Below are 144,179 nucleotides of genomic sequence, written 5' to 3'. Positions count from 1 at the left end.
ACTGCTGGGGTCAGTCATTCAGGCCTGAACCGTTCTGACCCACGTGTCAAGAACATTTTGACGAATGACTCATCTGACCATATCCACATCTCTGCAGACCAGTTTCTATAGCTTTAAACCACAGCATTCTCAAAGGTGCATTCATCTTCGCAATGAGGGGTTCATGAAATGCAACCCTACAATAATATCCCTCGCAATGTACGTGTCGCTGGGCTGTTCTTGCTGACTCAATGTGATCCTGTCCTCTTCTAAAATTTCCCCTAAAAAAGAGTTTCGCACATCAAATGTGCTCCACAATTTCTGACCCTATTTTGAGACATATTTCCATCGATCTAAATGCAGATGTCTTTTAAGTCAATGTTCCGATTCAAACATTCGACAGTTGCACAGTCACTGATATTTTCTTCTTGCCACAAAATCTGAATCAACTGGTCCAGCTCAGCGTTTTCATACGTAACACAAAACGTGACTGGATGTGAATTGCATCATTGTACCGTGCAGTCTCTGTGCATTTGCATCTGTCTCATTTTCAGTTGTTTTTCTCTTTGTATGTGCAGGTTTAACACCTTTATAGATAAACCTCATTTGACAGCTTCAGCAGCTCTCTCCTCTTAGCACTCAAGGTGTTAAGTGAATAATTAATCATAACCTTTTACCTCACTTGCATGAATTATACAAACAGGCATAATTAGTTTAAAGGAAATGATTTCAATTTCTACAGGTTCTGCCTTTGGTTATGAAGTTCATTCGCTCTGCATTACCGATCAAAATGAAAAGACTAAAACTGAGGACATGATCTGTTGATTTTTTTTGGAGCCAGTGTTGTTTTTTGGTAATATGTAGATCAAACACATGGGCTGAAGTGTAAAATACTTTGTCTCGTTTAAATGTATATTTAAAGTTTTGTTTCTTTCACGTTATGACGGTTTTAAATGAACACTAATTGTCTTTGTCTTAGAGCCATTGTTAATTACTTCAAGGGATGTTCATCACAGCGTTAAATGGAGGAATATAGAAGTAGGTGAAAGCAATGATGCCATATCATGTCCAGAAATAATTTCTCTTAATTAGCAACAAATGATTTCATGGGATTCAGTGACTAAGAAGTCAGTGTGGTGGACCCTGTCTGCTTTAGTTAAAAGGCTTCCAGGTACCTTCCACTACTTTGAAAATATTATACAGCACAGTCATCAAAATTATTATTATTAAACTGAATATTTATTCAGATATTAACCTTGGTAACATTTAAAAAATGTATAATTTCCCCCCACTGCAAGGTCATAAAACTTTCATTTCTGTAAAACAAGAACTTGAGGTTGTCAAAGACCAGTGGAGAATTTTTAGTCATTGATTTATGAAATAGAATAGACTAATTACATACTGGATAAATGAACCATGCAGGAAGCGGAACATTTGCATTAAGCTATGAAAAGAGACAGTGTGTGCGTGTCTGTCTGTCTGTGGGGGTGTGGGGGAATATGCATGCTACTTCTTGCTTCCTCTTTGTCTCACCCTGATCCATTTCAGGTCCATTGTATTGTCAGTTTGATTTATGTGGCACCACAGTTGCATCTCCCTACAATGTCAACCCCATGAAAAATATGCAGCTGTTCATATAATGTGTGATGATATCAACGCTCTGATGAATGCCTTCAGCTCGATCTCCCTAAATAAGATGATCCCCATCCAAGCCATAGTGCCAGCCATTAGCAAGCCATTCGGCATGCCTGGAATGTTAATAGGATTAGCATTAGCATTTCACTCAGGTCCCTTACCTGTCTAGCATTAATGCTTTGATCTGCTCACACAGAGAATAGATACTAGGCCTGTAACAAGGGCTCACACGTGTCTATTCTCCTTCTGGTAAGTACAACAAGAAAGAGAACAGGTGGAAATGTGTACACTCGGGATTAATTCACGTGCATTAGAATAATAATAGGGATGTGGGTGAAAAGGGGCTGAATAAAAGGTCAGTGGTGGTTGTCTCTTCGAAGTTGCCTGTGGATGGCTGCACACACACACATGCGCGCACGCACAACCACTGCTACATTGGCTCTTTCCCTTCAAAGCAGTTAGAAGCTTAACATGAGCAATGAGAAGTTGGCTTTGAAGTTTGGTGAGCGTTCACATGGTCTCTGTGATAAAGCACATCTCACACAGATGAACATCAGCCGCTGAGGAGCCTGACATTCATTTCAGGTTTAAATATGTTAAATGTATTTATAAAGAAGAAAAGAAAAAAGGTCTGAGGCTGTCAAATTTGAATAACAGACACTTTCCCGATCTGCGCGTGGACCATTGATGCCACCCTGACCAGTGGCTGAGACCATACATCAGTCACGAGATTAACTGCAGCCCTCTGCCAATCTACTTAGCTGAAGAGAACTCGAATCTATCGGAGTGGCTCCCGGGGGTTGTTAAGACAAACAGCCCGGAGCTGTTGAAACTTGTGCACAGTGCCTCTTGTCAGGCATTTTTCGAGCGTCGGCTGGCCTCCCTGGCACTTGTCTAAATAGGGCGATGTGAGCAGTACCAAGGTGAATTTTTAGGTCACTTGTCAGTTGGAATGACAGTGGAGAAGGAGATGGGGCCACACCAGAGGAGGCTAGTTGACTGTGTGTACAGAGGGCAACTTATGTTAAATGACAGCTAGTCACCCTCTCAGCCTCGACAGTTTGGCTCAGTGCAGAGAAAAAGAACGAGGCGATGAAAAACTGAATACACCTGAAGATTTAGGTACAAAAAAGACAAGATGGATTCAATTCATACAAAGGAAATGGTCCAGAAACTTTACAGGTTGATGCTAATCATGAGATGTAATTAAAAGGATATCATTTGGACAAGTTTAATATTTGGGCTAGTTTAAATTTAACTTCCCTGACTCACCACATCCTTCCACTAAGTTTAGTGCAACTCTGTTCAGATGTTTTTGTGTAATCTTGCTTACGACTGCCTGTGGAGCCAATGTCTGATATAACGCATTCACCTGTGCTATAGACCTCCATTATTTCCCCAAAACCTATTAAAAACACATTAATGACTCACACTGCTGTACTGTCTGGCATGTCCCTTCATCACAACAAATTTGCATTCATTTTTGAATCAATCCTCCATACCCCCTCCTGCTGCCATAAAAAACTCACTTGACCAAAAATAGTCCCCAACAAATTTGTTGCTACTTGTGTAATTTGCCAAAAACTAGAGTGTGCGGTTATTTTAGAAAATTGTTTAGATCTAAACAATGAAAATATTAATGAATTTAGTAAAAATAACTGGATTTGAGGGAAGGGATACGAGAGGGTGGGACACTGGGTAGGGAAGTCAGAAAGTATTAATGGACAGACTGGTGCAAAGCTAGTTTTGATGTCTTCATCACATTTGCTAACATTTAAAATATGCTAAATATCTTCAGCCATCATCCTTTAAGAAGATTAGTGAAGTGATTATTATAGAAATTAATACAAATTACCAAAAAATTCACATCTGACTACGTCCTGGTTCATTTCATCCTGTAAATGCCACATATATATCTCTTACATTGGGCACTAAAACAATTTGAGGTATAAAATTTGTCTTGTGAAAAATCCAAGGTTAATTTGTGGTTCCACCCCCACCTTTTCTTGCTCTTCCCTTTCTCCCCCTTTTACTCATGCCATGCACTTGAAGAATACAGTACATCCATCCACACCCACACCCTATTACTCGCGTGCGTTCACCATCTAACTCTCCCTTTCTGTCGCTGCGTCTCCCACATGGAGGACACACCGCTTATTCTCTCCCCCTGATCTCATGCCTGCTGATGAGGGTAAGAGGGGACTGTGGAGGGGTAGAGGATGGGAGCGGATGGTTTGACCTGCAGGTGTTTCCCCGTGAGCACAAAGACCTCTCCACAGGTCGATAATGCACACACTAATGGCTGTGAAGTGACTGGCCAGGAATGAGAAATAGCCCTCATCAGTTAGGGTAATGGTGTCCCTGGGCTCTCTCAGACCATTCAAGGGGAATACTGTCAGATCTGTGGGCTTTCTGTGTGTACCTGCTCATGTTAATTACAGACAGTGGCAGACAATCTTGTGTTTCATCGGGCCGACCCCTCGGTCGTATATCATCCTTATGAGGGCAGCAGCAGAGGGTGAGAATTAATAAAATACGAAGGGACTCTTGAAAGTGAAGTGCGTAGAAAAACACGATCACTATGTGTGCGACTTACAGTATTTATTTACTGAGCCTCGTGTTCCGAGCAAAATTTTAAAAAGAAGAGTGGTGAGTTGGTGCACGGTGGTAAAGATGCATAAAATAGGAAATAACAGCCAAGAACCACATCACTCATTCTGTGTCTAATATTCAGTCTGTAAATTCAGTCAGTGCTTTCAAGTTGACACACACAGGACTCCATAGCAGGGCTGTAATTCATCAGCCAGCAAACAGTTTGTCCATGAAGATAAAAAAAGAACAATATGTAACAACCGAAGGACACTGAGAAAGCTGCTATAATTTTCACCCAGTGCTGCTGACTTGAGCAACAAACCTTTAACTCAGTTCTGGTCCATTGTGCTGAGACAGACTTAAAGCCAATCAAACATCCAATACTCTTTATTCTGTTACTTCGATCATTGCACTAATAATGGCCGTAAAGTGAAAGCTTTTAAAAAATTCGGACATCAGCTCGAAGCTCTCACGATCGGACTTGACGTCCTTCTCGTAACTGAAACAGAAATCTCATTACGTCTGTCTTTATTTTGATTTTCTCGTCAACCAGTCATCCAGACTTCACTGGTGTATTGTTGAGGACCCAAGAAAGTGCAGTGTTGATTGTGAAGGTTGTTTTTTTATTTTCTTTGGAAGAATGGGAGTGAGAGTTCTTCATGTACTTTAAACTTCAATAAAATTGGATTTTTATTTGTATAATTCCAAATGATGTCATAAATTATCTCTGGAATAAGGTTGAGACCTTACAATATAATAAAGAGAGACCCAACAGTGCCCACAATGAGCAAGTACTTTGTGAAAGTGAAGAGAAAAAACACCTGTCCCTTTTAAAAAAAAAAAAACTAAAAAAAAACTAAAGAAACCTTTATTAGAGGACATGACAGGTTCTTTTCACCATGTCCTGGTCAAAAACAAACTCCAAGGTTCCTCACAGCAGAACTGGAGGCCAAGGCAACGCCATTCAAAGTAACTGTATGATCAAATAATGTACAAGTGCAATAATTTCAGAATGTAATTCACAAGTTTAAAAATATCAGGTCATCCAGGCCTTTATGTGTTTAATACATAGTAATAGCTGAATATAGCTGTCATCTGCATAGCAAAGAAAATACATTTTTCGCTTCCTGATAATATATATATGGTGAAAAGTATCGGTCCAAGCCCAGAACCCAGAGGAACTCCATGATTAACTTTTGTGTTTACATAAATACATTGGAATCTATGACTGACGGTGTCAATTACCTCACTAAAATCAGCCAGGATGAGTATAAGTCCACTGAAGTCATGAGAAGGTTGTTCACCAGTAATGTTTGTTTGCTATCATGTCCAATAAATCCTAACTGAAAATCTCCATTCCTGTGCAAATAATCACATATTTTGTTTGCTTCAGCTTTACTAGGATTTTAGAAATGGAATTAATGTTTGGATATTGGACTGGATGACAAAAACATCTGGATCAATTGGCTTCAATAGGCTTATTAAGTCAAGGTTTGATTACTGCAACCTTTCAAGCCTGTGGTATGAAGCCTGTTGACAAATATAGATTGATCAGATCTAAATGGAGGTGTTTATTAATGGTAAACTGTAAACTGCACTTGCTGTTACCATGATAACCATGTGTGATATGCAATGTTTTGATTATGTCACCGATGAAATCATCAAAGGTCATGCTCTATTTATTTATTGCATACTTTATGTTAAGACATTTTGTACACCTGAAGATCCTTTGTGTCCATGGCCACACTTAGAAAAGGAAATAGCCACATTAATGATTTCAACAAAATGGCTCCCCGCATTCACCTCCAGTTTGACACAGAGTTGGCACAAAGCAGGACAGCTTGATATTATTCTGAAAATTGCATCGCAGGTTGTGCGTCCGTGTGACATTGTTCACACAAGTCTGTGTGTTTGAATGTGCATGCATGACGTGTGTCTCGGTGCAGCACGGTGTTGTGGGCATGTGAACCATCATGTTGCTCTATTTTAGGCTACAGAAACAGATGCCTTGTTTTTACAAAAAAAAAACACACATAATTTCCACATATATCTATATTTCTATATTATATCTATGTAGACAGCTACATGAATATACACATAAATTGATAAATATATATACTGTGTAATGTGATGCCTTGAGCACAGTTGGAGTTTGAGGGGTTTGGTGACTCATATAATTGAGTGAGTCAACCTTAACAAGACAAGCAAATGGGCTGAAGAAGTATGAAGAATCTTGTTTTGTGTAAAAGGAAAACCTGGGAAATAGACAGAAATCCTTGGATATTTTTTTATGTTACAAGAATTAGAGCAGTGAAACATTATTTTGAAGTCTTGCTGTTATTGTCCCGATTGTAACGCGAGGCTTTAGGGCTGTAGTATGATTATTTTCCACCAGCAACATACAAAGAGTTGCTGATTTCACTGGTAAACACACCGGATCATTCAAGAATAATTATTACTAGTTTATGAATGTCAGTAGATTGTGGTGTTGGAAGGTTCAGGGAATCTGAGGCCCAGGGTAGACGGAATGTTACGCTCATATACTGATGGCCTTGGAACAAATGAGGATTCAGATCAATACATTAATTTCTTTGGTTTAATTGCACTTACTTAACTTGCATGACTTTGCTTCTTTAATTATGCCTACCTCTAAACATCCAATATGCACTTGAATTTAATTAGTGAGGAACAGTTAATTTTGTAACCGCATATCCGCTTTAACGCCAAAATTACATATTCAGATCAGACGCCCCTTGGGATTAAAGAACAATTAGTCCGTTGGTCCTTCCTTCCTGTTGGCAACCTGCGGACAAACAAAATGAAACGAAAAAGAAGACTAACCATGCTATGGATGCTGCTGCTGCTGTTTCTCTAAGACTTTCCTTTCTGAAAAGCATTTTTAATAATACGTTCTTAAATAGACATTCGACCTCCACGTGTCCTCCTCAACTTTCCTTTATTTCTATCAGGGTGAATTGGGAGTGCGCTGCAGGAGCAGTGGAGCAGCAGGGGTCCTGCGCTTTTTGAAAAAAGAGAAATGCAAAACCATATGATAGAAGTGCTTCAATTACAAGTCTGTTTACCTGTATCAAAAGGCGAGGAAGAGCGGTCAATTTCAAATCAAACAAATAAAATATTAACCAAGAACATCCAAGAGAGAGAAAGTGCTGTTGGCACTCTTTTTGATGCCCGCTGAGTCAAAGCTGCTGAGAGAGTTGTTTTTTTCAGGACTTGATAACCCAGTTTGCAAAGACAAAGTCAAGGAAGGAGAACTCGTCAATGTAAGAAATATTGTGTGTATGTCCACATTCTCTGTATTGTTTGATGTGATCCTCTATGTGCTGATCAAAAAAGATCACAGGTGTCTGTGGTTTATCCTCCATGGAATTTTCTTGATGCAACAGAACCCTGCTGGATGGATTCTGCAGATATGTGTTTCATTATCAGAGCCCCTGCCATGCTGTTCGATCTCCAGATGGTATTATCATGTGGTGCATTGTGTGTAAATTGTATCGTGGCGATTCTACAGTTTTGTTTTCACTTTATAGTTATTATAAATTGACATAAACATCATTGCACCAATGGTTTTTAATGAATCAGTTCATCATTTGGTAATTAGCTGGTTAACATGTGCGGAGCAATTAGCAGATTAATTAGCAAATATATCTCCCTGGAGACGGTCGAGATCAAGGCTAAAGGCTACAAAGGGACTAAGTAAACATTGAACTAACAATCATCAGGTGGATACAAATATGTATCCAAAGGCTTGCTCATAGTGCTACATGTCTGCTTGAAGTGTACATGGACGTGTGTGTTTCACAGAGACATTTTCATAATATCAGTTATTAATGCTTTAAGGAAACCTGAGCCTTTGTTCCACAGTTTTCAATGGTAATTAAGTACTTTCCAATAGCAGTCATATCTGAATTACTGTACTAGTACATGTAACAAATGTCTAGAATCACTTAATGCAGAGTTCCGGGCATTTTATTTCTTTCAACCTAAGTGATTATTTTCTTTGCAAACCTACTCTTATGATTTTTCTGCAATTACACAATACATGCTAGAGTGTATGTATGTGAATGGATTAGAGCCAATTTGCGTGGGAGCCCTTGAGCGTAAAGATCCATTATATGCGAGACGTCAAAAATAGGAATCCAAAAGGACAAATGCCAAAGACAGAAGTATTAAAGATAAAGTAAACTTGTTGGCCACAATACCTCAGGAACGCATTAGCTGGTGACTTGAGAAAAAAAACAAAGGCCAGAGATATATTACAAAAACAATGCAACACATCCAAACAGAGCTCTTGGTCTATATTACAATGCAGAGAGTGGTAGGCAGTGCAGTCCATGACATACAGGGACATCACTCATGTTGCAGAGTCGGCTGAAAAGCCAAAGAGAACATCTAATTAAAAAAAATGTGTTTGCAGCCTTTGAAATCTTGAAAGGTTTCATATAATCCAGGAAGCAGTGCATGTGCTTCACGGACTTTATTGTTACCTGGTCCAGTCCTTTACCTTCAACACACACTTGAGCCTGTAGTACGTTTATTTGTCAAGATGCCAATTGCTGTTGTTAATGTGCAGACTTTGATGGAAAAAAGGTTCCCAGGCATTACCTGAAGTAACTCCATTCAACTCACAGCAGGTTGATTGATTAAGATGATAATATAGAACCATTACAAGAAGCGATGGAAGATTTGATGACCTGACATAATAGTTAATGTAGCCTCCTTTTACTCGTGAGATGGATAACTGTGAACAGCGTGACTTTGAGCACGCTGCGAGCCGTTCTCCCTGTGGAAATTTATGCTCAAGCTAAGGAGAAATTATCAGAGGCTCAACATGATCCTGCGAGTTATGCCACTTGTCCTAGGAAATACTTCTCAAAGTCAGTTTCTCTGTTTACATTCCCCCTCTATGAATGAATACACTTTCATTATTTCACACAAAGCCAACACAATATGATCCATTCTGCTGTGTCTAATCCACATTTGAGTTTATTAGAAATACAGTCGTTTTCCTTCAGCTCAAAAGCAGCCCAATGATGGAGAATGATCAGCCAGACATACCCCAGCATTTTTAGAGTGATACATCCATGAAATTGGATCCGCTTCTCACACTTTCATCCCAATCCGTTATTAATATTCTATATCATCCGCACACATCCTGTGCTGCATCCCACACTGTTTAGTGGCCTTGGAGGAAACATTTGGCTTTTGATTAACCATGCAATTAAAGTGTGTTTTACCCTACAATAATAAAAATGTTTTGAAAAAAAGAACCGTTTCAAAGACAGGTCTTAAAGGCAGGATTTCCCACTTTGAAAGCATAAATGCACCCGTAAAATTCAATCATTGCATATGGCCCATTGGTATTCATGTACATCAGTGTCTGTCTCTGAGGAAATTGTGCCTTCTGCATATATTGAATTCTTTGCTGCCATCATATTATTTATTGAGTTATTTTATTATTATTATTACAATTTTGAATATGTGTCAGGGTCTCAGCTTTTCGACAGTTAGTTTATTGGGGGGGAAACACTTTTAGTGGCCTGAATCATGATTCTTTGGAAATAAATAATACAAAAATAATCTTTAAGATATTACTGAATATGCACTCAAACCTTTGCAAACACCATTACAACCTTATTTTAGGTACTACTACTGCTTTAGGTATTATCATCTATTTATACCAAAGACTGTTTATATAGTGGGATGACATGACAGCTCCCCAAAAGTGAAGCCACCTCTCAATCGCCACCTGGTGGCTGGCTGCAGTATAAGTCCTAAACCCCACCTCCTCCATGATATCGGATGGGCCATTGGCCAAACAAAAAAGTCAAAATACAGATTATATAACATTTTCTCAAAGAAGGTTTCTATCAGGTTAGGTAGTTCTTATCAAACTGATGTAGGTTTTTTTAAGTAAGTCCTTGATTCCGCAGCTACATCCCCCGATCACTTCTGTGAAGATTCTAGCTCCAAATGCCGTCATCAGTACAAGATGGTAGGTTTTCGTATCCAGGATATTTCGGCTTCAGTTCTCGATAGTGGGAGGAAGTGAAGACCAGCCTCCGTTTTTATACACAGTGTATGATTTATACAGTCACCCTGATTTACTTTTTCTAGTGTCTTTCAGCTTATTGTTTTATTTGTTTTTGGTTTTAATTTGCTTCAGTTGTGTTGTATTAAATCAATTTGACTGCTGTCAAGTTGTAATACTTCCACATATTGATTTTTTTACACAAGTTCATAGAGGTGTTGTCAATGGTTGTGCCACAACTCCCCAATAATTTTTCCCCGCTCACAGGAAAACAAACCCATGTGCCTCCTGTTGACACCATTTAGGTTCCCAGCCAATCTATGAATCAGTTTAAAAATGACTGGGTGAAACTTAATGAAGCTTAATAAAGAGAATGTCTGGGTAATAAAATTGTGTGCTTCCATTATGAATAGACATGAAAGGCTCAAGTCTCCCATCACCGTCCCTATTATTTACTTGGTGACTGAACAGACCAGGCAGCCAATTACAGGGCCCGTCAAACTGTCAATCATCGTGAAGCAATTCATAGAAATCAAACAGTAAACTGTCACAGCGACATTATCAGGTGCTTAGGAGAGAGAAAAGAGGATCCTCGAGCACCAATTAAAGGAGCAGGATGTGTTGCTAAGGTAAAATACAAATCGATGTTGACTCTGAAAATTGAGGAAGATAAAAAAGACAACTGACCTATAACCGTATGACATTTTCCACACATGGTGGCTGCTCATCTCGCTTATTCCCCAATTTATTCAAAAGGGGTGCAATAAAGTAGATTAACATGGAAATGTGTCACCACTTGTTAAACTCAACAAGAGGATACCACCTGGTGTCAGCCAATATCAGTACAATCCCAACTGCATCCTCTCAAAGCTGCAATTTAAAAACACAAATTATGAGTTTCCATGGTGAAAACAATAACCAATGCCATCCACTGAGAGGGAGGCACAAGGAACCCCCTAACTCTAACCCAGGACAAGGCAGCTTGGGATTGTTCCCATTTATGTGGAGGTCTGGTCACATCCTGTCCTGGGCCCTGGAAGAGCAGATAACCAAAACTGAGGTACAGAAATACCTTGGTCAAAGATGATGTCTGCCAATGAAGAATACATGTTAAATAATTTACTGTGTTGTCTCTTTGGCAGTGTGAGAATCACATTTCCACCCTAAATCATTCATAATTTTATCCAAAGCTGCTTTCAGACATGCACTGAACTCTGGATGATTTCAGGAGATTATCCCAGGCGTATGTGATGTTGCAAAGGAGAGACACACCAAGAAGTTGCAAACAAAGATGTCAACTTGGAAACACAAGATTTGGGAGCTTGTGGTGATCCGGGTTAACGCCGGTCTTAACGACAGCACAGGATCTCTGCAGCAGGATTTATACGTCATGTCCTGCGTCCTGCAGGCTAGCTGCAGGCTAGACTCAGACGCCCCCCCTCACCTGAATACTAAGGAGATTTTCCTGTTGTTGTGAATGTATCTGCCTGGAGAATCTCCTGCAGCAGTTCTTAACATTTGAAAGGCAAAGTCCAGAGGAAGTCCAGACCCAATTGTGCGGACATTTTCTGGAGTTCGTGTCTTAAAACGGCTCAAATCTTTTGGGATTTTTACCCCTGAATCTGCCTGAATCCCACAGGTCCATCACCAGCCTCTGCTCGGCTTTGTCTCCGTCTCTCTTCTAGTCTCCCGTGTGTTTTTGTTCACCATCAGATTGATCTGTCTGTTTTTCTCATGTGCTATCGACAGCTCGCTCTAGCACCCGAAGCTCTGTGACTGATCGCCTCTTATGTTTTTACGTTCTGGTTACAGATACTCTTTATTGCTGGACCGTCAAATGTACCTGTCTGACATTATGCCCCTGATCTATACTGGTTGGTTTATGTTCCTATCAGTTTGTGATCCTCCTCTGTAAATCTGCTGATCTTGTGTCAATCTGTTGGCTGTGGTCTGCACTTGGGTTCTTTAGGAATGTTACAAATCCATTCACAGGTTGACAAGTGTGCTTATATTTGCAATCAGAGCCGTTTGCTGTCATTCACACGTGTTGCAATCACGCAGCAGCCCGGGTGGCTTGCAGCTTTCCAGTTGACCTGATCGTCCTTTGAATCAGACCCAAATTCATTATTGCTTGTGTGTTCCTGACAGACAGCTGAGCAGTGTACTTCAAAAGATAAAGTAGTTAAGGATCAATGGCTGTGGCTTTTAGAAACGGCGGTGCAGCAATACTAAATCTCTCCTTTTAGGTGTATGAGAGACCATAACAGAGCCGGAAGGGTGAAACAAAGGACTTGATATGAGAACTTGTTTGCTTGGAAGGTGTGTGTGTGTGTATGTGTGTGTGTGTGAGTTTATGTGTGCGTTTGTGGGTGTATGTCCTAATACAGCTCTGGCGTCACGGCTCTCTCCAGTGTATGTACCCTGTTTACTTTGTTCTCCATCTTCCCCGTGCTGTGTTGGCTGCCTCTCAACTGGCAGCTTTCCAAAAAGAGCAGCTTCCAATATTAGTGTAGCGCACTTGAACGCACACAGACACAGAAATACACACACGCGGTACAGACACACACACACACGTGCTTTGAAAATGATCTTTCGACAATATTACTAAGTCTGGTAAAAGAAATTGGCTCCGACACAGCCATCTCAAAACTGTGGCTCTGCCAATGAATGTTTTATCATTATTTTCTAAACTTTTTCCTTTTTTTAACTCAAGTGGAAAAGATACAGTGGCCCTGATTTTGTGAGTAGCACCAAATTTACTGCAAGATCATTTAATCCAAGGACAAACCTGCCACAGTTTGTATAACATCAGTACATCCGCTGCCGGCTCAGAGCATTGTTTTAAAACCACTCCTGCTCATACGACCAGTGCTACAGTTTGCAATCTCAGTTCCTGCTCACGTTACTGCACAATGTCCTGAAATGTGTAAATATAGCCGTTTTCAAACATGACCCGCGGGTGAAATCCGGAGAATTGGATACGGAGTTTACCCGCAGTTTGCTTTTCATGCACAACGCAGCGTTCTCTGCACAGATGCGTTCACAACAGCATCAAATCCTCCACCTTATCCAGGCGAAAGGTGGAGCAGCCGGGTGCAGCAGGCAGAGGCAGGAAGCGACGTATCAACTCCGCTGCGGAGATCACGTGATTTTCCTACCACAACTAACTGGGATTACTCATTTGCCCATTGCTTGGAGATTTATCACCTGGATACAAACGTGTCATAAATGTAGAAGACCCAAATAGATACAGTCCCTGGTGATCAAGCCACAGATGTCTCGGCTCCAGAGGTTATTTCCAGGCAGGGCTGAGGTCCTGCTGTTGGTCGTTCGTGCAGCAGAAGTGTCATGGCTGTTGAAGCAGCCACACTATTTGTTTGGTCTCTCCTGGTGCTTTCCCTGGTGTTTTCCCCACATGCAATTCTGTATTCACCTGTCACCACTGCATCTAATTAGCTTCCACCCCAGTGTATTTATGCCGTGTTTAAAGTTAGACACGAGGAAGTTGGAAGTGGGAGACATGTCAATACCAAAGTTTGTGCATTCCAGCAACTGGGCGGGAAAGACATTGGATGCCCGTTGCAGTTTTTGCTTGGCTTCCCATGAACACCAGAAAGAAACAGATCCAGTAGATAAAGGAATCTGCAAATCAAAGGTTCGTCAATGACAACACCAATAAGATGTGTCAAGCTGCATCTCTACACCTTTTCCCTTAAATGGCTTATAGTAGAGGAGCTGTTTCTGGAAGTGCGTGTTATTCATGTGGTGTGCGAATCTCAGCCAATCTGACCTGTGACATCTCAAGCATATGGACACACTGCATGTGTGCATGTACATGGACATCCACAGCAAGAATCTTGGCATTGATGAGCTTGTGGAAACAGGTTGGTAGATGACTAAAAAAGGGAAGCAGAAACAGTTTATGTTTAGTGTAGATACCATTATATATCTTATAAAGTAAAGTGATACTGCGTTTCCAGAGAATCATTAAACATTAACCGTGCCAAAGCCCTTGTCTCACCGAAACAATAAGGAAAACTGCCATCACAATGTTGGACAAACTAATGTCCAATCCATTAATGCAGACAATCTTTTCCTCTTGCACCATCCATGGCAAAACCTCCCTCAGTCCCTGTGCAATAGCCTCTCCAGTGTGCTCCTGGGAGAGGAAAATGCAGTTTGCGGACTTCTCATTGTTAAGTCACCGCTGATATAATGAACTGTACGGCTTGTATAAGGCCCCGATGTAGCAACGTTTTCTGCTTTCTTCAGATCCTTTCGAATTTTTCCCTCTACATTTTCTATCCTACAGCACAGCTTCCGAGAGGCAATGGCAAGAGGGGATTATATAACATTTGTTAAGCGTATTAATCATTTTCTTTAAACCCCCGTTGAGCATGGCATTGATGGGATCCCTGTCTTTTGCCAAGTAATAAGTGATGGCCTCTGTACTCGCCTTGTGCTTCTGGGAGCTGCGCAGACACAGGGATACATTAAACAGTGTCTGCTCGGCTGTAATGGGAAGTAATGGCAGGAGGTTGTGTAAAGAAAAGAGACACCAGTTTGCTTGGTCTTATACACCTAAACGTCTTGTGTTGAATAATCGTGCGCATGAATATTTTGCCCTCAAATAGTGTTAATATTCCCACTTCTATCCATCCATCCATCCATTATCTTTACCGCTTATCCTTGTGAAGGTCCCGGGGTTGAGCTGGAGCCGACTCCAGCTGACATTGGGTGAGAAGCGGGGTGGTCCCTGGACAGGTGATGAAGACAAACCACCTATCGCTCTCACATTCACACCTACAGTGATTAACCCTAAACCCAATCTGCATAAAAAACCCACGGAGAAAACATGCAAACTCTGAACCGTGATTGGAAACCGCAAACCTTCTTGCCGTTACGGTGAATTATAAGTGTTCTAACATTTTTTATTTCCTTTCCTACATTGTAAACTTCTTGGAGCCTTTCATGTGGTTAAAACATAACTTCTTAACATATTTAAAGCAAAGGAGGGTAAATAACAGCATGACTTCTTTTTTTATGTAGGGGTGACTTTTGAAAAAAATACAGCACAGGTAATAACGTGGCTATATGAGCATGGTTGAATCCGCCTTAACGAGCTGTATAAGAAGCTCTGCTGCCACATTTGCATGTTCTTTTGGGCGAAGCCACCAACAGCCCACACAGTGCCGCCTATATTCATGTCTGATCAGCAGCTTCAAAGCATGTCACTCTTTGAGGTGAGAGGGATTTGTCTGTTCTCATAGAACGAGGGTTTCACCGCGTAACCTTCAACAGGTTTCCCACTGTTTTCCTCTAATGGATCCCGCCGTGATCCCCTGTTGTGACACCTGCTCAGCAAGAAACGACCATGAACCTGAATTCACAAGAGCTGGCCAGCCCTTCGAAGGCCCCCCCCCCCGTATATACCAGGGATGAAAAGACAGATGGGGGCACACACTCGACGCAGTCTGACTCACCGCGCACTTTAAGCACATAACACTCAACTGTCACCGCCAAGGAAAAGGGGGAGGGGTTGCAGCCAACATACATAACAGCCCCTCAGAGACACACAGGGATAAATATGCCCGCTTGGTCCTCAGCTTTCAATACCACTCATTCACGCTGGAGTAAGGAGGCAGAGGAAAGCGACCTGTCACTCCACTCAGATTTAGCACTGCCGTCAACAATGTTCAGCATTATGCACCCGACCTCATTTACCAGTGTAGACACAGGTGGGAGACAGAGACAACCCATGTAGCCCCAGCTCCCACCTGTCTGCCACACTGGTAACAACCATGCCAGGGGAGACATCTGCGACACCACAGAAAACCACCGATGGAACCGCTGTCACGAAAAGCAACAGGACAGCAGCCCCGTGTTTACACCTTCACCCAGCTAATGGACAACTCCCATTGGTCCAGCGGCACCGACCTGAAGAAACCTACAGTGGCTGAGCGGAGCACACGGCTCAGCGAGGAATTTAAGGCTTTAAATGAAACCTCAAGAAAATCCTCGTGTTCTAAAGCAAAAAAAGAAACCGCAGTTCAGGCGAAATGTAACACATTTAAATGTCCAAACTGACAGAGTGCATTTATCACTCACTCGCTTTGTCAGAGTCCCAGCCAGAAACAGGGCTTACAGAAAAAAAAGACTCACTATTGTGTTTGAAAAGGATTTACACAAAAAGTGTTTGCAGGTCAAAGAAGCTGTGAAAAACCAATTATATTCAATTAGTATTATCTATTTGTCTTATACAATTGATTTGATATATGTTGTGCTTTTTTGGATTAAACTATTTTGATATTAATATAACAATATTATCATTGTTGTTTGATTGTAATTTTGCTATTGTTACTATGGATTTATTTACATTAACTAATGATTATTACTTCTGTTTTTTATTCATAGGTAATAAAAATAACATAAAATAATTGATTGATGAGTTTTATCTTATATTGTTAACAATTGTTTATTAAAACTAAAGGAATGTTTCACACATCTACACCTGAAAATGGTTCAAATTTGACCTGAACACATCTTCAGTGGCATCAAATGGCTCAGGAGAGAGACCTGAGCACCACAGAGAGCTCTCGCCTGAGGGGAAATGGGCAAGGAGTCGATTCATTGAAGGCAGAAACCATGTTAGGAAAAGGGTGACAGAACAATGCGCTCTGACCAAAACTGAAATGACAGAAGGAAATTGCTGATATCTGTGCTTTGAAGATGGAAGAAGAAATGTCTCTGTCAACAGAAGTTGTTTGAAAGGCAAGATTTAAGTGCTGAAACAGGACAGTGGCCCTTTACCCCAGATTGTCTGTTTCCACCTGTGACCTTACAATTTCCTGATCCGCATTGAGGACGCCGCACAGCTCTGAAAATCTTTCAATCTCAATACTTCATTTTCTTTTCATTTGATATAAAAAAAATTATGCTAATTGCACAAGATGCTAATATACATTTTTTTGAACAAATCAATTCATATCTGAATCTAAAAGCCTCTTTTGAAGTTGAACTCTCCAAAACTTTGTTATACGTTACAATAGGTAATAACAGAGGATTAACTTGACATGCAAAATCTATTCATAAAATGACCCCCAAACTAATAAATGCATAAAGTATTTGTACACGGTAAGACAATACAGTTAACGAAGCAGAGGATGGCTCGATAGATGGATGTATAGCCGTTATCAAATTTCTTTTCAAGTTCAAAATAAGGATATGCAATAAACCATCTGACTCCAATTATATTGGGCATGAAACATTGACAGCCTACGATATAGGTGCGACACTGGAACTTTATCACAACCTGCACCTTAAGCTGAAATGAATGAAATCCCTTGGTTGTGGCCTGAGGGCCCGAAAAACAATCTGGATCTCAGAGGTGACAACCCGTGGATAAATAATGTAAATACAAAGAGACAACCTTTTATTGAAGTTTGTGTGTGTGTGTGAGGAGACCATGAACGACTACAGCAGAGACACTATAAGAGAAAGACAATCCAGAATAGAAAAGTCCATAACGTTAAAGTGGCAGTTGTACGAGGCAAACCCTTCCCCTTCCCCGTCTGCTTCATAACACCTGAACGGGAAACATATCAAACCAATCATGATGTTGCATTAACTCTGCACAACCAAGCATTTGAAATGATTTCCACATAACTCGTACGTTCACAGTTTATATGAAATCCCATGTAGGTAAGTACACTTACCCTCTGACTGGGCTCCTGTGTCTATGGCGTTAAGTAGGAAAGGCATTTGCTTAAGTGCTCACGTGGGATGAGTTGACGCCGTCATGTCACAGCACTCGAGACTGAAGAAGCTGGAGTCAACAAACCGTACACACGTGTAGTAAAAGGGAATCTTCGGTAAAAATGGGTAAAAGTCACCAAAGCTTTTGCCTAGTTGTTTTTTATCAGATTTGACTGGTGTTTCCATTCGTGCATTTTAATGGGACCATTTTAATGTGCAGTTATGGCTCCCTCCCAATTCATTTAGACAGAGGCCTGGTCTAATTAACCTGACTGCTCACTTGACTGTCAAGACTTGCCTGTGCTGACTTTGACTATAGCGAGCATCCCTGTGCCATGCTGCATGTGTGAAGGGCCTCAAGTGACATTTGTCAGCAGGGTCGAATTACATCATACATTATGCATATAACCTTTATAGAACGACAAATCAATCACATATAATCAATTCTTTCAACACAAAACCTCTAAACAACAACACAAAACTGTAAAAATGAACATTTTATTCTTTAAAAGTAAAGGCACGGTGCTTGTGTCAGCAAACTCCATTTGGCCTCGGCATTTTTCTGGCCCCTATAGGACTCACAATATTTAGTAGCTCTCATCCACACGTAATCAAATGGTCAAATCAGATAGTGAATGTTTCATTTTGATGCAGATTAACCAAATGTCATTTCAGAGATTCACAAATGATGCACAAGTAAAACCCACAAAGTACCAGACTGATCCCAGTTATAATTGTGATAGTCAGTAACCAATCTCACTGTGTTTGAGGCCTGTGGATATCCATCGACTGCTCGTAGTTAACATTTAATGAGAGAGTAACGACAGCTTCAGCACAAATAGCCTCTATGGACACTGGGCTTGGCAAGTTGGATGAAAAGTAACACATTATGAGAGGTGAATTGTTGCAACTATTTTATATGAACATTTTTACAAACAAACTTTATAACAGTAGTGATGTGCAAACCACATTTCTAGCTATGGATCATTTAATGTGCAGTTTGATGGTTTGGTTTAAACTCAACAAGGTAAAAACCTTTAAATCTAGACCATGTGGTGTTGATACAGTGCATAAGTACAAAATGAAAATAATATATATGCCCATCAGTTCCTGTTTCTACACAACCTTAATGAGGTAAAGGACATCATAGAGTAGTAATTGAGAGTGAAGCTCAACCAAATTCATCACCAAACATAACCTTCTAGCAGCTCTCTTCATTAAGACTTGATATTTTGTCAGTGGGCTCCAGGAGCCACTAGTCATTAACTTTATCCAAATAAACATTGCTGTGCTTATGCAACAGTACATTTTGTGAAGGAGCTTGCACAGATTGAAGATTCATCAAGATGAAGCGCAAATGCTTAAAATCATTTCACATACGATGCATGGGCAGATACACATGATCAAAGCGCTGATCTTAAACTTCCTCTCCATTAACTTTAACCATCAGAGAAATGATGACCTGATTTAATTTATCCTTAACTTTGAAAACAGGCTACAACCTCAACAATACACCGGTTGCATCGAGTCGTTTAATATTTAAGCTCATCGTTACGGCGATTGCTGAACAATATAATTCACGGGGTGCTGAGTCTAATCAACATGGCTCCTCTCTTCTTTGTCCCTAGACGTTCCCCAACAAAACCCTCAAAAGGCTCCGGTTCAAACGAGGAAGGACGTACCATTCTGCGGCAGTTTATTACCGACAAAGATCCCATTCATGCATCAATTCCAGGAGTCACCTTCAATACTTCAAAAAAAAGCCTCCAGTGAAAATGATTCTGTGCACAATTGAAAAAAACCAAACATATCACAAGAAACACTATAGAATAACAAACAAAGCATCCATCTTGATAAATTGACTTTCGAGTCAATTCTCCTGCAAGTAATTATAGCGGAGCACTTGTTGTTATATACCGACTTGCCAGAGAGACAGCCGTTCAGACGAATCCCGCTGAACTGCTGTCTTTCATTCCTTTAGCCTGAGGCCGCTCTGATGATTCCGAGGTCACACGTGGCCATTGCACTTTAATTTAGTCAAATCTAACACACCGAGAAGTAATGGCGACTCATCTTTAAATATTTATTTATTGTCAGTGTGACTGATTTTACAGCTCAAGACGAGCATGCAGGCTAAATAATTCATACACTTTCTTCGCAGGCTGTAGAATGCCCACACAGACTAATAACAGCCTTGCTCGTAGTGTAATGAGACAGATGCTTTCTTCTGTGGCTGCAGCGGGTTTTTGATGGCTGCTTCAAATGTAAATCTGAAAAGATTTAGAATTAATGAATTCTTTAAAAAACAAAGTGCTTCTTTCTAAAAAATCGTAATTAGCAGTCCTAATGACCTGGCCACCCGTGTTCCAGTTTATTAATGACATTAGAGTTCAGGTATAAGTGTGGGAGGCACTCTGTCAGTGTGCAGTTCTCAAAATGTGACAAAAAAGGACAGAAACTAAACTAATTATTAAAATAGAGTAAATAATTGATGCAAAAGTCAGATGAATAAATTAACTGAGACAACCTTCGACAAACAGCCAACTTTTAATAGGATCTCTTCTAATGAAGCTTCCAATGTATCGCATCTTTATCTTAATGCGAAAATATAATATAATTCATTGCATCAGCCATTTATGATTTTCAGGGACAAACAATGAGCAACACAAAAGCTGAAAGTTTCTCCAGGACGAACAGAGAGAAAACAATGGAAAGTCTCGCCAATACCAGAGTGGGGACAAAGTGTTTTTATTGTCCAGACAAATGGAAGCTTTCTGGGGCCCCGAGAAAAAAGAAAGGTTCAAGTTCTCGGAGCCGCTGACAGTGAGGGATATTGCTCAGGGTGGGCTGGTAGCTACCTGAAAACAAAAGTACACTTAACAAAGAAGAGCTTTGGGCTAAAGCTCAAAAACTGAGGGTAGCAGGTTCAGCCTGTACTAGCTTCGGTTAAAGGAAACACATTATATTTTTTCAGCTTTTTTCTTTCCTCGAGTGTGTTAAATAATTTCTTTTTGTGCAAAGTTAACAAGTAAAAAAAAGGCAGAGCAGAGACTACAGAGCAAGCTGGGCTTTATCGGGGAGGGGGGCAGGAAATAGAAGGGGCAGTTTGAGGAAAGGGTTTTCTGAACATTAGAGCATTAAAGTTATGGACCTAAAAATGAACAATATGTCTCCTTTTAAAGAACAAATCTCTTAAGTCTCAACTAAGTGAGGCCCCCCCCCCCCGTGTGTCCCTGAACTCTCATAATAAGGTGTGAGGAATAGATGGCTGTAAATTATTAATACAGTCAGACACATGATAAGGTTTATGCTCTCAGCCGACTTTGGTGCCTGTTTAGGTTTTGTAAGTTGTCCTCTCACATCTATACCAGCTACACCATGAAGGTGTCAGACTCCGTGTTGCCTTGTAATGGGACCCGTGTAACACCCCCCCGCACTCTTGTTCTCTGTGACACTTACCATTTGATTATGAAAAAAGGAGCATCACGTCTGATCCAGCCCTCGCTGGTTTACAAATGTGTTAAATTATAAGCATAAACCCCCTCTTTTTAAACTCATTAGATGATATGAAGAGCTTTACTTTCACAGTGATAATGGAGAACAAGATACTTACGCAGGGAACTGTTTATTTGAGAGTGTAAGAGCACGACATTGTGGGCGATGTTGCTCTTTCTCCAGAAGTTTAATTAGTGAGATTTATTATATGGTGTTGAGACAACTGTGACACAAAACCTTGGTGAGAAAGTTTATAGAGATTATGCAGAGAAAAGCAGTTCCTTAATATACTGGAGATAAATTCCCTAAGCAATCAGTAAAATATTGCTCCATCCTTAAGCCTCGAGAGAGGTCACTGTTTTATGTCCACTTATGACCACACTCTCTCATGCCACCAGTGGAACATCAGAACGCCGTTGAATTGTAGCTGACCATAAACTGTGGTTGGTTCGTAGCCACGAGGGAGGTCCTGCTTTCCTTAGAGAAGGCGCTTGGCAGCAAGCAACTCAGACTGGAACTGCATGATGCCAATGTTATAAAATCCATACTCTTCATTAAACACCTTCTACGACCAATCAAAGACTCATTTGGAAATTCTAAGTCAGTAAATTTGACACTGTCGTTATACTCCAGTTTGTCAATGTGAGACAAATGCGGATTACACAGGATTTTGGGCATATGTAGAGAAATGTTTCAATATACAGATTGTGCATGAAAGAAGAAATCCACAGTGAGGTCACTCCATTAGCAGGTGATGGGTGTAATAGTTACCAGAGATATTCTTTCTGTAATCGTTTCTGTCCACTCTCACATTCTCTATCAGTCTAACTTGTACAGATGGATTTGAGAAGTTGCCATTTACAGTTAATTAAATTGCGATTCTTCGTTTTACCGTTTGCTTTCAGCACCTCAGTGCCTTAGGGGATGAGGTGTGCTCTCAAACGCTGGATGTCAAACAGGCAGTTTGAGATAAATAATTTAAACTATATAATAATAATTTTATCAACGCTGAATGGAAAACCTCCCTAGTGGAGTCCCAACATAAAAATATAGCGCGTGTGTGAGTATAAGGTCCCTAAAATGATTGGTCCATTGAAGGACATGAATACAAAACCAACTTTAAACAGAGACAATGCACTTGAATATTATTTTTGAGTTCATATAAATTACACATTAGTTTGAAAGTAATGTTTATTTAAGTTATCATTTTAATATTACCATTTCATATCAGATCGATATTATCATTACCACGCTTGACTATTTTTTTTTTCGCGAAAAGATAAACATAATTACATAGTACTATAAATCAGCCCCACTTGATCACCATATCAAAAGGAAGTGTTGTGCCTCACTCACACTGATCAGCCAATTACTCTGCAATATTTGTTTCTTTCTCTTTGATAAATTCAATAAATTACACTGTGTCACGCACATAAATACTGCAGGATTACTGTAGAAGACAAATAATGATAACAACTACCAAAACTCACATCTTTCAGCAGCACTTAATAAGACTGAATAATCTGTGTGTTCTCTTTCTTCTCAGACCTACAGAGAGACATGTTCTACAGCACAAGACTCTGTGAAAAAAGTTTAGTCTGAAAACAATTATATCAACAGCCGGGGAAGTTTAGGATGATGGATAGGCAGCAAAGATTTTATCTCATAAGCTGACATTTTTTTTCAGAAACAATATACCTTCTTCAAAACAATATAAATGATTTGTATTGTACTGTAATGAGAGCGCTCTGGAGCACCAGAGGCCAAATTATTAGGATTTAATATGATCTAAAATAGGTCAGCCACTGCCTTGTAGGTCAGATTAAATCAGTCAGGACTCACCTTTTCATAAAATGGAGCATAGTGCCGATTTTACAGTTTAACTTCCTCTCATCGGGGTCTCGCCATTTATTTGCCTTTATCAATATCCTCTACCTAAGTTATACCACATCGGCTTATTTGAATTTTCATAACCAAACACTAATATTCCTCCTCATAAGATCCACAGAATATTATGTAAAAGGCTCCAGGGACCACATTGCTTTCCTTGAAATGGCAGGAATCTTGGAAGGTGCTAATTTCCATTCCCTAGAGGTGAAGGGGCCAGTCATCCTTTACCTTCATTATACAGCAGATGCAATGATGGACTCTTTGTCTTAGAGGCAAGTCATTTAACCTCCTCCTACCCGAGACATGGCGTTTGTCAGCGTACAGTCATTCCAGAGGAGAGCTGGGGGGGATGAATGTCAAATGAAAGGCAATGGACAGAAAGGAATTAAGATGGCAGGTCAAGACGAAATTTGCTACAATGGAGCTTATGATTAGAAGGAATTATAAGGCATGTGGCCACTGGGGACTTAATCACATGGAAGATACACGAGAAGATGATGAAGACAAAATGGGGTCCAACAGAAGAGAGAGAGAGAAAAAAAAACAAGAGGAAATTGCACAGGCAAACTTCCTGACACGATTTATGGAAATTGAGCTGAACACTTACGAAACAAACATCTGGATTCTGGGTTACACACACAAAACAATGGGATTCAGTCCATAATACAATTCAAATATACAGAAAGAGGAAACAACTATTCAAACAGACAGAATTGTAGGTATGACAGTAAATCTATCTTCTGCAATAAGAGAAAATGATATAAAAGAGTGAAGGGGTCCCTTCTGGCTTCATACCTATAATGTAGTCAGTTGAGACTGTATCGTCTGGACCTGAAGATCGTGTCTTCACTCCATGATCGTAACTCCATCACCATCCAGGATATTTTGACTCCAGGAGAAGATCTTGTAATTTCAAGAGCACCTGACAATCATCAAACAATGGAAAGACATATAGAAATATCATAAATTAATACAACTTTACAATCTCCTACAAATTTGCGAATATTTCAAAATTAGTTTCTGTTTTTTTCTGGTATTTCAACCACTTATCCCTGAAATGAAAATGCACATAGAACATGTGAATGGAAATGCACTTTCTATTATAATGACTTGACTCCACGTGAATGCTCTCTGCTGCTTTGTGTGAGCTTTTAGCTTTTCATACAATGCGGCTTTTAACACTTTTAGCATAGTAATAACACTTCATTGTTTCCTTTAGAAATCACAAGATCTGCTGTAGTAAATGCACTGACAATTGAATTCAACATTAAAACAGAACTGAAGTACTTATGTATGACGTACTACTTGTATTTTTCGTGTGCTTAATGCAACCCATTTATAACTGGAGAGGTCTTATGTTTGGATTCTGTTGAAGGGGAACAAAAGAAAACACCAGGGAAGGGGAACATATACGAATTTTTGCTCCGAGTGTGAGATGTGTTTTTAAATCTTGTTCTCATAACACTTTTTTTTATGAAGACCAAAGGCTCTTTGTCAATTGGATTGCACATCTAAACATTTTGAGATTTGGAAAAGGGCAGTATCAGCAACAAGCAATTATCAGTGCACTCAGTCAGTGAGAGTAGATGTGAGAGAATGAACACATTAATCATTGTTATCATGACTGGTAGTAGTATCAGTCCACTACAGTATGTGTGCTGCATTAATGTGAGTGGGACTGTGCGTGCATGTGTAAAAAAGGGACTGCAGAAAGTATGAAACAATGAGGTCCACATGGAAGAGGTGCATCTTTGTAGGTGTGCATTAGCAGGTTATCACCAAACTGTGGGAGAGAGGGAGAGAGAGAGAGAGAGAGCGAGAGAGAGAGAGAGAGAGAGAGAGAGAGAGGGCGGCGGGGGGGGGGTCATATCGATAAAAACTGTTGGATTATTTTCCGTGGTAATGATGATGCAAGAGGGTCAGATGGAAAAACCCTGTGGAGGAAAAACGCTGTGGCTGAGGACCTCGGCCCACTCAGCTCACATCCTGCAACATGAGACGACTGGAACGGGATCAGTGTTTACCCGAAAGAGTTAAAGAGGCGCCCGAGGCTGCGCTTTAAAGAGAAACCAAAGTGTTGTCAGGAGTCATTCCACACATGCAGTGCGCTTTGATATATAATGTTGCGAGTGTCTTTTTTTTGTTATCAACAATCTTTTCTGAGTATATTTTTTTTCTGTAATTTTATTCTACATTTTTATCCTCACAAAGAACAGTTGTGCATGATATTTATTTTTTCCTGGGATGACTGGTCACTTATTTAAACTCACTCGCCTACAGAACCTTACAAAATCATGAATTCTTCTCCAAAAGTCACCGAAACAAATAGAAAATCAAATAGTTTGCGCTCGGATGTTGTGTTTCTCATCAATTACTTATGAAAACAGCCACGATAACCTTTGTAAGTCTCATTTTCAAGAGCGGGCAGAAGAGCGTTTTTCTGACTATTGAGCGCGAACACGTCATGTTTGGATGCACTTCTAAGCAGTTGAGTCTGTAGCGTCTCTCGAGTTTTGCTCTGCATATTTTATAACCTCTATCATGAAATAAAAATGATGAGGGCCAGTGACTAGATTCATAAAAAAATATACACGGATATAGCCGCCGTGTGGGTTCTTCTAATTAACTTATTAACGAGTAACAACGGAGAACAAAACCCACAGTGGAGTTTCAGGTAACATTAGTTTCAGATAGAAACAACCTCGGAGTAAAAGGCCTGCGTGATGATAAACAACAAACAATGAGCCTCATGTTTAGTCATGCACAAAGAAAGAGAGAAGTGTGGGAGGTAAAGTGTGATCCTTACTGGAAGAGATGAATATGTCACTCGTTGAAAGACTATTTATCCCGTTAATAGCAGAACAATTAAAATAGCAGCACTAGCAGTGAGAATATACAAGCAAAAAAGAAAACTACAACTAAAAACAGCAGGTTCATGATACTTATGACTAAAGCTTATCTGGTAAAACCACAGTGTGAAGATCCTAGGTGTGAATATTTGTGCATGTCGGGTCAGCACAAGGGTTTTTCATATTAGTACACTACACTTTTAATTCTGCTTTGAAAATTCAAAATGAATGAAGCTAAAAAAGTGTCTGCACAGGCTTCATAGAATCTAAATTTAAAATGTTCCTTTCAGTGCTGGAAAGAATTTTGAGAATCCGTTTTCGGGGGAAATGAGATTGTGCTTTAATAGGATTTCTCTGAATCATTGTCCAAGTACAAAAAGCATCTTTACCTCCGTCAAGAGGTTGCGTTTTCACCGTTGTTTGCCTGTTACACAAAAATAACTGACTGATTACCGAGAAACGTGGTAGAAGCATCGGGTATCGGTCAGAACCGGATCAGGAGGTGGATCCAGGACTTTCTTTAACATTTGTTTTTTTTGCATTTTCTGACGTTTTCACCAATTTCCGAGGGAATAATTCATGGATATGGATGAAAAACATCAGGCACATGTTAGGGGATTGTAGTTTGGGTGTAATTTGGTGCAGCTTGATTGCATTGAATTCCCTGTTTAGCCTTGGCGGAGATGTGTGCTCTTCTGAGTGGAATTTTATAGTTTGAAATGTAAATGAGCTCTCTTCGATTATTTTATTCATATTGTAAAAATATTCTTCCCTCTCTGTATTTATTTCTTTCATATTAATACAAAGTCCAATTCTCTCTTCCATACTAACATATCTCCTGTACTTATAATTTGGTTAGTTTTGTATATTTTATCTTTTGTACAAGTTTTGGATTTGGTTTGAGCCCCACACACACTCCTTCATGTGTGTGTCTTTTATGTTATGTGATATAAACTAAACACAAATCACAGTAGTTTTTCATTGAGGTCAATATTTGTATTGTAAAACCTTCATTACACAATAGTCTCTATTTCTCTGAATTCAAACACTCTAGTTCCATGAAAACAAGAAGCAACTGGGGCAACTCAGTCGATCTGATTCGAGGGACATCAGCCTTGAAACAAAATGCAAAGTAGAACCCACACGTTACAAAAAAAAAATTTGTCAGAACACTTTAATTATACAAAAACATGTAGATGAAGATTATACATTTCTTCAGGCTGTCGCCGTGATGCCAGATTCATCTGCCAAATCCATCATCTGGGAGACAAAACAAATCCTGTCACAACCATCAGAAGATGGAGGGGAGAAAAAAAAAAAGATTATTTCGACACTATTTCTACACTGCTTCTATAATGTATGGATGGGACAACTTTGACGTATATAACTTTTCAAAATATGGATCACTGACCATTTTAAAACAGTTTATTGTACATTTCTGCATTTCATGATGCTTATTTTTGGAGGGTTAACCGTCCCAAGATGCTGGAAACCCTTTTCACAAAATCTTTATAAATAAATAGATACAAATAAAGAAGAGCAATTCAAGCAACAATTACAAGCAGCAGAAAAAGAGGTATAAAGCAATTGCATAAAACATGTCTCAGTGAGATATATATTTTAAATTAAATAACTCACACAGCCCGTCTGGATTGATTAAGCAGCCCTGATGCCGTATAGCTCACCATGGCCTGCGATACAATTTCAACATTTATTGTGTCATTAAAATGTATTTGCTCGGGGGAAGGTCACTCCTTTTTTAAATTCTTCAGGAGGGGTCATGAAAAGCCCTCAGTTAAGGTACGGTCATTAACATTTAATCAGACCTCAGTTCCTGCAGGTACAGAAAACATTTTATTAACAACCCCATACCGTCAGATGTTTTATATATCACACAGCAAATGGCTTCGGGATAAACGTGATGCCGTATCTGCATCGAGTCATATGTACTGTATCTGTGGCTGAGGGAGCTTTCCGTAAATTGTTCATTTACATGGAAACCCATGCAGGGCTGTGCCTCTGTAATGAGAATGCCGTCACCAGGAAAAAAAAGAAATGAGAGCATTGCTCGTTCATCTAAATGCTTAAAATGACAAGCAACCTTTAGCAGCCGTGTGAATAATGATTTTCTGTTGCCAGGATGGAAGTTGCACGAGTTGGGACGCTGCTACATGCTCAGGGAGGAGGTTCGGCCGGATGGTTGCGTGCACAAGGTGTGTGTGGCTTCGGCTCTTGAGACAGTGGTTTGTGTTTGGTCTGAAGAAACCCGTCACTGTCGATTTTAACTCACCATAAACACCATTCTTCCCTAACCTTAACCGAGCAGTGTTTTGTGCGATAACTTTGTGACACATGAAGGAAGTGAACAGTGGGTTTATCGGGGCTTTTTCTGAGAAAAGGGATTCTGTGAAATCGAGGCTGAAAATGCTGATTAAAGTGGCGATAGTGAAGTAAAAAGTAAAAAATGCAGTTTGTCAAGTGAAAAAAAGGGTTGAAACTGTGTGTGTCTGCTCCTGAGGAACAGTTGAGTGTGGTGATAATAGTGTTGTGATCATTTGTAATGCTGTTTGCACTCAGAAGAATTACTCCAAAAAAACTTGACCCAAGAAAGAAGCAATACAATTTTGGTTTGAGTGCGAATGAATGGGTGGATATGGGAAAAAAAATGTTCTACTGTCTTTAACATGGCTGTTTTTCCTTTTGTTGAATCTCAGAAAATGTTTTTATTCCTGATGTGGGACCTGATTCAATATGGTGATAAAATGGCCACTCAGCCTTGACCGAGCGGCCTCCTGGTTCTCTTTGTGTTTATGACTATGAGTGAACCCTCTCATATCACACAAAGCAATTTGTTTCATTGTTATTATAAAATATTGATCATTGCAGATTCAACCGATCCTCAACAATAAGATGACAGGTCGGAGAATCACTACCTGTCTACCTGTTCGTGGGATGATACACTGTATACAGAATATAGCAATAATTTTAACTGGTGTCTATGAGTGTTGGCTCCTCTATTGAGTGCCATTCTGGTTTAATAATGGTTTCAGATAACATGCATGACATCTTCATCAAGTAGTACAGGTACTGTCTGTATTTACTGGTATAAACATATATAAACAGTAGAGTATAGATTTATTTTTTGAGTACGTATACTTGTGTGTATAAGTATTAAGGCTTAGAATCAATTACAAGAAAATAATGTGTTAAAATATTGATTTTGGAACATTTTATGATGTTGGTTTTTAAACATCCCAAGATGCTGGAATCCCTTTTTCACAAACTGGAACAGGAACACGAGTAGGTACAGGATTTTAACTTTCAAAACAATCTTTTTAAATAAATAGAGAAAATGGAGACAAGCAATTCAAGCAACAAGCATTACAAGCAGCAGAGAAGAGCTAAAGAACAATTGCATACAAAAATTGTCTCTGTGAGATATATTTTGAAATAAATAACTTGCACACAAAATAGTTTGTGTCACAATATTGATTTTAGACGACAACAAAAAACAAGCTTGAAATGTTGTGTCGCTGATCAGCGTGGAAAATAACTGTCTGCTTGATATTCACAGGTGAGACGCTTGAGCTCACATTTGAATGTTTTATTTTGCTCAGGTCTAATTGGGTTGATTAATCTCGCTGCAGATCCGGGGAATAATGAGATTAAACATTGTCAATGGCAGTGGACGTTTCCAGCCCATCAGATTTACACTCCCTGGTCCCTGGGATCTGTTTTGTTTTCAATTAGGTTCTGAGAATGAGGAATGTTCTGGCAGAGTGCGGAGGAGGAACAGCAGCACCTCTCTGAAAATCTGCCGTGGCCTGCTGCTCACGTTCACACCTTGCTCATGTTCTGTGGCAACTCCTACTTCTTAGGCCTCAGTCCCAAACCGACACATGTACGTGTGTGCACACACACACACACACACACACACACACACACACACGCGCACAAATATTTTTATTCTTGTTGAAAATAGGGCTATAGAACTACTATGTGAGCGTTTTGTAAAATATATGGAACAATGCATGGCAGGAATATGGTTTTTACAAAGAAAAAACAACCACATACAGCAGTGTACTGTCTACATGCTATACAGTACTGTTTTATAGTTTTTATTATTATTACAGTTCAGATATGTCCAGCATATGCAGATGTATGCATATCCAGCAGATGTAAGTTCACAAGTCTATGAAGGCCAAAGACTGAAGGAGCATAAACTTTGTCTGAGCTTCATACTGTGGCTGAGAGGTCAAAGTCAATGAGTGTCATGAATATTTATGACTTGAATAAACAGTCAACACAGCAACACTGCAAATAACAACCGAGTTTAGATATGAAGTACGTTTCTGTTCACAGGGTTCCTGGACCTGGTCGTGTTTTTGCAGTTATGCCGTACAATAATAAATAGTGTTATTATTTTATATAATATATATTATAATATGTTTTATTTTACGGCACCTCTCTAGACACCTAAGGACACCTTACAATGTATCATAGATAAATACATGAATAATGAAAATTATAACCAAGCGTTACAATCGGATTAGGAGAAGCTAACAACTTTCAATAACAACACGTTTGACACAAGAAAAATAATCTAACCTGCCTGTCTGCACCTTAACCTGTTCTCCGTCTTCCCAGGATCACCTGCTCCCCAGCCACACTACACCTGGGCTCTGGTTTCCATTTCTCTTCCACCCTAGACTCCCCCCATCCTTATTAACCTATATTTGTTTGTTGTTATCCACCAACATTCTCCCATCATATCATTTAGTTAAGCATATTCGGTACTTTGTTGTTCATTGAATTCTTCATTTTTACCCCTCGTCTCTGCCTCTGTGCTCCACTTCAGAGTCCCACATGTAATCCTATTAAAGTCAGAGAATTACCAAGAAAATAATCAGTCACAAAGAAAAACTAAACATATCAGCGTCATTGGTAGCTTGGTCATGTTTGGCTTTAAACAAGTGACACTGACGTAACAGAGGCTATTTCAGGGTTGTGACTAATACCGAATAATAATACGGAATAATTGAATGTCGAATCACAAACATCACATTTCCAATCACCCAGTTCTGCTCCTCTGATTGTGGACAAACGCACCTCTCACTGGACTTGCTTCTGAATTAGCTGCTAAACCCGGTGTGCTTGGGAAATAGGCCATGCTGTTGAGTCATGCCTCAGACATAATGATGACTCTTGCTCCATTTTTATAATATCTGTCACACCAATGGTGGTGGTGTAATACTTGTTGCTACGATTCAGAAGGAACCATATTTTACTCCTGACTGAAACTGATCCGGTCTCAGTGATTGATTTCGAGACCCAAATCATTGTTGTGGGAACGAATCTTTTGTCTCATAGGGCCCAACAAGGTGTGACATCCTTAATCTTAACCCTCAACAAGAGTAAGGAAAAACCCTATTAACAGGGGAAAAAGAACGTAGAAACCTCAGAGAGAGCCATGTGTAACGGAGAACATCAGCAAAATAAGAGCATTTATAACATTGATTAGAATAAACACTTAGTTCTGGCTATTATCACGGTAATTTAGCAATCTAACAAATCCACTACATCGTCATTTCCATCACTGAATGTTGCAATTAGTCCACATCCGAGACGTTGCTTGGACCCTGAAACATCAGCGGCTGAGTCCTGCGCACAAAACTTTGCATGTCCACCTGTTATTTTTGGAGTCAGATTAATTCACTGTACTTAATTCACTTTACTAAAAGGTTCGGTTTAGGTGTGTGAGCCGACTCTCACATAATGAAATCAAAATAAAATAAAACGAAAGCTTTTTCTCGTTCAACTTCATTATTCCGGTAGTTGTCAGCAGCGAGACAAAAATCCGGAGAAGCACCCGGCGCCTTGATGTTGATGGGAGCAGTCATATTATAAATTATATGTTGCCAATGTTTTTTTCAGTTTTGAAAATTGACCATCACTGGTCTCATCGCTTTTTTTTCTTCCATTGTGTGACAAGGGCTCTTTTTCAACTGCGACACATTTGAACTATGACAAACTATTAACTCTGTGTCTGTTCTGTCTGTCTAATCCTCTCCTCTCTTTCACCTCCTCAGCAGCTCCATCAATTGGTGTCTCATCTGTCCATCGCACTCCTCATCCCCTCCTCCTCCTCTCTCCTCCTCTCTCCTCTTCTTTTAATAAAAAAGGATGCAATCAGAAAATGGCAAACAAAATCGTACGGAGCCTTTTGTTTTTATTTTGATATGATAATTAAATCCTAAGTGTAGTAATTTGAACACACTAACCAGTATCAAATTATACAAAAACCAATGAATGCATATTTCATGTCATAGGGGCTAAAGAGTCATCATTGCTTATTTTTCCATATGGGCTGTCGGTCACGTGACACCTAGTGGATGCCAGCTACAGGCCGACAGTCAACGCAGCAACAGATGTACATCAATCAGGATATTATTACCACTGCAGTGTAATCAGTGGACTCTGTGCTCTGATAACATCTGTCTGCCATAACATCCTCTGACCTCCTCCCTCCCTCTGTTGTGCTCTTTCAACTTCTGTCTCCCTCGCTCTCCATCTCTCTCCCTCTCTCCCTCTCTACTGTATCCGTTAACAGTGTTGGTCTGAGTCTTTGTGCACCGGTGAGCTTTGGAATGAATCTTATCTATGATGATTTACACAGCTATAATCACATGCAAATGTGTGGCTTGGAAATGCTTCCATAGACGGTGTGCCCTGTGGCAAAAACATTTGAGAGCCACTGAGCCCGACTGGCTGCAGCCGGGGAGCCGTCTCCTCCACCACCCGCTCTCGTCCTGACTCATCTGCTGCTACAGCAACAGGAGATGACTCCTCCTCCACCTCCTCTAGCTTTGCCTGCGCCTCGTTGACTCCATCCTTTTTATTTTTGAAGCCTCTTATATCCGTAGCCTTCAAGTCCTGCCTCAGTGAATTAGCTCGCTGGCGACCACCAGACGCCAAAATGACAACTAACTGGTGTTCTCTCTCTCTCTCTCTCTCTCTCTCTCTCTCTCTCTCTCTCTCTCTCTCTCTCTCTCTCTCTCTCTCTTTCGCAAAATGCCAATGTAGTGTGAAGTAGGTCTGCTGCTTGAATGACACTCAGACGACACAAAACAAATCAGCAATGTCACATTACTTCCGAGGGCATTAATGCATGAATGACAGATTAATCATTTGTTTCTCATTGTTATTTTTGTATATATTTATACCTATATACCATGTGTTTACGTGAGATGAACAACAATAACAATAATTAATTAAAACAATATGTCAAAGCCATCGCGTATGCCGGTGCTCTTACACACACACACACACACACACACACACACACACATATGTACATATATAATTTGATCCTGCTGTTTTAGAATATTTCTTTACTCCAATCTGAGCCTGAATTCTCGCACAGAAACTGGCCAAACTGCATGCATGAATATACTCGTGCACATGCAATCGAATCCAAAAGAAGGAGGAAATCATTGAAAGCATGATGCTTGGCCCTGCTCAACTTCTATTGATTTGCTCCCTCGATGAGGGCGAGGGGAAGGACACAGCCATCAAATGGATATAAGGAAACCTGGATGAAGAGGTAGAGGAGATGATGAGAGATGGGGCAGGAGGTGCAGTGAAGAGAGGAGAGGATCTGCAGCAGATTGACAGAAAAAATGGATTTGCCAGAAAAGTATTAAAATATTAAGAGGAAATGTGTACAAGGATCAGCCTCTTTAGGTTGAAGTGGAAGCAGACAGAGCACACTCGATAGTATAAATCACAGATGTCCTTCTGCTGCATGAGAAGGGAAAGGAATACTGGAACAGACTTTCCGCATATAAATAATAATGCCTCCTGACCACCTCTTCGCTTAAATCTCAAAACACACACTCATCGACCTCTACAGTATGTCTACACCAACAAAAGTGTGTTTTATTGATGGTAAAAGCTCATCTCTACTATCCAAAATGTCAGGGCACCAGTGAAAATATATCACAGAGAGGAAGCAGTCAACTCCAGCCTCCACACTGACAATAAATCTGGGGTTGAGAGGGCCTTGTAGGATATGTGAGAAAACTCGTTCTCGCTGATGAGAAAGGTACGTGATGCAAAAGGACACTCCATCTACAGCGGGCCTCTGTCAACACAGATGGAGGTGGATGGAGCCGGAAGAGAAGGGGTAGAGGGACACGAGCTGTGGCTGCGCAAAGGACAGCCGCTAAGCAGTTGTCTCTGCAGCAGATTCATATTCTCCGAGCCTGTCAACAAGCCACTTGGAGATTACAGTTGATCCCACTGAAGGGATTCAAACAACAGGGAGGTGGACTATTGAGAAACGGGCTGAGGTGTAAGAAAAAGCATAAAATTGGGAAAAAAGAGGTGTTGTAGGAGAAATAACAGCTGCCGTGGCAGACTGGGCCAGAGCGAGCGAGCACTGAAAATCAGAGGAGGATTTTCCTGATTTTCCTGCTGCAGGCACTCCCAGACTCACCTGACCTCTGTGTGTCTCAACGTTTTACTTACCTGTCATGTTTGTGACAGGAATGTGCGCCATTTCTATCGTGACTTTTTTTCTGTTGCACGGCATCAGACGAAACATAATGTAAACTGAAAAGTGAAAAATCCGATATTTTTTCAAGCAATCCATCTAGTTGTGTGTTCATGTAGGGATAAAATAACAAAGTACAGTATAACAGCGAAAAGAAAAGAAAAGCACTAAATAATTTAGCTTCATCACATTCCTCAGACATATACATGGACTCTCTAATCATGGCTCTTGACCACTACATTTATATTCCCGCTTTATTCTCCTTCCACTCCAGAAAACTATGGTATCACAATGTTACAACATATTAACATTCTCATTTAAGCCACATCTAATTTAATTAATCGGAGCAAAGGACCTGGGAAGTGAAGTCCATAAATTACGAGACTCAAAACTGCTCAAAAGCGGCAAGATTCTTCTTGGGAGCGGATCCAGTGCCTTGGAACCATTTTACAGCAGCCGTGTCACAAAGCTCCCTTGGCACACAACGATTTGTAATTTGTAATTACAAGGATTGATTAAAATGACCTCAGTAGGTTACAATTTATTTAAAAAGAAATCCAATTATTAGATTGTTGAGGCCTTCAGCTGACAGATTGCGATTCGGCAATGAATTTATAGGGAAAAAAGACGCGCAGCCATCTCCTTCCAGGGGTCAGATGTTATGAAAACCCTGTCAGCTCTCGGAGAAAACCATCATCGCTTTAGCGCATCTCCGAAATCCGCATTGATACAGTTTGCAAACACGCTACGTGCCACACAAATGGGATTTTTACCTTCTCCAGAGGTGGAGGGGGGGTATCTGTCACCGGCAGACATCACATCTGTCACCACTCATCAATAACGCTCCAAATGTCCCTCTCCCCTCGCTTTTAATCAGAGCCTGCCGTGACGCCACTCAATTTGTCTCTCGGTTTGTTCCGACAGACTCTTAGTTTGTCTCGACAAGCTGGCATGGTGTGAATTATGTAACAGACCCCATTTGAGAGCTGCGATAACTAATATACATGCATCAAAATTCATATCTCTTTCAAGGCCCTAAATTATTTGTGTAGCTTTTACAGTGCAAATTAAATTTCACAAAGATGTGTGTTTGGCTGCGTGGCTCCATCTATCTTAGTCGGCAGCAGTAATTAGATTATCACTCAGCTGATGAGCCTCCATCAGTCGGCCACCCACTAACTGAGCTATACAGTATGTACACGCACACGCACACACACACACACACACACACACACACACACACAGTATTATTCAGACTTTTCTAAGACGCACTAATTCTAATCAGTGCACATAATGTTGAAAAGACTTTAAGAAGTTAGGCAAGTGTCAGTGGTAAATTATAGTTTTGCCTTCACCAGAAACAAATAGGCAACAACATGTAAGGCACTTTCAGTCCAGTTTTTCACCCATGCAGTTCCTATGTGAAGCACTTCCTCCCTCACACATCAATCATACACAGCCTGCACAGCCGTCAGGGGCAGTTTGCGGTTCAGTATTTTGATTCTGCCGACTTGCTTTACCTCCCGAGACACAGCCGCTCAGAAAGAAAGGTTTAACATTTATTATCTGCATGGAGAAATAATTGCCGTATGTAGCTTGTGTTCGCTAATTAATGAATCATTGGATCATTAACCCAGAACCAAACTTATTTGGAGCCTTTAGCTGCAGAGTATAATATCTACAGTCTATATAGTATAGCTTGTGTGCACTGAATAGTGACTGTAGGGCGAGAGAGGAAAAAGAAAAACACAGAGAGAGAGAGAGGGTGCAGTGAATAACATAAAGATGTGTTGCAAGCACAACTGATCTTCCATGAGGCCTTTGAGGGTTATTAAGTTATTGATGATGGGTGATTGTTGATGCTGCATTCTGTTTACACCCGTTTGGCCGCCCTTCAAACCAGGTTTAAACATACTAAGGCGAATCAATAATTAAAACATCAGCAAGGAGTAAGAACATATTTTTCACTCCGTGTTGTGATCCATTACCAGGAAAGCAAAGCTTCAAAACTGGACAAAATTGAGGTTTAAAGCCGACAACTGGAACCTCCTCCGGCTGCAGCACCAGGGTGACGCAACTTCAGTAATTTCTCAGCACGATGAGAAACTTAAAAATACCTCTGTGTGTTTAGAAGCTTGTTTGAAAAGTAAGCTTTGATCTATTTTCCTCAAATGTCACTTTCCTTTTTATTAGATTATTTAAATTATTATCCAAAGCATTTAAAACTGAAAGAAATATTCAACAAAGACTTTGAGCAAAGAATAAGTCCGTGCCTGGCACAGTCTCAACATGGCTCTGGCTGCACATAACGTTAGCCTACAATTAGCTAGTAGCTAACTCAAATTGCACACGACAACAAAATGTCGAAATCTAAAGGGATGAAAGTGGAGCTGTATCTCAAGTGAAAGTATTCCGATAACGCGACGTGCAGCGAATGTTTTAAAACAATTCCTCACACAGGATGAATGTGAAAGCAGAGGAATGCTCCATGTTCTACTGCTTGCGTGATCCCATGATTAGCATATTAGTCGGGAGTGTTTTGCGTCCGTGGCCCTGATGGTGGGAAAACAATTGATGACAACATTGGAGCAATTGAGTATTTTGCTGTTTTAGGCACTGAAACTGTTATTTAGTGTTGAATTATTATAGATAGGTTAGGTTTTATTTAGTGTGTGATTCGTCATGTAAATTTGTAAAGATTATTCACATTAGCATATATTTAATTTAAGTATAGTTTAAACAGTTAACGTGTTAAATTTAAACTTCCAATTTGCCTTAGCAATAAAAAAGCTGCTCCTATGGTCGGCGAATGTTTTGTGCTTTTTTAAAATAAAGTATCAGTTGTGGCACTTTTGAGGCACCGGTACTGTTTGACAAAGTATTGATTTAGTACTGGTATGAGAAAAAAATCCAACAAAATGAAGGAGAAAGGTGTAGAGTTACATTCAAGCTATTTTAAGAGGCAAACATTTTGAATATGTAATTATGAGGAGGTGTAAAAGTGGAGTGGGACTTTTACATTTATTACACATGGATGTCTGAAAACACGCTGAAGACACAGGCCGGGCGAGTGCGAGGGATGATGAACAACGGCTGCATTACAAGAAAAATCGGTGGTGTAAAGGCCGAGGTCTGCAGATAAAACTTTAAAGTGAGAAAAGCGCGAGCAGCACTCAATACCAAGAAACGCTATAATCTAATCTTTTTGGAAGAGAGAGAAGAAGCACATCCTCTTGGCAAGCTGTGGGGTCTGATCTATGTCTGTGACCTGTGCAGGACATCATCCCAGTTTCACAGCTGGCTTCCAAAACAATCCATCTTGCCTTTTCATGCTTTTCTGTGCACACAGGAAGAAAAAACGCAGGAGAGATTAGAAAGACGATATCTACATCTGTGCCTACCCCTATCCAAACTATTAATCAAAGATTCATTTTCCCCTTCATCATGAGGACTGTTAATTCCTTTAGGAGATGAGAGCATTACTACATCCTTACCTCTGTAAGCTCTTCATTTCTGCAGATTTAAAACAGCATAGTGTCAAAGCTCACAACAGACCGGCAGCTCCACTTTGTTCTAAAAGCATTAGTCTCTTAATCTCCTCGTCTTTGTGTTGCAACAGGAGTGGTGCAACTAAGCCACAACCGCTCGCAAGTTAAGATGGTGAATAAATCAAATCCGCTCAAGCGGCTTATAGATGTGGCAAGATTGCAGCGAATGCCATATCTGAAAGAGTCTACCTTTGCTTGTTTATCAAGTGCGCGTCCCATCAAGGATCCGGTTTTATAGATACAGTGCATAATTTGTTTTGAACGACCAAAGCAACTGCCATTGTTCTGCGATTGCGAGGCCGCTTGTGTTGTGATGAGCTGCTGCACACGAGGCAAACAACAGGTCCGACTTTCTACCTTTTGCCACCGTCGAAGAGAATAAAACAAAAAAGGAATCCAGAGAGGCACCTTTTTCTCTTTTTTTTATTTTTGGAATTGTTAACCTCATTTCAGCTGGAGGAAATCCATAATCATAACTATGTTGTTTCTGCCATGCAGCGGTTTGTTAATAACTGCACCATTCTGTGTACCAATAATTGCCAATGGGATTATATTGGTTGGGAGCACCTTGGAATTGATTGTGTTAGCCACGAACTCTGATATGACTCTGTTAACATGTCACTGTGACACACAAGGACAATTATTTCTATTGGCCATGCACATATGGGGTAGTTAGTCTGCCAATTACAGGCGAGCGCCACTGTCCTAGATCTTGAAGGATAATAGAGGCGGTAATTATGATGTGTTCATTTTAATGGAGTTTTATTGACAAGCATGGTGGTGGCTCAGCCTTCGCCCCCTTATTGCGACTGTTTGTGAAAACAGCTTTGCAACTCAATTAGATCTGACTTTGTGTTTGACTCCGCGACAACAGATACAGGTAGAAGTGTGCCGAGGAATTAATCTGTTTAAAATGAATCGTAATGGAGGGGTTCACGTAATATGAACTCAACTGAAAAAAGGGATATTTTCCCCATTCCTTTGTCCTTTATATCCATTTAATCAGCATTCTGCTACCATTAATCCACACTGTAAATGTTTTTGTTGAATAGATGAGATTTTTAAGGCCTTGGTGTCACATTCCTGTCATATTCACATATATATAAGAAAAAAAAACTTTAAATAAGTCCCAGTGGAGAAAGTGCAACACAAGAAAAAGTAACAACAAAGCAAACACACAGTCATCTGCCTTTTCATTTACCTTCCCCTGCTCTCGCTCATGCTCTCTATTAACCTCTTTATATACCGTATCATCAAGTTGACACTCTCGCTTTATCACTGAACCTCACTCTGAGCAGTATGTCTTTAAAATCCTTTTATATCACACTTTTACATTCTCTCATTTCCGTCCTTTTCTTGTCCTTTATATGCTTTTACATTCATTACCTCAGCTTTCTATTTCTCGTTCTTCTCCCTCCCTGCTTTCCTCTCTTTTTTTTGTTTTTTCATTCTCTCCCCTCGAGACTTTAAGGTCATAGTCAGCCATTTATAACCATGTGCTTTAAATGCTGTTTAACCTTATCTCTGCATGCTTTATGGATGCTTCATGACTGATGGCATAAAGCCTCAGTTCTCTATTCCAGTTGCTGCAACAAGCCCTTCTCTTTTTGTCCGTGTGCGGGTGTCTCTCATTCTCTCTCTGGACGGTACTTGTCGTACGCACCTCTCATGCATCATCCCCTCCTCCTCTCAGTACACAGCGCCACAGCCGACACTCTGACAAATAGAGATAGGGATGGCCAATCACATGATTCCGCTTGCCCACATCCTGTGCGCTCCCTGACGAAGGACACTGACGTCATGTGCAGAACCGGAGCTGGTGCAATGACTGTGTCAATGTCACCTTATGTTCTGCTTAGCTGTTAGCATAGTGTGCTGGGCGCCGCTGCTCTCGTCGTTACTGGCCCGGCAGCCTTGAGTGTAGCAAGGTGGAGGCAGTAGAGTGAGTGACAAGTCATCCTAAACTGCCACTTTAAAACCTGCTGTGGCTAATGATGTGCATCTAAAAGCGGCATGAGTGTGCCGGTTTATATGTGCGTGCGTGCACATGTTGAGTGCTTGTGCACCATTACATCTGTGGGTGTCGTTTTTAATGTGCTTTCATTTAGTTTAGCAATGAAGACATTGTCCATTAACCCCCTAATATAAATTTAATCTATTTTAACCCTTTGGTAAAGGTCAGAACACAAGAATAATCTAAATAATGACCAAATAATGTTGTTTAGCACGAATTCCTTCTTGCGTTTGATGAAGATCCATTTATATTTCAAATTAGACGACATGTTCACGGGGAACAAGCAGCACTCTTTAGCCTAAAGGAGTTGTGTGTATGCTGAGGTACAGTTATCATGAAAACTTCAGAATTACAAATGTCTCTGATTGTGAAGCAAATAGTTGAAAGGCTTGTGTAGCTGCTCTTCATCGCATATGTCTTCTTCCTGTCACCTCTACCATTACGGAACCGTCTCTAGAATAGATGCAAATGACAATGTCTGAGTGTTTGTGTGTGTGCATGTGTCCATGTTTTATTGTACGCTGCAGGCATATGTGTTTACTAAACCTGTGCTACCTCAAAATGGTAGCTTAAAGTGTGCAGCCCTAATTGCGTTTCATTGTCAGGGGCACACTCCACATCAAAAAGAAACCAATCTGTTCTCCTGCAAAGCACAAAGAGATGATAGGTGGTGTGTCACCGTGAGTCTGTGGGCTTGAGTATCTGTGTGTGGCGTTATAGTATTGAGTGTGTTTGTGTGTTTGTGTGTGTGTGTGTGGGAGAGAGAAATAGAAAGGAGTGGAGGCTGCACGTGCACATGCACATGCACTTAGTAAGTGTATGTGGTGGGAATACCAAATAACAGTTGTGGAAAGCCCTCCAGCCACTGTCAAAATTATCTTCTGAAGCAAGTCCCTGTAGCGCTGCTTGGCTCCATCGAGAGCCCGTGGGCTGGACACACAGTCGCTGCTCTGCTTGCATCTTGGGCGAACCACCACTCTCGGTTTAACCCCAATTTTACTACGTCCTCGTGTTATTGCAGACGTGATCAATACAAAAGAAATAAGTCGATGATCAGTTGTGAAGGGAAATTTAACACATCAGTTATGGCATGTATGTGTGGGCCCTCTGTCTCCCTGTCTCTGTCTGTTTCTGCATTGCCATACCCAGTTGCCAGGATACCACTTCTGTAATGCACGGCCCTAATTGTTTTGACTGAGTAACAAGCTGTTTAATAAAGGCACCTTGTACAATGTTGTGATTCAGGTCATGCACGAGCTCAGTGGATTCATTTGAGGAGGGGCTTGCTGTTGGAGGGGCTGGTAGAGATGTCTGAATGTGTTTTTTTTCTCTCCTCAGTTAAAGCAGTTACAAATAAACATGCTATGGTAGATAGTCATCTAAACCCGCACACTGTTGCCAAGAGTAACTGTAAAAAGTCTTATTGAAATAAAAGGAACCGATTTTCAATTTCTTCTCTGTAATGAAATCCGCTTCTCAAAGAAAGAAACACGTCTCAGCACGGAGCAGAAGGTGTTGAATGTAGGTGTGTATGTGAAAGTTACCAGCGCTTCTCAGCTTCTGTATGCCAACGATGGCCACGAGCCAAAAGCAAAATTGTGCCTGCGTTAAGCCTTAATACCTCCATGGACCTCGGTGCTGCTGCGTTTTGTGGTATCTTCCACCTCAACCCACTTTCCAATTAACAATACATTGCTCTTTCCAAAAAACCCTGTGAAAAGTTAACATACAGTGAACTTCCAGGAAGAAATAAAATCAATTTCACCATTCAGGGTTTGGAAACATTTCTCTCTGTTTTTATTCCATCACTGGTCAGCCTAGTTTTTTCTATCCAATAGTTACTCTTTAGAATCATTCAGAAATATGTTTATGACAGTGATGATGTACGAAGCATTGCTTTGCTGGATATTTACACCATTTAAATTAATTCACCCCTAAGTGTCTCCTGGGAATTTGAAAAAGGCCATTTGTTTGCTAAAGCTATGTCATCTCAGTTGTCTATCTATGAGCGACGCCTCCAGAAGCAGAACACAAAATTTTGGACAACAATGTCTTACAAAGTATAGAGGGCTTCTTTACTGTGGAGTTTCCTGACGGCCAAGGTCATCCTGAACTGTTAGAGCCGCTGACACAGGCGGCCGCCAGGAAGCTCTGGAGAAGCCATGTTGGAGTACATGGAGGCGCAGGAGAGGATGGGGGACGTCTCTGAATGGTATGATGTGGTTTAGTGGTTTTAGTTTCAACATTGATTTGAAAATGAGCGTGGCTTTCCAGATTCCCACCACCTTTGATTAGTGGGTGATAACCTCTTCATGTTTGTAAATGTAAAGGACCTAGAGACATTCCAAACGGTTGACTCCATGTAAGCATTGGCCCCACCAAGACGGTTTGAAACACAAGGTGGTGTCATGAGCCATAATCATCCCATAAGTGTAGATTTGTTTTAGAAAATTTGGTAATAAAAATGACACTCAAACCAGCATTAATGTATTTCATTAAAGGAACAGTCATATAATTGAGTTTACATCTTAAATAACACATGTAATTATGCAGCATCTCTTCAAAGTGCAATGTTGTGAAAGCAGGAGACAGAGTGGCTGCTCCAGTTAATGGCTGAATGCTGCGCGCAACCCAAACACACAAGCCACTGAAGAGATTTGAAGTAAATTTGTACACAATGTTGTGCCAAACGAAAATGACTTCCTGTTTATATTTGTCAGTCGGTTTGAGCACAGGGAGGCGAGTGTGAGCGCTGCATGCAAATGACCAGGACGTCTCTGGCTGGCCTCCACGGGGGATGCTAATGCGGGCGTCGAGCGTTCTTTGGAATGCAACTCAGACTCGAGATGAGTGCACACAAACATGAACTCGTACCTGATGAGGTGAGCGCTGTCATTCCTGTGCATCCCAACCAATCAGCATGTGACAGGATTCATCCTTCACCCCTGCAGACTCAGGTCGTCTTTATCTAAGGTATAGCTTCAGGGAACCACAGATTTGTTCTCATTCGACTCTGATAGACAGCTCATTTGTATTCCTCGCTCTTTTGCATGAAATATGTTTTCCTTCATAACACCTATACATTTGATTGTCTTAAACCTTTTCACCGTGCAGGTTGCCTGAGTCCAGGCCCACTGGCTATTTCTTTTACTAGATTCTTTTAAAGGGAGAGACTTAAATGAGCATGAGTTGGATTTGATATGTCAGCCTAACACAATAAATATTCTTTGCAGTAGCTGCAAAATGTATTACTTGTCTAATTAGCCAGATATTCATAAAGAGATTATCTTTATGATGTTTGTATCCACATATCAGTTTCACTTTCACAAAGCTAATTTAACGTCGCTAATCATCGCTGCTGTTAGTTATTGCTGCGATGACTTATATTTAACACAGACGAGAGCAGTTTGAGTTTCCTAAAGTCTTTGACTGTTGAGGTCCATGATATGAGCCGTAGCTGATTCCAGCCAGGTGTGATGACAAGATGCTTTATTATTAGATACACTCTGGGGATTACTTTTTCGTGTCATAATTCTCTGTGTCATTTCTGTCTAATAAAATGTCTCCACCCACAGTGAGTCACATTACACGGACTGTACGCAGTGAGTCAGACCTCACATTTTCTTCTTCTTTTCAAATCATGTTTCTGTAGCTTTTAAGAGTTAGATCAAATGTTCTCCAAACTGAAACGGTTTTTGATTTCGTTGACCATTAAATATAATTATAACACTTGAGAATTAAGTTTTCTGTAACAAGAGGCAGCGGGTGTTAAATCAATGTTGTTAAATTTCCAGAAATCCGACGCCGAATGTGCCTTTATGAACAAATCACAAGAGCAATAAAAAGAAAGACTAGAACTAAATCTAATAATTAATTGTCAAAGTCAACACTAAAGCATTTTAATTCAACTTTTACACAAACTTTATCAGACTTGGTACAAGTGGATCCAGATGACTGCAACTCCCACCATGGACCATAAAAGCTAATGAAGTAAAGTTAAGATATTTTATGGAACAATTCATATTATTTTTTTCAATTCTTCAATAAAATGTCAAAAAACAAACCTATAGTTGTATATTGTGTTGAGTTGTGTACTAACATTATCAAAAATAATATTCTAATAAAGTTCAAACGTGGAGAAATCCTAAATTTTCATTTAAATTGTTGGTCTTTACCTGTGGCGTTGCCCGTCTCTGTAAAAACACTAGTAGAAAAACACACTACTCTCCAGTCAGCTCTTTTTCTTCCATTGTTTGTATTGGACACTGGTAATGGATCACGATTATTCATTGCCATTTGCTGCGTAACAGTTTATGACATCAACTCATCCATGAACTATACTTGCACCAGGTAGATTTTCATCAGCATCCGGGGGCGAAGACGACAACTCCCATGATCCCCTGCTGCTTTACGACGTCAACAAACAAGAGCCACAGTCTCAAGTACAACTCAGGCCGGGAGTTTTACTTCAAGACAGTTATTACTATATTTCCTGATATATCGCTTCGGAATTCTTATAATAATTTATCATTTGGCCTTTTTTTCCACTTACTCTTTTACCAGAGCAAATCAATACTATAGCATCAATTGGGTTTTATTATAAAACATAAATCAAATGTTTCCAATCATAAAGCATCCTTATTACTATTTGAAAGTGAAATCAAACATTGCATTCCATCTACCTTTAAACTCTTAAAGCAGGATGGCTATTAAATCCTTGAATTTATGTAAACTGTATGTGATCATGTTGTGACTTTATTTATGAGCTCAGTCAGTGTTCTGAAGAGAGTCACAACTGAAGCATCAATTCTGAGAGGTCCATCAACCCGATACCCCTTCGCTGTATTATCGCCGGACAAGTTGACTATTTACGACAGGTCAGAACGACCACATAAGACCAACGGGAAACGTGCCGGTGCTCCAGAATGGGCTGTCCGCATGTGATCTATGGAAAGGGTTGGCCACAGTAAAGATTTCACTGAGATCAGTTTCTAATGATGTTGCTACTGTAGAAATAACTATTGTTATGATCTAAGTCATCCCCCGACAGAATTGGACATTTCTTTAAAGTCTGAATAATTTTTTTCTAAAAAACATCAATACTTCAAATTTCCACAAAACATGTATCGGTATATTTTTGAGGTATACTAGTAGAACGACAGCATACGAGCAAACGAGCGGCATTTCTTTATCTTGCAATATATTTGAGATGTATATAATTGAATCTGTCCAGTCATTTTTAAGGATCAGGGTATGTTAAAACTGAGAAAAACAAAAAGGCTCCATTGCGTCACTGTTAAATTTCTTCAAACAGTGTCCTGGACAAATTAAGGAGAAATTCACAATAAGTCCTCTATCGACTTTATTCTATTCTCTGAAAATCACCAGGGAGTTTTTTTTATGTGTCAACCTACAATTTGAAAGCACTGAAGACTCATGGAGCGAGTCAATTTCAGTTCAGAGTCTCCGGTAAGACAAAGGATAAAGCTAAAAATTGTCACAGGTACAAGAAAAAGAATCACTAACCAACGCTGGCGCAGAACTTAATAACACCAGTAATTCTTTTTAAAAAAAAAAGATAATCCACCAGAGGCCTAGTTGGGCTAAGAGGCCATCTTTGAAGCAGAGCCCCCGTGCTTTTGGCAGATCGAGAGACACAGAGACGAGGATTACTGCCATCCAAACACCTGGCCCCTCATTGTGAGAAGAGAAGCTATGAATCAGCTGAGATCCCCGTTTACCCTGCACACTTGTTTTCATTCCTATCATATACACCCATTCACTTCAGATTGGGGTATTGAGTTTGCACTTGTATTGAACCTCTTAAAATACGGACCAGTAATGGAGAGAGAGTGTGTGTGTGTGTGTGTGTGTGTGTGTGTGTGTGTGTGTGTGTGCTCCATTCTCTTCTGTTGTGGAATGACTGCGTGCTCAGAAATGGTGGTAAATAGCGACTTGAGTTACATAAACACAAAACACCTGAAATGGCAGCTGGATAAAGTGGGGCCAAAGTCTCCAGTCCAATAACTGGCAAACAGCAACTGAGGATTTGAGCGTTGGAGTTTTTAAGAGAGCGAGATCCAGAAATGTGGCAAAAACTGGGTATCAATGTGGTCACGCAGTATTAAATCAATGTTTTACTCAATAGCCGGAATTGTAGATGTAATGACTAGTTGTTTTTAAACAAGTATAATATGTATTCAGAATGTGCAGCAGACTGCAAAACATCAGATATTTCAGTTCAGGTGTGAAACCTATAGGCTTTGCACTATATGATCATAATAAAATTCTCCTGGCACCAACCTGAGGCTGCTTCCCTGTGATTGGTTTTGGAGACCATCTGTGCACGGTATTTCTGGATTTGTGCTCGGAAGCATCTGTGGTCCCGATGAATCGAGCGAACGGGAAAACGTTCATGCAAAGTAGGCACTTTAGCTCCGTCTCTTTAACCCAGATTATTATCTCAATCAGCTGCAGTTTCATCCTGTAGACAGACGTTTTCACATTGACGATCTCGGCCTAGCCAAACTCTTCTTCTCTGAGTAGGTTTGATGTTATGTTTGGGTTTTTGTCGGTCTCGTTTCTGGAATATTAATTAGAAAAGAGGAAAGAAGAAGAAGAGACGGGATAATGAATACCCAAGACTTGTAGCCGGAGACCCTGAAGGACTGACTCACACTAATGGGAAGTGCCCTTTAATGAGAAGTGCTGGTGATTGTAGGTGGTAGTATTAAGCAAGGCAAAGGGGATTGATAAAAAAAAAAAAACCAAGGGTCACACGTGTTCACCTCCTTGGGCTTTGTTCTGTGAAACCACAGTGGTATCCGGCGGTCACGCGGCTGCTCGCATTACGCTTCAACATCAAGGAGGAGACTTAATTTCTGCCTCTTCTGCAGAAGACCTGGGGAAACAGGGATGCCGTGGAGGGAGTGCGAGGGAATGGTGCTGTTGAGGCTTAAAATGTGTTTGCAGTTGCTAAGGAACTGTCTGGCAGACCTTTAGAGGAGACAGAAGAAGAGAAAAGATCAACATACAAAAAAACTAAAGAAGAACCTTTTAGGATTTTTGAAGAGTCAACAAGGAAACCTTTAAACGCTTCACGAGAGTCGGCTGAACATGAGAAGGGACTGAGCGCAGATTTTGGATTTGGATCTAATATCTAAAGATTTTTGAGGTCATTCAAATTCTGATCAATCACCAAAACACATAAACTGTTCAAATAAAGACATCAACATTTTGTTAATTATAGAAAATAAGTTTAATTATCATTATGCAACATGTGATCATTACAAAAATTGTATAAAACTATTTCTATTTGCCAAAAATCTCGTACTTTATACATCAAATTCTTTTCTCTGGAAATAATGTTGACTTTTGATTATCAGAGAACTGCATCTCTCCGAAATGTACCATCTGCTGTAAAGAGCATGTTATTGTTTTGTGCCATCCTCACTCTGCCATCATCTGCGTTCACCTTAAAGAGTGAAAAGGTAGAGCACTGAAAAACACTGATAACGGGGGAATATATGTGTTCCAGCCAGAGATAACTCAAAGATAAAACTTTCCTGCTAGAAAAAAAGGAAATGGACTAAAAATGGGTTTGGAAAAACACCCAACAATTTCTGTTTTGTCCTTAAAAGCTCTTTGGCCTTTGACTCTATTGTGCTGTCAATTTGCTGCTCTCATTCTCACACTCAGAAATGTGTCCTTACATTCAGGATGTTATAGCAAATGAAAGTCTCACATCCGCAGAGTACTCCTAAAAGCCCAGTAAGATTATTTCCATAAGAGACTGTGAATCCGGAAATCAAAGCCGCTACCAGGTTGCTACAGTATGTTACAGAGCAGTGCGAGTGAGAATCCTGATTGCGGATCCATCGCCTAAATTTACCTCCGACAGGGAGGTTACATTTATATTCCTTTCTGTTTGTTTGTCAGCTGGATTACCCCAAAACTACTGTTTTACCATGAAACTCGGTGGAGAGATGAAACATGGGCCAAGAGAGAATCCATTAAAATTTGGTCTTTCTTTAACTTTCTTTAACAACGTGAGAGGCGTTTTTTAAAATATTTTCACCTATTTCTCAGGTAATTTTCATGAATCCGGATGAAAGAAACTTGGCATATTTTGGGGACTGATGTCTATGAATGTTTCTGATTTGGTGCAAATCCAAATAAAGGTGGCTTTATGAAGGGGGCTGCTTGATGGAAGTATGTTTTCTACTGAGAGCCATTCATGTTTGGGGTTGAACCTTCAGAGCTTGAGGCCATAGTTAAATCTTGGTCTTATAACCCTGAGCCGTTAAAGAAACCTCCACTGGTGTCTCCTCTTTCTCCGCCTAAAACATAAACACTTCATCCAACATGACAACATAACATGGCCTCTGGAATCAGTGGCAGTCGGTGGCATGAGAGATGAACTTAAGAATCACTAAGGGAGGTATTTCTGTGTCAGGCAGCAGGTAAAGACAATGTTTAGTTATAAGTTCTTGAGTGCAACTTCCTGCCGGGGAAAAAGAACAGAACAACGGTGTGAGCAGCAGAGTGGATCGCCCCCCCCCCCCCCAGCCAGTTCACACCTCAAGATCAACACCACGGAGTAACTGTTAAAAATAAACACAGAGAATGGCATAATGTGGAGATAATAATTAGAATGTGGATAAATAAATATACTGACAGAATTGTGGTTTATGAAATGAAGGTTGACCCTGATCCATTCTCTACGGCACACCTTCCAAGGTCCTCAATAAACTTCAGTCCCTCCAGAAATGTGCCGCTCGTATGCTCACCCATGCTCCCGGGACTTCATCACCCTTGTCCCCCCCGAACCTCCGCTGGCTCCTGCTCCCTCAGTGCATTCAATTCAAATTCCTCCCCCCTCCTCTCCATACCACACAGGACCAAGCATCAGACGTACGGGTGACAGAGCCTTCTCCTCTGCCCCCTTCCTCTGGAACACTCTCCTTTTCAAATTCCTTAACTCACCTCTTCAGAGGAGCTTTGATTACATTTGACGTAAAGTGTCCCTACAAATTGAATGTATTATTATTATTATAATTTGTATTATTAGGTGTCACTCTAAGCTTGTTTAGAGTAGGGAATCATATATATATGTATATTTTCGCCTCTTTATTAAACAAGGACAATGCACAAAAACATTCATCTCAAAAGGAGAAGAGGTGATTTAGTCCAGATTTTGCTACCAGCTCATTTCCATCTGCATTTCTTCCTCCTCCTCTCCCCTGATTAATTAAAGTTCACAGACCACGAATTGGACTTAACTCTGGGCCTCCTGTTGGTTTGATGGCCAATGCTGACTTTAAAATAAAAAATCCACTTGGAGCTACTTCAAATGTGGCGCCCCCCCCCCTCCTCTGTCACATATGTAATCCAGATGCAAAACTCTATTTGAAGGTTGATTTGGTTTCTAATCCACCAAAACACCATTTACTCCTCCACTTTTTATGTTGCAGTAAACTGAAGCTAAAAAATAAAATAACTACTCAAGGCAGAAACTTGGAGCACAATAGATTTCCAGCTATTGATATACTGTACATGGTAATTCTCTTTGTTGCCTACATTTTGCTTGTGGTTGTGTTGAAGGTTTTCCTTCTTCTCTCTATGAATGACTACAAACTGTTAAAGCTCGACCTTCACCACAAGAAACCGAAAGAAGACTATGAAATTTTTTACACATTGTTATCTCTGATCATATTATTACTACCTCTGCTAAGAAAGTTATGTTTTTATGTTTTTTGTTTTTTTTCTTCAGCCGTTGTTTATTTTACTTGTTTGTTTTATAGCAGGATTACGGGAAAAACGACCGGACGGATTAGCACGCAACCTGGTGGAAGGAAGCGGCGCAGGTCAGAGACAAGTTAATTACATTTTGGTAGGGATTCAGGATTTTTTGTGTTAGCTTGTCAGGGATGATTCAGGAATCTTGATGGAAAAGAAATCAGGCATAGGTGACTGATATTTATGAGTGTGTGCAATTGTACACGTTTTTATTTATGTTTTGGGCAGGGGGGGTGGGGGGGGGGCTTTCTTCTCTAACAGACATGCCACCGAATTATATCCATGCACCTCTCATATTGAATTAGATTCCCATTTTAGGCATGAAAAAACATCTCCATCATTATTTGTGACACAAATCAGAAAACCTGCACAGATCACAGGGCGAGCACCTTGTGGCATCCCCGGTGCATAGAAAGGCTGTTTAATGCACACCGATGTCTTTGATTTACAAGGTTTGCCGATGGGTTCATGACTTTCATAAGCAAGGCCTATTTGTGCTCTCTAAATTGTGCCGGCAAATGGGCTGATGTATTATATACAGCATGTAGCACTGGTGCTTTCTTACAGGTAAAGGGGGAATTGAAAAAGGACACATTTAGAGTTAATTACATGAAAATGCTGGAAGTGGATTCATAATTTGCTTGACATTCAGAATCCAATATGACTGGTTAATTAGCTCTAGATTGAGATTTGTGCTAACCAGAGCACTTGATCAGCAAGTCAGGATAACAGCGTGTTAAAATATAAATGGAAAGATGGATAGATGGATGGATAGATAGATAGATAGATAGATGGATAGATGAATAGATGGATAGATAGATAGATAGATGGATAGATAGATAGATAGATGGATAGATAGATAGATAGATGGATAGATGAATAGATGGATAGATAGATAGAAAGATAGATAGATGGACAGAAAGATAGATAGATGGATAGATGATAGATAGAAAACTAAAAGCTGTCAGTCATCATGCAGTGGGACAGAAAGGCTCATCTGAACTCACCACTAGATGGTGCTAATGTGTTTCCCTCCCTAATCCTATCAGAGTGTCTGTGAAGCTTGAACCATTTTAAACACTTAAATTATACACATTCATTTAAAAAGTCTTGGATAAATCTCCCGCTGTAGTAAACAAGAAGAAAACACATTCATCAGACTTACTATGAGCTGGGTTCATCCTCTGCAAGGACAGGAGAAAAAAAAAAGTGTGGTTGCCATGGACAACCTGACAGTAGGTATGGTATAAAGAAAACAGTGGAAATTGATGATGGAAATGGTGTAATTTGAATGCAACATATCACTATAAGTAAGCCAGTAGTCCTCAGTCAATTCCTCTCCAGGGAGTGCAAAGCAGCTTTGGCTGCGGCAAATGACACCGTAAATAGCTCTGATGATTCTGGGAAATGTTGTGAATGTAGCTGCCTCGGTCCGTGTTACTTTGCATGTAAAACACCATTGTGAGCAACACCTGTAGGCACTTCAGAGTCAGAAGGCTGTCTCCTGCTGTTGTGTACATCCACCGATGATGAACACAACCCATATGCATACTTCAAGGCCTGCGAGAGTCTACAAAGACTCGCTGCAGCTCCGAGGGAATCAGGTGCTGCTCCCTCACTTTGGAGCGACGCACATCTAAGCAGAGGCACCGCACCGCTCTACAGGGACGGGTTGGAGTCTTTGTTTTGCATTCAACCCCTTTGATATCTCCTGGGGCGGAAGGTGATGGTGGTGGGGGAGGGTGCCATGTGTTTGCACGTAGAGGATGGAGGGAAGAAAAAAAAGGTGCAGAGTGAGAGTGAACGAGAGACAAGATGGGCGAAGGGTGGGAGGTTGACGGAAAGCAGAAAAAGTTTACCTCCTGTTTCGCCTGAGCGTGAAGCCTCTGTGGATTACTCACTACATATGTTAGCCTGCTGTTATTTATATACAGTTCTGAGGATAAGAAAGAGGGTGAACCATCCGGAAGCCTGAGTCTTAGGATCCCTTTTTGCTCTAATCTACAGTCTCTATTTTTACATTAGTTATATACATGGTGTTGTAAGTGCATTGTATATGCTATAAGAAACAATACTGTTATACTAAGAACGGATCAAATGACAATGTGCAATGTAAAAGGGGTCGCTCGTATTGATGGACCCAGAAAAAATGACCTTTGCTGTTTAGTATAGTGGCGTATTAAGGCCATTATAAGTGAAAAGAAACAGGAGAGGAGAGAAAACTCAGAATTCCTGACAAAGAAAAACTTGAGGTAGTCAAAACTAAGAAATAGTCAAAATTAAGAGATAGCAAGTCATTATTTTTCGATATTATGTCGTTATTTTGAGATACTAAGTAGTTATTTTGCAATATCGATACCGCTGTTACACCAAAATTAGCAGGTGTATGCAGTTTTTTTTGGGGGGGGGGGGGAAACAGGCTAAATGAAGGCAATCAACTCAACCAACTTCCCATTCCCATTGAGTTTTGTCCTGTTTTTTGCCCTTGGTACACACGTCATGTTCGACGGCACAAACGAGAGACAGAGCTGCTCTCTCACATCGCCGTTCTACCAAATTAACGCGTTTGCCCGGTTGTCATGTTTCCATCACTGCCTATCGGAGCCATAGCTGATTAAAACCTGTGTCTACTGCAGTCATTTGACCGGGGGAGTGAATGCCGATCGTGTTCATTCCCATTGCAAACAAAAGCCAGATGTTGGTGAAAACATATTTTTTTTACCAGTGAGAAAGGAGCTAAAGTCATTACTTAGTTTTTAACTATATTGACATTATAATAAATTCATAAATTCTCTGAGATTGAAATCCCAAACATGTGCAGTGTTGTGCATCAGGAACTACACAGCAATGGACAGATGCAGAGATCTCATCCGCTATGTCTCCTGGTAATTCAAATGAGATTTGTAATTTTCTCTAAGTGACCTTCGTGTCCTTGAACTGCAGGATCACCTCGCGTTTGCCTGTTTGCTCCACTCTCCGCCTGCCTCGCTCGTCACACAACCCACGTCTCCATAACCAGCTCATCTCCACCAGTCTCCGGCTCCACTCTGCCCCCCCCACCTCATCAGTCTGCTCCCCTCAGCTCATTCCCCTGCCGCCTGGCCAGACATCCAGCCCCGCTCACAGCTCAGCCCTCTTTGGCTCCGTCCCGCACGCCGCCACTCCCTCTTTGCCCTCAGCCTTCGCCTGCCAGAACCCTCGCATCCCCAATAAATCTTCACTTTATCACTTGTACCTGGGTTGTGCATTTATTGTACGTTCACCCATTCAAACGTAACTGGACTAAAGGCCAGGTATTTCCTCACAGTTAAATCATCCCCTGCAGGTGGTTCCTTGACAAAAACACCATTTTTTTATTATTTATTTCTCATAGATGTATGACTTTAATGTCAGACATTTTGAGATTTTACACACAGTATTAACCCCACAATCCATCCATCCTTTATCTGTACTGCTTATTCTTTAGAGGGGCACTGGGGGAGCTGGAGCCAACCAATGGGTGAGAGGCGGGGTACACGCTGGACAGGTCGCCAATCCATCACAGGGCCAACATACAACCATATACACTCACATTCACTCAATTTAGAGTCTCCTGTTAACCTAACCTACAATCTGCATGAGTGTTGTACCTGGAGAAAACCCACACAAACACGCACATAGAAAGACCTCCGGCCAAATCAGGGTTCTAATCGGGGGAACCTTCCTGCTGCGAGGACACAACCACTGCACCGCTGTGCCGCCCCACCACCCATTACAATCTATCGCTTCATCTCTCAAACAGCAGACGAGCTTGTAAACACAGTGAAGTATTTACCATCTAAAGATGCCGATATTTCCCAAGAGATGAGGCCAGACCAGAGCTGGACTCCAAATGAATGCTAATGTGGCTTCATGCGTGCATCCATGCATTATCCATGCTTCATCCGTGCATTATTGTTAATAATTTCTTGTTTAGGACATTTGAATCTTTATGACAGCTTTTTTCTATAGAGCGAACAAAGAATTGACTCGTTTATATTCCATCGACTTCTGCCCGATTCCTCTTGAAAGCACAGCAGCTTGATGTGTTGGAGGAACCACGCTGAGTCACTCTGAATTAATCTACATACAAGTTCACAGAAGAAAAAAAAAAGTCTTAAGATGTTCCCGGGGTCTGAGGAGCTCGTCACAGTGGTACCACGCAGCAGTGTTGCTCCCATCACCTTTAATGGGAGGGAGAAGGTTACTCTGTGTGGGTGTTTGTCTGTCTGTGTGTCTACTCCCTGTCACACAAGCCGACCGAAGTGACTGCGGACCAGATGGACCTTGATGTGGATGGCTTGATCAAGTGGAGCGTTATCAGACCACCCACTCTGACTGACATAAGCCGCGAGGACTAAGCGTATTAGGAGGCGGGGGGTCCGGGGGGACGGCGGAGACACTTCAGAGTAATAAACCCATCAGGAGAGAGACAGATACACCTGTTCGCAACAGGGTGACGGAGGCAGAGGGCAGGGAGAGGGAAGAGGACGAGCAGGACAGAAGGAGGAGTGGTGGGTGTAGTGCACCCTGAGAGGAGGAGATAGCACCTGAGGAGAGGAGGGGAGAGAGAGATAAAGAGGACAGAGAGGCTCAGCTGCAGTGGGTGAGACTGGAACTGTCCCCAGGGTAAAAAACGCCTCGGACAAGACAAAGTGATCTGGCCGAGTTAAGTCCAAGTCAAGCCAAACACAGAGAGAGGACATTATCATATCCTGTTTTCTCAGTCTCGATATGTGTTGTTGAGGGAAATGCAACAATTAAGAATTAATGTGGGAGTTAATTAAGATTAGTTGTTTGATATGAGACATGACAGAGACTCATTAAACCCAAATGTCTAAAACAAGGTCTAAATGCGAGGCAAGTTACTGCAGATTAAAACTTGCCAGACGTGTGTAGCTAACGCAGACAGGCAGCAGGGAGCAAATGAAGTCCAGACGAGGTGAGATGAGGTGTTACAAAGAGTGTGAGAGTTAGAAACCCGCTGCCTCCACGTTCAATTCGCCCAATGTTAAGACAAATATAGACACCCTACTAGGTCACCTATATAAAATTGGTGGGTAATTTTCAACAATCCTACAACACATGTTCTTTCAGATTTTCCAGAAATAATGCAGTGACCCATATGATTCTATCTCCTCCTGTAGAAAATCACTTGACCTATTTCGATGCAAAGTAGTCCATGTTCTTATTTCTGTCTTTTATTGTACAAACGAATTAACTGGATGAATCATAGGAGCAGGTTTGGACATAGAAAGCCAGCAAAGCACAGACATTACAAGGAAAAAGTGCGGCGAATAAATAATAAAATAAAGCGATGCTATTTTACATATTTAGACTTGGTGGTTAAAGGTTGCTTCGAGGACATTTTGTGCTGTGCTCTTCACGTGTGGAAAGGTCCTGCATGATCTTCAACAATGGCAGTTTTTATTAATTTAATGTATTAAGTGTTAAATCATACATTTTAGTCCATCTTTCACTACAATGTATCAGTCAAGCTGCTTTGCTTTTGGTGCTGCTGCCCATCCTTCAGTGATACTGGAAAACAATAGGGAATTCACATGTGGTGGACGTAAGGATAAAATGGTTCTATAGTAAATTGCATGCACGCAACTGAATTCAGATGTCGACAATCTTAAAGTAGTATTGTATTTTATTATTTGTTTCTTGGAATGCTTGCACTTGTTGATCACACCTCTGTTGTTACCTGAGCAGATGGTTCCAGATTGAGACGATATGTTGCTTTTCCACCTTTATGCATTGGACTTCCACCAACACCTCTTGAATTGTTCATCATCCCATAAGTTGGCTGTCGGCAAACATACAAATACAAACATATATATGCATATCTTGTATATTTATATCTGTTTTTATCTGAAAACAATTTTTAAGTCCGTTATACCATGTACAATTTATTTGAATGGGGTGTCACTATCAATATCTTTATTGTCGTGCTGATGAAATTGTGTGAAGCAACAAATTGGCAAATGTAATGTTATCAGACTGAGCAGTTTTACATTGCAAGGCTGATAGGAAGAAGACGACAAGATAAGTGTTGATGAAAAGCTACTGGGTTGGTTTTGTTTCTCAGGAGGGCTCCGCTGTCACTTTAGCGAGCCCTGTACGCTGCCTAATAAACACTTCTGTTTGCTGCTTTAATTAATCTCCCTCATATTAAAGGTTCAGTGTTTAGGATTAATGTGAAAGGGATCTATTAGCAGAAATGGAATATGAAATAACCTAGTGATGTTTTTATCAGAGTTTGATCTAAATTGGAAAAATATTTGTTTTCCCTACCCTCGAATTGGCCCTTTATATTTAAATACTTTATATTTACATCAGGAGCGGGTCCTCTCTACGGGGTCCGCCATGTTTTTTACAGTAGCCCAGACTGGACAAACTCAACATGAACAACTTCAAATGTTTTTATGACAACTGAAGGCTACCACAGGTTCTCTCTCATGTTTGGACAGGGGGTGGGGTGGGGGGGGGGGGGGGGGGGGGGGGGGGGTATTCAGCTGCAGCAGGCTATTTCACCACTAGATGTCCCTAAATCTTACACACTGAACCTTTAATAAACAAAAGCATCACGGGGGGTGAGGCGTACATTTTTAATTTGTTGTACAGGTTTTGAAACTTTATGAAAAATTAAAGCTCTCCATTACCAGTACTACATACGGTTTAATGTGCATGGAACATGTGAATTCCGGGTGTGTCCGAATCAACTTTTGCTGGTGCAAGAGCAGGATGAAATGGTGCTGGTACAAAAACATTTGTACTTAGTCTCTTAATTCATCACAGGTGTGTTTTGGGTGAAACATGCAACAAGCCATCTCCTATTCGCTTTAAAAGCCTGTTGATTTTAAACTTTGGCATATTGCCCTTAGAATGGAAGCTTTTCCAGGTGGTAATAATGCTTCTCTGCAGAGGAAACAGATCAGAGTCTCGGCCCACTGTGCAGCGGCCTTTTCTACTGCCTAAATATAGCATAAACCATCAACACGCCTCATTTTAAGACCAACACACCCAAGTGCATTTGCTATTTAATTAATGGATTGGAATATGACCAACAGCTCTGGTCTGAGACGAACAAAGATACTTGACATCACGCTTTGAACTGCTCTGCACTGGGTGTTAGCTCAGGCCCAACGCGGTATGGGCAAGCATCTAATAGGGGAGATGTTGGTCTCATTGCCTCGTCTCAGCATGCAGGTCAGAGCAGAGGTAATTATTTGTACTTCAAGGTGACAAGACGACATTCTGTAGGTATATTCACTGGCATGCTTTTCATCACCGCATCAATTTCCTGTGTCCAGTCTCTACTGGCCAAGCGTGATCTGGCTCTTTATGAGCACTAGGTGATGCTAAGAAGCTATAGGAGATGGTTGCAATTCATCTCTCGTTCATGTCCTATCAGAGGCGAAGACATTTGCACTAAGAGCATCCTGAGAGCACTAATGTATGCATCCAGCTCAATGACTCCTATTTGAGGCATCCAGTAGTACAGCCCATCCGTGCAATATGCTTGTGGAAAAACGGTGGCTGACAAAATTACCTTATAAATCTCTCGCAAAATTAAACAAGTCTTTTCACTGAGGAAATCCATGATCATGCCCTCCACCTGCAGAAGTCCATTATGGCTCAGAGTCCAACTGTGCACACTGGGCTGAGGCAGAATCAGTTACACAGTGAGCGCTGATCAGGAAATACTTCTTGGAAGGATGCAAACAGTGAACGTTTGGTTGTTACAAACACACACAGGCAGACAAACAGAAACAGGCATGCAGACAGATGCAGGTGGTGCTTGACCATTTCACACATTCATCCTGTCCAATAACCTCCATAAAAGACGCATTCATTACCTGCAGCCGATGTAAGAGACATCAGCATAGAGGTGCATTTAAAAAGACAGATAGACACTATAAGGAAAGACAGAAAGGCTGCATAGTGAAGGTATAGATACATTCCCATTGCTCAAACTGTAAATCCTGACCATGCGCATCGGTTTTTATCTCCATTAAACCACTTTCGGACTGACAAAGTGAAGCAGGTTAAAAATGCATCGGCACTCCATCTGAACAAGCCAATGCATTAACTGACTAGGATTTCCAGTCATTCTCCTGATTTGGCTCTTTAAAGGTTTTATACATTTCACAAAAAAGAAATTGTGCGTAGCTTCTGGTCACGATCACTGATTTGAAGTCTTCCTCGATACAACATTATGCTCATTTTGAGTTATGGTCCCATTTAGAAATAAAATAGATGCAAAAGCAAAGTATACTTTGGGTGCATTGTGCACTAAAATGAATTGTTTGATCTTATAAATACTTCATATTTGACAGCTGACACTGAATCGTGATTGGTCGAATGCATGTGTATCGACGGGACCTTGCAACCGTCGCTCCATCACCTTATTGCTTCGCCAAGTGTGCAAGATGGGGACGACAATATCTTGGATATTGTAGCTTAACTTCTGGATAGGGGGAGGAAGTGGAGATGTGTTGTCCATCTTTATATACAGTCAAAAGTGTTTGAATATCAAATATGTAACCTTGAATTGGGAATTTAACACATGTCAGCCTGGGTGCACTGGTATTTCTATTAGGAATAGGTACTTTTAATTTGCTATATTTAGGTTTTAATTATGTCAATGAAGATTTGAGATCTCTGTGTCCTCGTGTCTCAAACTCTCAAATTTTTTTAAATTCCCCAGAAAACTACTTCCATAAATATCAAGTGCAACACCATGGATACCTTTGATGAGAGACTTTCTTAAAGTGGGCATCATTATCCACCTGTCTAGATTCGTTATGTACTTATGGTGATGACTTTTCTCAACACTTTATTCAAACTAGTTTATTCGCACCACGTTGAAACTTTATTTTACAGTTGGAGAAGGTGTAAAAACATGACATTAAGAGAGACAGCGAGAGAAGAGAAACAGAAAGACAAAGGGAACTAAAACTGAAAAATAGCTTTATCCGAGTCTTAAGTCATCCTTTGCAATTCACTTTAATTCTGCGGTTTGGCATTAAATTGTGTGAACTGCAGAACAATAGTGATAAACCTTTAAATATAGGGTCAAATGCAGGTTGAGCCGTCTTACAGTACGTAGTGTCAAACCCAGGTCACCTGTAGGAAAGAGATAATAATATCTAAGTGCAGCTAGCATCATGTACGTGCGATGCAACTGATGTAAGGTACAGAGGACCGAGGGTCTTTCAAGAATGAAAGAGACACATCTCCTCGAAAATATCATCAGTGCTACTATCTCATCTTTCACTCTCCCTCTAACGAAGAGTGCGGCTGAACAGTGTTGAAGAAGATGAGGCACAGATTCAGAAGACAACATGGAGAAGTGTATGTGGGAGACGACAACATGCAGGTAAAATGGAGCCGGGACAGAGGTGACAGTTTTCTCTGTGTGTGTAAAAGTGTGCTCCACCTTTGAGGTTGTAGAGAAAAACAGCTCACTCTTAGGGAGCGATCACACGAACGTGAATGGAGGCAAATGGCGCAGGTCAAAGTTCATCATGGTTGAACTCCACGCTGAGCTATGCTGCGGATTTGCTTCATCACGGGAATGCAAATGTTTTATTTGCCGCCTCGCTCGCACAGATTGGAAATGAAGGGATCACCACTGCTGCATATGTGTGATCGTGCCCTGAAGCTGTTCTCAGACATGAAACCCATAAACTGTCCCAAAACTTGGAGTTTGGGAAATGTCCACAAACTCATTTCACTTATGAGGAACGTATAGCAGGAGATTGTGTGTCAACATCCACACAAAGCTCACAAATCATTGTTAACTTCTTCGCTAGCATCTTCTACGTGTATGGTACCTCTTTTTAATCCTGAGATATTTGTATTCTTTTTTCACTTTTAAGTCCATTCCATGTTCGAAAGGTCATCGACATGACAAATGTTTTCTGAATGTTTTACTTGGGGCCTGGCGGGAACACTTGTGGAACATGTCAGGAGCAACGGACTTGGACGTTTGGGTTCTCACGTACAGCCCCCCCCTGGAAAATGTCTGGACTTCAGTGCATGTCGGAAAGCAGCTGTAGAACATCTTCAATGGCTTGACAAAGAAGTGAAATCAACAAGTGTATGAAGAGGAGGAAGAATAATTCAAAAACTGGTTAAATAGTGTAGGCAGGAAGAGGCCCTCTCGCTCTTATTACCACCTGAAGAAAGGCCATTGCCATTAGATTGAAATTTAATTTACGAAATTGTGTTTTAATGCAGCTGTTCACCAGCCGCCTATTCCAAATACGTTTTCTGTCAGTGCATTTCCTGAGGGCCATTTAATTGGGCTAATGAAGAAAGCTCCTAATGGCTGGGTTTATCTCTGGCAGCGCTGGTGACATTTCATCAAGGCAGGTGATTTTCCAGGCATTGTTTAAGCTCAGTGTGTAGCATTTCAGCCCCGGAGAGGGAGGGGAAAAGGAGACACAAACATGTTATTTGGACAAATTATCAAAACCTGTGGTGGGAACAATGCGGTTCTGAGAAAAATGGATAATTCAGCTTCACACAAAAGCAGCCTGAATTATATTCTAATTATTTTCCAGACATGCTGCTAATCACATTTGGAAAATCACTTTGAAAAAAGAAAATCGGGCTTATTGCTACTCAGCAATTTGTCTTCAGCTTTACAATTCTGTGAATGTCCACACATTACGCTGAAAACTACAGAGGACACGGTGAGGAAATATGCACCTCATTCGAACAGACGTAGGAACACACACTGCAGGCACACACCCACACACACTCTCACAGTATGCAGATGGAACAGTGATGTGACATTTACCTTCATCGCTTATCAACATCTTGACATTAGTACATCAAACCTGCTGTTTCATAATGAGCTTCAGTCGCCGTCCGACTAACGAATGATTCTGACACTTCTTGTCATTCCCTCCTGTCAGAGAAAGGTCAGTGGCAAAGTCAGTGGGGTTGAGACCCATGTTTATACATGGATGGACTACAAGATTAAACTGAACAAAGCTGACATGTTGAAATAGCAATAGCGAATGAAGGGCACGAAACTGCAGCTCTGTGACAAAGTCAGTGTCAAGTTAAAGAGGGGTCGTGATCGGATCTTTAATGGCCATACATGTTTAAAAGCTGATTAATACAGATATACTGTATGTGACACTGAGGTTCAGTAATAAGCGATACTGTTATGGCCAGGTTTGTTTTTCTATTGATGTTTGAATTCTTTCTTTATTGTTTTTCATGCACAAGATGTCCGTCCAGTGTGTTTTCCTGCACACTCTTTTTCTGAGGTACACTGGCGACCTGTCCACGGTGTGTACCTCACCTCTCACCCAGTGTCAGCTCGGACTGATATACAAACATAAATTCATACTAATGTTCCATGCAATCGTTGCTGCTTCTCATAGTTTTCTATATGTGAAACTTTCTATGTAGTATTACGGAATAGTAAAGATATTAGATATAGGTATGGTGGATTTATGAAACTCTAAAAGGTGAGTTCAAATACACTGTGTAAAGTACACTCCAGTGAGGAAATTAACCTGTGGAACATTAAACAAACATAGTCTCCAGTCATGATCCTAATATAAATAGACAGACAGACAGATAGATAGGTATACATGATACATTACACACACACACACACGAATATATATATATATATATATTCGTGTGTGTGTGTGAAAGTATAAAAGTAGTCTATTCAAAGTGCTTTCTTTTAAAATACACTCGTTTTTTCTCTGTACACTTACGCACATGAGCGTCAGAATGAAAGGTGGAGAACACACACACACACTATGTTCAGTTTATTCCTCTGACTGTGTGTGTGTGTGTGTGTGTGTGTGTGTGTGTGTGTGTCTGTCCTCTAGATAAATGACTTAACCGACATTTTTTGAATCACCTCAGCCTGGCCCCTCTTCCTCCTCCCCCCACCCCTCTCTCTCTCTCTCTACCTCTCTCTCTCCCTCTTCCTCTCTCTCCATGTCTCCTCATGGCTCACGGTATTCAACGCACGTTTTTCCGTTCCGTTATTTTTTTTATTTTTGGGGTGGGGGGGTAAACAACAATGAAGTGTGATATTTGAAAAAAAAACCGACGCAGCCACCGGGCTTGAACTGCGAGCCACCAATCATCTCCGGCGCGTGTTCCAAAATAAAAAAAGCGGCGTTTGAATCCCTCCCTCTCTGCCCTCCTCCTCGCGCCCATTGGCTGCCAGAGGAGCAGCGACAATGTTTAATGCACCATGCGGTGTCCGGAGTTGAGTCAGTGAGAGGAAGCGCTCAATGTGCTCAGGGCCCGCGAGACGCGCAGAGAATACTGAACAGCGACCTGTGCGTAACGCAGCCAAGAGAATCCACCTTTTTATCCGCGCGCTGACAGCTGGACGGAGACTTGTGGCAGAATGCGGCTCTGACCACCACCTCCTCCTCTTCTTCCTCTTCCTCAGCAGCAGCTGTCTCTATATCTGTGTGTGTGTGTGTGTGTGTGGACTTTGATGGGGACGGAGCACAAGGACAAAATGCCACTAAGGGGAACAGTCCCTCAGCGATGTTTGGCACCGGTTGGCTTTTAAACACTTTGGATCTTGCAGCACATCTGGATTTCCCCTCTTCTCCTTCTTCTTCATCTTCTTCTTCTTCTTCTCATTCAGTATTTCTCCGAACACTTTTCCTTCCTGGAGAGCGGTGAGTCACTGCAGGCGCAGGGCGATCCGCTGCATCCTAATCACACAGCGGAGAGGACTCCAGCTCATTGACATTACAGTCATACTTTTCTGGAGCACTTTTCTTTTTTTTTTTTTTCCTTCTCATTTTCTCTCTGCGCCGCCTGCTCTGTAGCCTGCGTGTGGATTTTCCTCTTCTCTCTCTCCTCTGCACAGAGAAGGTGGGAACCTACGTTGAAGTGTTCGGGGGATGAAACTCTCCCTGAACCCTTGCTGGAACTGACTGTTTTTATTTAAAAACATTTTTTTTTGAATCTGCTCTATTTTCTGGGACTATTGCATCAGTTTCCTTTTTGGGGGTAAGTTTAAATCACGTTCTTTAATTCTAGTCTCCCTATTTATCTGTTGCGTGCTCTTTTTCCAATTGTATTTCCTTTTATTTCTCAACCATCCCCGTTCGTACGGATGCAACAGCTTCCTCCGGGGAGACGGGAGAGAATTACACGACCGTGCTGAGACGTTGGCAGCTCATTTCTCTCTTTTTCTTTTTTAAGGCTCATTTGAAAAATCCGGATTATGCGGATTTGTTAATGCTTGTAAGAGGCTCATTTAATACACACTTATTCAAATCGCCACCACAATAGGCCCCTCAGTTAAACGCCTGCCGTGTTACCATATTATTAAAGTTGTCCTATTACGGCGTCAGTCAGCGTTCCCCTAAGGTGTGAATGGGCCATTGTCAGGTCAGGGTCAGGTCGTTGCATTGCACATTTGAGATAAATAAAAAAAACTGCATTCTTGTTCTTACAATAATACATGTGGTGAATAAGATACAAGGGGAATCATTATTTCCCCATCTATCGGGGCTGCGCCTGGTGTCTTCCCAAGGTTAACTAATTGACAAGCTTCTCCCATAATTGTAGAGATGAATTACACATGAGCCCTGTTTCATTTTTGGCTCAGCGGTGGATCGGATATCTCCTCGGCAGAATGGCTCGTGTAGCTTACAGTTTTTTATTTGGGTGTCTAATTGACAGGTATACGTTATCTAAACATTAATTTTTTTCTGTTTTCCTTTTTAGGTGCTATGAGTGATCACTGACAATGACTATTCTGTTTGGAGACTGGATCGCGATTACTGCTCAGATGAGTCTGGACGCTCGGCTGAATATAAATTAGGTGTTCAGCACCACAGATTGCTCGAGGAGGCAGAGGAAGAGAGAGACAGAGCAAAGACAATCCACAAAGACAAATGCCAAGGTCTCGCATGATGAACAGAACTCCTTTCTTCATCCTGGATAACAGAAATACCAAATTTGAACAAAATATCAACAGGTCAAAGGAAGCTTAAACACAGCACATCTTAGCGTATCGCAGCTTTTACAGTATAGGGATGTATCTTTCTATTTTCTTTTTCCTCCTGTTATGGGCTCAAGCCCTGACATTGAAAAACTTGAATTACTCTGTCCCAGAGGAACAGGGTCCGGGGACAGTGATTGGGAACATTGCCAAAGATGCCAGACTCGGACTCGATCAGACTGGACCGGGAGGACAGGGTAAAAAAGCCAACTTTCGGGTGCTGGAGAATTCAGCCCCGCATCTCATTGACGTGGACCCCCAAAGTGGACTGCTGTACACAAAGCAGCGCATCGACAGGGAAACATTGTGTAAGAGAAACCCCAAGTGCCAGCTATCAATGGAGGTTTTTGCCAATGACAAAGAGATCTGCATGATCAAAGTAGATATTCAGGACATTAATGACAACTCACCCAATTTCCCCTCCGATCAGATTGATATTGACATTTCAGAAAATGCTGTGCCAGGGACACGCTTTCCCCTGACCAGCGCGCATGATCCAGATGCAGGAGAAAATGGCCTGAAAACCTATCAAATAACCCGTGATGACTACAATCTCTTTTCCTTGGAGGTAAAAGCCCGCGGGGATGGGACAAAATTCCCAGAATTAGTTATTCAACGACCATTGGACAGAGAAGAACGAAGCCATCACACCCTAATTTTGTCAGCCACCGATGGGGGGGAATATCCTAGATCAGGTACCATGCAGATAAATGTTAAAGTAATTGATTCAAATGATAACAGCCCCGTGTTTGATCAGCCCACATATGTCGTGGAAATTCCTGAAAATTCACCTCCTGGTAAAGTCCTAATCGATTTAAATGCCACGGATCCTGATGAGGGCAACAACGGACAAGTAGTCTATTCTTTTAGTGGCTATGCCCCAGAGAGAATCCGGGAGCTCTTCTCCATAGATTCCAGAACAGGGGTCATAAAGATTCAGGGTGAAATTGACTACGAAGAGAGCCCAGTTATCGAGATTGACATTCAGGCTAAGGATCTCGGTCCCAATCCAATCCCGGGCCATTGTAAAGTCACTGTTAAAGTGCTGGACAGGAATGATAACTGGCCATCTATAGGCTTTGTGTCTGTGAGACAGGGAGCCATCAGCGAGGCAGCACCTCCAGCCACTGTCATTGCGCTGGTCCGTGTCACAGACAAGGACTCGGGCAGGAATGGGCAGCTTCAATGCAGAGTGCTGGGTAATGTCCCTTTTAAACTCGAGGAGAACTATGATAACTTCTATACAGTGGTGACAGACAGGCCCTTGGACAGAGAGGTGCAGGATGAGTACAATGTCACCATTGTTGCCAAAGACAATGGCCTCCCTCCTTTAAACTCTACAAGATCCTTCACTGTGAAGATTCTGGATGAGAACGACAATGTCCCTCGCTTCACCAAATCAGTGTACCTTCTTCAGATTCCTGAGAACAACATCCCTGGGGAGTACCTGGGCTCAGTTCTGGCACACGACCCAGACCTTGGCCAGAATGGCACCGTGTACTACAGCATACTCAACTCCAATGTGAGTGGGGGTGATGTCAACACGTATGTTAATGTTAATGCTGCAAATGGAGCCATCTATGCTGTGAGATCTTTTAACTACGAGCAGATCAAGTATTTTGACTTTAAGGTTCTTGCTAGAGATGCAGGATCTCCGCATCTGGAGAGTAACGCAACGGTGCGCATCAGCGTTCTGGATGTCAATGACAACATCCCTGTCATAGTCCTGCCGTTACTCCTGAACGACACAGCTGAAATCCACGTGCCACGTAATGTTGGTGTTGGCTACATAGTCACCACAGTGAGGGCAGTGGATAATGACTATGGCGAGAGCGGGAGGCTCACCTATGAGATCTCAGATGGCAACGAGGAGCACCTCTTTGAGATTGATCCAGTGACTGGGGAGGTGCGAACAGCCCACCCATTTTGGGATGATGTCAGCCCCATTGTGGAGCTGATCATCCGAGTATCAGACCACGGCAAGCCAACTCTCACTGCTGCCGCCAGACTCATCGTCAAGGCCTCCAACGGACGTCCTCCTGATGGACTGCCTCGCACAAAGGACAATCAGAACTGGGACATGTCTCTGCCTCTTATAGTAACTCTAAGTATTGTATCCATCATGCTTCTGGCTGCCATGGTGACCATAGCTATCAAGTGCAAGCGGGAAAACAAGGAGATCCGTACCTATAATTGTCGCATTGCAGAATACTCGCACCCTCAACTCGGAAAAGGCAAGAAGAAGAAGATAAACAAGAACGACATCATGCTGGTGCAGAGCGAGGTGGAAGAGCGGGATGCCATGAATGTGATGAATGTGGTAAGCAGCCCTTCCTTGGCCACCTCACCCATGTACTTTGACTACCAGACACGCCTGCCACTCAGCTCACCACGGTCAGAGGTCATGTACCTCAAGCCCACTGCCAATAACCTCAGCGTGCCCCAAGGCCACGTGGGATGCCACACCAGCTTCACAGGCCCAGTCACCAGCACTACAGACACACCTACTAACCGCATGTCCATCATACAGGTAAGAGAAATTGCAGTGTTCTCCTTCACCGTTTTCACCGCCACAACCTTCAGAAAGGTCCCATTTCCTATATCAACATTAGCCCCCTTCCCCCTTTTTTAATGAAAGAAAAAGAAGACAAGGACAGGCAGAGACAGAGAAGCCCAGGAGCACAGAGAAAAATGAAGGAAGGGAGGGGGGGAGCATTAGAAGGATTAAACAGTCGTTCTGGTGCTATCATAGAACACAGCCAGTGACATCAACACAAATCAGTGGTGTTTGAAATATGTCACAACAGTCTCTTTTAAATCAGTTTTCCTGTAGAAATCTTTGATAAATCACTCAATCACTGTCATTTAATTCCCGTGGAAGAAAGAGTTTAGCCCGCGGTAGGTCCATTTGATACTACCCAATTATCCCATGTTGCATGTTCTATTCCAATGACAAGTTTGTCTTTGAAAATGTACTTTCCTGCATTTTGCAGTAAAATACCTGTACATATTAATTGTTACAGCTACAATGTCATATCATGACAGTTAACTTAGTCCAAACAGAGACCCCTGCTTGTTTTGCTGTTCACAGTTTTTAACATCCCGTCAGTCGTCATATTCTACAGCTCTTTGTGGTTAATTCTACGGGGTTTAATTCCTAGAGATTAGCAAAGTCTACTTATTTTCACGGCTACTTTATACGCTTTTATGAGAAGTACTTGGGTGTATAAGCCTCTAACGTGATAACTTCTCTGTGTCTTTGGCCTTAAGCCCATTAAAAGTCTGTCGTGTCAGACGAGGATTAAGGCCTGCTTTAGATGGTGGTACGAACACTGGGGACAATGGGCAGTGGTAGCAAAAGTGGTAGCCTCTTTTCCTCAAATTTACCAGTTGTTGACAATTAAAGAAATTAACATTCCTAATAGTATTTGATAGAAGCAATAGTTTCTGTGAGTTTTATTGTTATTACCTTTTGCCAATGGCCTTTTGAGGATTCTTTCAGTTGCATTTGAGTGGTAACTATTAGTTTATCTCGTGAGCTCTGTCGTTTCGATCCTACTATTTTGCGCTGGCTGTGAATGTGACGGTGACTGTGATCAGATGTGATGTGTTCCCACCAGGGAGGAAGGCCACTGTCTGTTGTTCCCACTCTCAGCCTCAGCCCTGTTTCTATTATGAGCCAGCTGCATAGGGCAAGGGTCAGCACAAAGACCGTTAAGGCTTCCTAATCAGAGGGACAGAATAATTGCTGGTCCATTATGCAGACTGTTTCTCTGCTAATGTAGTGATGATGAATTAGACCGTGTGAGGTTATTGCACACCCATTTTGTGCACTTCTTTCCGCTCCCCCTTCAGACTGTCAAAGGGAAAACAAGCAGAAGCAGCTACAACACATTCCTTAGTGTCTTGTTTACAGAGGGTCCCCTCGACGCATCAGGCGTGCAGGGTGCTCTATTGTATTATTCAACAGAAACCTGTGTAGAGGGAGATGGCCTGAGGCATTAAGTTTCTTCAGAAGCTGTACAGAGGCGTATCACTTTCCCCCCTCGTCCATGCCTCTGCCTCCTCTCTGCATTTGTGTGGACAGTAAGTAACCTGAGTCAGAGGAGAGCGGCTATGGGAAAAATGTCAGGAAACAAAGACAGAATTCCCCTTCCATCGATCCCAAGGCCTCCCAGCCCATCTGTCACTACAGGTGCCACAGGGAGAGAGGTTGAATGGGAAAAATAAATAAAGAGATGGATAAAGCAGGAGAGCATATCGCCTGCTCATTCAGTTTCAGAAGAGTACCTTAGTGCTGCTGTCTTCATCTGTACCTGGTAGTGCTGCTGTAGCTGCCTGCAACTCCCAGTCTCTCTCCACACTGCTGCTGGCCTCTAATGATGTTTTATAGTGGTACACTGGCAGACAGGGAAAGGGGAATAATATGAACATATCAGCCGAGCTCTGCTGGCCTTATCATTGTCACCACCGTGCCAGCACCCGGCCCAGTGGAGAGTTTCATTTCATTTGTAAAGAGAATTCCTGGGATAAGGAGATGGATGATACGTAATGATGCCTAATTCCGCTTAAGGCGTTGAAGGGAATTACTTAGTGTGGAATCAAGGTTAAAACCAATCTGCTGCAAAATTCCTCAATGCTCAGGAAGAAAGGATTTCAGTAATTCTCTCCAAAGAGTGAGCCCGCGCCCACTCTGCCTTGAATACATTTTAGGATTTTGTCCCACATTATGTTCAGCTTCAGCAGCTGTGCCACTGTGACTACGGCCCACTGACTGGTTCATAAGTTCCTCCGGTGCTTTCTTCCAGCCTGTTTCCGAAGCTGTCCCCATTGTTACCAATCATTGAAAGACTCCTGTGTCATTAGTTTTAAATGGGCCCCTAATTAATCGTATTGATTTGTTTTGATAAGTTTTGAGTGTTATAATTAGATTCACCATGAAACTCTAATTAAACAGAATCCTGTTGCGGTGAGACACCATCCATGTTAATAAGGTGCATGTGGTACAGAGGCTTATGGGATTGTGAATGGCTATAAAAGCTGCCTTTAGGTGGCGGCATTCTGCCTTGTGTGGGGTGGCATTGAGATGTGGGTGTCAAGGAGAAAAGGGGGCACCTGTCTCTGCTGACTCGACATTGTCACTTGTCACTTGATAAGGAGAATCGTACGGCTCTAATGAAATATGTCTGGCATAAATATGTAACAAGCACATGGAACATAGGATATCTTTGTCTGGAGTCGCCTGCCTGACAGCATTTTGTTACAGCTGTTTTGAATGACGAAAAGCAGTGAATCCATGATGAATTATTTAAAATTTGCTAGAAAACCTGGCAGATTCTGACGGATCATGTAAGAATTTACAATAAACCAAGGTCTTTCTAAAAATGACTGGCAGCCATAAACCTATTGAGTAAATTTAAAGGATGCTGGGGGAAAAAACAAACAGTTAAGAGGTGTGACTGTGATCATTCAGTGCGGCACACAATGAAGTTACTCCTTTGATCTCTTTAGGTTGAGCATATGCATGCCAACAATGTAGCTGGAGCAGATGTTGAAAATGGATGCTTCCAGGAATGGTCTTACTCTGCATAATTTAGGGATATTGTGTGTGTGGGTGTGTGTGTACACGTGTGTGTGTGTCTGTGTGGGTGTAACGTCATTGTGTATTCCAGGCATGTGATTTAAGCCTTTAGCTGGCAGGCTCCGTGACAGAGCCCCTCTCTTTTTATGAGCGTGACAATCTTGCATTTGTCCGAACCTTGAAACACCCTTCCTCCAAACACATAGACACACACGTGCACACACACACACACACACACAAACACCACACAGATGCATATGTAACCCTGCTTGTGGTGTTTTTAAGGATTCTACTGAAAAGTCTTATCAAAGCCTGTGCTGTATATTGTATTGAAATTGCTCCCACACTTCAGTGGCCACTGAGGCAATGAATAGAAAAGTGCTCTTTATTTCATTTCTCTCCCTCTCTCTTCATCTTTAGATAACTTTACTCTGGAGCTTTCTATAGAATGAGTTTTGTAGTAAACCTGTATGTACCGGAGCTCACTCGCTCACAGGATTGAGCCGCTCAGCAGCTCGATGCACAAACGGTCATTTATAGGAATGAGGGGCAGTTCAAGAAGCCATTTGTAATTGATGTACTTGTGTCCCTCAGCTGAGTTCTTCTGGGACACTAGGCCACATTTGTTTTATTTGAGCTTGCCAGTACATTAAAAAAAAAATAATAATCAGCCCGCCTGAGGAGGTATCTTCATATTTCCTCAAATAAACCTGCTGCTACTGTACATAACACTACACGCTGAAATTCTGAATTATTAATAGGCAGTTTTATTTTTCTTCATCTCCCCCAAGCTCATATGATAGATGCAACTGAGAGGAAGTGAAGTCAGACCACAGAATGTTGCTCCGGGGAACAACACTAAATTATGTTATCTTTGTATAAGCAAAACATAGAAATTTAGTAATTGAATGTTTCTTTTACTAGCTGCCATTACTGGTATTGTTGCCGTGGTACTTGTTTCAGCTTCGATGTGTGAGCAGCAGTGCAGCACACAGCACAAAACAGCAGCTATATTTGCATCTTCTTTCATTAATAAATCATAACGTTTAACAAATCAGTGGAAAGCGGAAGATGTCACGACGAACATCAGAGGTCTGTGAACATGAGGGAGGAGGAGGGCAGAACACGGGGTATGTGGGAAACAGAAATTGCTCATTTTTGGAAAGAGAACCTGGAAATGAACGCCCAAATACTGATGATGTTTGCAGCACAGGGAAAAGTAGAAATTAGTGTCGTAATCTCAACAGTTTAGTTGGCAATGGAATTTAGAGTTAAGTTTAAGAAATCTGCTCTAGTAATAAGTTACACCACAAATATCATTGGCTGCTATTTCAGGTAAAAAAACGTTCTGCAGTCTTAGGCAGATTTTCCTGATTCCTTGTCTGTGACACGTTCTTCAAAGTTTTGCACAGTTAATAGTTAATTTGCAGAACGGTATTATAAGTACCCCCCAAAAAGTTTTTCTAGATTGGAGGCAGCAGTGGAAGTCCATGTTTTATTTATTGCAAATTCTGAGAAGAATCCCTCTGTCACCTTGCTAAATAATTCAATATGATTGTAGGGCCCTGACTTTGCCCACAAGTAGAGGCAATTTCCTCCTGTAGTTAATAACAACCGCAGATTTGGAACAAGTTATACATTGATGGATATAGGTGGACTACTGGAGTCAATAATGAATGTGTGCTCTTGTCTTGTTGGTCGGCAACAAGAAACCCGTTCACCCAGCTGTTGTGCATTCGTGTGGACACAGCTCTTAACTGTGCAGCACAACAAAGGAATTTAGTTTTTTTTCGAGGAGTGTGGAGAACGAGACAGGATATGAGATCACAAGTTAACCTCTGTGAGGACCAGATTGGCCGGACACATTAAACCAATTTGTTTGGTTGAATAGGAAGCAGCCTATTGGAGATGACAGGCACACGATAATAGGACTGTGGCTTGTTCACTTGTGTGCGTGTGCGTGTGCGAGCGAGCGAAAAAGGGGAAGTGGATTGTCAGGTCTCCTCTGCCTAATTTTCTGACGCCGGAATATCTTGTCATTTTATCATGTCATTCTGATGAGTAGCAAGTGCCGTTGTTTGGCTTGGTTTACCTTCCGAAGACCGGGCAGCATTTTAAGTGGTTTCAGATCAATTCCTATCAGACTTCGTAATTACTTTTCAGCTTTATTATCATAAGGCACGGAGAGGACGGCTTCTGTTGCTTTTTGTTGCCACTTTTGCTTATTGTGGCTGTTTTCTTGTGCGGCAGTGCGCCTTGTTTTTCAGACCTTGATGATACTGCGAGTGGCGCATATTTATATTACATTGCAAATACACAGATGGATCTAAGTGTGTTCTACCTGATGCTGTTATTTCACATCAACTACCTAAACACACGCTCTTTAATAAAAATAGAAGATTCAGTTAGATTCTGTCAGTGTTTGCTCCCTGAAGATTCTGAAACATTTACTTGGCTTCGTGCTCAAACAACTCTGGCACAAGGAGCCAACCAAGCATCATCGCAGGTCACAAAAACAAACAAAACATAACCTTCACAGCGGAACAATCTGAGATTTAGCTGCCATGTGTCTCGGTGCGTGTGTATGTATGTGCACAGGCACACATGCACCTGTGCTACCACCCACTGCGCTCTGAAGCACCAGTCTTGCTGGTTCCATCAGATTGAATTGGTTTCCCTGAAGGGGCCGCCTGCCCCCTGAGGGCTCTTAGATCTCTCCTGGGGTCTTTAGACTTAACGTTTTAAGCAGCGGGGGGGCCGGCGCTGCAGCAATAGTTTGGTATAAAGATAGTAGTGACCTCATAGTAATGTGCGCTGAGATCCGCCGCAACAGAAGGCTACATAGGCCTACATGGCTCGGTGATGTATTCTTTGAACTGCCAGCAGCTGGGTCTCCTTGCTGTAAATCAAACACTTTCAAAGTCAAACAAAGTGGAACTCGCTCTGCTGTGCTGTGGCACCGGTCCAACCTGAGAGAGCTTTTTATTTCTGCCGCATCTTCCTTCACTGTGCCCCCTAGGCATGTGCTGTAGTAACAACACGCAGCTCAAAGAATGAGTTATGTGACTCTGTTCTCACCCTCTATCTCATTAGTATAAGAGGAATGATTTATCCCTCGCTCCCCGAATCTCCCTCTCCTCGTCCTTGCCGGCCACAGTTCAGCACGTCTTCAGCTTCATCAGTAATGTGATTAATTGATTGGAGGGACATACCATGAATGCCATCTCGTTGTCTCTAATTTCACCTAACTACGTGTCAAAACAAGCCGCCTTTAAAATGGGCTTCTTCTCCCTTCTTCTTCAAACACTGGAGTATATCACAATCCGCAGATGACAATTTTGCTTTTGTAATTTGAGGAGTATTTTTCCACGCAGCGAAATCCTGCCAGTGATGTTTTGCGATTGTTTGCGTGTCTGAGAAAGTCCAATACTCCTGGAGAGATCCCACTGTCTCCTCTGTTCCCGCGTACACTGTATCTGTAGCACAGTTTGAAATCTGACTCCCTTGTCTAAAGCCCCGTGTGTGTCTGAGGGGAATTGACAGCCACTGTGTTTTGCAGCGGCTGTTATATGTTTGTGGCAACAGAAGCGAATGAGTCGGCACTCTCAGATGTTATTGCCCAAACAAAAGGCCCTCTAAGTGGTGGGCACACAAGATTTGTTGCCAAACGTTTAACCGTGTGTCTGCTCTTCAGGGTAGCACGGGCGATGCCGAGTGCTAATGGCATATTGAAAACGGTATATTTGGCTGGTCTCATCTTTTTCTATAGTTCCATACAGATGTGCTCAATTGGCCCCTGACTGGCTTTATGTCTTAGAGAGAATTCGTGTTGGGGCCTTTTCACATTCAGATCAATTGCTGGTTTGCTCCGTTTCTTATTGATCTTTGCTCTGTTTGGTCGTGAAATACTGCATTTTATTATCTATCACTCTGACCATTGCTTAGTGTAAGAATAAAAAGAAAGTGTAGTTCTCGCTCCCGCCTTTCCACACGTCCTCGACTCTTGCTCTGACTCTCTGTTTTTTTTTTGGATTCCCTCTCTTTCTCTCGGCTCTTGTCATCTCAGATAAGCGTTGCAATTGCTCATGTTACTGACGACCCAAGCCAAATTCATAATGATGAGATTATCTTGTCAACAGTACAGAGTGTATATGTCTGCTGTATTGATCTGTGCACAGTCTTAATAAATGAAGCACCGCGGTGGAAGCGCAGGCTCAATGATAACTCTGAACAGATCTTGCTATTTATACACTCTCAACAGTGCGGAGATGATGAATGGAACTTGTGTATTCTGCCCTTCTCCCCTCTCTTATCCCTCGTCCCGCTGTCTCCTCTGCTCTCCTCTTCATCTCCATATTTCCAGATTGATGGGGTAAAACAGCCCCTCTCTCTCTGCAGCGCTGCACGCCTTCTGAAATGCGACCTCCTTGAGGTCACGTTGACATGCTGAGTCGTTGTACTCCCAGGTGGAGAGACATGGGTGCTGCTGTGGGAGAACCAATCAGCTAGACTACAGGGGAGGGAGAGCGGGGAGGGGAGAAAAAAAAGAAAATTACAAGCGCGATCGAGAGCCTGTGTGTGTGTGTGTGTGTGTGTGTGTGTGTGTGTGTGTGTGTGTGTGTGTGTGTGTGTGTGTGTGTGTGTGTGTGTGTGTGTGTGTGTGTGTGTGTGTGTGTGTGTGTGTGTGTGTGTGTGTGTGTGTGTGTGTGTGTGTGTGTAACCGACTGAGGTTTTGAAAGGGAGTTTATCTGTGCATTTGAAGAGAAGGTCAGTGGGGTTTAGAGCTCGAGATTATGTGTGATTGTTTCTTCTGTGGGTGAGCTGATTAATGCTAAAGCTGGCCTGACAGATTCTTAATGCACCATAGACGCACTTAAAAGAGACTGAGAGGAACTGGCGTCCAACACTTTGACAACAGAGCATTATCTTAAAGCCTTTTCTGCACGGACAGTATCCTTCCTGTCATCCATTCCTCCTCTTCCCGGCCCCTCCTTCGCTCAGATACCTCATCGCCTCTCACCCGATACATATACAGTAGATAGGTCACCTTGAAATGAGACTATACATAGTCCATCTGCTCTCTCTCTCTCTCTCTCTCTTTTTATGTGTGTGTGTGCACGCATAGAGCAACAGAGAGGGAGAACCCAGGTGTGTGTACGTGCACTTGTGCATGTATTGATATTAGTGTGTGTGTGGGTTTGTGTGTTTTTATATCTGCGTCTGGCCTTGGCTCTGGGCTTTGGGGAAATATCTCAAATCTTTTCATCTACGGAACAGCTCTTCCTACATCAATTCAAACAGAATAAATTTCTTCTTTAATGTTTTTGTTCACGGGCTCTCAGCGCCTGTCTTTTTTTTTAACCCGCACACCAGACAACATTTTGCGGTTGGTGTGTTTTAGCAAATAAATTAGAAAATGATTGTTTCTTTAGTTAAATTCAATTCATGTACTAGATAAGAGGTTTCAATAATATCATCTTCAAACCGTAGTTAACATGTGTGCTTTTAGCCGCTTGTAAACAAGTTGACTGTATTTCATTTATATACTGAAGGCCTCAATAGAGGGTGAAAATGGTGACATCCCGGTTGGTAAATGAGGATGATTTTTATTTCGATATCAACTCCACACTCTGAAGGAGACAGACTTTGATTGTGTTTTATTTATGAATGCATTTTTGTATTGCAGCTGATTTTGATTATTTTCCTCCATTCTCGGGTAATGTCTGCCTATTTGTATGAATCCCATCACTTGAAGAGGGAAAGTGTCGCAGCTCGAACATGAGAGAATGTTATTTCTTTCTTTTTAATTTTGTAACTACGCTTATTTGCTTTCGTGCTGAAAGTTGGATGAGAAGATTGATGCCAGTCTCCAACAATCTGGATAGACACTGGTGAGCTTAGCGTACAGATAAGAAACAGCTCGACTATCTGCATCTCTAAAGCCTCCAAATGAGTCTGTTACATCTTTGTTTAAACATTATGTATAAACATAATCCATTGGATGCTACCTTTTTTAAGGTGGTTGAATATACAGTACTCGACCGCTGCCGAGCAAAGTTAATTGGGATCTTAGTGTTATGAGTCATAGCTGAATAGCTGCCACACAAGTCAAGTCCTTTATTTGGCAACGCTATGCCGCTAGCTCCCGTTGAATTGTTTGACCGATAAGTCATGTCTGAAAAAGACAGTATGAGAAATCATCTAGTAGCTGCATATCTATTCGTGAAATCCACCTTATTATGGTGGACTGAATACAGCTGATACAATGGTTCAGTGTCACGATCTCTATGACTGTGGATGTTCTCAAGATCGATCACAATATAAAACCATCACTTTATCATCGTCCTTTAGTTCCAGTCTTCCTAACTAACTCTCAGCAAGAAAGCGGACAAGCATATTACCCAGGCTGTCAGAAGTGTTGTGTATGGTTTCATGTGTAGAGTAAGATAAACCCGTCACCTCTGGAACAGCTTTGGATCTTTTGGGCTGAGTTGGCTGTGGACTAATGAGGGTGAAACGAGGTCAGTGCTGACTCAAGACTTCAGTTAACGCCAAACCTGTTGTAACTATTGATTAGCAAGTACTGAATGATAAGAGACTTACTCTCCCAAGATCACACAGTGCCCTCTTTCTCCCCCCCCCCTTTTACTTTAAACTTATTCCCCCAAAGTTTCAAAGGCATAAAAGTTAAGTCCTCTCGCTTATTCCTTTTCACTAAGTTCACATATCGTGCTCAATCAATAACCACACGCGGTACCAGCTGTATGTCTACCCACACCACCTGGTTGAATGTGTCTTCACGAAACGTCTCACAGAGAGAGTGAGGGAAAACAACGCTGCTATTTTAGGAGAGCTGCCAGACTGCTGTGTTAGGGGGTTTTGTGTTCGAATAAATATATATATATATATATATATATATACGCCAAAAGCCACATTTACCATTTGCTCCTGGGGCTAAACTGCCACAGATGTGGATTGTGTTGATAGCAGTACAAAGACGCCGTCTTGTGTTGCCCTCCTCTTCAGAGACTGAAACTGAGACCGAATTGGCTGCTGAATTTTTGCCCGCGTAGTTGAATCTTGAAAAGGTAATCCCAGTTATAACTGCAGACGCACAAAGGTACGAGATGATGATTTCAAAATATAACAGCAGTCTGACATCGTTGCGAAAGGGTAGAAATGAGAGGTGCGACTTTCAGATCAGAAAACCGCTTTTTGGAAAGCAGAGATGGGGTCACAACCTGTTCTGGTCAGACCCTCTTTGTCTGGTATGCTGTGATTTAGAACTTTTTTCTCAAAATTTCATGTCTGGTTCCCATTTAATGATGCTTTTTTTTTCCTCTGGTGAAGTGTAGATTGCCAACGCAGGAACAGAATGCCTCATTATATTTCACTGCACACAGAAGCAACTACACCTTATAATGATGCCTGAGGAATAAGACTCATGATCACAGACACCAGCTCACTCATGTATGTTTTATGTTGATAAATATGCATGTGTGCTGTGTGACACCGTGTTCCACCAGAGGAATTGCGTGTGGTAGGACTTTGGGCCTTTTTTGACATGAAAAGCAATTTGATTCAAGTGAAAAAATCAACCTTGTAGTTCACAAGTGTGTCACACAAGCACACACTCGCCCTGCTCCTAGAGGATTAAAGAAGACTTTTTAAAACCACAGGGTCAGTCAGTTTAATTCACTCCATTTGAATTTCATTTGCAGCTTCTTATAGGAATTGTGCCAATACCTCCCTTATGAAAATATAATTAATTTTTTGTTATTTGAGTATTTCATCGCTTGGTGAAATAGTGATTCTGAAATTCAGCTCACCTAAAGACAATGAGGGCAAAGGTGCCAAATTTAAAATAGTTTTTCCAGTTTTAGAGCTTCCTTCATTACATTGTTTCTTTACTTAGTCAATCAATAACCATTTTTACTTAGTTTGGGGGAATAGCTGCGAAAAACCAGTAGATCATTGGGTAAGTAAAAATATGGTCCTCTAAAAAACAGTATTATAAATAAAGGTTCCTTGACCCATATTGATCTCAGTTTACAGCTGCTTTGTTAAATGGGCCACATTCAATTTGGTTTCATTTAACGTCTATTCAGCAAAAAAAAAATAGTTGTCAGTTTGCCATTGTGTGTGTTTCCAATGTGTCAGCTTTCCGTAATCTTTACCCAAGGGGAAGTTGGTCAACACCATAACTGTTCATGGGTAATGTTGTTTTTAGTTAGATAAGGATGATTCATTGAATAGGAGCTTAATAATCCTGTTAATAAATCAATTACATGCGTAGAAGTTTTAAAAAACAAACAGATTATTGAATAGTTTGTGTAATTTGTGGTAAACAGATTATTCTGTATTACTTTATGCTCATTAAGATGAGTCTTCTGAGCCATTTTGTTTATCCAGGATTTAGTTTGGCCCATCATTCGATTTTTCATGCATCATTAAATTGGATGGACTGTAAGATCTCCAGTACCTGGGCGTGTGTATATGTGTGTGTGTGCGCTCGTGAAAGGGAGAACTTCGAAAAACAACTTCAGTGATGTGCACTATCTCTCAGGAGGTTTCCATTTTAGTATTTCCTACGCGAGTTGATTCTCGAGACGATAATGGCGGGGGCGTAATAACCGAGTTTAACAACACTTTGTTGACCGTCTCCCTCAGACTCTGGGTCTGTTTCTCTTCTGGAGTTAACTATTCATGCTCTTTTAAAGTAATTTAGTCTTCGAGATTAAATGACAAACATTATTACAAAGGTTGGAAAGCAGTTGTTAGAGTACTTAAAAAAAAAAAAAAAACACACACTTATGGACTCTTTAAGACTGTTGCTCTTAAAGGCAAATGCAGCTGTCCGCCTCATATATAACCACGGTCCCGTAGTAATGTGACCAAAGTAGTCACTTGTTTGTTGCCTGCTTGAACTCCTCCTCAAATGAATAATAAAGTGGTCGTAACCACACAGTTTGAATGAAAGTGGCTTTGAAGTAGGGTTTTTGTCTCGGCCGTCTTTTTCCTGAAGAGACACGAGTGCGACCACCTCCGCCCTCGCTCCGTCCGGTGCACCTTTCCTCTCTCTTTTTCCACTGGCCTCCTAATATGCATCTCTAATGACACTGTATGGTCAACCAAAATAATAGGCAATCAACGTGAGTGGTTGCATATTAATTATGAATATTGTGTCTTTGCTGTTGAGCAGCGAATATGCAAGGGAGAGGTCATGTTGATTATACAACTGAATATAAAAGCCTCCAAAGTGCTACTTAGCCCTATTTAATGGAGGAAAAAAGCCCTATTCTTTATCAAATGAACATGGACACAAAAAACAAAAGTGGAATGCAGTTATGTTATGAATTATGCCAGGCCGTGATTAACAAGATGAAAACTATTTAGCTGTATTAGAGGGTTCATAATAAAGTAGCTATTTTACAAAACGCTCCCCATGGAAGCTCTAGTAAAAAAATTTGGGACAATATTTAAAGCCAGTGGAGACACAGATTGGGTTGTGTTCGATTTTTGCTGAAGCCGAGTTTAGTACAATTATACTGGTAAGAGAAGAAATACTGTCAGTAACAGAGATACTTTAAATGACTGATCACTAGAGGGGGGACAAATAATCGATATATAACCTGATACAGTCTCCTGTGCTTCCCTGAGGTATTTCCCTCTTCTCCTGCAGACATTTCCTCAAATTCTCCACGGCTATCCAAAAATACAACTTCTCATCATGCCAGCAAAATGATGCATGAAGGTTTATACCTTATTTCAAACAACCCCAGAGCTTTAAAAAGTCACGTGGAGTGTCAGCTAAATGTGACTTATGCCATTCTGGGACAACCATTGCGGTTTTGAGGAAAACCAACACAGTTTATGCAGGTGAATCACTGTAGCAAATCATTCCCCACAAAACCCTCCTGCAAGGACATGTTTGTCTGCCCAGCAAACAAACAGCATATGAAGTCAGCCAATACTGCAACTGGACTTAATACATGAGGTATTAAGTCCAGTTGCAGTATTGACACGGAGCAACAGGAGGGTGATGCATCCTGCATTTCAACATTATTCAGATAATGAGAGTTTTAACTCTGCACAAAATCCACAGTTGAATACGCATCATGTTTGTTGGGGGTCAGGGTTTAGTATGTTTTCAGTCAAAGTTGGAAAAACAAATCCCAGAATTTCTTTCTTAATTTATTTGGACCAACATTACGCCGGCTTTCAGCTCACAAACACTGCAGTCAAACTGTAACAACAAAAGGAAAAGACTTTAAGATCTCCCACTGACACCAGCAACAGAGGCCATGCAGTTCAGATGAATAATCCAGCAGCCTAGGTATTGAATGCTCCCTTACTGGAAATTCGCTGTACTGCAAAAAGAAGTATTTTTCTTTTCAGTCTGTCTGCACAAGATCAGCCTGCATAACTTACCCACACTGCATCAACTACAGCGTGTCCCAATAAAACGCCACGTCAGCCGGAAATCCAAACTTGCCTGCAAATGCGTAAGATAACTTTAAAAGTCTCCTTTATGATTAAGTAGTGCCCAGAATCATTAGCGAGCCGTCCATCTGAATGGATAAGACCTCAGTGTGGTTACAATCTGTCTGGTCTCCATTAACTGGCATCAGCAGCACTTTCTTACTTGTCTAAATTTCATTTGGACCAGACCTCTCCTAAATAATTTGGAAGATAGTGGAAGATGTTCCGAAGGCAGTAGCCTGTGATGGCTTTAAGTTCACTTAAGCCCGTGGATTGATTGGTATGTTATCTCCAGGAAGATGTATAGGAGCAGCTAATTAGATTTGATCACTTACAATTGCTCCTTAGCCACCAAGTAATCAATGCAGTCTAATTATTTTTTCGTTCCTGCGCCACTTTCTCCTTACCTCCTTTAACATCCTCTCACTTTGCCGTTTTTTGCTGTTCGTCCCCCGTTTTTCATCTTTAATTCCCTCCTTTGCTGCATCCTCTCATCCCCACAGTGTTTTCTTTCCTCTAACCTCAATATCTCTTCCTCTTTGGCTGTTCCTGCAGCTACTTTGACAGTTTTCCAAGAGGAGTAAATTACAGTTCCCCTGGTGGTAACATCACACATATGCAGACATGCATAAACACACACTACAGAGACTTAGTTTTTAAAAATAAAGAAAAACAACCTGCTGTCCTGATGTCTTTTGGCTTCCTGACAAGGTTATTGCGGATTTGGAAACCGCTCACACCTTCTGACAAGACGAAACGCATGCATACGCTGGTACAGCAAGTGCTGTGTGTGTATTTGGAAGACAGTAGAGGACAAATGCATGTATCACACCTAGCTGGGCAGGTAGAGGGAGGGTGTGTACTGTGGTTCCGGTGAATAAAAGAGAGCTGTCCAATGATGTGTGAAAGAGAAGCTGCAATTTGTCCTTGTTCGCCGCCCCCCTATCGAAGATATCAAACACACATGTACGCGCGCACACAGTCAAATACACACAAACACATAAACGAACAGTGTCCCAAAATGCACCAACAGGAGCTGAGAGTAGAATAGCTCTCCAATATGCCCGTCCCATTTGTCTCAATCGGGCCGCTGTCTGCTCGGTCAGTCTTAGGGCCTCAAAGGGAATACAGAATAGAGTGCAGCTTTTTACACTTACTCAGCCTCACTGTACTCAGTATCGCTCTGACCTTTTGTGGCCTTGCTGCGTGGACTAGATGCGAGACATCCTTCAATACAGCTCAAGACCACGCGTTTGCAATTCTCATTCACACTAAGCGAACCGAAACGAGCCTCTGCTGAAAACTACACAAAGTCTGTTGACCCCCCCACAACATCTGGATTCATCTTGTATTCAATAGGTTCACAGACTCATATTTAAGGTCAATAAGCGAGTCACATTGTGAAAACCCTAAAGGCTAAACGCACAGATGCTGCAGTTTGGGTCACTTCATTTTGCTTTAGTTCGGTTCAGTGAACTTCATTTCAATTTCGGGATAAAGGTCCACGAGGTGAAAATCCGAAGTCAACAAGTCAGCAACATGAAAACCTCTCGATTCTTGCGTCGCTAAATGAATTTATGTACTGTAGAATGCAGTGTCTAATAATAATGATAATAAAACTGCTGGATATCTAGCCGGTATTTATCACCCCCGCCCCCCCGCCATCCTCCCAAATTATCCTGTATTCATTGTGGGCTGTGACTGTCTGAGCACAAAGCAGTTCATACAGGCCATTATCGATCCATTAATTGGAAAGTGGCCCATTGTAGTGAAAGGGCTGGGCAGTACAGACAGACAGGAAGAGATGGAGGCTTAAGATCAGCCTGGACTCTAATTGGCAGGAAAGAGGTTTCTATGAAGTGGCATAATGTGCTTTTTATTGGCTTCAAGGAGGGGTGGGTGGTGTCGAGATGTAGAACACATGCTCGTTCAAGTGTGACATGCTTCCCCCCCCCCTCCCTTTTGTTAAGATAAGACTTCAAGTCACAATGGGATTCAGTGGTTTATTTGAAATTAACTCACTATCAAAGTTGCACATTGGCCCCCGTTTTTAGTTTATTAAATCAATGGTGAACTCTGCAAGCGGGGAGACGGAAAATGCATTTTGTAACTGATTTATCACGAGGATGTCATTCAGAAGTACCTCGCACAGCTGTGACAATCTGGAAAATTCGTTTTCTGCGACGTCCTTTCAATGGGATCAGATTGGGCGCTAACACAGCTGAGTTGATTGAAAGACATGTCCAAGGGTGAGTCCCTGGTCATAAAAGTACTGAAGGGGTGCATCAATATAAAGATTTCCATCTCCCCTTCTTTTTTATTTTTCAGAAAAAACTAGTTGTTATCATTTCAATGCCAAACCATTTCAAACATTCATTCTTCTGCTACTCCGTGGTCAGATTCCAGCCTTTGATGTACAATTTTCTGTGGGTGTTCTCTTTCTAAGCTTTGTGAAGGCGGAGGTGCAATAGAATGTTTAGGTAGAGAAAAAAAGGTGCTGGCAAAACCATGGAACGTCAAAGTACCGAGCCGGCCTGTGTGACCTTCACACACCCGTTTTCATACGGAGCCACCGCGGAGCACGGATGACATTGAAATACTGTATTGACTGTGAGTCAAGCTGTGCATGTGAAAAACCCCAGCACAAGCGAGCATTACTCACTGAACATGACATTTTACTGCTCTCGATTCAAGAGAGAGAGCTGTGCACTACATAGGGAAATTATTTGTGTTACTGTGATGAATACCACTAACACAATATGAAAGCTATTTCTCCTGAAGGTGTTTGTTTCCACCCTCTATGCTTCTGTGTACCTGGGACTTTTAGCTTCTCCTGCGAATGCATTCTTTTCTTTCTGCCTGTGTTCTTCATGAATTATGCTGGAATCACACGAATGCTTTTTGCTTCAACGCTTGATGACGGGCGCACCCGCCGCTTGATGCTGGCACAATCGTCATGACGACAGCCTTCATAGCTGGCTTTCTGGCTAACCTCCTTAAGGGAAAAAAACCATGACCATATGAACACATACCAGGTCAGCCACTGCCTCTGCCTCCTCTTCCGATTTGATTGGCTAGCACCTGCCTTTGAGAACATCTTGATTGGCTGGTGCCGCCAATGCAGCACGACGTACGCTGCACGAGCGACGCTCAATGCAGTTCTGCAATGCGTGACGTCACCCCATTCAAAGTGAACGAACAGCGCATACGCTCGAGTCCAGCGTCACGGGGGGGGGGGTGGATGCATTTAATTGTTTTTACATTAGTTGTTTTCATTATCGCTGAGGTTAACAGGCATTTCTATAAAAGCCAGGAAGCACACTGGGATCTTTGTGGCCCCTTATCTCAATGGAGATGATTTTAAATCCCTCATACACCGTCCTCTGCTATAATTAACGAGAGGGAGACAGACTGGGAGAGAGACGCGTCCAGCTCTTTCCAGTGCCAATGTGATTGATCCAGTCTGTAATGCACTGCTGCACAACACAGTGCTGAGGATTGTGGAGTGTTTATACAGTTTATGAAGAATGGGGTTTGTACCAGTCTTATTCTACTGCGGTATTTGTCATACATGCCACACTGTGTCTTAGCGTGTCTTCTGTGTGTGCATGTGTGCACAAGCGTGTGTGTGTGTGCGTTTTCTATCGATCCACAGAGCATGAAGCCCCCCCTGTGTATGATCATGTAACCCCAAAGCAAACAGACCACACACAGTTGAGCACACAGACGTCCCAGTTCCACACAAACAATTTCTCCCTGCATGTGATGATAGAAAACAGAACAGACTGCAAGTGGCAAACTTTATTTGAATCTCTGTGCATCTTTATGCAGTAATTTAGGTCACTGGATGTTAAGTTGACACTGGTAGTCATTGAATATGTGATGTCTAAATGGTCTGTTTTAAATGTTTAGCCGCTAGTATTCTCTTTCTCTTTCCTCTACAATTAATCATGTGTCCCGAGATCTTGTCTCACAGCAGGATTCATTTCTGTAGAACCGCACTACATCCCTTTTTTCTCTCTCTCTTCTCCACAGACGGACAATTTCCCCACTGAGCCTAATTACATGGGCAGCAGACAACAGTTTGTTCAAAGGTAAGAGTTCGGATTTGTAACCGTCATCACATCTCAGACCTTTTTGTTTTCTTTTCTCCAGCGGTCCCAACACAATATACCAACGTTTACTCATCTGACAAATAATTCTACTGAGTTGTGGCAGGAAGAAGAAGAAGGGGCATGTACATTTAATTAGGTTTAAAAGTGGTCACTCAAAGTATTCGCTATATCACATAAAATATTATCACACACACCTTCCCTCTTTTATTCCTCTCTGTAAAAAAGTCGTAACGCTGTTTTCTTTTTTTCTTAATGTCTTTAGTAGTTCAACATTCAAAGACCCAGAGCGAGCGAGCCTCAGAGACAGCGGCCACGGTGACAGCGACCAGGCTGACAGCGACCAGGACACCAATAAGGGCTCCTGCTGTGACATGTCTGCAAAAGAAGCCCTCAAGTTGAAGGCTACTGGCGTGAAACCGCCGCCTTTGGAACAAGGTGAGCCCTCATTGGACAACGTGTGACTGCACGAGAAGTGAAAGCTGCAGCGCAGGCCGAAAAACACTCAAACGGCTATCAATCCGTTTTCTGTGCTGAAGTTATTTGTATTAACGATTGGGCTCTTGACTTGCCTGAACGCTCACAATCACAATCTCAACTTATTCTTGGCTACTTTATTCTCCCCATACTTTGTTCTCTAGACTTTTCTCATTTAATGTGTGTGTCTGAGTGTGTGTGTGTTTGAGGGTGTGAGTGAGTGTGCATTCTACACACGTCCTCAGTTTATCAAAGCAGACAAGCCCATTATGTTTTTATAAGCCCAACTACTTCAGCCTCTCCATTTAGTCCCCCTTCCCTGAGCACCCGTCTCTGAAACTTTGATAATGGAACATGGAAAATGACTTAGTGAGCGGCAGGCGATGTAGCTTCGTAGTGTGGTGATTAAATATGAATAATTATTCTAAGCGCTGTGGGTCGGGCAGATTACACATGACATGTGTTGAACAATAACTCCCCAGATATGAGTTGTTGCAGTCCTCCTTACCCCAGCCACCTCACATGATTAGTGCAAGGTCAGAGGAGGCGAGAATAGCCAAGATTGCACTGTACAGTAGGTAGAGAAGTAATGGGACAGGAGGTTTGGTGGATTTCTCACCGGTGTGGGCCATTACCGCACAGATATTCCCAAAGAAATACAAATTCCCTACACCGAGATGTATGTATCTCACCGACTGCATCCAGAAGTAAGGCGCTGTATACCAAACATGGATTCTTTGTAATGACGCCATTAATCCAGAGAACAGAAGGGCTGTTTTACTCCTCGCGGAAGGACAATGACAATTTGTTCAACGCTCTGTGCTCCAATATGCATGTCTGACTAGATAGCATTTTTTCCCATCATTTTCACTGGTTTATAGTATTAAAAAAAAAGCCCCACACGTTGGCAAGAAAAATTGGCCAATTAAAGAACTCCATATGTTTCTCATTTTGAAAATGTTCTCATTTAATTGTCCATGAGGGACTGAAAGAATCTAAACAGACAACACACATGACAATGGGAGCTTAAAGTGGGTTTGAGCTGTAGCAGACAACAAGCGCTGTGCAAATACAACATATTTTTTTGGACGTGTACCTCGATCAATTTCCTGTTGACGGTCTCAAACAAGGACATTGTTGCACCTGTACACAAACACACGCACTCGAGTCCAGCGGTGGCGGACAATCATCGAAAGGCCGTAACCCGCCTGTGCCCGTGTCCCGCTCATCTCTGCCCCCTTCCCCTTTTGTTCTCACCCTCCGCTGCGCCCTCACCCCCACCGCTCCATGACTTTCGTTCCACTCCTCCTCCTTTCCTTGTTTTGGGGAAATCGATTAATGTGAGATTAGACAGTTAACCGCCTGCAGCTGGCTGTGTTTAGCCAATAACATGTGGGCTCAGCTAAGCTGTGAGGCGGGAGGCCAAGGCGTGGTGCAAGAGCGGTGATGAGGAGTGAGGCGTGGTGAACATCGCTCTGGCGGCGTTCCAGTGCATCTTTATTAATTCGTGAAGACACCAGCTGAACGCTCCAAAACGACAAATTACGCCGGGCTTTGAGTTAATATTTACATTAGATGACTCTCAAAGCACAATGTCGCCGGCTCAGAGAGGGAGCGCTCTTACGTTTAACGTCCTCCTGCTGTGGAAGATGAATCACCAAAGATGGTCACCTTGTACCTGGCGAGCTCGAGAAGAGAGGAGTCCCATCTGCCGCCGTGCCTTAAACCAACCCCCTCACGAACAGGTGATATATTGGAGTAATTTTATGGCAAATTAATAATGCTCAGTGAAAAGGAAAGAGGCGTATGGACAAAATTGAGCTGTTATGAAAAATACAGTTCCCTGCGTGCACACTCATGTACAGTAGGTCTATTATCAAATGGGGGGAAAAAAGGAAAAAGGGAGCTTGTCGTTGGTCACCGCTCCCCGGGGTCATTTTCCTGCCGGCTTATTTTCTTCACATCTCAGCACTTAGCAGCTACTTCATAGGTCCCCCCCCCCCCCCACACAGCCCTCCCTCCTTCATCCATCTCATGTCCTCTGTTCCTCTCCTCCTCTCCGAGCCTTCCCAATTACTCTCTGTAGCTCTCTCTGCTTGCTTGCTTGCCAGGACACTGCGGCCCCGTTCACTGGCTCCGTATAAACAGAACTACAAGTGCACGAAATCATGTAGTTCAAGTCCTAATCAATCCTCAGCCCTGTTGTAGCTCTTAGCCTTTATTGTCACCAGGTTGTCGGGCATTCACAGTTGTGACTCTTTTTTTTGTTTTCTGAATTTGTCGCCCCCTTTTTTCCCCTTTTCCTTCCACGCTGCTATTTATGCACTCCTCTGGTAATAGGCATTGGTAGAACAAACACACAACTCCCCCATTTCCACGCCTGTAATTCATCTTCTCCTCTGATGTTCAGTACAGCTTCCTTCCAGACAACATAATCTGGAAATCTTCGCACCAGGGACCAGTTGCAAATTGATTAATTAGGCCTGCAAAATTGGTTGCAATGTATTAATTAAGCTCAAGTATATCAAATGCATTTTTTTTTTTGTGTGCCAGTTTTAAACGGCGATTAATTGATGCTCCAATGCGCCCGCCGTAGACGCTGATACCCGCTCGTCTGGCTCCGTCGGAGTGGCTGGCAGCACATCGCTCGCCTCTGTGGAGACAACTGCCACAGTCGCTATCACGAACAGACAGGCGGCGGTGGCGTAGAGAGATGGTACCCACTGATAGGGCTGTCCAAGGAAATAGAGAGAGAGAGAGGGATGGCGAAGGAGGAGGAGGAGCGTGGTGGGACGGATACTGTTCCACTGCAGCAGCTGACCTATCCTAATTAGCTGCAATTGGAGAGTTATAATCAAACCACCTCCTGCCTTCTTTTCAAAGGGAGGATATAAGCAGCACGGAGGAGGGAGGGAGGTGTGAGGAGGAGCTGCTGCTGCTACAAGGACAGTGAGGAGCGACAGCGTGAGACGCGTTCCTATGACAGCACGGTCGAAGTCCTTGGTGCTATATGAATCTTTCAGCTAAAGCAATTTAAATTAAGAAATATTTTCTATTTACTGGAATGAAGTTGAATTTGATGCAGCAATCGCTTGTTGCCTTTGAGTGTTTTCTAGTTAATCCTTCACAGGAATTTCTTTCTTCTTCCGCAGCTTAATTAAGTTGACATTTCAGCCATTTGGTATAGTACATAACCGACATATTTTATCCTCCAAGAACTACTCATGTCAAATAACGAAGTCCCGTTGTCTTAACGACATCACAGGATATCTTACTGTAAGTGTATTTGTATGTGAATGTTCCCTTGGGAACAATGAGAGCCCATAAGAGCCCATTTATTCCTTTAGACATAGTGCTGTTGAATTTCGGCCACTATTATTCTCCCCATCATTAACATTTCTATTAGGCTAAATATAGAACCCGAAATAATAAGCGTGATAAACATTTTTTTAGAAGCAATTTCACGTAATGGCTTTTGGAGACCTCTTAGTGGTGTTGTAACACTCCCAAGCAGGAGGAAGGCGCAACCTTACATGAATTCATCTGTAAAACTATGAGGAAATTAAGTCTTTCTGTGCTGTTTTGTTAAGCCTGTTTTTTTATTATTTCCATCAATCCACACTGAGACCAAACTAATATTTTCCACTTTAATCGGTCTTAAATATTCACCCTTCTTCCCCTTGTGGCGGTCTTAATCTTAAGACTCTAGAATTACTGTACTTCTCCAAAGTCGTTGCAATCTTGTCTCTTTCTTCTTTTTTATTCGCCGCAGTTAATTTTGAATCATGAATGGACCTTTGATTAAAAAGAAGAAGAAAAAAAAAAAAATGCAATTCCAAAATTAATTGACTGGTCAGAAGTCAGATCAGATGCCCTTTTCACACTTGTAGCCATGGCAACCTCTATGCTCACTCCGGCGTTCAATAAACCTTTATCTGACTGTTGGAAAAGGGCATTCCATTCAACATCGTTCATATTTCATGGACAGATAAATGCAGACAGGGTTTTTATTGGGGGCTGGTGTAGATGTGTATTACATCCGTGATTCGAATGCTTCTGAGTTTTGTATTAAAATGCAGCAGAATCGGCTTGTTATGAATTCATAATGAACACACATGTCACTTTGTTTTACACAGAGCATTGAGGCCAGTTGTGGCTGCAATTAATAATGCATGTATAATGTATTTTGCAGATATTCAAATATATTATTCTCTTAAACGTTGGATATTCAAGAGCTTTTGGTGTGACTGACCAAATGTACCAAACTGTGCATTTGTTTGTTTTATCGGTGCATTAAAAACAAGACATAACATAAGATAAAAAGAAAACACATTTGTGAAAACAGTGATGGTTGTTGCAGTTGCACAGTTACATTGTTGCTGTACCACAGTCTGATGGGTGAATTGTTATATTACCATGTTTCACAGACATTTTTCTCTCTCGGTTCTGGGTAAAATATTGTTCATAATGCAAAGCAGGAGAGTGACAAAGTGAAAGAAAGAAACTCAGAGTTCAGACAAAGCACAATCGAAATCCCTGGAAGAAAAAAAAGAGAAAAGAAACGACAACAAATGAACAAAGCAACACAAAATCGGGTTGCCGAAAGACAGGCTGCTTGAAGACGCACTTCTTCTGAAACTTTGCCAGTGGGCAGCGTATCCAAAGTGATGTGACGGAGCAGCGGCACTGCCAAAACATGACTCATGTCCACATCTCGCGGACGGAGAAACTGGCTTTCAGACATTTATTCATCAAGGCGAGGCAAAACAAGTCTTTGTGTCGTGCACATTTCAAACACAGAGGCGATTCAAAGAGTTTATACATCATCTGTTAAATACATTAAAAATAGAGATAAAAACATTAAAATGCAAAGAAAATGAAAGAGGTAAGAACAGAGATATGAATACAGGAGTAAGAAAATGAAGGCAACAGGCTTTGGATGAGTATGAAAGGTGCAGTTTTTAGACATGAAAGTTTCTAACCTGGATTGAGTTGTGGTCTCATCTGGCAGCCTGGCCCATCTCTGTGGTGCACAGGGTTTGTTCTGTGTTTAGTTTGCACTCTGATGACCTGAGAGACAAAAGTTGCTCATACAGTAAAAGACGGCCACTGATTTTGGTTCCAAGCCATTGAGAGTTTTATAGACGAGCATCAGTGCAAGTGTCTCGAACTCCGGATGAAATATAAGAAAGGAACTGTTGCTGTGAGGATTTGAAAGTGCCGGCTTTTTTGTCTTTTACATTAACAGTGCATGAAGTTTATGTGATTTTCTAATACATAATCCTTCTCATACCCTTCAGCCATGTGATTGAAGGGCTTTATTGCAGTGGTGCACAAATGGCTAACAATCCAAGTGTTATATCATCAGTATCAACAATAAATATGACACCAAATTTCTTATTGATTTACACTTGGGGGAAAAACACGATGAATGAAAAATGAAATCCTCGTAGAATAACTGCGTTCCTCCGTAACTCAGTGCAGCAACAACTTAGTTTTTCAAAGCTCAAATCTTTTAGAGATGTTTAGATACTATTTTTCCTCTTCCTGATACGGATTCACCTTCACTTTGAGTGTCGGCCGATACGAGCAGCAATCCGATACTTTGCATTTAAAGAAATTTATATAATGTATTTTAACAGCTGGATGCTACTAACCCTGTATGGAAGTGATGGTTATTATCATTGTTGTTTGGCCTGGCTCATGCTAAAGCCTTTGAAAACACAAATACAGAGAGTTGCATCCTTTTTTATCTGAAAGAGAACAGAAATGAATAAATCTATGAATGCACAACAATTCCCCTCCTTTAAATAGCTGTTAAAGTGCTGCCACCTTTTTTGAAATCACAGTACATGTTTTAGTTGTGGGACTCTCCGGTGTGAAATATTCCAGTTACAACAAAACTTGGCACAGGAAGAGCGCAACTGCTGAAAATTGCAGTTTTATCTGACTGAAACTAATATACTTCAAAGATGTAGTATCAGATAGAGCCAGTTCCAATGGCAGTATCAGAACATCTATATCATAAACATCTCTCATTAGCAAGTCAGCACAATGAAATGTGTTCATCAGGGCGGGCTCTCCAGTGCAGGGAGGCCAATGCTAATGTGTGACTTTTCCTTCACACCATATTGAAGTAATCCTTCTGCAGGTTAATGGACAAACATCTGCCGAGAGTGAGGAGCTTCGTTTGAGAGCTTTGTAATTAGTCCGTTTACAAACATTACTGTGAACAGGTAGCATATGGAGCAGTCGTGGTTTCATGTGATGCTATCACATCTGTCTGTTTAAACAAGATTAATTGAGGCCATCAGAGTGTGTTTACACTGTTGTTTCAGCGGAGACACGCTCTATATGTGTGTCGTTCCAGTGAACTCTCCCAGCACCGCGAGAGGGACTCCTCCTCTCTGTCTCTCACCGGCTGCCTGTTTGCTCTTCTCATCGATAATTATCTATTTCAAATAAATCAGATCATTTCTCTTTTCTCTCTCTGAGTCTTTTTACATGTTGCAATATCAAACCACGGCGAAGAATCCATCTCTGTTTGTCGCGTGGCTGGAAAAACAAGCAACATCTGAAAACAGCAGCCAGATGCTCTTGTTCTTCTCACTGTTTGCGCGAGCCGTCGAACACAGAGGATTTCTCTTTGAGCCTTTCATCTTCTCCTGCTCCTCATCTTGTCCCTCAGCTCCATGTGGCCTGTCCCTGGCCGGGCCGATCGCCTGATTCATGGCAACATCACCGGCTACTTTCCTGGTGGGGAAAAGTGAAAACCAGCAGCAATCTGGACCAGGAATGCGTCACTCAAAGTCAAATAAGATGTGTGTGTGTGTGTGTGTGTGTGTGTGTGTGTGTGTGTGTGTGTGTGTGTGTGTGTGTGTGTGTGTGTGTGTGTGTGTGTGTGTGTGTGTGTGTGTGTGTGTGTGTGTGTGTGTGTGTGTGTGTGTGTGTGTGTGTGTGTGCGCGCGCGCCCATCCACACGTGCCAGATCGTGTGTTCACCCTATTCTTAGAGGATACGGCGGTATCGCACAGCAGTGAGGCGATTTGCGGCTAAGCTAGTGGAATCCCGTGGAAAGCCTAAAATCTTGTGGGGTGAAGGGAGGGGAAATATCACAGTCTTTGGATTTCTTCTCCCTCATTATTGAAGATTTAAAGGGATTAGTCTATTTTTTTTTTTAATACACAAAGTTTTATTAAATTCCATTGTTATGATTTTGGTTCACGGAGGGTAATGTCCATTCTTGCGTCCTTCCTCTTGTGCTGAGTGTGTGTGTGTGTGTTTGTGTGTGTGTGTGATATCGGGGCTGGAGTGGCTGCAGGGTGTGTGATTCCCACCTCTAAACCTCAGGGCGCCTGCATGGCAGCTCACCCCCTGATCCCCGTTCAGCCAGTGAAGCCTATCTCAAGCACTGTGGCACCACAGCATTGGAGTGGGGGGGGATTGATGAATATCTCTGACTCTTACCACTCAGGCTCTAAATCTCTGACATTATCCCTTCACCCTGATCGCTGCAGTGAATAAATATGGCATGTTTATGGAGGCGATGAGTAAAAATACGTCTTATTTCACTCAGAGCGCCATTACAACCTCTCATCATTACGCGACTGGACCTTTCATCTAAGACAAAAGTAGAAAAAAAAATGATGTCGGATTCCACTGAGTGTTTCTTATGCAACTTCCAGTAAAGTGTGCTGCTCCTTAAACGCTCGCAGCTGCCCATTCTCTCTCCTCTCACACCATTACAGAGAACATCGCAGAGTATTAATCTGAGTGCGTGCTCATTCATAGTAGACGTTGAAAACATACAAAGCCATTAAAGGCGGTGGGGATGTTATTTAAGGCCTATTAAAAAAGTGTAGGCGCGCTGAGCATGAGGATTAATCCAGAGTCACGGAGATTTAAAGTGAATCACTTCTCAAACGTATTGTTAAAGTTTCATCCGCTGTCACGTCCGTTGAAACATCTGTGATTTTTCTTCTTATTGTTGTTGCTGCTGTTTTTCTGGTGCTGTTGGTTTGTTGTGCGATGCCTCCGCAGTGTTGACACGCATAGCACTAAACACACTTTTTATCCTGAAGTGTAAGTGTAAGTTCTTGTCAGAATTCTCACCTGCAGATGAATTTGAATTTGTTTGTTTTAATACCTCTTTTGTGTGCAATAGAACTCAGCGACCGAGACGGAGAGGCGGTTTGATTAGTTCGCATATTTCATGTTTACACTTTACACATGCACACAGACTTGCTTTGCTGTAAACACACTAGTTAACCTCCGTCATCAGCCAGAGTGAGTGTTTTCACACCGGTGAGAAGGAACTGTGTAAAAACGCCCACCCCCCCCTGCCAAACTTGTTCTGTGAGATATATATATGCTCTCACAGCAAAAGCAAGGGAGGAAATCCAGTGTATTTATCAGCTCCATCATCACAACAGACGAGTTTCTGCTCCCAGTTGTTCTCTTTGTAATCACATGAACATCAAACAATGTAGAAGTGGTGTCTGTGCTATATGTGAAATGAATTAACATACAGTGTAGTGGAGCCCCACAGCGGAGCAGCCTATGTTTTAACTAGAGCCCAATGGATGGATGGATTGTGATATAAATGCTGAAATTCAGATGTGGCAATGACACATTTAATGAATCATCTCCAAACCAACAAATCTTCTGATCAAATTAAAGTTGAAATAAATTATTATGAATTATTCTGAAGGTTTTGAAAACAACATCTTTATCCAAAGATGTTGTTTTCAAAACCTTACGACAAAGAAATGTAATTGAGGCTCATTTTACAGATTGACAGTTTCACTTTTATATAGAAAGATAAACATAAAGCAAAAATAATTACAGAACTTGAATGAACAAAGTAAACATTATTAATCCAAGTAAAATTTAAATAAATGTACATATTTTCTGCACTATTTATTCAGTAAAATAAAGAAAATGATATTTGTGTCTGATATCATTGGCCAATCATTGGGTCTTATTTTAACCTCCTATATTGAAAAGCTCAGTTAGGCCCAAATACTGAGGCTGGAATCATAAAATGCTCATTTAAATGTGTTCACCATGCACACATGTTTGTTTGTATTCATATCTTCCAATGCTGATTATATTTTGAGAAAAGAAGCTGTGGTGGTACATTCACTGCGTGTAGATGTTGCTTCAGTTTTTCAGCTTATGGGTGGCATCAGGTGGGCTTTCACAAACAGGCTGAATGGTGGATCAGAATCGATGCTTTGCAGCCTTGTGCTCGTATCCGTGTGTATGTCGCAGATTCACAGACTGACAGTATTAACTCCAGTGAGGAGTCCAACGCTGATTCGTACGAGGCTGAGTGCTTTAGAACACAATGCTGCCTTCCACTGTTTCTTTTTCTTCATTAGAAAATAACTGTGAAATTCCAATTTGTGGGCAGATTTAAAGGTTTAGGCGAGCAGAGGTCACAAAACAATTGAATTTGTTATCACTGCGCCTCGCTAAGAGTATTGTATTACTGAGCAGCAGAGGAGCTGTTTCAGTATCTGCTCTCAGTGGGTGAAACATGTTGTCCAGCACAGCAGTAGGGAGGACACTACGGAGCAGATTATAATGATACAGAACATCGTCACTTCCTGGACCAGAGCCACTCCGCAGCCATCTGTCCTCTGTCCACGGACAGCCGGGCACTTGTGCGCGTGTGTGTGTGTGTGTGTGTGTGCATGTGGATGTAATTCTAGACATTAACCACACTCTTTTACATATGCTGGGATAGCTTTATTTTTAACCTCCTCCCTATCATATCTCATTCGTATACAATGTCATATTCGTCCCTTTCGGAGCTGATTCATGTGCCTTGAAAACTTGACTGGTTTCAAATTTTATGATCGTATATAAGCAATCAAGTGAAACCTGCTACTGCTTACAAACTGCAAAAACTGAAGAGCCGCTTGCTTTGCTGTCGTTTATAGGCAGAGGTTTAGTAACAGTAGAGAGTTAGAAGAGGCAGTCGGTGCAGCGCTGACATTAATAGTTTTTTCTTTGCGTTGGGTTCCGGTTGTCGGCTCCATGTTCGAGGTTCTCGCGTCAGCTGGTGACAATATTGTGGGAGGTGAAGTCACGGCTGGCGCAGGCCTTATTTCTTCTCTCTGATTTCATCATACGCATTTCACTTGCTGTACCCCACTGCTCGGTTATTGAATTCCGTGTGTCGCTCTACTCTAGATTTTTACTGCAGACCAGCTCCTTGGCAAACTGGTTGGTGCTTGTTGTGCGACTGAGTGGCTGCGCATCGTTATCTATGCATTTGTTTGAAGTCGCATTTGCCGATAATAAAATGCAACTTAAGAATTTCAGACCCAGTTGAATTGGCAGTAAGTGTTTTATTTATAAGGATTTGTATGGATTTGCTGGAACAGCCACAATCAGCGTAGTAGCTCAGATTTTTTCCATTTGAATAAAAGAATGTTGTTGTTTGACTTCTATTGTGCCCAGTTGTACGATATTGAATGCAGCAACATTATTAATTACAAAAACACCAAGTGACAGGTTGTTTGATTGATTCTGTGCCGGCCGCAACAAACTGGGGGGAAATAGTTCAGCTTTGATAATGTGGAAATGGAAAGCACGTTAAAAACAATGTCCCTAGACAGTGAATTCAACACAACTTCCACCGGATCAGTTAGATACAAGTGGAGCGCCCCGTTGTCCACGCCGCTTCCTTGGCTGATGTGAATGAATATTTGTGGCGCCCTGGGGCATTGTTTCCCCCATGCTACCCTGCATCAGGAACCAGAGAGATAAATGGGTCTGGCCTGTCCAAGGCATCAGGACTTCTTCTCTGTTCAACCATAACTAGTAATGTCCTTTCATCCGCTGCCTGCAGTGCTGTAGATAATGGAGTATTTGAAGAGGAGAAAGCACTAAAACAAAGAGAGGGGATGTGGTTTATGCGATGACAGTGAATGGGGTGATCAGAAATGTCGGAAAAAGAAGACAAATTGCAAAGCGGTGGCATTAGGGCGGGGATTTATGAAAGAGACTCATACGTGGATTGGAAGAATAAAAGAAGAAAACAGGGGCTGCAATGAAGAAAGGAGGAAAGGGATGGACGGATGGACGGATGGACGGATGGATGGACGGATGGGGAGGGGTTGGAACAGCAGGCGGGCTCCGTGGGAGATTGGCTTAAGTAGCATCGTGCCTGGGCTCCCTGCAGTCACCGAGCCACTGGTTTATATTCAGAAGAAAAACCTGTCAATGTAAACACCCGGTCACATGTACACACACGGAGAGTCACACTTCCACAACATGTACTGTGACTGCATAAATAGTCATTAGCCTGACCTCTGCAGCTGCGATGAATATGTAATAAATATGCGTCGATGCATTTGCACCATAAAGAGTTCTTTGTGGCATCTGTGCAGATGGCGACACACAGGCGAGCTGTATGAATTTCATCAAATGTGTCTGTTACACTTGTGGCACGGTAGTGAAGCTACACGCTGACGGAGATTGAGGGGGAGTATGAGTCTTGGTGAGTAAGTGAGGACGGCGACTGGGAGTGTTTTTCGCCGATAACCTCAGTTTGTTACTTTTTGATCCTGCTAAATTAAGATAAGGGGCTTGGTTAATTAAACTGTCACATGGCAATACCTTGAGGAATTGCGAGGCCAACACAGCTTTAATTGGGTGGCTGCTATTGTCCCAGCGCTGCCTTCCTTCTCTGGGTGGCAGCCCCACAGAGGGGGAGGGGGGGGGAGAAGCGCCCTCATGGCTACTGGCAGAGGATGGAAGCAGCGCAGGAATGACAAGCTTGAACATTCAAATGAGGGGAAGGGGCACAAAACGGGGTGAGGTGTAGGAGAGTGCACCACGCTCGAAATAGATGCAATTTAACCCATTCTAGACATTATATGGATAACGTGTGAAGCCCACTGCGGCTCTGTGACGGGGGTGAGGACTGGGTTAGAGTCAAGATGAGGAGTTTTAATTGCTACTTCACTATGCATGAATCTGGGGTTGTGTAATTTTCTGTACAATGCCGTAATCTCTGCGGTGTATTGGGTGCAAGGGAGGTCTCCAAGGTCCCGTAGACAATGTCGGCAAGCCTAAGATGCATCTGTAATTACCAGCAGCCAATTAACAGCTGACCTCACCGTCCCACCTCAAACCACAACAAAGATCTATTATGGAGATTTAGCCGGTTCGCAGGGTAAACAGCCGAACGTGATGGATATTCATGGGGTCTTTTACGGGTGTTTGCACCTCATCGTCGGGTTTACACACAGAGACGTCATTGAAATTCACACCACGGCGACAATGACTGGTTGGGTGTGTTTGCAGATGTGTAGGATTCTCAGAAAAAGGTTTAAACTGGACCCACCTTATACATGGTGGCTGGGCGATAAAAGAATATTAGTAATTATCACAATATAACTTATCAATAGCAATATAAAAAAAAATCCAATATATGGATAAAATGCTTATAGCTTTGTATAAACACCATTAGGACGTATTACACATAATTCATCTACGTCAGTTTGTTTTGCTGTTTATCAAGTGTTTGTCATTCTCCGTCCATAAAGAAGAGTTTAAAAGCACCATCTTGACTCAGGAGCAGCAATCTGTCTTCAAATTAAATTAAATAAACAATATTGTGACATTCATCTTAATAATTAAATCAAAATGTATTGATATTATATTCTGCACGTGTTTCTGAGGCACCACGCAATTTATCATATTAACTGAAAAGTCTGCAGCCTTATCTGATTAACAAGACATAGAAAATAAACATTCCTGAAGTTATCGTGTTGTTGAGGGAAGTGTCCTCGATAGCATGCAAGCCGTTGCATGTTTTGAAAACAGTTGTCCATCTGTCCCCGAAGGTGATCAAAATCTGCCTTGATTAACAAGTGGGATATTCTGGGTGACGGTCCCCCCGTGCCGCCTCTCATCCGCTCCCAAGTGGGGATCAAAGAGGATGAAGTTTTGAGCCTGGGGATAATCTAGTTCTCTAGATTGTGATAATGCTGCTCAGGATGATCATGTGGATGAGAGCGGGTTGTGTTGTGCTCGTCTGGCTCTGGGTTCTGGCTTGCATGTACTTGTTTCCAAAAAAAGAAAAAAAAAGAACAGGCAGACAATAGCAGAGTGAACCAGTGAATTAGTGCACATGGACTGATGGGAAATACCCTCTTGCCGTTGCTGTATCCAGGCAACCACATCAGAATTCAAGACGTATTGAACAACAGGTGATTGCCACCATCTCCCTTTCTCAGCTTTGAGCTGCTAAATCAAGACCACTGCTGAAATATAAACAATTCAATAAATCCAACTGGGTGCGTATTTGATCCAGAACACCTTGATTACTAGAAAGCACATGTGCCATTTCAATTACAAACAAATATTTTTAGATGAAGGGAATTTGTCAAAAGTAACTTTGTTTGTTTGTCTTCTTTGATACAACATGTTTTCTTTGCGACTCACCAACAGTTTGTGGAAATGACAGTGAGCTCGAGCGCTGCTGAATCTCATTTTAGTTCTAAGTTCCCCGTTGTTCCGCATGGTCTCTTCCCACCCTGATCCGTGTCTGGTGTTGGTGTCCAGCTGTTCCATCAGCACGACAAGTGGTTCAGGAAAGTCCCTCATTGTTCACTGACCAATCGCAAAACCCACCAGAATGCTGTCAACGAGCATTTTCCACCCAGTGGTTTGCATTTGCCTGCACCTGTGGTTTTAGCCCAGAGGGCAGGAGGGGCAGAGAGGGGGGGGTTGGTGGAATGGGAAGAGTCTGGGCACTGGGGTGGAAAGACGGTCAGGGACGGGATTATGGTGTCTTTCTATCTGTGGAGATTAAACAAAATATATTCATTGTGAGTCCCCCCCCCCCGTTTTGTCGTGTTTTCCCCAGAATGCATCAGAGGCCAGTGCAGCCTCACCACCTGAATTTGCATTTCTGTAATTTGCATGAACTCATTGGAGCCTGGAGGCGAGTTACAGTCGCGGGTGCACGTATGCATGCATGCGTGTTTGTGTGTCCGGGCATGTGCTCCGCAATTTGACAAGCAAAATAAAGAACTTGTCCAAACAATCTAATAGACGTGACTGGAAAGAGCCTGCCCTGCATCTGAACTACCTGGAAGCTTTTGTTGCCCAAAAATGTGCCGGAATTCTAAGAAATTACTGCGACTGTCGACACTGACAATGTGTTGTAACGCACACTGCAGTGGAGCAGTGGAGAGTCTACTGTGGAGAGTTACTGGAATAGATATACTCTGCACTGCACTGCAGTGCTTTGCTAGCCTGGGTTGTGAATCTTATCAGGCGGAATTGTGGTAGTGGATTTTCTGTGTGTGTGTGTGTGTGTGTGTGTGTGTGTGTGTGTGTGTGTGCGTAAATGTTTGTGTGTGGGTGTGGGTGTGTGGGTGTGTGTGCGTGCCTGCATGTGTGTCCAGGCCCCTCTGGAGTCCATTAATCCCAAATCTAACAGACTTACTGCAGAGGCAGCCTTTGATGTGTGCTGAATGCCTCTCCGGAATATTGGATGCTGCTTCCATAATATTCACTTCCCTTTCTATCGTCAGGAATGCACTGTTTTGTTTTTTTCTCCCCCACCCCGTGATTGTCCGGCAGGACAGGTGGCAGCCGTGTTATGAGTGTGTTTACAATTCAGGTGTGTTTTCAACAGTTCTCTGATCTGTAATTTTACATCTCTGAGCTCTTTTAATCCCATTCTTATCTTGTGTAAGCCTTCTAATCTTTGACCCTAATCTTAAACCACCACATAGAATGGGGCGGCGTGGATTGAGGGGACTTGTTTTTCTCACCTTCAAATTCAATGCATACATTTGTCAGAGAGAGCCGGGGTCCTCTTGCCTCTGGATTTTCTATTTCATGAGCCCAGTCTGAGAGTTATTTATTGCTATATATATTTATATTTATTTGTGTTTTTATTGCAGTGGCCCGGACTTGAACTCTGCCTACTTTAAAGCCTTGTGCTCATAACCCACCAGTCTCAGGAGTGAAACAGATGGAGAGGCAAAGAAAGTATAAATTAGATAGTGAGATGGAAAACACATTTCTATTTGAAATGATTATCCCCCCTGACGGGTCGACTAATAGACCGTTATTGCATTTCCGTCAGTTTCTTTTAATCTAATCATACTTATAAACAGACGAGTGAGAATGTTAGTGTGTGTGCGTATGTTTATCCGCACAGAGACACAAGCAACCAGTGTCTAGACTGCAAACACCAATTTGGCTGGAGCGCAGGGGAACATCAATGCTAAAGCAATGTTGCTGAAACACGAGGCATGTCCCAGAGTCTTCCACGGCGAGGAGATAGTGGTGACAGACAGACGGCGATAGAGGAGGAGGAGCAGGAGGAACGGAGGAGAGGTTGGCAGAGCTCGCTGTGGTTAATACATCCAAAGTGTGTCAGTTAGCTCTCTAAACGCGTTAGGCCCCGGGGCTGAGAAAGCCAACACCATCGACTCAAGCCTACCTCTCTCCACCTTTCCACTTAGCCTCCGTTCAACACCCGCCAATATCCTTAGGGGAGGTGCACTGTGGCTCATTGGCACAATTGATCAAATGCCTACATGCTAAAGTGTACACTTTTCTTATTGTTCATGAGGACGTGTGCTAGAGGACAGATTTAGAGTGGAGTGCTGCTATGTCGCACGGTGCGTAGATTTACAGGTGGTGCGTCTTCACGTTTCTTCCCCTCCTTTGGCAGATTTATTGCATTGCAATAAATACAGCAGATAATGAAAACATTTAACCTGCGCCCTGTTAAATGCAGATATTTTGAATAACAAATTCTTCTTCTTGTTCTTCTTCTTTTTCTCCTACGCCGTTTGTACAACAAACACTGGCACTGTGTATCAGTGTGCACATGTAAAACACGTAATTGGTGCATGCCCACTGTTGTTTTGTGTAATAATCATGCACCAGAAACAACAACAAAAATGGTGACTACATATCAGTTTCACCACATTTAGTTAGCACTGCCGGGTCTTATTAATAGAGTTTGAGCGTTTGTACTCATTTTTGTGTTTTCATCTGAATGGAGGGATTTTGTAAAAGAAAGCTCATAGAAATTTGTTTTTAAAACACAGGATAAAATATCAGTTGAAAAAATATCTTTCGTAGTGTAGACAAGGCCTTGATCCAGTACCCAGTATCCATGTCAAGTACAGTATACTGTATTTACTATTTATTTATTCCGTTGCGATGATGGTGCACAATAAATATTATGGCAGTAACTTGTTTCAGCATCCACAAACCCCTTTAGTCGCCAAATTACATGTAAGTAATGCGTATTTCAGTTTGATTTAATTAACCGGAAGGAACTGTAGAAAGACAATAATGATAATATCCACAGTTAAAAGCTAACTAAGCAGGTAAAACCCCCGACTCTGCGCTTTAGTGAGTCGAAGTAGAAGAAAAGTGGAAGATATTTGCACATACACACAGAAGCAGGGTCGGTCTGTCAGATGAGGCTGTTTGGAAAAAAACAACATCTGACTCATGTCATGTCAGGTAAATGTGCTTAAGCTCACACTATTTACTGAACGCATGTGTGAAACAGATCTTCACACAGTTTCCCTGGGGAATCATGTCAGTTGCTGCAGAGGTATCCCACTGCAGATTTAAATAATCTGAATAAAAATCATTAACAGTGCAGATCATTGGTGTTTCTATCTCATCCTCCAACCACTGTCAAACTAGGTTTTTAGCCCCAACTGGGATTAAGAAATTCAAATTAATGTGTATTTTTATTTTATTATAAGAAAACATGCATTTCTGGTATTTTTTTTGGGGCTGTCTGAAACATTTCTCGTAACCTCCCGCTCACCAGCAGCCATGACGAATTCATTCCTCTAGGTTTTGGCCCCTTCTTGGATTGCATTAGGCTCGAGTGTCAAGCCTCTCGACACATTGCACCTACCTGCCTTTATTGAGTTTGACCAGTTGCAGCCACTGTAAGGAAGGTATTGCTTGTGGCAGCAAGCTGTCTAATAGCCACGGGGCGAACTGAAATTTCCTTTTCCTCAGGATTCGGACGAATTTGGTTGCCTTAACGAATTTTGTCTTTGCTTCGTAGAGCTCAACGCTAAGAGCACTCGGGGTCACGAGACACCACCGACCCCCCCGATGTAGTAGGAAAGACGATGTTACTAGAGTGTGGAGTGTATGTGTTGTCATATTACAGTGACAGTTCTGTTGAGACAGAGACTCAGAAGCACTTTCTCTAATCCCGCTAAAGCAGCACACATGGGAATGATTACTTGCACAAAGCCATGACACCCTGAGATGTTCAAATCCCTTTGTTCAGAAGAGAGCGACAAACAGAGAGGCAGACGGAGAGAGAGAGAGTGGAGAGAGAGAGGGGGAGACAATAAAACAAAGTGATTTAACTCCGCAAATGTGACAGGATTGTGTGATGTCTGGTGGATCTTGTTATTGTGCGGATTGTCGGAATGAAGCCTCCACAAGTCTTAATGTGTTTATCCCTGTTGCTTAAGACCAGTTATCAGAACCTGGACCACAGTGCCGCGGTTTCGCTGCTAAATCCACTCAGTTCAAGAAGAGATCCCTCGAATGTAGAGTGTTGGGAAAATAACATCATTAAAGTAGCACAGTTAAAATGTAAAAATATGGTGGAGTGATGCGCTTCAAAAGACGACCCTCTGTGAATTGGCAACAAAAGGTTTCCCTTCATTCTTTCTTTAATAGGGTGTTTTAAAACCTGTTTTCTCCTTGGATAGAAACAGGATTTCTGTAATGAGCTGGTGACTCACAGATACTCTCGGCTTAATTTTCTTTTAATTCCCTGCCCCCCCCTCTTTTTTTCTCTTTTTCCCTGTTTCGTTCTCACTTTATTTCTTGTGCTCGCTATCTCTCTAAATAGGCCAAGGCAAGCCAAGTTTCTCTGCCGACGATTGGGGGGGAAGGAAGTAGATTAAGGTTATTAACAGGCAGAAGGATGTTGATCAGCCTTTCTGGTCTCTGGTCTAATGTCTGGTCCATACTGTGCTCCCCGCTAACGCTCTTCTATGCCCTTCAAACATGGTGCGATTGTTTGTTTGTTTGGTGTGTGTGTGTGTCGTGAAGGAAGTGTCGTTTGACTGAAACAGCCCATTCGATTCCCCACAAATATGCCCAAATGCAATCTAAGTGTTTCACACAGCGACCAAAGCGGCACAAAAAAAAGAGTACGCTCTCACTCACATCTGCAAACAGTAAGTAGTAGTGAGTAGAAATAAAACATGGTGCAGGCATGCTGTGTCTGTTTATGTTGCTTATGACTGAACATGCTGCGATGCACACACAATAAAGACAAGGCGCACACAGGCACGCTATATTTAGATGACAAACTGCCATAAACCCGGGCTAAAGAGGGAAGAAATAAACAAAAGAGAGGGAGGAAGAAGAAAAAAAAAGCGAGGCGGTCCAGAAGCATCCCCTGTCACGGTGCAATCCCCCATGTCCTAATTACACAGGCTTAGAGGAAACGGAGGATTAGCCACTGATTCAGCACGCTTCTCGCCTCATCTTCTAATAAGTCCCTTCTTGTCTCCTTGCCACCCTTTGTGCCACCCTCCATGTCTCTCTCCAGGTAAAGGTAGCGAGATACTATTGACCTGTGGCTTCCTGTCTCTTTTTTGTTCCTTGCGGCGCTGTCTCCCTCAGACAACACCAGCTAATCCCATTGTAAAAGTAGGCTGTGCAGCCGACTTGTTTTTTTTTTATAGCTGCTCCCATCATTGTTTGCTCAATATTTGGACACAGGACAGTGTTTTCATCAGTAAAACATAGCAATGCATTATTAAGTGCACATCCTTTGTTTTGTGTGTGGCTCTGTATGTGTTTGTCTACTTTATTACCGAGTAAATATGCTTTTCATATTTCTTTACTGGCCAGCTTTAGACTAAGCGTACCCTCTGGGGTCCAGCCATTCATCTGTGAATGCAGCACAAGGAGCATGTTTTATTTATGGCAAAAATATCTTTATTTACATATAATGTAGACTCAAGCTGAGGAAACCAGTTTAAATTGCTGATGTGGGGCGTTCACATAATATCTCATATGTCCAAAGGCAAATGACACACATTTTTTGTATTTATTTCCAAAATCCAATTCACAATGATGGGCATGCTTTGAATAGAAAAGGCAGTAAAACCAATTAACTTAAAACCATTTCACACATAATAGATTGTATGTAATTATACATTATGGTGTGGATTATGGATTATAGTATTTATTAGGTTGAATCACAACAACACTTTTTGGAGGGACGCTGCGTGGGTCAGCAAAGAACCCATTACATTTTTTTTGTGGATCGAGATAAGTTTTTTTTAAATTATTGTGAGATATGACATATTTCAAAATTTGTCATTGATTTCTCAGGCTTCTTTTGAGTGTGTGCAATTTGGTGCAGATCTAAATAGAAATTTGGATCTACTGAATTTAAATGTGTTTTCAAAGGGGGACTGTTGGGCCTTGGTGGGGGTGTGTGCTCTGTTAGTGCCCTTGTAGTTGTATTCGTCATTATATATACATAAACAAGGCCGATAGAAAAAAAGTATTGTTTAGTCATACAGTCATATTTTGAAGGGGCCATTTATTCAGTTTTCATAGCTTACAGCAAAATCCAGTATATAGATATGTCATGTGAGAATTGTACTGAATTAATGCACCTCTCTGCATGTATGCATTTTCACATAAGTACGGTACAATAGACGTGTTTTCTTCCAGGTTGCTTTTACATGTTAATTGGTTGATAGGTATAAATAACTTGATGACAGCAGGAGTGATGTTAAAGGTTGTTCCTCTCAGACATCTATATCTAATGGCTTGCCTGTGGCTGCTCTGCTGCAATCGCTCCTCCACTCAGGGAGCGAGAGACCGGGGAGCACGAGGAGCGAGCTGTAGCTGCAGGAAATGTGAATTATGCAAGGTCTTAAGTCACAGGTTGGGGGGAAAGAGATTCAGGCTTTTTGATTGGCTGAGGCGAGGATCTTCCTTGACTGACCTTGCAATATTTATTAAGTGGCTCTGTGAACAGTGAACGTTCCGAGCCGCTGCGTGCACCCCCCCCCCCACACCCCCTCCCAAAACAGACAGAAAGCACACAAAAAAGAGTTTACTCTCCGTGTTTGTTCTCTTCTTCCCTGTTCGTCTGTCTCTTGCAGTGAAACCACCTCAATGAGGAACTCTTAAAGCTCTGTTGCTCAAACAGCAGTTGGAACTCACACGTGCCGCAAATGTGTTTTGCCTCTCTGGCCTTGGAAAGGTTCCCATGGCAGTTCATTACTGTTGAGCCTGTTTGTCGAGGTTGTTTTTTTTTCTTTCTTGTCTGATCATCAACAGATAACAGAGAAACGGCAAGATACAGGCCCCCCCCCCTTTTTTTTTGTTCACACCGTTGACTCAGGGCCGACCTTCAATAACAATTAAGCAGATAGCAGAAACTTTAGATTTTTGTTGCACGTGGTTCACTAAAGCCTGTAGTAGTAAAAATACACAAATTGCAAAGAAAGGCTATTCATATGTTAATGGGGCATCATTAAATGAGTTTCATTAAAATTATCAATATGCCCTCTAGTTGTGGACACATGCGGAGCACAAGTGCCGATTTCGTTCTGCTTAGTTCAGATGCAAATGGACACACACACACACACACACACACACACACACACACACACACACACACACACACACACACACACACGTACATGCAGCATCCTTTACATAACCAGGTAGGGCACTTGCAAACAAATTAGCATTCATAAGGAGCACGTTGTGTATTTGATGGCCCTTGTTGTTGCTGTGTTAAAGGGAAAGTGCTGTTTGAAAAACACCAGGCTGGCCCCTCCTCTCTGCAACCCACAGACCTTCCTCACCACCCACAGCACACAGTCCTGCTTGCTCATCATTGATCAGGCTTTGTGTGTTTTTTTGTTTGAGTATGAGCTTATGCTCCTCTTCCTCCTCCTCTCAGGTTTTTATCCCTCTCTCTCCTATGCATAAATACACTCTCCTCGGGGTGTTCTTTGAACAACTTAGCCGGGCATTAGCTGACGGAGGAGCTGCAGTTGTTGAGGGAACGCCTGAAGAGAGGTCGTGTTTGATCCTGAGATATATGTCCTTGATTCGGTGTCTGCGTCGCCAGCCACCGGGTACCCCCACCGCCGCTGCCAAGCATTTCCTGCTATGTATCGGTATTCTGTTGCCTCCCACTGTGATAAAAGCTATTGCACTGGGGAGAAGTATCCCTCTCCTTTTGCTAAACCACCGACTACACAAAGCAATCCACAACTAACGCTCACAGTGGCCCTTTGAATTGCGCCAATCAACAATGTATCATTTAATACATAATTGTATTTATTTGGATACAGCTTCATTATTTAGATGCTGATTGTTAAAACCTAAACAATGAGTTCCACTTGTAAAAAGAAGAGAAATGTATTTAAGGCTGCAGTTTACTCTGAATTACTGTTTAAAATCACATAATAGACACCATTACTGTTGTTGATAGGTTTCATGCAGAGCAGTGAGCCAGTATGAAATGTGTGTCCCACAGCAAACTGTGATGAGTACACCAAAACAGCAGTTTCGCGGAAATACTATTGCATTGCATTCTCTTCAAACGATGTTGGCAAAACAGACCGGCCAACTGTAGAGAACAACCTGCATCCCCAGCACAACCCTGTTTAAGAATCATAACAATATGAGATGCAGTAATTCACTGGAGTAATGTTCTCATTTCCACAATAACAATGCTGTGTAAGGAGAAAGGAATATAAACTAACAGGATCTATTTCTGAAGCAATGAGAAATACAATATTCCGATCTCCACAGACCTGTGTCATTATAAAACCAAACTCACAGCAGAAAACGCAACAGAGGGAGTTCCACAATCTGGGTATCACGCTTTATTTAGGTATTCACTAGGGAGTTCCAAATCGAAAAAATAAACATAAAACTTTAATTCGTTATTCATTTCATGTATTTGTCAAATTTTGTCAAAAATGGGAAACGAACAAATCTGGCCACAGACCAATTTTATGCACAAGTCAATTTTGTGCAAGTCGGATTCATAAATGAACAATGAAATAACAAATTGTTGTTTTGATTTTAAGATTTTTGGCTTCCCAATAAAAAGAACAAATGATAGACGGATGCTTAATTACAAAAACACAAAATGAAAACAAGATAAAAAAACATTGAAAACCATATTCATAATTTTTTTACGATAGTTCTCATTTCTCAGAAAACATTTCTAAAATATCTAAGATTGCTCTTTAGAAAAAACACAATCTGTCACCCGGAGTGTTAAAATCTACTTTTAACTGCGGTTGAATAGTGGAGCGGCGACCTGAGACGTCATAAGATGTTTACTAAACATGAGACTCAGTCAAAGTGGAGACTCTCTCGTCTGTGCAAGTCAAATATTTAGTCGCCCTGATTGGTTGAGAATGTGGAGGGGCAGGGGAGCGGGCCGAGGCGTTGCATGGATCAGCTGGGCGAGATAACAGTTGGCGAGGAGATTAAAAAACACAATCACACACACGTGCGCACACAAACACACACTGTGAGCTCCCTCAGGTGAACAGGTGCAGTCATGGTCCGTCACAGATGCTCCGCACAATTTGTCAGCTGCCATTCCTCCTGTCCACCTTGGGTGGGTTGGGGGGGATGTTCACTACAACACAACTTCACCACACAACCACATGATGTACTATGTAATCATCCTGCAATCTCGTAGGCTACTTTACTAGAGTGTAGAGCTGCCTAATGACTACCTACTTGTACTTGATGGTCAAAAGATTGAGCAGCGCCGTGATGGATGCAGAATTGAAACGTTATGTAGTTTTTTACTTTTTTCGCATCTTTTTTTTTAACTGATGCTGTTGCTACTAGTGTGTGTGTGTGTGTGTGTGTCTGTGTGTGTGTGTGTGTGTGTGCGGCACTCTCGCGGTTCCTCCCCTCCCTCCCTGGGAACCACAGTGTGTGACAGAGGGACATTAATCACAGGGCTGGGTAATAAAGCGAGGAGGGATGGGCATGTAGGGCCAGGGGGGCAGGCGTCTGGAGGGAGAAAAGGGTGTTTAGGGAAATCACAGCATGCTTTATGACACACACCGATACACAGGCCCAATTTTTACACTCACAGGTTTAGGTGCACATCCTTCATGCGCCATATTGAAAGCTTCCACCCCGGAAAGTTTGAAAAATTAAATTGAGGAGAGAGAGAAGGCAAAAGAACAACTCAGGGCTTTAGGAATGACTTTTTGCTCGTCTGTGTTGGGGCAGCGGAGCCTTGTGCCTTCTTGTGGCTTCTTGTGGCTTCTGTGTGTGAATTTGCGCGGCTCATTAATTAAGTGTTAATTTAGTGAAAGACCTTCTCTGGAAGGAAAACAGAGGGGACTTTCTTTTTTGTGTAGTTTGAAAAGAGATGAGAGGATTTTAATGGTTCAGTAGAAGAAGCTACTTCACTGATGCTGTGAAGTCTCATGAATGAAAATCAGACGGTGATAAAATGTTAAACTGTGGCTCTTTGTATATGGTCACATGCTAAACTGGAGCAAAATCCACAATTTAGAAGTTTAACAAGTTCTTCCCTTGAACATTTACTTTTGACCTCCTTGCATTATTGGAGTTTTTTAATATCAACCTCATTCCATCTTGACATTTTGCAGTAGACACTGGGTAGTGAATCATATCAAGCAAAGTTGTGGCAGTGGATATTGTGTGTGTGGGCGTATGCGTCCCTACGGGTATGCATTACCACCGTCGATCCTTCGTTGTGTATTTTCTGTTGCATCGGCACTTGCTTGTCGCTCCTCAAGGAGTATTAGGAAAGGGTAGGTTGAAAAATGAGGTACCGATAATAGTCTTCTGTTCTTGTAAATCCACCATAAGAGGCTCAGTGCTCCACATCGTCATGATCGGGGCACACGATGAGCAGAAATCAGTGAGGGTGACGAATTTTATTTTTAACCGTCATTCGGAAAACTCTAAAAAGTTCAATGTCATAATTTTATTGGGTCTTTCCGGTAAAGATGAATTTGCAATATGTCAATATAGGAGTTGTGTTTTTGGCTCTATTTCAGTTTTTTGGTTGGAAGTATTAATTGCAAATTAACTCGCACATTCGCTGTTTTACAAAAACCTGCTTAAACTCTACTTTTCTGTTGTTGTCCTTGCCTTACTCTGTTTTCATATAGTTGGCACTAATTTCATGCTTTTTAAATTTTTTTTAGATCTTCCTAAATAAAATTCATCATTTGAATTATTCATAATTTATTCTGAAAGAATGGCCTTTAAAAATGCCCCCGTCACATTTAGAGAGATAGATGTAGGGACTGTTTTTTTACATTTGAGATAAGGCACCTCATTGGCTCAGAAGGTAATTAACAAATCCTTTATTCATCTATCTTCTCACTCGGGTTTTAGAAGACACAGCAGTATATGATGTTGACAAATAACAGTGAGGCAGGATCGCTCCCTTCTTGTTTTTTGCAATGTCGGTGAATTAAGGGTCTTTCCGAATTGGTAAATGTATCTTCTGACACGTTGTCCTTTTGCTATTACGCAGAGGATTTCTTAGAGCTGTTTTCATATCTGTTTCATGTGCTCTTAGCAGTAGAGATAACTGGCAGCTACATACCTCATTCATCCAGTTCGTTGTCACGCAGTCTTGCTATTCTGCCCTAAAGCAAGACAGTTAACCCTGCCAGAGGTAGCTAGATAGCCCCGGCCGCTGTTTTTAAAAACACCTTCACAAGTACAAAAGATTACTTGGAATTAATTAAACTTTTTGTTGATAAGAAATGTGTAATAAACATCTGATTCCAATCAGGAATAGGAGTCAAGTTTCTACAACAGAGCTGCGAGGATGGAAACATCAACAAACCTGACACTCGGGACTGAAGCAAATTCTTTTTACTCCATTGTCTGAGGGCATTTTTACACCAGACCAAGGTCGAACAATGGTTCATGTCTTTGTTTGCATTTGATACATTTTACTTTCCCATTTTAATTTAGGGAGCTCACTAAAGAATGTTGTAGGACATTATGTATGTCCTGTCGTGATCAGCTATGCGTCCACCTACACTTGGCGTTGATTTGTTGGACATCGGCGTGGAGTAGTCTTTCTGTTTGAATGGGGATAATGGATGAAGTGGTTCATTCGGTTCATTACACTGTCTCTGTGATATCATTATGCTATTACTGCCAGCATCACCACCTTGAGGTGCAGTACTTGACTTGAGTTCAAATGCACCAAATGAAAATCTGCATCGTTCAAATATACCTTCAGAGACAAAGACCTCGAGAAATCTCAATTTCCTGCTGTTTGTCTGAAAGTCCGACCTATCCAAAAAAAGGGTTTTCAGACTAAAAACAAATTGAATCATTGCTCATTTCAAACGAGACAGAAACCACCTCTTCTGGTAAATTGTTGTCCGAGGCACCTTTCACACTTGTGACTTTGGTTCAGACGTAACTGAAAATAGGTCTGGACCAAACTAAAGAGGTTCTGGTTCTTTATGAGTAATCCCCAAAAAAAGATTGTCGCATGTCACTGCCTCGTCCCCTCTCCTTTCCCATTTGTTACCATTCAGAGCCATTATGGTTACAAACCTTCCTTTTCTAAGCTTGTATGTAAGATAAAATTCAAGAACAATTTTTTTCTTTAGCTGTGCGATATTAGTACCCAAGATTATAGACTTGATAGGGAGTGAACATTGAAAGATACAAATGCTGTTTCCTCATTGTAAACACAGATGGATATCTTAATGTCTTGACAAATATTTTGGATTTTAGCCAAAAGCTGAAATATTAATGTTGCAAAAATAATAACATCATAATAGATTGAGGACATTAACTTACAGGACACGATCATAAAACATGAAAGTGACTCGACAGCACGTAGTTCGTATGGTCATTAGGTAACTTTTTCTTAATGATTTACTTTATATTCACCAATAGTGAATAATGCAAATTATTAGTGTTTCATCATTGCACCATATCAAGTCACTGACTGGGAGATGAATCAAAACGGGACAAATGATTGCCTTCTCTGCCTTCATTGCCTTCATTGCCTTCATTGATAGCGTATCTATCAGCGTAATTCATCTTGCACCATATATACCACAGCAAGAGAGAAACTGGAGAGGGAGCGACTGAGCACGCCCCTGTTAGCCAAATCATTGCAGGCACATTTGTCCTTGGTAGATCATCGCAGAGAGCTGGTGGAACCACGCTGGAGAGGGAGAGAGGGAGCGGGAGAAGGATGGAGAGAGGGAGATGAATGTCACCCTTGCTCTCGTATGTCATATTGTTAGCAATAGATATGAGGAGAACGCCTCAAGGTTGAACGTGCAGCTTGAGACATGAATAATCTATCATAGGTTTCCTCCAACTAAATAGAGGGAAATATGTCTGCATGGATTATTTATGCTTTAATATGCACACAGTGAATGGACAATCACCTCTGAGAGCACGAAGACATTGTAGGGGCCAAGTTAATTGTGTGTGTCTGGAACGCGTGGCGAGCCTGGCTGTGTGAAAAGCCAGCGGACGTCTGGCTGTTGAGCTCGGTTACATGTTGGGTTTATACTTTGTGGCTCGGTGATGGATTACAGTAATAGCATGTTCTGGACGCAGACTGTATTCAGGTTTGTATTATTTATGTACATGCTCTCGACCAAATCATCGATCTCGGTGCACTGACATGTTGTTTAGTCGTGTCGTGTCAAACGCATTCGCTCACTCCCACACCATTTAGATGTAGTCCATTCCACACTGGACTCAGTGCTGCTTTCCAGCTCAACCTTATTTCCTCCTCAGTTGACTGCCTCGACACGGGAAATGTCAGACTCTCTTTGCCAGCGCTGTTTGGCTTCTTCAAACATTTGTGAAGTGTTAAGCTCATCGCTACAGCTTAGGAGGACACTCTCTCAGGGAATCTAGGCTGCTGACCCGCAACACAGCAAAGATGGACCTAGCCAAGTGCACTCAAGCACAGCCACTCTGCCTGCTTATTCGCATCAACGAAAAGATTGTATTAGTCCCAAGTTTGTGGTCTTTAAAGCAGCACTCTGGCCATCCTGTGAAGGTCCATGCATCACGTAATGTAATTGATGGGGTGGCGTTACAGCTCCGAACAGTAATGTTGTCTTCTCACATTTGGTTGGGAATGATGGTGGAAATGGTTTACGGCTCTGAGTAGCCTCACTCCAGCTCCTTCTTTTAAATGTTGCCTTTGATACAAGCAAAGACTAAGAGATCATTTTCAACCCCTGTGTTAATATATCTCTCGAAATTTAAACCTGCCGGCATTGGTTTCAGACTCCAAACCACAACAGGCTTGTTACAGGAAGATAAATCACACTAATTTAAAAATGTGTTGTTCATAACGTACTCTATATGAGGTTGAAGATTCACCACGAGGAATCAAGGTTCAAACCATTAACATTCAGTGGGGAGGGTGAGAGCCTATTTTCGGTTAATTATAAATGTGTTTATCTGACTGCTAAACTCAAATATTGCTCTGTGCTACTTGTGCTACTGACACTTTCCTAGGGCTATAAAAACATCAACAATGCAGAAATTAAGGTCCTATGAGCAGACTTGCTTTGTTCCTTTTAACAAGGAAAGTTGCATCAGTCCTGTTGCCATTCGTGTTGCATTTTAACATACAAGCAAGTGTTGAAATAATAATAGGTCTGCTGTTTGTCTGCAGCGTTTGGCTCCACAAACAAGCCGAGATGCATCACACGACTCAAAACCAATATGCAAATTAGCCTTTGCTGCTCTATTTGTTTAGAAGTCTGTGCAAGCAGACCTTTGGATTTAACCTGGGAGCGGTGTTACAGGCTGGTGTGCTGCTGCGTTCTGGGCTTTGTCTAACCTGTGAACTTCATACTTCTTCAAAGGTGACGTGAGCAATTTCGAACAGAGCCTGTTGATATTTAAACTCGACAGCAAAACAAACATACCCCTTATTTCAGAAGCTCCACCCTCCCCAATTCGTGGAGGGGTGTTGCCAAGGCAACAACACAATCCAAAGCATTTGATACAGCGTGGAAGTGAATACGTTCTAAAAGCACGACGTTAGCTTTTCAAATTATGCACCCAAGTGTTTTTAGAACCTTTTACGCTATGAAACCACTTGAACATTGTACAAACAAATACAACAGGACTAATCCTGCAAAGACAATATGCTAAGGGAAGGCATTGGTTGGGATTAGCTTTCACAAACATCAGCAAACGGGACAAAACAAACTGATGCATTGATTCTAGGAAACGTCGCTAAACAATTGTAATCCAACGTCTGAGCAGAAACGGAGCAACCTATGCATCCGTCTTCATGCTGCTAAACTCTCTGAGGTCTCCCACAGCGAACTGACTGGCAATCAGGACTATTGAGAGTAATGTTGGTGGGCGGTCAAGTGGTCCACTGCGCATCCATGAAGTTGTTACCAGCCCTGTCAGTCTCTGCATTCCTTCCACGCAGCCGCCTTAACGCCACTGCGGATATATCTACTGCAACCCTAATCAGTCCCATTCGGTCTGGCAGTGACAGAAGGGTAGACTGTTATTTTTCCTTCCGCTAGTAATCCTTAAATTAGAGTTATCTGTAAGCATGTGCGCGCCCCGACCCCCCCCCCCCCATCTCTTTTTTTCTTGTCTTGTGCTCGAGCACGAACGCCCATTTTTGCCAGTTGACTGCATCGTCGTTGGGCAGCTTGGTCCAAGACACTTTTTCAAATTTTCCATTCACAGAGCCAGGGCTGTGTCAGAACACCGAGTTCATTCAGTACACAGGGAACAGACAGTTATTGGACCTTGAGGTGATAGATTCAATTGGACAAAAAAAATTGGTGTTTGATTAGAACGACTGAGGGAGGAGGGAAAGTTTAACCAACTTTTTTAAATGCACCACACTCAGATGTGTCGTGAACTATTCATCTGTTGTAGCCCATTTGACAGTTACAAGAAATGTCAAATTTAAAACTCAGTGTTTTAAAGAATGTTTATTTTTCTAAAGGACAAATTACAGTATAATCCCCTGTCAAATAAGGGAAAGAGAAACAAGAATAAGTTGTACCAAATTCATTTGTGTAATCTTTACTGTGTGGCTGCTGGTTGGCTTCTCTTGGTTTCATCCCACTCAGCCAATGGAAAAAATCCATTTGTGGGACAACAGATGCTCCATTTTTTTTTTCCGGTTTTCACTTCATGCCCAAGAGGAGGAAAAAAAAATATCCTCCTCTTTTTATTTTTTTATTTTTTATTTTTTTTAACCAAGTTCTGGATCCATTTGACACAGGCATGAACACTCCCATAATCAGCCAGAGTGTGCATCCTTCTGAATAGAGATGAAAGAGGGGAACACACACACTCACACTTATGCACACATGCATGCACACACAACAAGAAGGAGCCCGCAAATAAACAGGCACAAACACACAGGGAAGAAGCACAAACCATTTGGCACTGTCTGTCTGTCTAGGGAGGGCTTCAAAGCCCACTGACATGAATTTATGATAACGGCACTATGCCTTTGCCAAACCTCAACTGTTGTTGTTTTTCTCCCTCTCCATCCTTTCTGTATGCTCTGCCATCGCCTTGATCAGAGCTTTGGAAAATGCTAGCAGGTGTCCCCCAGTCCCTCGAAAAGGTGTGTGTGGGTAGTTGTGTGTGTGTGTGTGTGTGTGTGTGTGTGTGTGTGTGTGTGTGTGTGTGTATATGCCCACATGTGTTTGGAATGGGACATCCTTTGCAGGTTCTTTTTTTTTTTTCTACATCATTTCTTTTGGCGCTACTTCCCTAACTTTGGACTCTTTGTACAGTTCAGTTTCATAATAGTACTATGATTCTGTCTCCCTCTCACTGTGTGGTTTTACTTTTATTCTATGCACACTGCTGAAATTAATTCAATCTTTTCTCCATCTCCCCTCCCTTTCTTCTATCTGCAGATGAGGATTGTGTGAATTGTACGGAGGAGTGCCGGGTACTGGGTCACTCTGACCGCTGCTGGATGCCCCAGTTCCCTACAGGAGGAAACCAGGCCGAGGGCATTGACTACCGCAACAATATGTTTGTGCCAGCGGGGATGGAGACTGTTCCCGAGACAGAAACCTATGAGACTGTCAACCCCAACGGCAAGAAGACATTCTGTACATTTGGAAAAGAGAGACGTGACCACACTATTCTGGTCGCCAATGTCAAGCCCTACTTGAAGGCGAAACGGGCCCTCAGCCCACTGCTCCAAGAGGTACCCTCAGCCTCCAACAGTCCTACAAAGGGCTGCTCCACCAATTCTCCTTGTTCCTCAATCAAAAGCCCAGCTGACGGAGCTGAAGGTAAACCTCCTCCTGCCTCATGCTCCGGCCACTACGGGCCTCCTGATGGTCAGTACCTGTCCCCAACCAAACAAACCAGAGACCAGGGGGTCTACCCACCCTTGCCGCCCTCAGACCCAGTGGCCAAGGTGCTCGCCGAGGCACGCTCCAGGATCAGCCAAGAGGCTGCAGGGGAAATGGAGTGTCCCATGGAGCAGATGGAGCCTGACGTAAATCGTGACGGAATGGATGCTGACCAGGTGGTGAGAGACATCGACAAGCTATTGCAGGACTGCAGAGGAAGTGAGGCCACTGGCACACTCAGGAAGTGACACAGAGGACTGCAGAAAAACAAAAATGGGAGGTCGACAGAGGAATAGGATGCTATTCCAAAAACTCTCATACAAAACTGTCACCAAAACAAATCAAAAGGTTGATGGCTCTTCTGAAAGGAGCTCTTTTCACACTATTTGTTGTTGAAAATTACCAACACTGGACAGAGGATTGGAACATTTATTATGTCAGTCGTTTTGCACCAGTTTTGGTGCTAAGATCCCAACCAACAAAAAGGAACTGGGTTACAAACATCTGAATTCTGCTGAATTTATAAACTCTTTTTTTGTTTTGGATTCTTAAGCAAACTGCAGAGGCTTATGCCTCTGGCACCTCGCAAGCTATTATCTAAGTGCCCACCAGCTCATAAGTGTGTTGTTCATGGTCTCTCGTGAAATCCTACATATCTGAGTGTGTATAGACGGATTTCTGTTATGTGTGATGGCCATAGAAACTGACTGAAGAAGAACTATGGTCAGACATGACAATCGACACGGAAACAGAGAAACAAATTCTAATCTACTTGGGACATTGAAAGACCAAAATACACAAGCAACCTTATCTTTTCTGACTTTAATATAGGTGTTAAATGTGTGATGGATCCTGTATCTTAACATGAAGAGATTGGTTAATCAGGGGTATGTTCACAAGGGTCGGTTATGGACTTGGGGGTTGGACGGGCTTTAACGCTCTGCTGAAGGAGAATTATAAAACAGTGTGACCATGTTTCACCTGTCATTTGTAGCCACATGTGTAAGTTGTGTCTTTCTCACGCCTCTATTTAAACGTTCATGTTGCAGACCGGTGTACTTGCACACACCTATTTTATACATGTGCACTACACTGTTACTCATACACATGCACTGATGCCCCTACACACACGCAAACACACACACACACACGTACATATTAATGCTTACACACAACTGGCCATCTGTGTAATTGTCTTATACATGTACATCATCAGCTTTCAGTCCCTTGTGTACAGTGAATTATCATGTGTGTGACTATGCCTTAAGGCAATCACGAGTTGTATAAAAAGGGACATTTTCCTCAACTGTGAAAAAAGGATATCTATATGATTATATAGATGACTATATGTATGAATCCATGTATAGTGTCCAAATATTAACAGAATATTTATACATTTTATAAAAAAAAAGAAATGAGGAATCTCAGCAAAACGTGTCCTGCGGTTTAAGGTGAAGCGCGGGGCACTGCCTCGATTGAACTGCAAAGGACACTGCCATTGTTTTGAAGACAAATATCCAAAAATATAAATAAACAAGAAAATGTCCCTTCACATTATCACTATACATAATATCATTATATGTGTAAATGTATCCAATTTAGATGTGTTTACATCAAAAAATTGACATATTTTTATTGATTTTTCTGCAATTTCTGTGCATTTGAGCCAAATTGTTATGTGTACAAAAGCTATATTGTGTATTTTATTAAATTAATATATAGTTGTGTTGCAATATACATGGGCTTATATTGTATTTGGCAAAAGTTGCCTTAGTAGCTGTCGAACTCTGTGAGTTTGCTTTAGTTTGGGTTTTGTTGGTCTTTATTTTTTCCCCCCCTCTCTATTCTGCATCTTTGCAGGCTGGCTTCAGTGCTTTTGAGATGTCGCCTCTTTTTACCCTGAGATCCAGCTGGATCAAATACAATAACTGTTGAAAGCTTAATGAGCCAGCTGATCTAGAATACAATTCAAACCAACAACAAAAAGCAACAACCACACGATAACAGTTTGACTATTTTTACTGAGCAGATTTTTACAGGGCAGCTATTTTTCTTTAACAACAACTAGTACTTGTATTTTGTGTTTCGATTCCTTTTTACTTTCTTTCCAAAAAAAGAAACCTGCCATATGGAAAGCGGAATGGTTTCCTTGGTGATCATAAAACTGCCTTACTGTCTCTGCGGAGAGCTTGTTGTATCTGTGGAGCTTGTGACTGCTTATAAAAGCCCTGGTCCACCAGAATGTGCATTTTCTATAAAAGGACCAAAAGAGGTTCTTTTCCAGCAGTCTGTGTCGTTTATGTCTGTACTCCTTCTCGATACGTGTTCGACTTCTCATACTTTGCAGAGAGACTTGACATCTGAAATTCTATCTGAAGTTCCTTTTGGGTTTGATGTGTTAGCTGTGTAGATGGACGGTTTATATAACCAAGTGTCTTCACATTCAGGCTTTCTTAAATACAAAAAAAAAAGAAGATAGACGTTTATTTTTGAAAATTTTGGCACATTTCGGCCACTCTCTGCGATTATAACGGGAGGTGCTTTTTCTAATATTCTCTGAAGGTAAACTGCGCAGAACTGTATGTAGGCTGTTAGATTAGACGTGTTTTTGGACAAATGTGACCGCAATCACCAAATCTATGTAAGATGCAGCCATGAGAGGGAACAGCGACTTGGTGAACAGTGACCCGGTGTATTTACTGTATGAGTGGATCTGAGTTGGAATCTCGACAGCTGATTATATCCTGGAGACATGTCACTTCTTGAGTGTTTTGGTATTTGCGTTCTTGCTGTTTTTTCCTTCGGTAAAGGTACATGCTTGGACATTTCTCCTGTCATTCTGCCATTCTGCTGTCGTCTTTGTTTCACATCATTATTATTATTTTGCTCCTCAGCTGTCTGCTTACTCTTCTCTGAGGAGCAAAGTAACTGTTGCCTTTTCTCTGCTCTTTTGTCTGAAAAAACAACAACAACAAAAATTGGTTTCAGTTTACCCTTCCTCTTTACCTGAGAGATGGCGGAGGCTGTTTTTAGAAGACGGATTGGAGGATTTGACGGTGGAGGAAAATATTTGTTTATTTTAAAATTAGATTTTCTTTGTTATCTTGCTCAAATATCTGGATAACTCAAACATGGTTGACATTCACATCATACCAAATATACAAACAGTTCAAATGTTATATTTAAAGTGCGCAGTGCTTCTGTGATCTAATCGAAAAGGCTTGTGCATGCACACAAATACACACTTCGGCAACACACTGCCTTTTATTTAAACCATATCACAACCTCTTAAAGGTAAAGCAAGGGTTGGAAGAAAGGGCAAAGGTCTACCGCTTCCGCACTACACGTCGTTTTATCTCATTGTGCTCAGTCATGTGTATGTGCTTGATTCGCCTGTCACGCCTCCATCATTTGACGAAACAACTCCTTGCTTATTTATCCATTTTCTGTCACATATGTTCTTCAGCCTTGACTCCAGCTCACATTAGGGCTCTATCGCTGTGGTCTCTCTCTCTTTTATTTCGTCTTGACCTAAAACAAAGTGCAGGGGGTCGACCCGGGATCCCGTCATTTGCACAGATTCTGAAGCTGCCACGAACGGTCACTGTCACGGCCGAGGCGCGTTGTGAGTGCTGTCCCCTCTGATGGTGTTCTGCCGGCCCAGCCACGCTCCGTATGCACTCACAAAGCGTGGGCAGGAAACGAGCTGGGTCCAATGGATGGAAGGTGTTCTTTAAAGCCATGGCGCCCCCCCACCCCCCTCCCTCCCCACCTCTCAGGCTATTTGCAGTGTAATAGAGCAGAGGCTGCTGCTGAGGTCAACGCATAGTAGGAGATTGAACATAACGCAAGGCCTCTCATTACTGTCTAATTAAACACTGTTGACATCATATACCGTTGGCAGTGCATTACGCAAATCTAGAGTGGGTTATTTTTGCCCACTTGAGACTGTTGGTTTTACCGAGTGATTAGAACGAGGCCTCGCTGAATGTGGCTGACCGCCTCGGGTCTCTGACTCACGCTGATGCAGGTGCACACAGACGCAGACAGCCACTGCTTCACACACACACACGGAGATGACATGCCATTTTGGTTAGTTAAAACAAGCACCCAATGTTTGTCAGTGTCGTCCCCCCCCACCCCTCACCCCCCAAGCCCACACTGATAGCTTAGGGCTCCACGCTGCAACGGACAACTGGTGAAAAGACCAGGGACATTCATTTGTATGGATTACTTCAACTGCTATTGTCTAAAGGCTGTGTTCATTGTGATCTATCTGAAAAAAAATAAATAAAAAAAAGACGAAAAGATCAAATAAAAAAGCAATTACTAATACTGTTTGCTCTTGTCCTTGTGTGAGTTGGTTGAGGAATAGCCGGTCGTGGATTTGATTTAATTTCTCGTATCCCAAGCGATAACCTCGCACACCTGATTGCTCTCTCTCAAGCATCTGCATGGCCGGGTTTACCTTCGTCAAACAGGATTGCATTGTTAACCTTTACAGTGCCGGCTCGGAAAAGATAGAAATCGCCTTCATCGGTGTTAAACGTATGCACATATGCAAGCGCCTCGCACTCGAGCATTCTCCGACTTCGCATTTTGCTTCGGGCAAAGGATTCTTCATTCATCACATTAGTTCACATTTCTGCTACACAAAAGATTTCCTCTTGTTGCTGTTTTTTTTTTCCTGTTTTTTTTTTTATTTCCCGCTCAGAGGAGAATAAATTGGCGCTTGAAATGATGTGTACACATTTTCCTCGGATAGGATGTTGCACTCCACCCTTCAGCTGGTTTGTTTAATTTGCAGTTTGTGGGTATTAAAGGCGTTTGATGATCAGAGTGGAACGTACACTGACGGCGGCAGATGTGACCTCCGTCGTGTTGTTTGGTTCCTCAAGAAGAACAGTAAACACTCTTTTAAGAGCTGGCTGCTGTTAAAAGTGCCAGTGCTTTGGAAATGGGTTTTTAATGTCCTTTTACAGTGGTTTTTCGATACTAAATGGCCGACTGTGGAAACAAATGATACACCATTACATTAATCTCAGGAAACTGGTCCATCATCACTGTTGGATAGTAAAAGTAAAAAGGGATGTATGCTTTGTATCAGTCAGAACACTGTAAGAGGATTAAAGTTACTCATCTTCCACACTGCCGTCTAGGTAAAAACTCATTCAGGACTAACTGCTCAAAATCTACAACCATAACTCAACAGTGGATATTTTCTCTGTACTGAAGAGGTTCAATATTAGGAAGGGTTCTTTATTATTTAAAGAAATAAATAATAATTTCATCTTTATACACCTGGATTTATAAAATTGACCAAGATGGTAATATTAGTGTTTTAAGTGTACAAAAAGTTCTTTGCCAAAAGGAACTCATTCAAATACATCAAGATAAATTATTCGTGGAATTATTCATTATTTGAAGGGGAATAGACCAAATTAATTTTCATTTTGACCACAGAGTGTTTTACCCCATGCTGGATATTCAGAGCACTGGTATGCACCGAAGGTTTTTTTTCTGTTTCCAACTAATCGCCTCAAGGCAGATATTAATTAAAAAGATTGCAGAGGTACTCTCTTAAAAACACAGTTTCTATGACGGCAGCGGCTACCTGCAGTGCAGTCTCATTTGGCCCGATGGTGTGAGGTTTCTTTCAACCACCAGCAAACCAGCCTGTCTTCTGGTACCATGTCAAACACCTTCAATCACAGTCTTACAGAACCTGTGTGTGTGTGTGAAATATTAATGGTATGGAACATTGTGGTGGTGGATATAAACTGAGCTACATAACAAAAACAAAACAACCTGACAACACAATACACACGCATTGCATTTGACCACAGGCATCGGTCGGCAACAGAAACAAATGCAATAATCATTGAAAATGTTATAAACGGGTGTTGGTTTAATACAGAGAGCGAGCGCATTTGCAAATTGAGTCCGAGATTTCAGAGTAACACTGGATGGAAAAATCATATTCCTGCATTTTAATGAAGGTCCTTGATCCACATAACTGTGCTAATGGGATTTAATCATGTACTGTTCTGCATTGAGCTGGCTAAATGGGCAAATGGAGAGGAGATCTTTTCAACATGAAGAAGAGAAGGTATTCATCATATTCCATTGTTAAAGGACAAGGGTCCTCCTTTCATTCGCGGCAGTGTTCAAGAAGGAACGGCAAATTGAAATATGTGTGTGTGTGACTGTGTGAAAGGGAGTGTGTGTGTGTGTGTGTGTGCCTAAAAGAGACGTGAGGGTGGATATTTGAATGTGAGTCTCACATCAGGAGCAGTGATGCGTGACGACTTTGATTTAATGCCACTGACAAAAAAAGGAAAACAGAAACACAGGGTATCTATGGCCGCGGCACCTGAGTGGGTGTTTTAAGAGAATCACTTTTCACGGCACAGAGGGGGAAACGGTGGCACATGCAATCACGGCAAACAACATCCCATGCCTAAATCACAATGTATGGCCCTATGAATGTGCCACAGTGATAAGAGCTTTATGTGGCACTCTGTGCAAATGTGCGTCTATTGAGATTGGTCCCTGTCTGAAAGAGAGCCATCCTTAAGCCTGCATCAACTGCAAAACTGTGCATTGTGGGTTTTCTAAGAACAAATGTCACACAGTGTCAGCTGCTGATGCCGCACGCACAGTGTGTGATACACAAACATGATGTGAGGCCATACCTGCTATGAGACAGAAGTGAAGCCGGGAAATCACAACCCTGCTGGGCACCTCCCCCCCCCTCCATCATCTGAGATGCTGCTTAATTAAAAAAAGAAAAGAAAAAAGGAAAGAATCTGTGAGTATTATTCTGGCTTCCCATCACTGAAATCCAACCTGCAGAAAATGATGATAAAAATAGATCAAGCATGAACACAGACTGAAGACACAACAACGCAATTAACAGATGTTTATTGCATCCAGCCATTGAGGAAGGTGTGAGTGAATGCACGCAACACCTCCGACCGCCAGGCTCTGTTCATATTCAAGCTCCCCCCCCCCCCCATTCCCAGTCACCTCCCAGGGAAGCAGTGTGTTAAGTGTTCTCACCCGAAGCAGAATAAAAAACCAGCGAAATAATGGCTCCAGACAGCTTCTGTGAACGGGCCAGCTCACATCACTGAGGGAAAATGCTAGATGAAAAGGTCAGTAAGCAACACAGGAAACTTAATATGAAGTAGACATATGAATTCCATCACATGGAGTAGTGCCCCTGGCAAAGTGTGGGACTGACTGACACTGCTGAATCAATTCATAAATATCCAGTGTCGGGTGTGTAAGACACTCAAGAGCTAAGAGGACCTTTCACTAAATGTCACCCGGACTTTTAAACCATTTTATTCACCCATTTTGTTTCCTGTTACTGGTCAAATTTTTCACGCCGTTTAAGTCAAACTGGGAACGGTGTCCTGCAAAAGTGGTGGCGTTCTGATGTTCCTGAGGTATCCCAGGGTATCAGTCATGTTTTTCTTCATTCAATAACACAAGCATTAGCCGGTTCATTGCTCAATGCAAAGGTTCCTTAATGAGAATTTCATTTGTTTTCAATTTGTTCACATGAACCCGGAAAACGTTGATTATATGTTAAAGTAAGACCCCAAGGACCACGGCGAACACCTGCATCATTGTTTGTAATTTGTAAATCTATGGGTATAATGACTTTTTTAATTTGTTTTCCAAGTATGTTATGTTTAGTTCAGTGGCTTTTATAGTCGGTAGTTCTTATTTTATTGTTAACTTTCCACAGAGGCCAAATGAGAGAGAGATGATGCTCTGGATGAAAGAGAAGACAGGAGAGCTAAATGGCTTTATGATAACAACAGGATGTGATTTGGACAGAATGTCAGGAGGGAACAGGAAGGTCAATATTACAGTAACAGAATATGACCTTGGGGACAAACTTCTAACCATTGTAGCTCCTCTCCTTTTGCAGCGCTGCATCACTGATCCCTCTAATATCAATCAGCTATGCCACCATTAGCTGAGCTTTACCACAAAGTCATTCTGACAGTGTTCTTTGGGATATATCCTGACCTGCACATTTTCTAAACTAAATGTTCTTTGAATTAGCCGAGGTCTTGTTTGACTTATGGCTGTTTCACACCTACCTTCAGTTAATTTGTCTGTGTCAACACATTTTTTAAGATAGTTCAGACTTTCAGGCCAACTGCAGGAAGTTGAGACGGCCATTAAACAGTAGAGGAAGAAAAAGAAGCAAAAGGTTCACAGGATTGTTTGCAGTCTTTGCTTCCAATGACATAATGTTTGAATGACGAGGACGTTTGTTAGACACATTCAAACTAGTGTTGAGGACTGTGTCTGAAGTTGGTGATGTTAGTAGTAATAATGTAATAATATATCATTGGCAAAGAAATCAACAAAAATGAACCAGTTTATTTATTTTCTTTATTCAAACAGAAAGACTTCCCGTTGAGTGGACAACATGCTGACGTCAAATGCACGCCCGTCTGCGAACCAATTAATGTCAGGTATAGGCAGACATGGCCCATAAATGTCATGACGTCAAGACCTATGTATGTCACACAACACCCATTGCTCCCTATATTGCAATGTGAAATACAAATCTAACAGGATAAAATAGAAATAATGTAAAAAAAATTACTTGGTTTGGTGATACAGATATCAGAATCAGCTTCATTTACCATGTGTATGTGCACATACTAGGAATTTGTGATTGTAACTGCTATGTGCAAATAGAGTTAAACTGTGCAAGACAGTAGTGCAAAGGGAAACAAGATGCGGATATGGTGTAATTGTGACCAGAGGACATCGGAGCAGTGGTGCAGAGTGCGAAGATGCTCAAACAAACAAATATGGATCATTAACATACAGGTTACTTATGTACATGAGGTTGGTGAATCAGATGGTGCAGAGTGCAAAGTTGCTGGAACAAGTATGGATTATTAATGTACAGGATGCATATGTATTAGAGATGCAGGGATCGACTCTGAAGACATCCGCACGTGCGCTTGACTCATCCGCCCATTACTCACCCGAAGGAATTATTCTCTCCAATTTAGAGACCAGGACCCGCATTAACATTCTACTCCACCTCTACTGGTAATGATATGGTAACATATTACACTTAAGGCTGATTTTGATTTAATTCACATTATTTTAACTCGTCCCCGCATTTGGTATGTTGGTGACAGGATGTCCCTGGCACATATGGAAACAGGGAGCGAGATGTACTGTATAATATAAGGAGTAAAGTATTTCCAATACCTATGTATCAGCGGATATATATATATATATAGAAAAAACACAGATACCAGCATGTCTGTGAGAGGCTCATATCGGCCGATATTATCATCCAACTGATAAATTGGTCGGGCTCCACTAAGTATGTACAGTGTTGAGTTAAATTTCACTCCTATAAGTATGCATGCAGACATGTGAAAACACACACACACACACACAGAGACCCCCCCTCATCAATTAAGTTTGCAGCATGATAAATCTCATGATAGGAAAAATAAATTACTGATGCAGATAATTAAATTTACCTAAATAGCTTGTGCTCTTTATCTGCCATATTAACTAAAATAAGAACATAAGTGACATTTCCAAGCAATTATGCGATTCAGTGCCAGGGGTTTCAGTGTCTCTCTGGTATTTCTCATCATCAGCGGCGCTGCCCTCAGACAGGTTGTGTCCAACATCGCGGACAAAATCCTTTTACAACTGAGATCCATGGGTCACTTGACAAAAAGCAAAGCTGCAATGCAACCTTCAAAAACAGCAAAATGCTGTATAATCCCAATGAACTTTAATATTGTTGTCGCTGTCCAAAGACGAGAATCTGTGTTCACATTTTTATGAAGGACTAGAAAAAGGAGAAAAACTCTGCTGCTTATTGAGCATCACGAGGAGCAGAAGAGAAAGGTTTTTTCACAAAGCTGAAATCAGAGGTGTTTTTCTCAGCTCACAGAAGGTCTAGATATTGAAGAGGAGCTTTAAAACAGGACGGAAACATGTGTTAAAGTTGAAAATTGACCTTTTCTGTTGTGGTTCTTTTTGTCGACTGTTGTAAAGTCCTTTCTGCTTCGCCAGAGTGAACTCTCATGGAGATGCTTCTGCTGGGATAATACTTCACTTTGATGGCTGAACACTTTGACCTTGAGTCAATTGGCCACCATGAAAATCTGTGACACACTTGTCTGCTGGCGCCTTTTCAAAGACTGAGTCTTGGCCAAACTACAGGCTTTTGTATGATATACAATGTACAACAGTGGAAACTGGCAACTTTTAGTCGGATCAAAGCCTTGAGCCTCTGCCTTCCTGCCTTTGTTTTCAAAGTTTATGTATCTCCTCTATGAACACAGCCTTGGGTATCGCCGGCCCCGCTCTGAACTCAGAGACACGGCTGACAAAGGCAATTAAAGCCTCTGACAGCATGCCTGCATATGATTAGACCATCCTTTAGAGCTTTGAACCCCCACACCCACCCCTAACTGTTCCCCAAACTTATATGCCGGAACACTAGCGAAAAATGAATGCGCAGTCCGCATCAATGAGGAGTGAGGAATGGAACGATCAAATGGGAATCAGCAAGGGAAAAACAAACAAAGAGTTGCTAAATAAGCTGGGCGACAGACAGAGGCCTTTTCCTCGGCTAATGGCTAGTGCAAATAGAATGGGCCTTGAGGGATTTAAAGGGCTGCGGCTGACAGTTAAAGCAGTCTAAAGCTGATCCACAACAAAGTGAGAATGTGATGCATCCGCACAGCACCAACCTAGACAGGATAAGAGGGTGTAAATAACAGGCGCTCCCCGGAGATGTGTGCCACATTACACAAAGACTCCCTAGTTTGGCTGTTTGATTTGTTTGAATGCTATCTGACATTTACTTAACCAGCTGCAGGAAAAATTATCTTAAAGGATTTTCAATTGGCTCAACGGTGGCACCAGCTTCCGTGTGTCTTTCTCCATTTGAGGGGCCGCAGCACAAACCGGTGCTACATATTGAATGAGAACGTCCTGCCCATTATTTTTCACTTGTGTCTTGTGAACGGGGGACAGTGGTACAACCTTATATAAAACGCGGGCGTAACACTGATCCACAGCTACTCTTGGATTCACAGTGAAATCATGCTAGCCCGAGGTTATCCAGGAAAAAAACAGTGTTCCATTTCCATTTATGTCTCTTTCTGTTCTTATCTGCTCCAACATCCCTGCCATCTCATCTCCGTTACCTTAATGGAAAACATAAGAGATGCCCTTCTAATGTTTCCCCCCCCCTTCAGATATACTGCTCTTTTTCTGTCTCTCTTTGTCTCTCCCCTCCTCCAGACCACCCAGACTATCACAGCAAGTGATGTGAGTGTTTAAGTGTGTGTAACTCTATGTGTGTGTGGGTGTGTGTGTGTTGTATCTGGGGCTAGAGTTACCGCTCACATCACAGCCCAGTGAACATCTGAACACCCTGTTTTCGAGTGTCAGTTGAGTGGCAGAAGGACAGCGCCGTCTCAGATCCGTGTGACACAATGGGCTTGACACCAGTTTACAACGAGTGTCTCACTGTACATCAAACCGCATGAACTCGGGCAATTTAGCATTTAGTTAAATGACTTGTTTTGTTTCAGGGAATCACGTGTAGGCGTCAACTGACCGATTAATCAATGTATTGATCGTCTGACTGCTCAACAGATTAAGCTTATTGATAGAATAATTGATTAACTTTGCACCAAAGGTACATGGGCTAATGAGGTACATCCGTATTTTATGATGTGCATTTGTTCAAAATGAGAGAAAAACAGCAGCATCTGACATTTAAGATTCTGTTTTTTGTAAATGAATGACTCACCTCTGTGACAAAAGAGATGAAAGGGAGGAGTGTGGCATTTTTACTATGACGCCAACATCTTAGAAAGAAATGTTTTTTGGATGATTCAGATTAATCAGTGTGTGTGTGGGGGTTTCAAATACCATTCTCTTACGAATAGTGTGATTTGGTAACTGAATGTGATCCCTCCCACACAGTGGTGGATCTAGGATTTTTCAGGGCCCATAATTTCCATGAACTAATTACATGTCCAACGTCCCTGCACTGATTCAGTGGTGCACACTAAAGTCATTCCTTGTTTACTGTTGTTAGCTCTATTTTTTTAATATTATGCCTTGTTCAACCACATCGATTATTTTCAAAAAATTTAGAACATTAAAATTCTTAATATATATATATATATATATGCAAAAGACATGTTATCGACTAGAATGGCACTTAGAGCTGCACCAAATTTCACACATTCATAGAGACCAATTCCATAAAAGTGCCTGTTTTTTTTGCATCAAGACCCATGAATTATTTTCTTGGAAAATGGTGAAATGCCAAAAAGAATGCCTTATTTTGCAAAGTTCCTGGATCCACCCCCTCATCTGGATGCATCACATTTTAATGGGTTCTTATCTGAGCTCTAACACATCCTTTCACCAAATTTTGTAGAAATCCTTTCATTCAGTTTAATCTTGCTTACAAACAGACCGACAGACACACACACACACACACACACACACACACACACACACACACACAGGGGTGAAAATCTTTTTGAGGGAGATGAAAATACAGATCGGGACAAAGCTGGAGAAACAACAGCTACAGCCTAAAACTTGATTAGTTCTCTTCTCAACAGAAACTCACATCGTCAAACTATTCAGCCCGTAGGTGAATAAATGACAACGTGACTTACTGCTCAATCTTCATAAAAAAAGGCTTATGCTGCAACAAACCACAAATCAAATGTCACAAAACAATAATGCATGTATTGCACTCTTCATCTCGTCCATCTCATCACCTCTGAAGTCACTTTTACATGCAAAAGCTCTTGGCGGGGCCAGATGGTTCAGCTCTGACCTACGGTACATGAACCGTTAAATTTCAAAAGGTTGAGATGGTGCCATGGGTGGCAAAGCTGCATCTGGCATGGCACTGTGAGGCCTGTGTGGTATCTAGACCACGTCCATTCCTGATGGCATCGTCCAGGATCACTGGGGCACAAACTGATGCCTGATGATGAGCAGCAGGGTCACATGAAGAACAGCCCCAGTGCCTGCAAAATTAAACAACTCATGAATACAAAACAGGCAGAATCTGTGTTTATGTCATTTATACATTATCAACTGAAAGTATCAACTATAAAATAAAGCTATAAATTTACATTCATGCCAAATCTACACAGTAAAACAACTGAATAACTATGTCACTGCATAATGGTGCAAAATATCTTTCTTTCTTTATGGGTGGAAGGGAAAAACAGATCAACTTGACATATTTGGTCTCTCCAGTGTTCAACTTATCCAAATGTGTTGACCTAAATTCAGTCTGAAGCGTGTGTTGGATCAAGAGGCCTGTGATGTCATTACTCCTTCTGTCATGGCCCGATGGATCCCAGTCACATGTTCCATGACAGTTGGTCATGAGGAAGAAGAACAGATTCATTTTTAGCCTCGAAAAAATTGTAATCGCCGAATGCATTTTGGTAGAAGACATTTGACATGATGTTATTTTCGGTAAAAGAGGCACGGTATCAGTATGATCCTTGAGAAGATGAAACAGCAATGAAAATTTCCTTTATACAAATTCTAAAGAAATTCAATTCATGCTACTTAAAATAATCTGCACTTCACAGAAAGATAGTTTATTCTTTGTTACGTAATAATGATGTAATTCTTATTGTCTTGTAAGGCCAATTGTTTTTCCAGAGAGCTGTATCGGAGCTGGTGAATGTCCGGACTGCACCGATCATTGTTCTTCTCTAGCAGCTTGTTTGCATTTCCTCAATCTAGGAGCCCACAGGCGATGAATTAGCCTAACAGCCACTATTTTCTGTGATTGCAAGTGGAAGGGGAGGAGAATTCTACGTGAGACATATGGTCAGCGGTCGACTCCTACCGACATCCAAGGAGTATTCCGAGCCCAATAAAATCAATTTACTTCCATTGTGTTGGGGTGGCAGCATTATCGTCCCTGGCAGGGATCCCGAAATCTTGGCAAATACAAGCGGAACGATCTGCATGGTGAGGTGTCGCTTGGAGAAGGTGGGGAAATGTGTTTATTTGTGATTTTTGGGTGAACTGACATGAGTTGCAGCTTCCACTGTGCACCTGTATTCCAATGAATCAGTTGTTTGGCACATTAGAACGAGTGAAACGCTCTGCCAGTGTGTGAGGAAAACAAGACTCCCCCTTGGAGACCAGGCAGCACTCAACAGACAACTGCTTGTTGTCACACATAGGTTATGTAGGCCAGGATATGTAGACTTGCGAGTACAAAGGAGAGCACTCAGCATTACCCCCTAAAAATTGTTCATAAATACTGCAGGGTGACGCTTTGTCTTTCTGCTGCACCGAACCTTCCCTCGCTTACAAGACAGTTGTGCATCTGCAATGTGCTTGCGAGCTGTACGCAGCATCCGCCCTGACAGGCCCCATATATTCTGATGCATTGTTGTTAATGTTTAAATGCTTTTACTGCCGAGCCAATAAAAACCCAGTAATGTACATCCCCAGCGAGCAGGAGAGGGCGAAATGGAAAAAATTAGGTGTACGAAGCTTATTTGAAGATATAAGCTGGAATATGTTTGACCAGCCTGCACAAACCTACAAATCTGACGTCTTTACTTATGGAATTGCAGCATTTTGCTCACGTTATTTATCTAGTTTGCACAGCTGACAGCGCAAAGCTTTGCATATACAGTGAGGCTCCGCGGTGGAAGTGATGATGTTGTGCTAAGCTCTTTAAGGTCACACTAGTTTCAAAGCAGAGCAGGTGAATCACACACCAGACACACCTGATTAAAAATTTAAACCTCGCTGTAGGAGATGTTACTTCACGAGAAAAGGTGCAATCTTTAAAAAAAAATAAATAAATAAATAAGGAAAGTCTTCTTTTGACAGGTAACAGGTAAATGTTGGAGAGGTTTGCATTTCAGCGTGGAGCCTGACACTTGTTTACACAGGAAGTTCAAAGCTGTCCAGCTTACAACCTGGTAGAGCTGCTTATTTGGATGAAAAGTAAGAACCTGTAAAAACCTGTATTTGCATAAAACCTTTGATTTAACACAGATGAATGTGCGGGAGAAAGCGACGGCCGCTTTGTCGAGATTAGAAGAGTTTATTTGTCACATTAGTCAGAATTACCTGTGTTGGTGTCGGCTGTGGGGAGCAGGAAAGAGAGGGAGGCGTGGGGAGAGGAAAGGTGAAAGAGAAGCGCTGGGAGGGAGACACCTATAGGGTATAGCTACAGGGGAAAAAGAAGAAAGGAGACGGGGAATGCATTCATTCAGTTCCTCATTGCCTCACATGGCGCTCCTTCACCTCCTCCTACCGATAATAATGAGCTTTGCACACTGTGAGCCGTGGGAGAGAGGAAAAGCACCCTTTGCCTTTGCTTCCTCCATCCGAGGAGGACTTGCTGTGTCGGAAAAGCAACGACTCTGTTGGACTGAACCTCTTCTAACAGTGTGGTGGCTCGAAGGGTGTCTACAATGACAGCTGGAGGTCTGTTGTGATGAAAGAGGGCTGCGGAGTTAGATAAACTGCCAACTGATGTCTGCTTTAGAGGGGGCTGGCATCTGTGATAGAGGCACTCATGCAAAAAAAGACTCAACTATATAGACTAGGAGAGGAGCGGAGAAAGCGTTAAAGGGGAGAAATGTATGTCAGGACCATGATGACAATATGATTTCGTTGCCTTCTACTGTAACCTCCGCTCATTCGTTTTTTTGGGGGATTTGCCGGCTTAGCTCTCGCTGCACCGACGTCAGCGAGGTCACATTCTCATAAATCTGCCGTGTGAACAAAACAGACGGGGGGGGGAGAGACGACGAGGTCAGATAATTAACCGGTTGTCCTCACAAGTCCCGATGTTTGTTTCTCTCTTTGGCGTTGGGCTCAGGAACAGATGCTGGAACAGATGAATAACATGACATTGAAAAGGCCCGGCTGTGTTTGCACCCTCTTTAAAAACTAGGATAACTTTTGACCGACATGAAAAACAAAATACTGATTATGTTCACATCCGTAGACTGAGTGTTTTGAGTGTTCTCCCCCTTTTTTTTGTCGGCCTGCTACAAGAGGGAAATTCCGGATCTCTGGTTGTATACTTGAACCAAATCAAGCTCCCCTTTGTGCGGATAAAGGTCCTATTCTCCCTCCCTGCTCCTCGCTGCTATGCCAGTCATCACCTCTCAATTATTACAGACAAAACCTTTTTCCTGCACCTGGTTTTGTTTACTCCATCTTTTCATCGGGGTCAATTGGGTAGTCGGGCTCTGCTGGGACACAACAAGATTTTCACGAGCGTTCTCTGCTCCCGGCTTTTCGTTGGACGTGTTCTCCTCTGTCTAGACCTCTGCCTGCTGTTGTGTGAAATCAGGCTTGTCCTGCACTATTAAGCTAATAAAGTTATACACCGCACTGCTGACACTACAAGCTCGTGCTATATCCCCTCCTCCCTATTTCAGCGCTACCTTTCATTCGTCTCCTCAGTCTTTTCCTTGTTCACTCCGCTCTCGTACTCCTCACATCCCTCTTCCTACGTATCTCCTCTCTTCACACACAACCCCCACAACCGCGTCTCGCTGTGCTCCGTGGATTGCACTGTTTTCCTGTAAGAAGAGTCACATCGAGCCTCTTATCCAAATATGCTGTAAGTATGTGGAACGCCTCCGCGTTTAGTTGTCAGTCAAAACTACAAGCCTCCACTCATCACGGTGTCATAGGTGCTGATGAGAAAAAGACTGTAGCCTCTATTATAATACAAGCATTCGGTGGAACAGCTCAGCAGCCCCATCAATCCCGCCTCCATCAGCCTGACAGAGTCGTAATAACACAAATCGCTGTGACTTTCAAATGCAAAATGAAGGTAAATCAGTAGTCAGCTCACATCTTCTGGCATTCTCACAATGATACAAAAATGAGGCAAGGTGATGTGATGAATAATAAAATCTACAGGTCATGGTCACAGTACATTCTCCAAGGCAGGTTTCCAAGAAGAACTCAGGGGCGTTTGGTTGTTGCTGTTTTTTTCTAATACAGCGGATTTTCTCACGTTAACTTAACAAGGTGATTTGATAGAGATGATATTTCTACAGAACATCAGAGGCTACAACAACAGGAAGTTTCAAGCTGGAAACTCTGACACCCACTCGGGGTGTTATGTTCACACTTGCTCATGCACCATTACGGCTGTTTCTCTGTTGGCAACTGTGCGGCTCCCCCCGGAATAACTGATAGTTCATTGCCTTGCGCAACCGCACTTTGATGGTAGCGGTTGAGGGTTAGAGTGGCATTCGGTCTGCGTTTTGTAGTCGCTCCAGAACTGGCAGATTTTCAGTCAGAATGCTGTTTCTGTAACCTCCAGGCTATACGGCTAGAGTCAAGTTTGTGCCATTCTACAAATCTAATAAAGCTTGTTTTGTAAATGATAAACTTGGAGTGGAGGTGAGATGCTGACTGATGCCAGATTCGGTGACCGGGGGACTACTTCCGACAATACACACCGGATAGTTTGCATTGTGTCGTTGGATCTTTGCCCTTTTTTTGTTTCTATTCCTATCTCATTATTTCCCCTCTGCAACGTCCGTTCGGACTGTCTTGTTTGTGATGAAGGGCTATTTAAATCACTGAACTTGAACTTGAACAAGCCTCGGTCATCAGCGGTTTTCTAATGGTTTCCTCGTCATTCTAAATAGAGACTCTGAGCATATGCTAGAGAGATCCTGCCCAGGGGCTGTCCTTGGGTTATTTTATCAGTGGTGGCTATCATAAGACCACTCTGTCACTGCACTGGGAGCAAAACCCCATTGTGGTTTCTAATGTTTCCCCAGCACTGACCATTACTACTGCTGCAATGCTGCACTGTCTCGAAACATCTGTGACCTTGTTAATATTGGCTAAACATAACATGATATATTGAAGCCATAAATTCTATAAACACCAACAATTATCAGACGGAGGGATGTCCAAAGAAATTTTGTATTAGTTTGCAACCTGCTACTTTTATTTAACTCCTTTTCTACCACTTCTGTTCCCTGCTGTAAAAAGACAATAACCATATCTTTGTACAGTAACCAGGTTTCTCACGAGGCAAAGACAACTCGGTATAAACTTTCTGTAGCAGACAGTGAAAAGATAAATATGGAACAATGCTAAAACGCTGCTGTTGTGCTTTGGGTCAAATGCTAAATTATGTATTTTATCATTTAATTACCTTAATTTTAAAATCTTAATATCATTCAAGTCCCTGTTTATTTTATTCAAAAACGCTAACAATGAATCCATTAAAAATAAAGGAGACACTTCAACTACACTTTGCTCATCTACTGTAAATTGCTGATAATAAGCAGATTTCCTGTCTCCGTATTTGTTTTTGTGGCGTCATTGGGAATCCCTAAAATTAGCCCATTGTTTCCAAGATAACGATGGGACAGGACTCTCCTAAGTGACGGCATGAGCACGGAGAGGGTTTACTGCAATCAATGTCAGGCTGGTGCATTGCTTAACCGCAGTAATGAATCCATATCTCAGTTTTATAGCATGATAAAGTCGTACACCAAAAGGCTGCAGCTTGTCTGGACCAGTCCCACAAACACGACACAAAACAACAAAGTGCTGCCTTCGCCTGTCAGTAGATCACATTGAATAAGCAGCAGGCGGCTTTAAGCAGGGACACCACACACCCGTCTGCTGGAGGGCCTGGTCTCAGGACCCTGTGAGTGCAGGAGTCCGACTGGTTTAAATGTCTTTGAACAAGATGGTGAACCGGGCGTCCCCGCTGAGTCCAGAGGAGCTGCTCAGTAGCAGAACCTCTCTGACCTTTCTGTGAACACAGCAGCTCAGACGAGAAAACATTTCCTTTTTTCAAATTAGTAAAAAACTGAGATGGAATTCAATGGACGTGGAACGAACAGTTTATTATTTTTTGTCAACGGAGCATGACTCTAAGTGCATGAGTCAGCATAAACCAGCCTGTCTGTTGGATATTTTCATTACCTTTTACCATCTGCACTGCAGTTAACTAAGCCTGTTTCAAGAACAAAACAAGGTATAAGTCAGTGTTTAGAAAAAAAATAACCTCTACTTTTGCATCATCTGAATACATTACACATGTTGCATCATAAAACATCTGCTAGTAATACTCAGATAATCACCGATGCTAAATATAGATAGACCTCTGCTGCCAGTACCAGCGGAGAGCTACCAGGGGAAAGAGGTGTTTAAGGGAAGCTTGCCAAATGCGATTTCAGACGGAAATTTCCCAGGCCAACGGTTTGGGTTTAAAGTGCACAAAGGGCTGCTGCAGATGAATCAAGTTGCAGTGACTTAATGGAAACATTGAGCTGCACTCCGTCTCATACTGAACCTCCTGTGTGCCACAGTGCCTCTGTTTGGATTGGAAGTGCCAGAATAACAGGATTGTTTCCCCTCCCTCCATGCATGAAATGAGGGACACAAAACAAAGTGGCCACGTCAACAAAGACAGTTGTATCGAGAAGTGACTGAAGATGATACACATTTTGGAAATTTCTGCATTGCAATCATCTGAGGAAGAACAAGTCTGACCTTCTTTTCCCATTTTTTAAGCATTTCAGAGGAGTTATGGTCCAATTACTTCAAATGTGCGGCATGTTTAAAAGGCTACAACACATGGAAATTCTAAAGCTGTACAGTTTCAACAGCCTTGGTTCATTTTTCTATTATGGTGCATTGTTTTTTACTCTGAGCAACACATCTCCTCTGTAAATCTGTGTTTTATTTCCCTTTGTTGTTAAGGTTTATTCCCAGGGTTGATATGTTCTACTTTTAGAATGAAAGTACAACGTTGTGCAACAGTACAGTATTAACAGTGTGTCTTTTTAAAGCAAGAGGACAATGTTGCGCATTGCTGAGAGAATACTTTTAATATGATGCATATTTATGTTAGGTAAGCTGAATTGTCCCGGAATATGTGACAACCTTGGTTTAAGGACAAGATACAACTTTAAAATGTTATGAAAGGGGACTGAAAGCAGACTTCTAGCTTGATGTTCTATGTTAATCCATCTTATTTTCATGTATGTAAATAGGTACATGCATCATGTAGCACTTTACACACAAATGCTTGAGTTTTGCAGATGTGCAAGATAACGAATAGAAATCCCCAGTGTCCTGCGTCAGAACAGTGTCTGCAAATGTAATTCCCTCTGCCAAGTAGGTTATGTTTTCATCTTTGTTTGTTTGTTTGTTAGCAAGATTACACAAAAACTACCCAATTTCCACATTATACATTTTTTGACCGGTGGGCCATGACTCAAAAAGGAACTGAATAAATGTTGATGCAGATCCAGATCAGAGGGCGGATACAGCAATTCTTTATTTCAACTTTTTTTTTGAGAACACAAGGCGTTTTCAACACTTTCATTTAATTCTCAGAGAATAATTTCTGAATCTTGATGAAAAACATCAGGCATGTTTAGGGGACTGCTATTTATGAATGTATGAAATTTGGTGCAATTCAAAAATAATCTGGATCTTGTGAATTTAAATGTAGTTTCCAAAGGGGACTGTTGGGCCTTGGCAGAGCTTTGTGCTCTACTGAGTGTCCCTCTAATTTTATTTTGGTTTGTAGATTTTGCACATTTGCAATGACAGTCGATCAGCTTGTGAAGGTTGCAGGTCTTTTAGATGAAGAGATCCTTCTTCTCTATTCTGTCGGCCAAACAGATAAACAGCTGATAGAATTTAGGGAAGTCAATCGCTGGCTTCGTGCTCATTCCTCTGGCTTTAGACGATGTGTTAATGTCGACGGTGAGTATCTGCCAAACAGCAGGTCTCAAAGAAGGAGGGTTTTGGTTATATGTGGATACGGAGGCATATGTTGGAGCAGGTGATGCATGTTTTCAAATGAATCCCTCTCATAATTGCAAGCAAAGGCTGCAATTTATTAAAAAAGTGGATATTAAACATTGCTGTGTAATTATTTTATTGTGGGCAGCTGGGGCTTCAAAGGTAGAGCAGATCATCCCTAAACCAAAAGGTCAGTGGTTTGATTCCCGGCTCCACCAGTCTGCATGCCAAAGTGTCCTTGGGCAAGACACTGAACCCCCAAATTTCCCTTGACGGCTCTCCCATCAGTGATGTGTGATAGAAGAAGCGCTGCACACAGACGTGCTGCATGACTGTGTGTACTAATGGGTGAATGTGACTTGTAGCGTCAAGCACTTGTTCAATAAGACCAGAGCAGTGCTGTATAAAAGCAGTCCATTTACCATTTACTTAGTAAAAGAAGCTGTTTTTCATTCACATAGTTCACACATCACCTGTAGATATTTCAAACCCTGAAATAGCAACAACTCAATAATGTGTCTCATTATCCACTTCTGCTTTTTATGTGACGCATGTTAGCTGAGGCAGAGCTCCTCTGTATCATAATGAACATTATCATACCCATGTATAGATAATCATACTTATTACAGACTGTTTTAAATTAATTGTGTCAGAGACATTTAAATCCGGGAATGCAGTTAATCTATAAAACAAGTAGTAGCTGGAATTAATATCATAAAGAGGCTATAGGACAAGTCTTCCACAATTTTTTCAAATTGCACAGCAACCATGTGTTCTGTATTAAAAGGGTTAATCGTCGCACAACACCTCAGTGTGAACGCCAACACCTTCCACGACTGAGAGCATCCAGCAGCTGTTCAAAGATCCCTGATGCACATAATTGGCTGGAAAACACCCGCCCCGGGCTCTTTTAACATAAAGGAAAGAAAAAAATAATAGAATGCATTGTTTACATAAATTGAACACCAACAATAAATGTATTACAAGATCATATTTACATGAAAACAAAGCCCCCGAAGACGATTTGATAACATCCCCAGCCTCCCTTTAGTGCTGAGATTATCTGTAAATCCTACTCGTGCCAGTTACGTGTACATGTAGTGCCTCTTTTATACCATGTAATCAATACTGAGTGCAGAGTAACATACACTATATGGATCAGCGGTAGATAAAGGAGCCGCCGTCTCTGTTACACTATAAACATTCAATTTGGCAAAGCAATAAAAAAAAAAATGTGAGCAGCGTGAAAATCAAAAGCAGCTACAACACGCATTGAGAAATCTTCACTGTTTGAAAAAAGGCAACACAATCCTGTGCGGTAGGTTTAACCTCATCCCTCCACAGTCGAACAGATCAAACACTCCATCGTTAAACCGTAGATTGTAAAATAAAGATCGACAACAAAGTCCCACTCCATCCCACTGTCCCAGATATGAACGCTGCCGTCCTGCACATTTGGAGCCAGAGCACAGTAGCAGTTGGTGGATGGACTCAAGGTCCCAGTGATACACATGCTCAACTTATCACAAGTCAGTCTCAGCTGTCAATCATGAAGGTTTTTATAGAAGCAAATAACTGAGTAAAAACCAAACCTACGGGTAAAATTAACACTTGAACAAACATCAGTGTGATGAGAACTACCTAAAATGACAGAAACCATTTTTTGAGAAAAATCTATTCAACATGTACTTTGACTTGTTTAATTTGGTCCATGCCCCATCTGCTAACATGGAGGAGGGAGTGTTTATGAAATATCCTGCAGCCAGCCACCAGGTGGGGATTGAGACACTTTGGCTTCACTTTTTGGGGATCAGCCATGTCGTCCATTAAACAAACCAACTTAGCCTGCTTCAGCTAAGTCATCTCATATATTCATATGTTGTAATATAAGCAGATGGCCAGTTCCCATGGTCACCTGAACAGATCAGTACTTCAGTATAGTTTACGAGCGTGAAATGTTTAGTAATAATCCTTGTATCTTTATTCCATAAACAATTGCAGGCATTGCAGCACTTATCAACCACCCTCTCCGTGCCAACAGGCAGCATTCACTGTACAGTAGAGGGCTTAAAATCAACAGGCCATCTGTGGATAGATGGAAGGAAGTGCTGGGATGGGGCGGCAATAACTCTCCATTCCAGATGTGACCTGTGCCAAGCCTGGCAGAGCGGAGGGCAGGGATCCAGAGGGGGGAGGGTGGATGGACGGAAGGTTGTAGGTTTTGGAGGGCCTTGTGTCGAGTGGAGAGGGGGCAGGTTTGTAAAGTGCACACGACAATGAGGAAGGGGGCATTGAATGATAAAGCTGGTTGGCTTTTGGGGGGGCGATGTGGCGACACAATAAGGACTCGGAGGCAGCCAATCGCCGGTCGGAAAAAACAAACTTCGGGGACCGAGGTGGGAAGGCAGATGGGGCAGGAGCCAGGGCCAGGCGAGGACAGCCATATGTGAGAGGCAGCTGATGTGTGAAGTATTATGCCCAGCAGTCACCCTCTCCACACACTGCTGTGTGTGAGGGCACCTTGGCCCCCTCAGAGCCACATAGATAAACAGTATCCAAGCCTCATTTATGGCTTCTCATTAGTTAGAGTGGGGAGGAGGAGGGGAAGGACTGTGGGTCTGTCCGTAACCCTGGCACCCCCTCTGGAACGAATTAGAATGTTTTATTCTGATTCACACAATGTTTTATATTGTGTTCTTTCCTTGACCTCTAGACTTTCTATGGACAGACGCAGAGGTTTTCAAACTGTGTTCTTTATGTCCATCAAACCTTATTGTAATTCATCCTGAACATTATTGAAAAGCATTCATTTTTTGGGGGCCTTCGTAAAATGTCCTTGTGACTCTTCTCTTCTCAAAACTGCATCTTTGAAGCCAGCTGGGCAAACCTTCATTTCATTGCACTCTATTTTATTTCTATACACGAGCTATCCTTTAAAAGAACACTCCCGAAAATTGTTTAGCTCTACTTTTTGGGACCATATGTTAAAGAATGGGAACTGGAAAGTCGTTTTATAGCAAAGATTCTCTAAAAAATTTAAACATCAGCAATGAAGCCACAGCTTTTATACATTCACAACAATCCAGGACAAGGCGCCAAGGAGATCTTGAGAACACTTATTGTCGGAACAGGTTTTATGTTCTTCTGCCTTAAGATTTATAAACTCGCAATCGAGGAAATGTATAACTTCCAAGATTCATTAAATTTGCAAGCTGTTTTTTTGTAACAAGTAGTTAAATATATACGTTGCAGCAATACTCCAGATTGAATTTAGTTAAGTGGTCAACAATTATGTGATTTCAAGACCACGAGCGGACGTCCTCGACCTTCGTAAAAATCGACAGTGTATAAACTGTGAGATTATTGATCTGTTCCCTTTGTAAGAGGTGTATTCATCTTATCCTTGGGTTATGAATCTTCAGCCCAGCACCAGTGTATTTAAAATTTTTAATATTCCAGCAGTATAGATGTGATTTGATTCTGCACTCGCCCTCTTTTTGAATATCGCCTTCAGAATACTGATGTACAATTTAGTTTGGAATCTCTCTCTGTTACGTCTCACTCTCGCTGCGAGATAACCAGAAAGTCTCAGAAGTTAACACAGAAATCATTTGGATTGTTTGGCATCAAGGACGACGCTTGTATGATCATAAGAGCCCGGACGGAAATAACATGACGCTAATAACCAAAGCACCTCTCCTGATTTTAAAGTAGTGTGTGCGTGAAGTGTATATTATTTTTCAATGACTCAACCCAATCATTTTCGAAAGATTAGGCCAATTACAATCACGATAAATGTCACAATCATTCCCTCATCATGATGGAATTAACATGATGTATCTGAAGAACCTTCCAGGACAATGGTGTTCTTTTATATACCCTATCTTTTTCTGGGGGGGGGGGGGCGTGAGGTTTTACATGAGAGCCATTATGCCAGGGCTGCTTCATATTAAAGGTCCAGTGTGTAATATTTAAGTGAAAGGGACCTATTGGCAGAAATTGAATACAAAATAATCCCAGTGGTGTTTTCAATAGTATGTAATCATCTACATTTTATGAATTGTTTTTTTCTTTAACCTATAATGGGCCCTTTATATTTAAATACTATATATTTACATGAGGAGCGAGTCCTCTCTACGGAGGCCGCCATGTTTTTTTTACAGTAGCCTAGACTGGACAAACTAAAAACCTTTTGAGTTTTTGAGACAACTGAATGCTCCCACAGGTTCTCCTTCATGTTTGGAAGGGGAGGGTGAGGTGAGGGGTATTCAGCTGCACTATGCAACTTCACCATTAGATGTCACTAAATTCTACACACTGAACCTTTAAGTGACCCTTGATAAAAATACTCTCCACCCCCGGGATAAGATAAGTCTCCAGGAAATGAATGTCAATTTAATGCCCCCATAGGTCATGTATATAAAATTGTATTTGTACGACTTGATAACATGTACAGGAAGCTGTCCTCTCTGATCATGTTGATGTGTTAGGCTGTAAAAGCAGTTTTCTGAGAGGACTGTGAACAGGCAGATAATAATGAAGAAGCAGCGGATTGTGACTTCCTCCATTATTTACCATTCATGTCCCTCTTTATCACGTGATTTTCCCTGAAGGCTCCGTTCTCCACTGATTATACATCGATTGTTTCTGGCGTTTTTTGGTTTTAGCAATTGATACAGCAGAAGTCATGAAACTAACCCTGACCTCACACACGACAGTATGTTTTGTTCTGGGGATAAATATCTCTCACAAACATGTCAGACTAATACTGCCAATTTAATATTTAAGGTTTAACCTTAAATTGTCTTTGGTAACGTTTTGTTTTGTTGTCTGAAAAGTGAATTTTTCAGGATATCCCACTGCATATGGATCATCTTTGTTGTGGTTCGCACCTCACCATGAAGTCACCTGTGTTTTGGTCTCATGAATCGCTCACCTTTCTTCACCCCCACTTATTCAGCGGGGAAGCGCCGATAATTAGTGCCACTTAAATCAGACAAACCATTTCCAAGCCTTCACCTTGGACCATAAATACAAATGCGTTACCCCCTGCCAAGCGCATTAATTAAGCTGCGGTAGCCGGCGTATACCTGCATTTGTTGAGAATAATGTCTGTAATGGAGCCGCTTGGTTAAAATACACAGTTTTTTATTGGAAATGAGAACAGGTGTATTAATAGGTCAAGGCTGATGTCAAGTCCAACCACGCCCACCATTATGTCTTCCTCCTAATCCCACCCAGTGTTAAACTGGGCACTCGGACATGGAGCTGGCACAAAAACAGTCTGAGTGCCACTGACTGCACAATTTATTCAGAGCAACGGAGCCCCGAGATGTTGGATTCTCAGAACAGGTGCACGCTCAAACCAGCCTGTCCCTTAGTTCCCATTTTAACCTTGTCTGAGCACAGATCGGAAGTATCTCAGGTCTCTGAAGAACGAAATTGAATGAATAGATAAATGTGTAAATAAATAGATAAATATCAAGAGAAATACAGTTTGCAATATAAATTCGCTATTTATTTCTACATCTTTCTATCAATCTATCTATCTACTGATTTATTTCTTTATTCATTCATTCATTCATTTGTACATCTGAAGGATGTTCGGTTTCAAAGTAGATTCAACCGCCACTGAAATGAATGAGACTGCCTATTACATTACCTGCTTAACATTGTTAGCTGTAGCCATGGATATGTGGGTGATGATTTCTTTTCATTTTAAGAGTTCAGCTTTTCAGTCTTGGATCTATTTAAAAATTAGAAGGGCTCTCTCTCTCGCTCTCTCTCTCTGCCAATAAAGGCTCACTTGACAAGAGATTTTTGGTAATTTGCATTATCAACATTGTAATGAGGTCACAGGCCTGAAGTGTTACTAACCTCAGAACACCCGAGCATTTGGGGAAAATGCGAAATCGCTAAACGTTTAACAGTGAGAATTGTTGGTGTCCCGTATCTTTGCGGCCAGCTGGGCTAACGTTCATTTTATTGCACTCATTTTTAGTTCTACACCGGCTATCCCTTTAAAGACGACTCCATAAAATTGTTTATCTTTTCTTTTTCGGCCCATATGTTGAGAATGGCCACTCAGCATTTTAGGGAAAATGTCGTTTGGCAAAGATTCTCTTTGCACTTATTTTAATATAGATCTTCTGTGCTAAAAATAAAACATCAGTTACAAAGCCTGAGATTTTATACATTCACAAGAATTCAGCAGGAACGTTTTGCCAAAGAGATCTTTAGAGCACTTATGTTGGAACAGACTTTACGGCTTAATGCTTCAGATTCATAAACTTGCAATCGAGGAAATGCATAGCCTCCAAGATTCATAAAATTAGCAGTTTTTCCAACAAGTAGTTAAATATATTTTGGGAAGCAATATCCCAGATTGAATTAAGCTAAGAGGTAAACAATTGGAAAGGTTGGTCAAACGGACATGTGGAGGCCTCCTGGGTGTCCTCCAGATTCCTCCCATAGTCCAGAGACATGCGGCTCAGATTAATTGGCGACTCTGAATTGCCCGTAGGTGTGAATGTTAGCATGGATTTTACTCTGTCTTTGTATGTCGACCCTGTGATGGACTGGTGACTCGTCCAAGGTGCACCCCGCCTCTGGCCCAGTGTCAGCTTGGATTGACTCCAGCTCCCCCCAGACCCTCAAAGGACAAGTGGTACAGATAGAGGATGGATGGATGTGCAGGGTCTTCCCTCCATTTGGTTTGCAGTTCTTCAATTAAGCTTTAAACTAGTTTATGTATTTAAAAATTAATAATGATGTTTAGTTACTCAAGTTACTGCTTTCACATTGATATAACTGGTATAATGAAGTCTATTATTGCTTTCAGTGATGAAATTTAGCTGGGCACGAACATCCAGAATTTTGTGTGTGTCCATGTGAAGATACATATGGGGCACAAAGGTCAATTATGTTTAAATGATAATATGTCTTAGGCTTTTAATATGCATGCAATTGTTGTAATTAGTTTCCCTTCATTAGCTGATACTAAATCTAATCACATTGCTCACTATCCGCACTCCTACATTTTTTTTGCCTCATGTCTGCAATGTGTACTCACTGATTATATGTAAAGCAGTGTATTTATTAAAGAAGTTAATTCATAATTCTGTTGCTTTTCAGTAACAGAAAGCAGCCAAGACATATTTTATTTTATTAGTTTTTTCCACCTACAAACACAAAGTCCTTTTCAGATTTGTGCTGTAAATTATAACTATACACACATTTGAAATTCCAAGATGGACCTGATGGAAATTCTATCCCAACATGTTATAATATGCCTCAAGGTGAAGGTGAATTTACATGAAGATTAAAAAGTAATCAATCAATTCAGTGTTTCCATTGAGAGTAAAAGAGTATCTCTAGCATCTGTGATGAAATGTGATCTGGATTCATGTTCCACTGTTGCAGCATTTTAATATATTGACCATCATATACTGTATCATATCTCATCATCTGTACCATTACCATAGCTGCTAGCCTGTACAGCACGTGGCCTTCGTGTTGCTGCCTACTAGCTTCCAATCCATCACTTTTAAGGATCTAGCTCATACATGCAGCTCATGTATGAACTGCTGGCGGCTCTGAGTGAAGCCTCTGATCGGTTGAGTTTTATAATTCCCCTTTTATCAATCGATTAAGTGTCAGATGCAGACGACATAAACAGCTCTGTAGGAGGTCACTTCATTGATTAGCTTAAGACTCATGCTGCATGCTTTTACCACTATGACAGGCCACTGGCAGAAAGAAAAAAAAAGGGCCTTTCTCTGGGTAATTAAATGTGTGCTTTATGAAAATGGACCTTGTCATGATCATTAAATTACAAGAATTTAAAAGCTTCACAATAAAATCATGTCCAGCCTGATGCAGCCGTTGCTCAAGCGACATACATACAGTACTTCCTCTTTGACGCTTATAGACAATATGTCCACAAATAATGAATAACGTCTGCATTACATTAAACGCCAGATGTTGCTTTAAATATCGCAAAAATCAAGAGAAATGCAAACATCCATACATCCATCTATAT

The 144,179-nt window shown here is 41.7% G+C and overlaps 1 protein-coding gene across 4 annotated transcripts; it reads left to right on the top strand.

Annotated features, from left to right (window-relative positions):
• The first annotated feature begins 62,216 nt into the window (after positions 1-62,216).
• pcdh17 (protocadherin 17) lies at positions 62,217-119,611 on the top strand. 4 transcript variants are annotated; one of them, XM_034577663.1, is made up of 5 exons: positions 62,217-63,199; positions 63,923-66,519; positions 84,298-84,356; positions 84,643-84,812; positions 114,827-119,611. In XM_034577663.1, the coding sequence occupies exons 2-5, from the start codon at positions 64,234-64,236 to the stop codon at positions 115,522-115,524; spliced, it is 3,213 nt and encodes a 1,070-aa protein (XP_034433554.1). In that variant the 5' UTR covers positions 62,217-63,199; positions 63,923-64,233; the 3' UTR covers positions 115,525-119,611. The 4 variants fall into 4 exon arrangements, with proteins under 4 accessions (XP_034433554.1, XP_034433550.1, XP_034433540.1 ...); XM_034577659.1 differs by having other exon boundaries at positions 62,218-63,199; positions 84,640-84,812; XM_034577649.1 differs by having other exon boundaries at positions 62,218-63,199; positions 63,923-66,729.
• Positions 119,612-144,179: the final 24,568 nt, after the last annotated feature.

This window comes from Hippoglossus hippoglossus, chromosome 3 (genome assembly GCF_009819705.1).
Source record: "Hippoglossus hippoglossus isolate fHipHip1 chromosome 3, fHipHip1.pri, whole genome shotgun sequence".
Classification (NCBI taxonomy): Eukaryota; Metazoa; Chordata; class Actinopteri; order Pleuronectiformes; family Pleuronectidae; genus Hippoglossus; species Hippoglossus hippoglossus.
The sequence above is the reverse complement of the archived record's forward strand: the minus strand, read 5'-3'. Positions and strand labels throughout refer to the sequence as shown.

Coding starts and splice junctions, on each gene's coding strand:
- pcdh17 (XM_034577638.1), top strand. CDS start 64,234: ATGTATCTTTCTATTTTCTTTTTCCTCCTGTTATGGGCTCAAGCCCTG. Junction 84,357..84,639: donor AGACAACAGTTTGTTCAAAG/GTAAGAGTTCGG, acceptor TAATGTCTTTAG/TAGTTCAACATTCAAAGACC. Junction 84,813..114,826: donor ACCGCCGCCTTTGGAACAAG/GTGAGCCCTCAT, acceptor TTCTATCTGCAG/ATGAGGATTGTGTGAATTGT.